This window comes from Dromiciops gliroides, chromosome 5 (genome assembly GCF_019393635.1).
Source record: "Dromiciops gliroides isolate mDroGli1 chromosome 5, mDroGli1.pri, whole genome shotgun sequence".
In the NCBI taxonomy this organism is placed as follows: Eukaryota; Metazoa; Chordata; class Mammalia; order Microbiotheria; family Microbiotheriidae; genus Dromiciops; species Dromiciops gliroides.
Genome location: NC_057865.1, coordinates 220,866,037 through 221,010,215, shown reverse-complemented (window position 1 = coordinate 221,010,215; position 144,179 = coordinate 220,866,037). Strand labels below are relative to the sequence as shown.

At 42.2% G+C, this 144,179-nt stretch overlaps 2 protein-coding genes across 3 annotated transcripts; both read right to left on the bottom strand.

Annotated features, from left to right (window-relative positions):
- Window positions 1-12,937: 12,937 nt before the first annotated feature.
- On the bottom strand, window positions 12,938-19,871 carry AMHR2 (anti-Mullerian hormone receptor type 2). Its single transcript, XM_043968849.1, has 11 exons — window positions 19,823-19,871; window positions 19,428-19,610; window positions 19,000-19,191; window positions 18,609-18,680; window positions 18,095-18,207; window positions 17,648-17,878; window positions 16,445-16,559; window positions 16,152-16,324; window positions 15,620-15,767; window positions 15,038-15,174; window positions 12,938-13,174 (listed from the first exon to the last, which is right to left on the bottom strand). The coding sequence occupies exons 1-11, from the start codon at window positions 19,869-19,871 to the stop codon at window positions 12,938-12,940; spliced, it is 1,650 nt and encodes a 549-aa protein (XP_043824784.1).
- Window positions 19,872-41,063: 21,192 nt separating this feature from the next.
- Window positions 41,064-86,435, bottom strand: SP1 (Sp1 transcription factor). 2 transcript variants are annotated; one of them, XM_043966324.1, is made up of 6 exons: window positions 86,300-86,435; window positions 81,051-81,187; window positions 79,048-80,560; window positions 49,118-49,286; window positions 47,593-47,792; window positions 41,064-46,520 (listed from the first exon to the last, which is right to left on the bottom strand). In XM_043966324.1, the coding sequence occupies exons 2-6, from the start codon at window positions 81,162-81,164 to the stop codon at window positions 46,207-46,209; spliced, it is 2,310 nt and encodes a 769-aa protein (XP_043822259.1). In that variant the 5' UTR covers window positions 81,165-81,187; window positions 86,300-86,435; the 3' UTR covers window positions 41,064-46,206. The 2 variants fall into 2 exon arrangements, with proteins under 2 accessions (XP_043822259.1, XP_043822257.1); XM_043966322.1 differs by lacking the exon at window positions 86,300-86,435 and adding an exon at window positions 82,152-82,267.
- Between the last annotated feature and the right edge of the window lie 57,744 nt (window positions 86,436-144,179).

Below are 144,179 nucleotides of genomic sequence, written 5' to 3'. Positions count from 1 at the left end.
TCATGACATCACCTGATGTCATGGTCCTCTTCTAGAATAGCATCTGGACCTGTCGAAGATCAGACTATTACTTCCTCACAAATAGGGGCTGTCAAAGAGGATGGCATTTCTTGAGATGATAGACGTGATGCTCACCTTTCAAGTAGGTACTGCCTTTTGTCCTCACTTTGACTGCATCTCACGGGAAAGTCTAAATGTCATCATTAGGTACTAATTACCAAATTGCAGTTAAATAACTAATATTCCAAGATCCCTAGTGACATCTATCTCATTGAAGATGCTGGCATGTACCCCAGTACAGGTAGATCACATAATGAACCCCCAAATGTCACATAGTAGATTCTGGCTTGCCATCTATTAAATCATCACTTATGAACCCCTAATTTCATTTCTGACCTTCCCCTCAGTTCACTATATAATAAAGGACTTTTGCATCATCTTCCTTCACGGGTACCATAGATGGTATCCTACATTTCACCAATGTGTCCACAGCAGTATACACAATCTTCTGTTGTTGTTGTTGTTGTTTTTTGGTGAGGCAATTGGGGTTAAGTGACTTGCCCAGGGTCACACAGCTAGTAAGTGTCAAGTGTCTGAGGTCACGTTTGAACTCAGGTCCTCCTGACTCCAGAGCCGGTGCTCTATCCACTGTGCCACCTAGCTGCCTCTAGTGTCCACAATCTTTGCAATTTTTCTTCAACACCAAGTCTCAGCAGCAGTCTCATCCTGGATGTCCCTTGGTGCCTGGGCCCTCCTCACCTTGGAACACCCATCAGTACCTGCAGCCTTCTCACAGTGGAATGTCCCTCTGCAGTGCCAGCCCACTTCTCTCATTGGTGAGTTCTCAGGGGAAGGGCCCAGGCCAGAGAAACTTCATTCCTTTATCTGCTGTCCTGACTTCAATACTGTTTTCAGCTCCCTTTGGTGTGTTATCTCCTCAAAGTAGAATGTAAGCCCCTTTAGGGTAGAGACTGTCTTTCTTTTCCTTGTATTTGTATTCCCAGTATTTAGCATATTTCCTGGCACAGTTATTGTTGTTGAGTCATTTAGTCGTGTCCAACTCTGCAGAAGGTATGGTCCATAGGGTTTTCTTGGCAAAGTTACTAGAGTAGTTTACCCAGGGTCATACTGCTAGTAAATATCTAAGGCTGAATTTGAACTCAGGTCTTCCTGACTTCAGACCCAGTGCTCTATCCACTGAGCCATCTTGCTGCTTCCAACCACCAGTTCAATCACTAAGTAACCCCAAAACCAAGGATCAATGAGTTCAAGCTATGTTACTGAGTGCAAGCTCAAAATAATCACATAAGTCTCAGTGACTATTCAAATACACAACAGTGCTTATTCAACAGTATGACTTCAAGAATAACACACATACACACACATTTTACTATTCAAATAGGCAATGTACAATGTTACCAGTACAGTTATTTTAAACAATAACACCAAGAACAAGGTTTCAATAGCCCTTTGAAATGACAGTATAATAATTATGGTGAAACATAGCTGGTCTACAAGTCTTTGAAGGGGTTTGAGGGAGGAATTTTTTTGATCTCTATTAATTAGAGCCTAGAAAATTATAGGTATCCCAAATGTCTTCATGCCATTTTAAGCTCTAATGTATAAAATAATAATAATGATAGCTATGTGCCAGGCACTGCGCTAAGTGCGTTTGTTTTTTTGGCAGGGCAATGAGGGTTAAGTGACTTGCCCAAGGTCACTCAGCTAGTAAGTGTCAAGTGTCTGAGGTCAGATTTGAACTCAGGTCCTTCTGAATCCAGGGCCGGTGCTTTATCCATTGCACCACCTAGCTGCCCCCAGTGCGTTTGTAATTATTATCTCATTTGATCCTCACAACAACCCTGGGAAGTAGGTGTTATTGTTGTCCCCATTGTGCAGATGAGGAAACTGAAGCAAAAATTAAAATACTCTTCCTTTAAAAAAGTGGGAGAGAAGGGGCAGCTAGATGGCGCAGTGGATAGAGCACCGGCCCTGGAGTCAGGAGTACCTGAGTTCAAATCTGACCTCAGACACTTAACACTTACTAGCTGTGTGACCCTGGGCAAGTCACTTAACCCCAATTGCCTCACTAAAAAAAAAAAAAAAAGTGGGAAAGAGGCGAAATTCCACACATTTCAAAAGAAAAAGAAAATATCCCAGACTGAGATGGCTCAATGTTATATTCAGGCTCTTACAACTGTAACCCTCATCTCAAGGAATAGCAGACTGACCTTCCCTGAGAGTTGTTCAGTTGTGTCCAGCTCTTTGTGACCCTTCCATGGAGTTTTCTTGGCAAAGATACTGGAGTGGTTTGCCATTTCCTTCTCCATTGGATTAAGGTAAACAGAGGTTAAGTGAATCTCTTCAGAGATAGATCAACAAATGTCAGGGGACCCAGAGAGCCAGGCGTTCCTATAAGCCCTTCCTGCTCTTGGCGGTATGAGAGAGTGAGGAACTTCCGAAGGGGAAGGAAAGAGGAAAGCTGGGAAAGAGGCCACTGTGGACACACCATGTGTGACTCTGTTTTGCTCCAGAAAAGGGGTGGCTATGGCGGCTTGATGAGTCCAGTGCTGCTGTTTCTTCTTCTTCTTCTTCTTCTTCTTCTTCTTCTTCTTCTTCTTCTTCTTCTTCTTCTTCTTCTTCTTCTTCTTCTTCTTCTTCTTCTTCTTCTTCTGGTGAGGCAATTAGGGTTAAGTGACTTGCCCAGGGTCACACAGTAAGTGTTAAGTGTCTGAGGCCAGATTTGAACTCAGGTCCTCCTGATTCCAGGGCCAGTGCTCTATCCAGGTCCAGTGCTTGTTTTTGTTTTTTTAAGTGAGGCACTTGGGGTTAAGTGACTTGCCCAGGGTCACACAGCTAGTAAGTGTTAAGTGTCTGAGGCCGGATCTGAACTCAGGTACTCCTGACTCCAGGGCCCGTGCTCTATCCACTGTGCCACCTAGCTGCCCCCAGGTCCAGTGCTTCTTAAGGGCAGCCAAGCAGAACCAAACCAGAGCCTGCTGAAAGTGGATGGATAGGTGGAAGCCAGCTGGGGGGAGATGCCCAGGACTCACTGGAAGCTTGTTTTGCTTCATCTTTTTCTAACTTCGGTCATGCTTCATTTGTGGAGCTCACCAACAATGCCCTAGTGCCTATCTGATGACTTCCCTCCCATTCCCCCCCTCTGATATTTCGAGAAGGAAGGAAACAGACCTCATAATCTACCCAGCTGTTGTATCACTACCACATCACTTGGAAAGGTCTTTGACTTCTTAATTTTTGGTTTTTTTTGCAGGGCAATGGGGGTTAAGTGACTTGCCCAGGGTCACACAGCTAATAAGTATCAAGTGTCTGAAGCCGGATTTGAACTCACGTACTCCTGAATCCAGGGCTGGTGCTTTATCCACTGTGCCACCTAGCTGCCCCAGGTCTTTGACTTCTGTTAAGTAAATTTGCAATTAAAGCACATTTTATTTTAGTGTGATCTATATCCTAGTCCCTGAATTCAAGGGCTGAGAATTAGAGAAGGAATTTGTTCCCTATAAGGAGCAGGAGCCTATTTTTCCTCTTCAGCAGAAGTAGGAAGTGGGAGCCACAGTGGAGAGATCACTGAGATTATTAATTCAGATACTTTTCCTCGGTGTGGATTCATAACTATAACTTCTATCTATAGGATCCTTGGATTTTATTTTGCCTTGAAAGCATGAAAGTATATTATTATTTCCTCCTTCAGCATAAGAAAAGTTAGTAATAGTGGGGCATGTGGGAAGGGACTTGGTGTCATTTATCTGATGGTGCTTATTGGCCCTGCATGTTGACTAGACTTTGACTTCTAGTCTATACCCCTGACCCTAGAAAATGTCTGGTACCTACATCCTCAAAATCTCCCAAGTAACTGAAGCCCATTCAGTGACAGCACCCCATTAGAGTGGATCTGAACACACCGAACCCCCAAATGTCACTTAATTGATTCTGACTTGCCAACTATTAAATCATTGCCTATGAACCCCTATTTTCATTTCTGACCTTCCCCTCAGTTCACTTAGGATTAATCACAAAACTGTATAATAAAGCAAAATAACATTTATTTACAACAGGATTAAAACCAAGCAGCACATACTCTGATCATCCATTTCCCCAAATCACTTCCTCCTTCTCTAATTTCAGGACAATGGAATTTCCTATTTGCTTCCTGATATTCTGAATCCACGCTTCCACCTTTTTACTACTTCTTGGTTCAGTATTACAAGCAAGGTAATACCAAAGTTATTATAACTTGCCCTGGCATGTAGGCACTATTATTATCCCTATTTTAAAACTGAAGCAATTAGAGCAAACAGAGAGTTTAAGTGACTTGCTCAGGGTCGCACTGCTAGGAAGTATCTGAGGCCAGATTTGAACTCAGGTCTTCCTGCTTCCAGATGCTCTCTCTACTATGCCATGTAACTACCCCAATTCATCTGTACTGACTCTTCTCATATTCCCTCTTTTGCAACGCTTATGCAAATACTCCCATCCAGAGTGTATATTGGGGAGGCAGCTAGATGGCGCAATGGATAGAGCACTGGCCCTGGATTCAGTAGGACCTGAGTTCAAAAATGGCCTCAGACACTTAACACTTATTAGCTGTGTGACCCTGGGCAAGTCACAACCCCAATTGCCTCACCAAAAAACAAAAACAAAAACACAACCAAAAAACAGAATGTATATTGGAGGAAGGAATCTTTCACCTGCTGCACTTCACACAGGCTTATGGGAAATGAAATCCTTATGATACCATTGTCTCCTTTACCAAGCTGTTGACTCTTTTGTTTCATTATTTTCTTGCATCACTCTCATTCCCCCCCTGCCATTTTTCCTTTGCCTCTGTTATTTGAGTTTTTAAATCTTTTTTTGAGTTCTTTCAGGAATTATTGGGGGTGGGGGGAGAGTTGTGACAAATTCACATTTTTCTTAGAGGGTTTACATGTAGCTGTTTTAACTTCATTGTCTTCTGCATTTGTGTCTTCATTTTCCCTGTCACCAGAGTACACTCAGGTTCTTTTTTTTCTTTACTAATTTTCCAGCCTATTTCATTGTCACAGAGGATATACAACACAGAGTCCAAGTGAAAGATGGATTTCTTATAAATATTAAGAGCATCTAGATGCTCTTATTTGTGGGTAACATGTGATGATTTCATTTTCACAGGGCCCATTAAACTACAGCCATAGTGATTCATTTCAAAGTATCTTTTTTGGTGGTTTCTTATGTGCATAAGGGGGTGATTACTTCTTTGAATTTTGTCATTGCATGAGCTTTCCTTCTTTTACAAACTAGATATAATTGAGGCCTTTCCCCCCATATATCCTTTATGTACTGAAAGTTTTGTTTCCTTTGACCCCTTAAAATGTGAGTTAGACTCCCAAGGTAAAAGTTTTGTGCCCCTCCATCAGAGGCCTTTGGTCCTTACTGAAAAACAACTCAAGGCCATTCTCTTAGCACTAGCCAAACAATTTAGAGGCAGAACTCCCTGGGAAAACTCATTCCCACATTAATTAGTTACCATCCTGTATACATATGTAGTTTTAATTGCTTATTGCTTTCTTTTCCTTTTATCCCTGAAAAGTCAAAGAGTTCTCCCCCTGTTTTCCCAATTATGACTTCATAGATAAGTGTCCACCTGGGCTCAAATACCCTTATATCCACTGGGGTCACAGATAAGATGCTTCACATTCCTCTTGTTAGCTAACCTTGAATAAATCAAGAAGCCTTCCAATCCCACAATATTACCCACCTCAAACAATTACTGAACCCCAAAGCTCCAAAGCCTAGATCCGAAAGCAGAGGTAATAGATAACACCTTATTCCTCACCCATCATACCATGGAATCCCCCAAAAGGATGGAGCATCCCACATGTCGCAGATAGGACTTTTCCAGCACGAAAAGAGTGAGCTAAGATGTCATCATTGGAGCAGTCAATTTGGACAGAGGTTTGGGGGCCCACGGAGCCCCATTGCTGACAGTATAGCTGGTTATATAAAGAATATTGTTTTATAAATCTCTTGTGAACATAGGTCTTCTCCTTTTATTTCAGTGCCCTAGTACTTACACAATCACTCATTTGTCGAAACCTTTGCCACCAAATGTAGGAATTCACACAAAGTGTTGTCAGCTGCAGTAAGCGGCCCGAACAGTTAACATCTATTTGCTAATTGTTGTTCATTGTTTCAGCTGGGTTCAACTCTTTTCTTGGCAAAGATACTGGAGTGGTTGGCCATTTCCTTCTCCACCTCATTTGACAGATGAGGAAATAGAGGCAAACAGGGTTAAGTGACTTGCCCAGGGTCACACAGCTAGCAAGTGTCTGAAGCCAGATTTGAACTCAGGTTTTCCTGACTCCAGGCACTGCCCTAACTAGCTAGCTGCCCTAACATTTATATAGTGCTTTAAGGTTTATAAAATACAAATATTATCCCACTTGATCCTCGCAGTAATTCTTTGAGGTAGGTGAAATTATCCCCATTTTATAGATGAAGAAGCTTAGGCTGATAGAGGTCAAGTGTCTGGGATCACACAGCTAATAAGTATCTGAGGTAGAATTTGAACTTAGGTCTTCTTGATTCCACGTATGGCACTCTATCCACTAAACCAGCTAGGTGGAGCTCCAGAAAAATGCAAAGTCTCCCAAATTAGATCTATCAATTATTCAAAAGAAACCAACCAGACTATCTATCTATCTATCTAATCTATGAAAAACCAAGTGGATGAAAACAGCTTTTTGTCCAGACTATGACATATAGTTGAATGGACAACACTCATTGTTCATGATAGATAAGTCAGATGGGCAATGAACTGAACCCAGAATCAAATAGGAGAAAGAGACCATGTTGGGGTACATTCTAGAAATTACACACTGCCATATTTAACCTGGGCTTCTCTGGGCCTGCCCACTTCTTTTTTTTTGTTTTTTAGTGAGGCAATTGGTGTTAAGTGACTTACCCAGGGTCACACAGCTAGTAAGTGTTAAATGTCTGAGGCTGGATTTAAACTCAGGTACTCCTGACTCCAGGGCCGGTGCTCTATCCACTGCGCCACCTCGCTGCCCCCTGCCCACTTCTAACATGGGCATAACACCAAGTACCCTACCAGGTAGATGTCAGTAGCCTCCTGTGCTTGGTTGCGTGAATCTCTACAAGACTGAACCATTGGCTCCCATTCACTATTTTGAGGGTTAAGTGACTTGCCCAGGGTCACGCAGCTAGTGCCAAGTGTCTGAGACCAGATTTGAACTCAGGTCCTCCTGAATCCAGGGCCTTTTCTTTACCCACTACACTACCTACCTGCCCCTTGACTGTGTTCTTTGTAGGCCTCCTCTCTGATGTGCCTAGCATGGATACCATGATCTGAACTGGTGAGAGGGGGTGGACCACCCTTCCCTACTCTCCTTCTTTTACCCTCAGCTCCCAGAAATGAGCCTGGGGGTGGTTGTTTCTATTCTGTGTTCTTTGTCCTTAGTTCTAGGTGTCATAGGTGATCCCTGCAGGATGGCATTTAAGCAATGACAACCTTGGAGCCAAACTGTAGACAGGATGGCACAACCAGCCAACCCCTCATACCAATCCTGAGCCACCAGGGTGTCTGGGCTCAGCACCCAAGGAGGGTTTGGGACTTGGAAGTGGGCATGTGCTTTATGAGGGCCGAGCTAAGCCATGAGCCTAATGCCCCTCCCCTCTCCAGAGACTGAAGTGGTGCAGGGTCCACATGTGGAGGAGGTAGTCTGGATATTCTATGATCATCCCCTTTGAAGTAAATATTCACTCTGTAAAAGGTCCTGTATTATATATAAATTACCTTAAGCATCTCCCAAAACAAGAGTGCATCTTTTTAGTCCCAATATTCTTCTGGTCATGCCATCTGGTTACAAATCATGGAATAACAGTCCCTGAAGAATTCGTATTCTGGGTCACCCAAGGGTGAAGAGAGGGGCCCAAAGAGAGGCTAAAGCAGACAAAAAATGGTATGTACTCACTCAGTGATAAGCATGGTGGATGGACCTCCTGTGGATGTCTCACAGGAAGATATGAACAGGAGTGACAGAAGGTGAAAAGTCAAGCAGAGCACACTGTTGGAAGTGTAGTGCCCCTACATCCCTGGAGATGGATGTGAGTGGGTCAGGACAGAAAGCTCTAGCCAACTCTGACTCAAAGGTGTTGACTATGACTTCAAAGAACTGTTTTCCTTTACCTCATCCTAAAGAAAAGAGAGCTGAGAATCTCATAGAGGCAAAGAAAAAAAATTAGTGAAGAGGAGAAGGATATCAATTTTCCTCTGGCTACTGCAATGAAGACAAAGAGAAGAGAATGGAGCCATGATGGTGAAGAAGACAAGGACTACCACCTCCCCCTGCCACTGACTTCCTACTCAAATGGCTTCAGCCATGATACTATGAGGACCAAAGAGGGAAGGATACTGTGACCCTGATATTGAACTGTTTTGTTTTTGCAGGGCAATGAGGGTTAAGTGACCTGCCCAGGGTCACACAGCTAGTAAGTGTTAAGTGTCTGAGGCTGGATTTGAACTCAGGTCCTCCTGAATCCAGGGCTGGTGCTTTATCCACTGCACCACCCAGCTGCCCCCTGATATTGAACTGTTTTACTGAGCTCAGTATCAGCCAGACAGAGTGAAGGTGAGTACTGTGTCCTCTGTGCTGAGGAAACAGGATTTAGTGAATTAATCTTTTGCCTCTTTCCCCCCTTCCTCATTCTCTCTACTTAGAGAGAGATGAATCTACTTTACCAATTCTTTTTTTGTTTGTTTGTTTGTTTGTTTTTGGTTTTTTTTTGTTGGTTTTGCAGGGCAATGGGGGTTAAGTGACTTGCCCAGGGTCACACAGCTAGTAAACGTCAAGTGTCTGAGGCCAGATTTGAACTCAGGTACTCCTGACTCCAGGGCCGGTGCTCTTATCCACTGTGCCACCTAGCTGCCCCCAATTCTTTTTGTTAAGATCCTGTGGGGAAGGGGCAGCTAGGTGGCACAGTGGATAAGAGCACCGGCCCTGGAGTCAGGAGTACCTGAGTTCAAATCAGGTCTCAGACACTTAACACTTACTAGTTGTGTGACCGTGGGCAAATCACTTAACCCCAATTGCCTCACTAAAAAAAAAAAAAAAAGATCCTGTGGGGAGAGAGATACAGAGAGAGATGGAGAGATGAAGAGAAAAAGAGATGGAGAAAGAGAAAGAGATGTGGAGGGAGGGGTAAGAGAAAGGGAAGAGAGAGAAAAGGAGAGACAGACAGACAGGCAGAAACAAAGACAGAGAGAGAGAGAGAGATGGGCTTCTTTACCTTATATACTTCTAGAAACATATACACTTTCTTACTATTAGGAAATGTTAGAGGGATTAGTGAAAGCAATGAGATCTTAGATCTACTGAAGAATCAAAGCAAGGACCTGAAAGAAATTAGATATGGACTATATGGGCAGCTAGGTGGCACAGTGGATAAAGCACCGGCCCTGGATTCAGGATGACCTAAGTTCAAATTCAGCCTCAGACACTTGACACTTACTAGCTGTGTGACCCTGGCCAAGTCACTTAACCCTCATTGTCCCTCAAACAAACAAACAAAAACCAAACAAACAAACAAGATATAGACTGTAATGGAGACAGTAGTCCATGGATCTTGAATAGAGAATTCCAGATGAGTAGGAAGTACTTCTGACTTCTTAATGAGGGGAAAAATGTGATGAAGCTGCTGCTGGAGGAAGTGGCAGTCATACTATTTCAGAAGGATAGAGAAAAGGCAAGGAAGCTATGGGGACTAAACCAGGATGAAATATTGATGGACTGGACCTTGGAAGAAGGAGGAAATCTGAGAAACTACAGAGAAATAATCAGCAGTACTTGATGGTTGGTGAAGTCTTAAATGGAAGGTGTCAAAAATAATTACCGCGAACAATCATGGAACCACTGGAAAGTGTTGAGAACTTGGTAATAGGGGCCTTCTTGGAGTTAGCAAAGGAAGCTGATTTGTGGCGACAGCAAAATGAAGATTCAAGGAAACGTCTTATGGATAACTGGAAATATGGAAGTAGTCAAAGGGGGAGGGATCAGGGCACGGCTACATGGAAACAGGGGTTTGGCTGGGGAGGTAGGAATGTCTGCAGAAAAACCAGAGTGTGCCTCTTAGGCCCCCATCTCTCCCAGTTTCATGCGTGCCTTCCTGAGGCGCAGCAAATCCTTGGAAAATATTTGTAGGTCCAGGCACTAGTTGATGGGGAGGGCACAACAGGAATGGAAAGGAGAACCCCCTCAGCCCCAAAGAGAAATAGGAGGGCTCCACTACCTGCAGCCCAGAGGTGATCTATCACTTGTCCTAACTCAACAGATAGTGGGGGTTGAGGACCCCTAGCTGGGGGTTTGTGTGTGGGGGGGCAGAATGGGAACCAAAAAATAGAAGAAAAAATCTGGCTGCTTTCCCAGTTGACCCCACTTGGTGATTTTCAGCCCTAGTGACAAGTCATGCCATCAGGATGAGCCCCACCACAGCCACAAACATGGCATGTGGCCCAGGTGGACTGACTTTCAAAGCATTCTAACCATTCCTGAAGAGTGCTGAACTGAAATTCAGGGGTGAAACTTGCACAGATGTCAGCTGAGGAGCCTGAGGTAGAAGCGGTCCGTGCCCAGTTTTGTCCAACGGCAGGGCTGTAGCAGCCCACAGCCAAAGAGGTGGCGTTTCAGAGAACAACAGCCTTGCAGGGCACCCCTTTAGCAGGTGGCAGCTGAGTTCCCCAGAGAGGTGTTCCTGCAGTCACACAAGGCAATCCTCCCTCCAGTGTCCTTGTAGCTTGAGGCCCCGCTGCTCCCTGCCAAAGCATTTGTTCTTTTCTTCCCACTGGCACAAGGACTTTTTGAAGTTCTTTCCCATTTGTTTAGGGGGAGTTAAGAATGATTTTATCACATAGGCTTTCCTGTTAGCTATGTTTTACTGTGGTCAATTAAATGCTTTGATATCGGAGACTGCACTGGATGGAGACTCAGACTGTAAATCCCCCCCCCCCCACACACACACACATTGAGCCTAAGTAGAATGGGTAACGGGAATATTACATTCCAAAAATATTTGTTATTTTATTTTCTCAATGAACATATCTCTCCCTTTCACCTCCCCCTGCACCCTGGAGGAGAAGAAAGAAAAGAGGAAAGAAGGAAAGAAGGAAAGAAGACAGGACAAACATTTGTAACAAATATGCACAGAGAAGCAAAACAAATTCCCACCATGGCCACGGTCCAAAAATATCTGTCTCATTCTGCATCTTGAGTCCATCACCTCTCCGCCAAGAGGTTGGGTAGCATCATCAGTTCTTTGTAGTCATGGTTATAGTCAGTTTATTCCAGAAACATTTATTACTAAAATATTCAATATGGATGAGACTCTATGGGGCGGGGAGGGGCAAAGAAGGTTGTAGGGAAAACAAGATGAAGCAAAATGGAAAAGCGATGGCAATCGAAACCTTGAAAACAGGAGAGTGTTTTCTCTAGTAGAAACCATCTACCCCGACAACAAGGGTCCGTATAAATGAAGAACCTGAAGGCTAGAGAGGGGATAGAACCAAGGTCTCCCAGTCTGGTGTTGGCAGAGGAGGGGTTGGGGCTTAGACCTTTCGGCTCCCAATCTAGTGTCACTTCCAGAGGGATAAAAACTTCCAGGACTGAGCCTTGCAAAATACCTACTAATAAAGCATGGGAGGAAGAGAATGAGCAAATGGAAACATGAACCGGTAGTGTGCTAATCTGGTCTGGGATTTCAAGGAACAGCAATAAAGCCTCATATCAGTTGGTCTACCTTTAGGGTTTGTTGATGATATGCAATAGTGAATGGATTCATTCAAGAAAGGTAAAAGATGTGTGCCTCACTTACCTACTCACTTACTTCCTCACTGCCATGCTGGGTCCCAGACTTGACCTCGTTTGGGGAAATGAGCACGTAGCTCTCAAACAAGCAAATAGGGGCAGCTAGGTGGCTCAATGGATAGAGCACCAGCCCTGGAGTCAGGAGTACCTAGGTTCAAATCCAGCCTCAGACACTTAACACTTACTAGCTGTGTGACCCTGGGCAAGTCACTTAACCCCAATTGCCACACTAAAAAAAAAACACCCAAAACAAGCAAATAACTCTATCCAAGCACTAGGCCGGGTATGGGTGGCCCACACCTCCTACAAGCTTTTTGGTTTTATTTTATTCTAAGATTGACAAAGAGAAGGAGGAAAGGCCTTTTATAAACACACCAATTTTGAGAAAGCAGAACTCAGGTTATCTCCCCAGTATACCAATCTTCACCCCAGGGTGGGTAGAACTTCTTTGTAGTAAGCAGTTTAGCTCATGGATGTTCATCAGCAACTCACACTAGCTATCTCTGTCTACACCTCCCCTCCTTCACTGGGTGAAGGGGACTGATCTAACTGGGATGAATGGGAAGATAAGCCAAAACCAAGATGAGCACAATGCCGGGGATGTAAGAGAGAGAGAAGTTTAAAAAAAAAAAGTGTCTAAATGGTAAAAAAATATAAGACTTGAGGAAATTGTCTTTCATTAAGCTAGAAATCTGTTTATGTCTCTTTACTGCCTCCTGTTCTTTGCCCTTTTTCTTCTCTTCCTCAGCTGCACGCCCCTCCTCCACCATCTTGCTAAAGTCTCCTATCTTCTAGATTCACTCACTGATAATAATGGAGCAAAAAACCTATAGAGGATCTCGGGAGCTGGCAGAGTAGGAAGTGAAGGGCTGTAAGGATAAGCAGCCAGTCATACTATCACTCTTCACGTGTCTCTGTGTATATATGTCTAGGCATATATACATACATGGATTACACGTGAGCTACATATTGGCACAGTCATGACAGTACTTTGTAAGGGGCAAATTGAGCTGTGGATCCATTTTGGTAAAGGATTGCTGGGAAAGGGGTGTGGCATGTACTCAGCTAGGGTCTAAAGGGGTCCCTTGCCAGGGGAGGGGGATTGCCATCCCAGGGTTTACAGGACAGGTTTGGGGGCAGAAGGAAGGAAGGACAGTGGGAGAGGCCTCTCCAAAGTCGGGGGCCTCCAGGGTGTGTCTCAGCCTCGTTAATCTATGCTGTACACACTCAGCTGTAAGACGAGCCTCTGGATCTGAATCCCAGCAATCCTCCAACAGCTCAGGCAACCCGCCGGGCTCCTAGGAGAAAGGACGGAGAGTCAGGCCACCCTACCTGCCCCTTCCAGACTCCCCCCACACCCATCGACAGGCTGTCTTTGTTGCTTCCCCCACTTCAGCTTTCTTCTCTATTATGCCTTACAGGCTCCTGGGATTTAGAGTTAGAAATCACCTACTCCAACCACCCCATTTTTTTTTCTTTTCTTTTCTTTTTTTTTTTTAGTGAGGCAATTGGGGTTAAGTGACTTGCCCAGGGTCACACAGCTAGAAAGTGTTAAGTGTCTGAGGTTGGATTTGAACTCAGGTACTCCTGACTCCAGGGCCGGTGCTCTATCCACTGCGCCATCTAGCTGCCCCCCAACCACCCCATTTTACCAATGAGGAAACTGAGACCTTCTTTTCAGAGTCAGCACGGGACACTAGTCTTAGAGTCCAAAGACCCTGCTTCAGGTCCTGGTGGGGTGACCTTATAGAAATTTGCCCCCCTGGGTCTCAGTTTCCTCATCTGCATTTCTTTTTGTGCTTCCTCGTTAGAATGAGATCATGGGGGGCAGCTGGGTGGCGCAGTGGATAAAGCACCGGTCCTGGATTCGGAAGGACCTGAGTTCAAATTCGGCCTCAGACACTTGACATTTACTAGCTAGGTGACCCTGGGCAAGTCACTTAACCCTCATTGTCCCACCAAAAAAAAAAAAAAGAATGAGATCATGAATGGAAAATGCTCTGGGAATGTGAGTTATCATTTTTATTAGCACTGTCCTTGGCATTCTCTCATGTTACATCAGCCCCTTTCAGAGTAATGAAAATTCTCTTTCCCCAAAACAGGTTCTTTCTGCCTTCTAAGTTGTCAAACAATTTGTTTCTTAAACTAGTCCAGGCTGATGTATTAATGGGAAAAAAGACCTTCCCCCTTTTCAATTAACTTGGATATTTTAATAGGGGTCTTCCCTTGTTGTCTAACCTGATAGAAACTAGTATTAAGATTATTACAGGGGGCAGCTAGGTGGTGCAATGGATAGAGCACTGGCCCTGGAGTCAGGAGAACCTGAGTTCAAATCTGGCTTCAGACACTTAACACTAGCTTTGTGACCCTGGGCAAGTCACTTAACCCCAATTGCCTCACCCCCCCAAAATATATTATTATTATTATTATTATTATTATTATTATTATTATTATTACAAGTGAGTAGGGGAACAGAGGAGAGGAGATGGCAGAACTAGGACTAGAAGATATTTTGAGAGAGAAAAAATTTCCCATTACTTAAAAGACTCAGAATAGATAATTGCTTATTTCAACTATGCCGAAGGCAGGCCCCGGCCAGGACACAGACACAAATGCAGACGACATAGAGAAAGAAACAAGAACCCAAGTAAGAGAAACTGAGGCACAAGGGGGAACCTTCCTCTAGACACCAGTAGTAGAGGGATGGAGCTGGCCAGTGTGATAGGGAGACCTTCCTAAAGCAGGGAAATGAACAGCAGAGTTTAGAAGGATGGGATTTGGGGGGAATGAGACGAGGTAGAGAGGAGGACAAAGAACATTCCCAGGAGTGGGGAATGGCCTATATAGTCACAGGAAAGAGAGCTAAGGGAAGTTTCACACAGAGCCAGGGAGTCATAAGTGACAATAAGACTAGTTGGGTTTAAGGAGGTCTACACTGAGAAGTTTGGGTAGAATGTGGGGCTTAATCCCCTCTAGGGCAATGCCCCTCCCTCCTTGTAGCAGCCCTCCTCCCCTCCCCCCCTACACACACACACTTACACTCACAATCACACACACTTACACTCACAATCACACACACACACACACACACACACACACACACACACACACACACACAGTCCTTTCCCTCCCTCTCCTCTCCTGGTCTTTATGCCCCTCACCATGGTGGTACGGTACCAGCTCGGGGGAATGTGGGGCCTCCTTCTTTCTGCCACAGCCAGGGCCCAGAGCTCGCAGGTGGTGGGGGTGCTCCCCAGCTCAGCTTCATAGGCTAGCTGGAATGGGGGAGGCCTGTGGTCTGGAGGTCAGGCACATGGGATATATGAGTCAGTCTAGGGTGTTTCCCTTAGGATGGGTGAGGGGTGGGAGAAGTGATGGGGGGGAGTAGAGTTTAGGAATAACTCAAGAAAGAAACTCCAAGGAGACCAGAGGTCAGGACTTCTGAAGAGGGTGGGAATTGGTGGGGGTGGGGGTGGGAACCAAGGTCAAGGAAAGTCATCTAGGGACAAGAAGAGCCACACTGAAGTTAGACGACCAAGCCTTCCCCCTTGATAACTCTCTCTAGGCCTCAAATATTCTCTAGGAGATGGGGATAATAATCTCTGCTTGGCCTATCTCAGTTGGGAGCATATTAGGGAGAAGATAAGAGCCAGGGAAAGAGTGGGTGATGTTCCCCGGAGGCATAGGTATGTTTGAGGGTGAGAGATGTGTGGGGCATGTTCAGGGATGCTCCAGCTCCTCACCAGGCCATAGGTCAGGGCATCGACTTAGTGTCTCCCACAACAGCAGAGAAAGAGAATAGATATCGGCCCGCCGTAGGGCCATCCCCCAGTCCTGAAGATCCAGAGTCTTGTCCAGGATCTCCGGAGCCATGTACCTCTGAGTTCCAGCCTTGGGTGAAGGAGGACCATAACCCTTGCATCGTTACCATGGCAATCTGAGAGTAACAAAAGCCTCATCTTCCTCCCCTACCCCACCCATGCAGCTACCCAAGAACATCCTTGCTTATCTCTTCTGCAACATAACTTCCCCCACTTCCATCAAGACCCTTGCCCTCAAACTGGGGACATTCTGGGGCAGCTAGGTGGCGCAGTGGATAGAGCGCCAGCCCTGGATTCAGGAGGACCTGAGTTCAAATCCGGCCTCAGACACTTAACACTTACTGTGTGACCTTGGGCAAGTCACTTGACCCTCATTGCCCCATTAAAAAAACAAAAAAACAAAAAAAACTGGGGACATTCCTCTTCCCTCCTCCCCCCTGCCCAAAGTCCCTACCTCCATGATGATGGCTGGGCCCTGGGGTTGGGTGGGGAGCCAGGTTGGGGGCTGAGTAAGGCCAGGCAGAGCCAAGGCGAGGCCCAGGTCTCCAATGGCACATGAGCCATCATCCCGGACAAGCACATTGTGGCTACTCAGGTCTCTGTGGGCAATGCCTGGTTTATACTGACCTGAGGAGGGGATTAGAAGTCAAAGGTTATCCCTCATCCTCTTTTTCATAACCCCCAATTGCTCATTCCTCCTTCCCATGCCCAGGAGGACACAGAATCCCAGTTTCCCCGGGGGCTCACCATCCCTCCAGGATTCCTCATGCAGGAAGGCCAGGCCCCTGGTCAGAGAGAGGGCAAGCTTTAGAGAGTGGCTCCAGTCGCAGGTGTGGTGGGCCAAGTAGTGGCGTAGGGAGCCCTAGAGGAACAATTACATGGTAGGAGAAAAACACCAGAGCTAGAAGAGGAGGGAGCAGGCAGAAGACACAGACAGTGACATCTCCTCCCACACAAACTTTGAGAGACATCATTATCACTGGGAGAGGACAGATAGCTTTAATGAAATTCAATTATTTACTGCCTAATAAGTGTTTGAGGCAGCTAGGTGGCTCAGTGGAGAGCACATAGAGCCCGGAATCAGGAAAATCTAAGTTCAAATCTAGTCTTCAACACTAGTGGTATGACCCTGGACAAGTCACTTAACTCCTGTTTGACTTAATCCACTAGAGAAGGAAATGGCAAAACACCCTACTATCTTTTCTTTTCTTTTTTGTTTGTTTTTGTTTTTTGTTGTTTTTTTTCATCTTTGCTTTTTTTTTTTTAATGTGAGGCAATTGAGGTTAAGTGACTTGCCCAGGGTCACACAGCTAGTAAGTGTCAATGTTCTGAGGCCAGATTTGAATTCAGGTACTCCTGACTCCAGGGCCGGTGCTCTATCCACTGAGCCACCTAGGTGCCCCCTTGTCTTTGCTTTTTTTGTTTGTTTGTTGTTGTTTTTTGGGGGTTTTTTTTGCAGGCAATGGGGGTTAAGTGACTTGCCCAGGGTCACACAGCTAGTAAGTGTCAAGTGTCTGAGGCCAGATTTGAACTCAGGTCCTCCTGAATCCAGGGCCAGTGCTTTATCCACTGAGCCACCTAGCCGCCCCCTATCTTTGCTTTTTAAAAGTATTGATGTGCTGTGGTTCACAGGTTCACAAGGAGTTGGACATGAATGACTGAACAACAACAGCAAAGTGTAAGGGACTTCAGTAAAAAGATAGAAAATCAGATTGGAAGGCAATGATTAATAGACTGTCAGCTAAGGAGAAAGTTCTGTAGACAGAGGGATAGAGAGGGATAGGAGGAACTAAGGAAAGATAGCAGCATGGTGCAAAGGGACAATAGTGGACAGAGGAAAAGTCACATGAGAAGAGATAGGTCAGAATAGAGAAATAAACTGGAAGAAGGAACAAGGAATGGGAGAGCCCCGGATAGCCACATTCCTCCCCACTGTCACCAGACTCTTACCCTGGGGTAGAGCTGAAGAACCAACAGGGGCCCAGGGGGCAGTGGGCCGGGGCCCCCTCTGCCAGCAGCGATGAATCGTACTATGTTGTCATGCTGCAGGCCAGACAGCTCATAGAGTGCCCTCTCTGCCTGAAATTGGGGTGCTGCCCAAGGCGGGAAAGCTTTGATGGCCACGGGCTCCCCTTGTAGGTGTCCTGCCCACACCACCGTGTGGCCTCCCTCTCGCAGGACCTGAACAAAGGGACGATACACTGCAAGGGGGCTGGGTTCATCGCCTTTGCTTCAGGCTTCTCCCCCTCTGCCCTCATCATCCTATCTATTCCAGCAAAGAAACAACCCAATTCCCCTCCCTACCCAATTGTTGGAATTGAGGCATTGGGGCTTTTCCCCTCCACCAACCCCTCCCTCCCCAACCCCCTGGCCCGACATGACATAGAGAAGGGAGACCTGAGAGAAGCGAAGCTCTTGCAGCTCCGGCAAGTCCTGGCTCCAACCGCTGCCTGGCTCGGGTTCTAGTTCCTGGCCCCCCGAGGCCCTAAATGCCTTCCACTTTCGAAGGGCTGGAGATACAGTTGGTGGGGGGCCATAGGGTTGGGAGGCTTGGGACCAGCATGCACAGGACCAGGGGCTTGGGAGGTACAGGGTTCTTGAGAGGCAATGGGATGGGTGTGAAGGAAATGGAGATCATGGGACCAAGACCACGGGCAGGAAGTAACGGGACCACGAGGGTTACTGAGGACAGAGGGAAGATGAGGACCCAGACCCAGGGGAGGCTGAGAGCAGAGAAAGGTCAGAGGACTTGGCTCCCGGCTGAGAGGGCATGGCCATGCCAGAGGGAGGCTGGGGGAGAGGGCCCAGAGAGTACCTGGGAGGTGTTTGTGGGGGGGGTGACACAGAGAAGCATCAGAAGGATGCCCAAAGGGCACTGGGGGGAAAGGGGTGGCAGGGGTCAAGGCTGTACCCAAGATGCTGCTGCCCATCATAAGAAGAAGAAACAGCCCCAACAGAGATGCCACCACCAGAAAGGAGTCCCCTGGAAAATAGAGAATAAACTCAGGGCTGGGGGGATACTCTAAAATATCCCCACCCTCCCCTCCCCTTGGGGACTCTGGGTACTTGATCCCCTTCCCACTGCTCCCATACAGTTTTTCTGGCTATCTTCTTGTCACCAGGGTAAAAAAAAACATCCCAAGGTCAGGAGGAGGGAGTAGGAAGGCCGGGACCAGGAGGAGGGAAAATGGGGCATGGCCCTCTTCCCATTTCCAAAGCACTCCCCACTCTCCCCCGCCTTGCTCATACTGGCCCAGCCCGGCCTTCCAGCCTGGATACTTGGACCGCAGAGGAGTGATTACCAGGTGGAGATCGGGGACCCTGCGAGTTGGGGGTCCTTGAGATCCCGGGAGGGGGCAGGTGGCTGTAATTAGCATTGCAGAGATCAGTACCGCAGGAGCAGGTGAAGAGAGTGAAGCCATACCCAGGCTGGGCACGGCGGGCTGGCTCACATCTGGGGGCTTCACAACCCGGCTCATCGCTGTCTCGGCACCCTGACCCGAGTGGGAAGGAGAAGGGGACAGAGGCCGGTAAGATGAGCTCCCCTTTGAGGAGACCCACTTTCCCCTCTCTTTTTAGAGGTGTCCCTTCAGTCTCTGAAATGGCCTTGCTTCCCCTACTATCCTTCCCCTCAGAGAAGCCAGCTAGCTTCACTCTTGCCATGTGTGTCTCTCCATTCCAGCTCTCTCTTCCCCTCGGGTACTGCTCACTCCCAGTCCCGGACACTCACCCTGCATCTCCAGCTGAGCCCCATCCTGGGTCAGGTTCCATATTCCAAAGCAACAGTGGCTGTAGAGGCAGCGGATGCCCCAGGGAGGGCCAGGCCCTGCGTCTAGTAGCTCCCCCAGGGCTCTTGTGCTGCCCTGTACCCCAGGGCCCTCAAAGAAAACACAAGTCCGGTGACCTGGCGGGGCTGAGGACACGTCACACCTCTCAGGATCAAGGTGGAAAAGTCAGAAAGTCAAGATGAGACCCCCTCCTAACGCTCTCTAAGAGCCAACGGGATACTTATTGCCGGCGTCTTCCCTCCATCTTCCACCCCCTCCATCCCCAGCTTGTCTCAGGGGTAACCTGCCTTGGAAGCCAGAAAGCCCGCTGAACAACCCCATTCCTGTAGACACTTACCCTGCACAGCTACAGGAAGAAGCAACCAAAACCCTAGAGTCCCCAGCATGACTGAGGAGGGGGTCTGAAGGAGAAGGTTTAGGGGAGGTTGAGCTAATGTTGGCGTCTTCCCTTTGGCCGCCTGGCACTGTGGGGCTCTCAGATCCCACCGTCCCCAACTCCTCCTCCCTGCCCGCCCCCACCCTCCTTCCCCAGCCTGTGTGGGGGAGACAGCCACTGTGGGGGCGGTGGTGTTGGGGGGGAGGAAGGAGAGGAAGGGAGGAGCAGGACCGACCTGAGATCCTCTGGCCTCTTCGTGCACTCCTTCCTTCTCCGGTCAGGAGGAGCAGGGGGCCTAGATGCTTAGCTGAGGACTCAGAGACTTTTATAACTTTTTCTCCTTCTGTGGCACGAGGAAAAGGTGTGGGCCTGCCCGAGGGGAGGGGGCCAAGGTACCGTCTTCAGTTTTTGGAAATCCCAAGTGTTCCCCACAAAGACCCCTCAGCTGACTCCATGCCTCCTCCCTCCAATCAGGCCTCGGTTCCCTATGGTTCACCAAAATGTCCAGGAAATCTTGGCCTTAGGACACACATTAGAATGAGGAACTCAACTCTTTGATGAACTGGACTAAATTGAAGGGACAAACAAAACCAGGGACTAGGTTGCAATTTAGTCTGGGACCGCAAGAGGTCAGCACACATGGGAGAAGAAGGGGCAGTGTCATTTGGGGGAAACCCCAAGTCATTAAATCAATCAATCAACACTATTAATAAATATTCACTGGACACCTACTGTCCCATTTTAGGTAGGTGCTATAAAAGACAGAAATAAAAAGCCCTTCCCTTAACCTTACTCTCGCTATCCCCTTTCTCCCTGATTCTTTACATTTAAATTTCTAGAAAAAGTTGTATACACTCAATATCTACACTGCCCTGCTAACCCTGTTCTATCCACAATCCTTTGCATTCTGTCTTAGAGAAGCTAGAATGTAAGAGACTGACCAGGATGAAGAGAGGACAGAAGAGTACATAAGACTATAGGAATGCATGAGTAGTGCCTGGTACATAGTAGGCACTTAATAAATGCTTGTTGCCTTCTTGGACTTTAGCCAGAAAATCAGAAGACTTGGGAGATGGGAGAATATCATATCAAATCATATGATATAATAACATAACATCACATCACATCATCACATCACATCATATCACACATCACATCACATAACATAACATAACAATAGTTAGCATTTATATACTACTATGTACCAGACTGCACTAAGCACTTTATAAATATTATCTTATTTGAAATCACTACAACCCTGAGGGGTAAATGATATTATTATCTTCATTTTACCAAAAAGTGAAAAGTGAGACTGAAGCGAAAGAGGTTAAGTGACTTACCCAAGGTCTCACAACTAGTAAGAATCTGAGGTCAGACTTGAACTTGTTTCCTTACTTCAGACACAACTCTCTAGCCATTGCACTGCCTGGTTGTCATTATTGTTATTGTTATTGTTATTGTTATTGTTACTGTTACCAGCAGCAATATTGAAAAATTCCTATCAATAACAGCTATTCCAAAGAGGAATGAAGAGCCTCTCATGTGATAGCAAATCCCCCATCACGGGAGTTTTTCAAGCAGTGGTTCGATGAGCACTGTGGGTAGATGTTAAGTAAGGCATTGCTGGACAGTTATAGGTTAGGCCAGCTAACCTCTGTTCTTCTATCTCTATGATTTCTCTATTTCCCACCACTCTACAGAACCTGTTTTCTCAAAGTTAGCACAGATTCTATTTTGGTCACCATGGGAGCATTTGTTAGAGACCTGGAAGTGATCTTGGACTTCATCTAACCAAGGGGCTCCTCAGGGTCCTGTCCGGGATGCTCTTCTCTTTTCCCTCTATACGGCTTCATGTGTTGATCTCTTTGGCTCCGATGGATTTAATTATCATCTTTATACTATTATCAAATCTATCTATCCTGCCCTAACCTCTCTGCAGACCTCCAGCTTCCCATCTCCAACTGTCTTTCAGACATCTCAAATTGGATGTCCAAAACATAAATCATTATCTTTCTCCTAAATCCTTCCCCCACCCCCTTCGATCACTTTCAGACCTGTCCAACTCTTAATGACTCCATTTGGGGTTTTCTTGGCAGAGATACTTGGAGTGATTTGCTATTTCCTTCTCCAACTCATTTGACAGATGAGGAAACTGAGGCAAACAGGGTTAAGTGACTTGCCCAGGGTCACACAGCTAAGTGTTTGAGGCTAGATTTCAACTCATGAAGATGAGTCTTCCTGACTCCAAGACCAGTTTGCCACCTAGCTGCATCCCCTACCTTCCCTAGTCCTATAAAGGACTATACCATCCTCCCGGTCTCTCAGGTTAGAAACCTAGTCCAAGCTGGCTCCTTACTATCTCTTGGATAGAGTGCTAGGCCTGGAGTCAGGAAGACATCTTACTGAGTTCAAATCCAACCTCAGACACATCCTAGCTATGTGACCCTGGGCAAGTCATTTCACCCTGTTTGTCTCAGTTTCCTCACCTATAAAATAAGCTGGAGAAGGAAATGGAAAACCTCTTCAGTGTCCTTGCCAAGATAACCCCAAATGGAGTCACAGAGTTGGACACAGCTGGAAAACTACTGAACAACCCCTCCATATCCAATCTGCTATCAGATTTTACCTACAAAATGCTCTGTTTAGCATTCAAAGCCTTTTACAACCTAGCTCCTGATTCCTATCCAGTCTTCTTACACTTGACTCCTTGACTCATACTCTTCAATCCAGTGACACTGGCTTCCTGGCAGTTCAATGATTGAGACCTTCTGTCTCTGCTCCAGGCATTTTCCCTGGCTCTCCCTCTTCATTGTCCTGTTCTCCTTTAAGGCTCAATTAAAATTCCACCTTCTACAGAAAACCTTCCCCAATTCCCTTTTTTTTTTTTTTTTTTTTTTGTGGGGCAATAAAAGTTAAGTGACTTGCCCAGGGTCACAAAGCTAGTAAGTGTCAAGTGTCTGAGCCTGCATTTGAACTCAGGTCCTCCTGAATCCAGGGCTGGTGCTTTATTCACTGCCCCTCCCAATTCCTCTTTTTTTTTTTTTTTTTTTGCGGGGTAATGGGGGTTAAGTGACTTGCCCAGGGTCACACAGCTAGTATGTGTCAAGTGTCTGAGGCCGGATTTGAATTCAGGTACTCCTGAATCCAGGGCTGGTGCTTTATCCACTGTGCCACCTAGCTGCCCCCCCTCCCAATTCCTCTTAATTCCAGTGCCTTCCCATGGATAAGTATTTCTTATTTATCCTGTATATATAGTTTGCTTTGTATGTATTTGTTTGCAAGTTGACTCCCCCATTAGACTGTAAGCTCCTTGAGGGCAGACTGTCTTTTGCTTCTTTTTGTATCCCTGGCACTTATAAGGTGCATTGTCTGCTTAATAAATGTTTACTGATTAGTGATTAGTCCAATCTTCTTCACTTTATTTTATTTTTTTAATGTATTAGTGTATTTTATTTCCAAAGATCTTTTTTTCCAATCTTAATAGTATTTTATTATTTTCCAGTTACATAGTTTTAAACATTTGTTTTTTTTTAAATGTATGAGGTATTTTTTTTTCCGTTACATGTAAAGATAGTTCTCAACTTTTGTTTATACATGCTTTACAATTTCAGATTTTTCTCCCTCCCTCCCCTCCCTCCCCCCTCCCCTAGACAGCAGGTAATCTGATATAGTAAACATTTGTTTTTATAAGATCTTGAGTTCCAAATTTTTCTCCTTCCCTTCCTTCCTTCCTCCCTCCCCAAGACAAAAAACAATCTAATATAGGTTATATATGTACAATCATATTAAACCTATTTCTGAAGGGGCACTAGATGGCTCAGTGGATAAAGCACTGGCCCTGGATTCAGGAGGACCTGAGTTCAAATTTGACCTTAGATACTTGACACTAGCTGTGTGACCTTGGGCAAGTCACTTAACCCTCATTGCCTTGCCAAAAACCATATTTCTGCATTAGTCATGTTGTGAAAGAAGAATCAGAACACAAGGGGAAAACCTCAGAAAAGAGAAAAAAAAAACCCAAAAAGTAGAAATAGTATGGTTCAATCTGCAACCAGATTTCAGTTCTGTTTTTTGGATGTGGAGAGCATTTTCCGTCATAAGTCCTTTGGAATTGTCCTGGATCATTGTACTGCTGAGAGGAGTTAAGTCTATCACCATTGCAAAAGCTTGCTGATTGGGCTCCCTGACTCAGTTTCTCCACCACAAACCATCCTCCAGTTCATTCAAACTGATCTTCCTAAAGTGCAAGTTTGACCCCCCGCCTCCAGCCTCCCCACACCCATTCAACCAACTCCATTCTTTCCTGTTGTTTCCAGGATCAAATAGAAAATCCTCTTTAGCTTTTAAAGCTTTCCATACTCTGGTCCCATCCTACCTTTCCAGTCTTCTTACTCCTGACTTCATGTATTCTGCAGTACAGTGACACTGGTCTCCTTGTTTTTCCTCAAACAAAATGCATCATCTCCCTATTACAGTAGGTCTTTCTTTACTTGCTATCTCCCATGCCTGGCATTCTCTTCTTCTGCTTCCGAACTTCCCTGACTTCCTTCAGGTCTCAGCTAAAATCCCACCTTCTACAAGAAGGACTTCTCCATCCCCCATAATACTGGTACCTTCTCTCTACTCATTATGTCCAATCTACCTTATAGATATCTTATTTGTCTATAGTTGTTCAAAAGGTGTTTTCTCCATTAGCTCCTAGAGGGCAGGGATTATCTTTTGGGGGGGGGCAATAAGAGTTAAGTGACTTGCCCAGGATCACACAACTAGTAAGTATCAAGTGTCTGAGGTCAGATTTGAACTCAGGTCTTTCTAAATCCAGGGCCAGTGCTTTATCCATTTCGCCACCTAGCTGCCCCTGGGATTATCTTTTACTATTTTTTTGTATCCCCAGCCCGTAGCACAGTACCTGGCACATAGTAGGTGTTTAATAAATAATGCTTGTTGGTGAGAAGCTAGGTAGTACAATGGATAGAGCTTGGGCCCTGGAGTCAGGAGGACCTGAATTCAAAACTGGCCTCAGACTCTTACTAGCTGTGTGAGCCTGGGTAAGTCTCTCTTTTTTTTTTTTAAATTAATTAAATTTTTTTTTAGTGAGGCAATTGGGGTTAAGTGACTTGCCCAGGGTCACACAGCTAGTAAGTGTTAAGTGTCTGAGACTGGATTTGAACTCAGGTACTCCTGACTCCAGGGCTGGTGCTCTATCCACTGCACCACCTAGCTGCCCCTCTGGGCAAGTCTCTTAACCTTGTTTCCCTTGGTTCTTCATCTGTAAAATGAACTGGAGAAGGAAATAGTAAACCACTCCGGTATCCTTGCCAAGAAAACCCCAGATGGGGTCACAAAGATAAGACTGAGACGATCAAACAATGACAAAATACTTGTTGACTGACTAAAACTGTTTTTGGCAGACCTGAGCCTAAAAACACAAGAGTACAGTATTAATATAAATATTTTTTCAACAATACCCATGCCAGACTCATCTTCCTTATGCATAAATGTCATTGTGTGGTTTCTCTACACAAAAACATAGAACCTCTTTATTTGCTGCCAAGTAAAAGTTTAGTTTTCTTAACCTGCACAGGTGGTGGCAATGTTAGAGGAGAGAAGGAGTTATAATGAAAGACTTGGGGATGATAGAAACTACAGTATTTGGCAAGTGATTCGACATGGGCTGGGAGAGAGTTGTTCTTTGTCCTTCGTTCTCAAGGAGGGCCATGACATCAGGGTAATGCCATAACCTGTAGTGAACTGCAATGAGGGAGGGCGGGCTATGCAAGGTCACCAACCTCACTCTCTCCCCTGGAGCTATCTGGATCCAATGGACTGTATATATATCAGGAAGACTGGAGGTGGCCTTGGGTGTTTTTAAGGCAATTGGGGTTAAGTGACTTGTCCACAACTAGTGTATGAGGTGAAATTTGAACTTAGGTCCTCTGAACTTCAGGACCAGTGCTTGATCCACTGCGCCACCTAGCTGGCCCTAGGAGAGAGTAAGGAGATGAGGATGACGCCTTCCTTGAGAGCCTTCGTTGAAGGGTGGGTTCTCGTCTCAATCTCTTCAGATGGATGGGGAGGCAAGATTGTTGTGAAGAAGACTCGAGTTATGTTTGCTTACCAGGCCTTCCACAATTTCCCTTCCTTCCACATACTCTATAGTAGTTCAATCAAACAGACCTGCCTATCCTGGACATATCCTGCAATTTCCTGCCTATCTATCTATCTATCTATCTATCTATCTATCTATCTATCTATCTATCTATCTATCTATCTATCTATCTATCTATAGTGAGGCAATTGGGGTTAAGTGACTTGCCCAGGGTCACACAGCTAGTAAGTGTTAAGTGTCTGAGACCGGATTTGAACTCAGGTACTCCTGACTCCAGGGCTGGTGCTCTATCCACTGCGCCACCTAGCTGCCCCTTGCCTATATATTTTTGCTCACACTTTCTCCATGCCTCAGATACCTTTTCCCTCATCTCACCTGTCCTACCCATTCTCTAAAGGCCAACTTAGATGCCATCTGCTCCCGGAAGCTTGCTCTGATCCTTCCAATCAGTAATGACCTTTTCCAACTCAGGCATGATATTACTCTTGACTTGCCCCTCTCTGATGACCTTGTATTATGGTTATTTTGATTTAACAAACATTTATTATTAAAAGCCTGTGTTCCCGGGGAGCTAGGTGACACAGTGGATAAAGCACCGGCCCTGGATTCAGGAGGACCTGAGTTCAAATCCGGTTTTAGACACTTGATACGTACTAGCTGTGTGACCCTGGGCAAGTCACTTAACCCTCACTGCTCTGCAAAAGCAAAAACAAAACAAAAGCCTGTGTTCCAGATAATATGACGGGTACTGGAGATAGAGAGAAAACCCAAGCAATCCCTGCTTTTAAAGGACTTGTTTTCTACTGAGGGGATACATCAATCAACCCAATCCACAGGCACCCTGGATTTCCTAGGTGCCTAATATATTACAGACACCCTGATTGTGGGTGGGAATACAAATACAGAAAATAAAACAATCTCTACATTCAAGGAGTTTACATCCTGAAGGGAGAGAAAACTATATATAAGTACATTCCTAATAAAGACAGAGAACCTAAACACAAATAAATATGAAGTAGTTAAATTCGAGGTAGTTTGGAAGGAAGAACACTAGTAGTCACAGGAGTTAGGGAAGACTTCATGTAGAAGATGGTGGTCATGTGAATCTCGAACTGTGGAACAGAAGTGAAGAGGGAGAGAATTCTAAGTGCCTTGGGAGCCATAGCCTAACTCAGCCCTCATACACACCTCAGTGTAAATTAGGTTGTTTTGTCCTTCAAAAATACTAGAGGGAAACCATCGTTTGATCATTTAAATAATCAACTTTGCGGGCAGGTAGGTGGCGCAGTGGATAAAGCACCAGCCCTGGATTCAGGAGGACCTGAGTTCAAATATGACCTCAGATACTTGACACTTACTAGCTGTGTGACCCTGGGAAAGTCACTTAACCCCTCTTGCCTGCCCTCCCCCCAAATGTTTTTTTTTTTTAATTGCATTAATCTGATAAGACCTGATTGACTTAGGGGGCTAAAGGCTCAGGCTGTTGACATCACTTCCTGGTCACTCAAATACAAGACAGCTGCCAGGAAGATGTTGGGGGGGGTGGACCCCCCAGGGATCCTCCTCTGTTCATGGCTAAGTAAATATCCCTCTGTTAACAACTGAAGGACTGTTTACAGTTCTATAACCCTTTGGGTATAGTTCCAAATTGCTCTCCAGAATGGTTGGATTTTTTCACAATTCCACCAAGTATCTCATTTATTCCAATATGCGATATGAACCACCTGAGTCAGTCCCACCCGTCGAGTTTGGCAGTCTTACAGGACTGGAATGGAGTGATTTTGCTAAAGTGGGGGATAAGTAAAGGCAGCTAGGTGGCACAGTGGATAAAGCACCGGCCCTGGATTCAGGAGGACCTGAGTTCAAATCCAACCTCAGACACTTGACACTAGCTGTGTGGCCCTGGGCAAGTCACTTAACCCTCATTGCCCTGCAAAAAAAACAAAAAAAAAATAAAGTGGGGGATAAGTAAGTTAAGCCTTCCTCTGCACTGGCCTCCATGTTTCTTGTGGTACTTGTGGTGCTGCCTCTAGAGGTGGCAGTTGTGGGACAGCTAGTTGGCACAGTGGATAGAGGGCCAGCCCTGCAGTTGGGAGGACCTGAGTTAAAATCTGGCTTTTCAGACACTTACCAACTTTGTGACCCTAGGCAAGTCACTTTACCCTAATTGCTTCCCTCAAATAAAAGACTACCAAAAAAAAAAAAATAGAAATGGTTGTTGCTTACTGCGAGGTATCTCCTGCTTCTGAGAGATTAGAGACAAAATTGCCTGTGCAAAGAGATACCACCATTAATATGCTAGGTATTTATAAGACCTGAACCTTGAAGATAAACAGAACAAAATGTTTTTTAGACTTACCAGCTGTATTGTCCCTGGGCTTTGTAGTCTGGCAATTTAAGTATTCTTTAAGCTCTAGTAGGGGATATCCTCAGAAGAAAGTTTGCCTTCAAAACACCCAGTAGAAATTGAATTAGGAGAAATTGAAAGTGATTCTACCCCTACCCCAGGAGAAAAGGAAGAAAAAGCCTCAGATGTCATTGTACTGCTCAGGTCATGATCTAATTGCCTCTGGGGAGATTTACCAAAAGAAGGCCTCTTCCCAGCTTTAAGGGAACCATTTTTGTGAGAAAATAGGGAAAGAATTATTTGGGGGAGTTTTAAGTGAATTTTTATTAATGTATTTTGTTGTTGGTTTTTTCATATAACCATGGTTTCTTCCTCCTCTCAGAAAGCCATCCCTTGTAACACATTGCAATTTTTTAGAAATTAAAAAAAAGAGGGGCAGCTAGGTGGCGCAGTGGATAGAGCACCGGCCCTGGATTCAGAGGGACCTGAGTTCAAATACAGCCTCAGACCCTTGACACTTACTAGCTGTGTGACCCTGGGCAAGTCACTTAACCCCAATTGCCTCACCAAAAAAAAAAAAAAAGAAAGAAATTTTAAAAAAGAAAAAGAAGAGAAAAATCAGCATAACTGATTAATACATGGGAAAAGTCTGAAAATATGTGCAATGGAGAACATTTGTGGACCTCCCATTTCAACAAAAAGAAGGGGTGTTTTCTTCTTATATTCTTTCTTTGAGATGTGTTTTTTCTTTCTAATTTTACATCACTCACTTTTGGCTTCTTTGTAATTGTTCTGTTTACATTGGTGTTTTTTTCTTAATTTGTAATAAAAAATTTTTATTTATAGTTTTGGGTTCCAATTTTTATCCCTCTTTCCCTCCCTCTCCTCCTCCCTCTGTTAGTCAGCAAACAATCAGATATTAGTTATACATGTACGATTATATAAAACATTACCATATTTGTCATTTTGTACAAGAAAACTTGATTAAAAGAAAAAAATGAAAGTGAAAAATAGCATGCTTCAGTCTGTTCCATCAATATCAGTTCTTTCTTTGGAGGTGGATAGTATGTTTCATCAATAGTCTTTTGGGATTGTCTTGGATCATTCTTTTCTTGAGAATAGTCAAGTCATTCAAAGTTCTTCATCAAACAATATTGGTGTCTCCATGCACAATGTTCTCTTGGTTCTGATCACTTCACTATACATCATTTCATACCTATCTTTCCAGGCCTTTCTGAAGTCATCCTGCTTGTCATTTCTTATAGCACAATAATATTCCATCACCATCATATACCACAGTTTGTTTAGCCATTCCCCAGTTGAGGGCATTCCTTTGATTTCCTATTCTTAGCCACTATAAAAAGAGCTGTTATAAATATTTTTGTACAAATAGGTCTTTTTTATTTTTGGGGGGATGTCTATGGGATATAAACCTAGTAGTGGTATTGCTGGATCAAAGGGTATGCAAAGTTCTATAACCCTTTGGGTATAGTTCCAAATTGCTCTCCAGAATGGTTGGATTTTTTTTTCACAATTCCACCAACAGTGGATTAGTGTCCCAGATTTCCCACATCCCCTCCAACATCCAATACTTTTCCATTTTTATTATATTTGCCACTCTGATGGGTGTGAAATGATACCTCAGAGTTGTTTTAATCTGCATTTCTTTGAGGTAGACCAATAATTTTCACATTATGTCTCCTGGACCTATTTTCCAGGTTGGCAGTTTTTCCCAGAAGATATTTCACATTGCCCTCTATTTTTTTTATTCATTTGGATTTGCTTTATTGTGTCTTGGTTTCTCATAAAGTCACTGGCTTCCATTTGTTCAATCCTCATCCTTAGGCAATTATTTTCATCAGAGAACTTTTGTACCTCCTTTTCCATTTGACTTTTCAAGCTGTTGACTTTTTTCTCATGTCTTTCCTGCATCACCCTCATTTCTCTTTCCATTTTTTCCTCTACCTCTCTAACTTTATCTTCAAAGTCCTTTTTGAGCACCTCTATGGCCTGAGACCAATTCATATTTTTCTTGGAAGCTTTAGATATAGGGGCCCTGATGTTGACATCTTCCTCTGAGGGTGCCCCTTGGTCTTCCTTGTTACTGAAGAAACTTTCTATGGTCCTCACCTTTCTCTGTCTGCTCATCTTGTCTTTCTTTTACTAGACTTTTAGCTCCTTAAAGTGGGGCACTGTTTCTAGACTGCAGTATCCCAAGCTTAAGAAGTCCCAGGTGGTATGATTTAAGGAGGATCAGGTTCTTCACTTGCCTGGCCTGTTCCCTGGTCCTTAGATGACCCCAGACCAACTTGCTAATCAACCAGCTTTGTGTGTTGTGGTTGTTAGCTCCAATGAGCCTGTACCCCTTCCCGACCTGGGCCACTGCTACTCAAGCCTACCTCCTGGTTCTCAGCAGGGGTGAAAAATCCAAATTCTACCTCAGCACCAGCATAGACCCCTGTAGTGTCCCCCCTGCCCAGGGTTCAGCCCTCTCACCAGACTGTGAGCTTAGTTCCAGATGACACTGGCGCTTCAGCTGATTCAGAGGCTCTGGGGGTCTCCTTCTCTGGTGAGGCCTTCCTGGGACTGGATCTGTGTCAGGGTGACTGTGGTGTTGGGCCCGACTCCTGTATCAGCACAGTGGCTCCCTCCTTCTGACCTCCCAAGCCGTTCTCGGTTAGATGATTTCAGCACATTCTTCTGTGAGTTTTGCTGCTCAAGGCATTTTCCTATGGCCTTATTTGGATGTTTTTTGGAGCGATCATGTCATGAGTTCGAGAGCTCACTGCCTTTCCTCTGCCATCTTGGCTCTGCCCCGGAAATCCCCAAAGCTGTTCTTTATTTCTTTAAGGAGCATTTTGTAATTGAATCTTTACAAATATATTTATGATCAAATGAATTAATTTTCATAAAGTGCTTAACACAGTGTCTGGCATAATAATAATAGGTGCTATATAAATGGTATCTATTATTATTATAAAGCCCCAAATGAAATAAAGGATTACCAAAGGGGAAAGAATTGACATGTATTTTATCCTGATCAATAGTGCCCGTAAGACTAAAGGTGATTAGGTAAGTCTAATGGGAACATGGTCTCTATTGGAGTGTTAGGAGTTGACATTCTATTGATCCTAAATGCTTTCTCCTGGAAGGCAGGTGGGATGGAGAAATTCCTTGTGTTCAATTCCAACAAAGGGGAGAAAGTCTTATTTATGAGTTTTGTAGTTTTTTGGAATGGGGTTTTTCTTTTTCTTATTGTCTCTTGGATTTTGTTATTATTATCTAGAAACGCAGTTGATTTTCGAAGGTTTATTTCATAGCCTGAGGCTTTGCTGAAGCTATTAATTGTCTCAGTTAGTATCTTTGCTAAGTACAGACACTGGAGCTTCAGGAGCTCTCTGATGCTTGGCTGGTAGAGTACGATGGACAACTTGGACAAAAAAAGCTTCATCCAGCTGAGTCATCTTAGGGTGTCTTCAATGCATCCTTCTCCATCTTTGACTAAGTAAAAATTATTTTGTTAACTGTTGAATGACCTTCAAGTGTATCATCCCATTCTGATAAACTATCAGAGGAGTGATAAGAGTCAGGTCCAGCCCAGAACAAGTATGAAATATTAGTCTGCCAAGGTAGGCACTAGAGTGTGAAAATTTTTAAATGTCAAACTGAGGAGTTTGTTAGGAAAGAAGAGGAAAAAAGAGAAACAAGTATAGAAAATGGAGGAATATCCATTTTTTATAAGTTCTGAAGAACTTAACAATAGGCATGAGAGGATAATCAGCCCAAAAGAATAGAGACAGGACCATATATTGCTGGGTTTATCTGAGCAAAGCATTTGAACCTCTGCCTCAATTTCCTCAAGTGTAAAATGGGCAAAATAATGGCACTACCTACCTCACAGGGCTGTCATGAGGATCAAATGAGATAATATTTGTGAAGCACTTAGCACAGTGCCGGGCACAGGGGAGGTGCTTACTTAATAAATACCTGTTTCTTTCCTCCCTCCAATCCCTGCCCTGAGGAACAGAGAAAAGTCCAATTTGGATAGATTGCCAGAGTACAGGAGGGGGAATACAATATGACTTTAAAGACAACTTGGGGGGGGCAGCTAGGTGGCGCAGTGGATAGAGCACCCGCCCTGGAATCAGGAGGACCTGATCTGGCCTCAGACACTTAACACTTACTAGCTGTGTGACCCTGGGCAAGTCACTTAACCCCAATTGCCTCAGACACACAGACACACAAAAGACAACTTGGGACCAAATTGGAAGGAACTCTGAAAGCCATATGTAGGAGCTTTATTTTATCCTAGAGGAAACAGAGAGCCATTGGAGTTTATTGAGAGGAGGAGTGGCATAGATACGTCTGGGCTTAAGAAAAATCACTTTGGTAGCAATGTGGAATTGGGGGTGACTTGAGGCAGGGAGGCCATTTAAGAGACCATTGCGATAAGATAGCTAAGATGTGATGAGTGCCTGAACAAAAGTGAGGACTGTGTGAATAAAGAGAAAGGGTCAGATACAAGATAGAAACAACACGATTTGCCATTTGACTGGCTAGATAGAATGAGGGAGAGTAAGGAAGTAAAGATAAAAGCCAAGGTTATATTTGTAAAGCGGTGCTCTGCCCATCTTTTTTTTTTTTTTTAAGTGAGGCAATTGGGGTTAAGTGACTTGCCCAAGGTCACACAGCTAGTAAGTATTAAGTGTCTGAGGCCGGATTTGAACTCAGGTCCTTCCTCCTGACTCCAGGGCTGGTGCTCTATCCACTGCGCCACCTAGCTGCCCGAAAGCCAAGGTTATAAACCCAGGAGACTGGAGTAATGTGGTGGTGCCTTTGACAGAAATAGGAAAATTTGGAAGAGGGGTGGATTTGGAGGGGCCAATGATGAGTTCTATTTCATAGATATTGAGTTGGAGATGTCTCCAAGACATCCAATTTAAAATGTATGGTGTCAGATTGAAACTCAGGGAAAAGATGTAGAAATTTGTGGTTCATCCGCATAGAAGAAAATTAAAGTTGATCCAATGTCCAAATCAAATGACACTTTCTCCAAGAGGTCTTGGATGTTCTTGTGTTTGTTGTTGAGTCACTTCAGTCACGTTCCATTCTCAGTGACCCCGTTTGGGATTTCCTTGGCAAAGATACTGGAATGGTTTGCCATTTTCTTCTCCAGCTAATTTTCCAGATGAGGAACTTAAGCAAACAGAGTTAAGTGACTAGCCCAGGGTCACAAAGCTAGTAATTGTCTGAGGTCAAATTCGAATTCAGGGAGATGAGTCTTCCTGACTACAGGCCTGGCACTTTATGCACTATGTATGGCGCCACCTACCTGCCAACCTAGCATTTGTATAGCACCTGCTAAGTACTCTCCCAATATGGTGTCATTTAATCCTTGAAACAACCCTGGGAGGTAGGTGCTATTATTATTCCCGTTTTACTGTTGAGGAAACTGAGGTGAAGTAAGTGGTCTGCTGGGTCTCTCTCTCTCTCTCACACACACACACACACACACACACAGAGTTCCCGAGATCAAATTTGAATTCAGGTCTTCAAGACCCAAGGGGCAGCTGGGTGGCACAGAGAATAGATGTCCCTGGAGTCAGGAAAATGAATCTTCCTGAGTTCAAATCCCACTTCAGACACTTACTGGCTGTGTGATCCTGACCAAGTCATTTAACCCTATTTGCCTCAGTTTCCTCATCTGTCAAATGAGCTAGAGAAAGAAATGGCAAACCACTCCAGTATCTTTCCAAGAAAACCCCCAATGGGATCACAAAGAGTCGCATGGTCCTGAGAAACGACCAAACAACAGCAAAAACAAACAAACAAACAAACAAACAAACAAAAGCCATGTCAGGACTTGTCTAAGGCTTAAAATGCTTAGCTGTACATGAAGAGGTCAGAGACATGAACTAACCTCTAGGGCATAGTCTGCGTGGGATACCTTTGGTTCCTAGTCTACATAAGATTCACGAACTTGGGAGCTAAAACTGACTCAATTGAAACTAATCATCCAAGGGCTCAGCTAGGTGGCGCAGTGGATAAAGCACTGGCCCTGGATTCAGGATGACCAGAGTTCAAATCCAACCTCAGACACTTGATACTTACTAGTTGTGTGACCTTGGGCAAGTCACTTAACCCTCATTGCCCTGCAAAAACAAACAAAACAAAACAAAACAAAAAAACCAAGAAAAGGGGGAGAAAAAAGAAACTAATCATCCAAGGGCAACATGGAGTGGCTTTTGAGGGGGGGAAAAAGGGTAGCTTTTTAACTGGATGTGACAAAACCCTCAGGGCCTTGGACTTAAAGGCCTCTGGAGATCCCAAACTAAGGATCATTCCCCTACCTTAGAGCAGCACCCTGGCAAAAGAAGGTGGCTGAATGTGGGGAAAGACATTAGATGCTCACAGAGAGCAGATCCAAGAAGTTCAGCTCCACCTGCCTTAGCAGAGACACTTTACTCCAAGAAGTGTCCAGCAGCCACTGTTCACTGTCTGCCTCTGGGTAGGCAAAGCAACCTACCCAGAAACTGTCTAGCAACTACTGCTTGGCAGCAGATTGGCCAACTAGATCCCATGCAAGGGTCACTGTCCAGTAGCAGCACAGCTTACCCAGCACTATCTAGCATCCACTGCCCAGTTGGTACCCTAAAGGAAACCACTGGACGTGAGCACCCTCTGAAGAAAGGGCATCAAGGATCTGTCGTTCAGGGGAGAGTTGCTTTAGCCATGTGTGATCCCTATGTGTATGCCTGACAACCATTGCACTTTAAATTCACATACCTTCTTCCTTCCATAGACTCTTTGTATATTTGGGGGGGAGATTGTGCCCTGGAATTGGGAAAAAAGGCTTTATGTCCTGGAATTGTGGGGGAAAGTGCTGTTCCTGCTATGCCATTCGCTTTAGCCTTTAGCTTTTAGCTAAAGAACTGAGTCATTTATTGATTAAGGAGAAACATGCTAGTGGAGGCCCCTGAACTAGTGTTAGGAGCAGCCAGCCTTCTGGGGACCCAACCTACCACTGCCAGAGCAAACTAGCTAGTTGAGCAAGTGAGTTCAGAGCAGGGCCTTCCACATATGTCTTCTTTTCCCTATGAATGGTATGACCTTGGGATTATTCAGTCTTTTCAGTTGTGTCTGACTCTTTGTGACCCCATTTGGGGTTTTCTTGGAAAGATACTGGAGCATTTTGCCAGTTCCTTCTCCAGATCATTTGACAGATGAGGAAACTGAGGCAAAAACAGTGAAGTGACTTGCCCAGGGTTTGAGGCCAAATATGAACACGAGTCAGCACTCTAAAACACTGTGCCATCTACCTACCCATGAGCAAACAGAAATAATCACTTGTTTAGTCATTTTCCGTTGTGTCTGATGCAGTGACACTATTGGAGGTTTTCTTGACAGAGAAAATGCTTTGCCATTTCTTTTTCCAGCTCATTTTACAGAGAAGGAAACTGAAGCCAACAGGGCTAAGTGACTTGTCCAGGGTCACAAAGCTAATGTGTCTGAGTAAGGACTTGAACTCAGCAAGATGAATCTTCCTGAATTCTGGTCTAGCATGCTATGCACCTAGCTGCTCCTTGGGCCTTATTTCTTCATAAGGCTATTTTGTTCCCTTGATTTCTTTTCCTTCTGCCTTGTTTTATTTATCATTCCCTCTTCCTCATTAACATTTCCTTCTTTAACAACTTCCTCCACCTGGCTACAAATATATTCAGATCTTTAGGATCATCAAAACTTTTTGACACCACTATCATTTCAAGTTCAGGATTTTCTCTCCATTTTGCTGCTAAAGTTTGTTTTTTTTTTGGTGGGGCAATGAGGGTTAAGTGACTTGCCCAGGGTCACACAGCTAGTAAGTGTCAAGTGTCTGAGGCTGGATTTGAACTCAGGTCGTCCTGAATCCAGGGCCGGTGCTTTATCCACTGTGCCACCTAGCTGCCCCCTACTGCTAAATTTCTATCAAGATTCATTCATACTTCGATTTCCTCACCAACCTTACTCTATTTGGCTTCTACCTATAACCATTCTAGTGAGAATTCTTCTTGACCTTTCTGCAGCTTTTGATCCTGTAGAACATCATCTTCTGGGTATGCTTTCCTCTTTAGGATCCCCCAAGATGATTTTTTTTTACATTTTGTCCTCCTGAATCTAGGGCCGGTGCTTTATCCACTGTACCCCCTAGCTGCCCCCAAGATGATTCTTTTTTTGGGGCTGGGGTGAGACAATTGGGGTTAAGTGACTTGCCCAGGGTCACACAAAACTAGTGTCAAGGGTCTGAGGCCAGATTTGAACTCAGGTGCTCCTGAATCCAGGGCCGGTGCTCTATCCACTGCGCCATGTAGCTGCCCCCAAAATGATTCTTTATTGAAAGATTACTTGGTTCTTCTACCTAACTGATCACTCCTAGGTCTCTTTCACCACTTCATTCACTTCCTTCCTCCAGGATGTTCAAAGTGAGGTCCCATGCTTAGTTCTCAGCCCTCTTCTCTCCTTAAGGCTCTTCCCTCGGTGAGCTCCACTTTCATAGTTCCAATTATCACCAGTTTGTACATGACTCCAAAAACTACTTATCCAGAACTGATATCTCTTCTGAGCTACAGTTCTACATCTCCAACTACCTAGTGGACATCTTCACCTTGCTGTCCCACCAGCACTTCAAACTGATTAAGCTGGTGGTTCCTGTTGATTTTCCCTCCACAGCGCCTCTTGCTTCCCTTCTCCTCCTAGTCAGTCATCCCACCACGACCCCAATTCAGATTTTTGTTACCTCTTCCTTCCCTTGACTACAATAGCCTTCCGAGTCCTAGTCTCTCCCTTCTCCAGTTTCTTTTTACACAGCTGCCAAAACATACTAATGCAAAGCTCTGCCTGACTATATTTACTCCTTTGCTCAGAAAACCTTCATTGGCACCCATTATCCATTGGGAGAAAAAAAATACAAACTCATTGGGTACTGAGCTCATAATTTGACTCCAACTCCATTTCCAGCCTAATTTCACTCTATTCCCCTTCATCATGGTGCAAGCCAAATTGTAATTGCTATAGTTGCTCCTCCATTTTATCCTGGCATTTTCCATTTGCCTCCACCAAAACCTTTTTTTTCTTTTTTAGTGAGGCAATTGGGGTTAAGTGACTTGCCCAGGGTCACACAGCTAGTAAGTGTTAAGTGTCTGAGGCTGGATTTGAACTCAGGTCCTCCTGACTCCAGGGCCGGTGCTCTATCCACTGCGCCACCTAGCCGCCCCCTAATGAACGTTTTTTTTTTGTTGTTTTTTTTTGGCGGGGCAATGGTGGGTTAAGTGACCTGCCCAGGGTCACACAGCTAGTAAGTGTCAAGTGTCTGAGGCCGGATTTGAACCCGGGTACTCCTGAATCCAAGGCCGGTGCTTTATCCACTGCGCCACCTAGCTGCCCCATCACCAAAACCTTTACAAGTACTCGTTGAAATGTTTCTGTTATATTCAAGTCTCATCTCAGGTGTCACCTTCTTCAGGTATAACTATGTGGCATAGTAGAGCACCAGGCCTGGATTCTGGAAGACCTGAGTTCAAATCCAGCTTCAGACACTTAACTAGTATGACTCTAGGCAAGTAAGTCACTTAACCTGTTTGCCTCGATTTCCTCAACTGTAAAATAGGCTAATAATAAGTGCTTCTTGTTATGTCATTTCAGTTTCTAAGTCTCTGTAACTCCATTTGGGGTTTTCTCAGCAAAGATACTCATGTAAAATGACTCAAGGTCATTTTACATGAGGAACTGAGCCAAACAGTGTTTTAAAGTGGCTTGCCCAGGGACAAACAGCTAGTGTCTGAAGCTGGATTTGAACTCAGGAAGATGAGTCTTTCTGATTCCAAGGACAATGCTCTATCAACTGTGCCATTCAGCTGCCTAAAAGTGCTTAGTAGGAACTTAATAAATGCTTGTCTCTTCCTGACCCCCTCTGTGAAGTCTTCCCCAAATTCTCTAGCTGAAAGTAATCTTTCCCTTCTCCTATTTCTTAACACTATCTAGAGCCCTCCTTCTTTATCCTATTCTACCTCTTCTCAGGCGCAGGTAGGTGGTGGCACAATGGATAGAGCACTGGCCCTGGAGTCAGAAGGACCTGAGTTCAAATCTAACCTCAGACACTTGACACTAGCTGTGCAACCTGGAGCAAATCACTTAACCCCAATTTCCTCAAATATCCGGGGGTGTCATTCTGATGTATAAACTGAACCCAGATGGCTCTGGAGGATAGAGGCTGGTGACTTTGCACAGTCCTCTCTCACTTAAATCCAGTTCACTGCAAGTCATGAGATCACCTCCCAAATGTCATGGTCCTCTTCAAGAATGAAAGACAGGGGCAGCTAGGTGGCATAGTGGATAAAGCACTGGCCCTGGATTGAGGAGTACCTGAGTTCAAGTCCAGCCTCAGACACTTGACACTAGCTGTGTGACCCTGGGCAAGTCACTTAACCTCAATTGCCTCACCCCCCCAAAAAAAAAAGAATGAAGGACAAATAACTACCTCTTCTCATACTCATTTGGTTGTCTCATACTACCATCCCCCCCCCCCCAATTTGGATTTTTTTTTTTTTGGAGGGAGTAGAGCAATCAGGGTTAAGTGACTTGCCCAGGGTCACACAGCTAATAGGTGTCTGAGGTTGGATTCAAATTCAGGTCTGGCTCACTCCAGGGCTGGTGCTCTATCCACTGTGCCACCCACCAATTTGGCTTTTTAAGAAAATTTGTATCCTCCCATAATAGGTAGTTGATGTTTGTTGAATTTGTAAAATGAGGGGACTGCTCTGAACGAGCTCTAAGATTCCCCTCCAGCAATAGCATGCAGATGACACAAAACTAACATTCTAGATGGCAAGGTCCAAAAACCTCAAGCTATCACGTACTGAACTTGAGGAGGCAAAATGAGAGAAATAGAAAGTCCTACAAACGTCGACTTCACAAATACAAGATGAGGATGGTGTGGCTAGGGCATGTTAATATAAAAGGGATCCAAATATTTTAGTAAACTCAATGTGAGTAAAAAACTAATGGAATCTTATCACATCCTGAACACAGCAGGGGATGGTCTGTGTCCCCATCAGATCACATCTGGTGAATTTCCAATTCTGGAAGCCACAGGAATAAGAATAGAGTGTCGAGAGGACAACCAGGAAAGTGAGAGACTTCAAGAAGGTCCCATGAGTAAATTGTAGGCAGAATTAGGGATGCTTAGCACATAGATGACTTGGGAAGGCTATCCTAAGTCTTCAAGTGTTTGAAGGACTGTCGAGTGGAAAAGGGATTAGGCTTTTGCTTAGCCCTAGAGGTACAGGTCCCATCTGCAAATATTTCCAGTGGCCAGATGTTGCCAAAGGACAAATTTAAGCTTCGTAACAATTAGATTATGGGGTATGGCAATTTCTATTAAGCTGGGGAAAGTGAGCTTCTATGGTAATTGGAAATGAGGACTGATGGGGATTCTGTCTCCTAATCAACAAGCATCATATATCCGGGTTAACTCCTTACTCCTTTTCTTGGGAGAACTGAGCTGGCATGGTGAAACACAGTAATAGGTAGGGGAATAGCATGGCATCAATTCGGAGTGAGGACAAACTCGAAAGTTGTTAGGTGAGGAAAACTATTATAGGGATCACACACTAAGGATAGAAAGACAGCTCTCCATCCTTCTCTGGTCCCTTCTAAGAACTGAGGTGGGGGGGAGGAAGTAAAAAACATTCACTCCAATTTTCTTTACCAACTAAGAGGCCAGGTCAGATCCCTTAATAGTTGTGAAGGATGACAGAGGAAAACAGACTGAGTGCAGAATTTATCTCCTCTGTTGGGCAGCAAGGATCAGGATCAAGCTGGGAAACTAGTCCACTCCACTCCACTCCATGGTCATGAACCTCTTCAAACAGTATGAGGACAGGCTATCTCTGCTGATGCGTCACAGCTCAGAAGGAAGCTGAATGGTGGAGCAATGAATTTAAAATGAGGGACTGGAAATGGCCAGGGTTAGGATCCCAGCTTAATGGAAGATCCATAGGGATCCAAGCTTCCTGACCCCAGCAAGAAGATATGGCGGAGTCTTTTGAAGGGAAGTACCCATTGTTTTGAGCAGAAAACAAAAGCCCACAAACTGCATCATGATCTCCCTTTGAGGATAATAAAAAGGGGTCTTTCATTGGCCTAAGTCTACAATGGCCTAACTTGCATTTGGCTTCATTATTCACACGGCCTGAATTGATTTTTTCCCTTTGCCTATTTCCATTGTTATGGAATTCTGAAGGAGGCACATGATTAAAGTCTGCCCAACTAAAAGTAGGGGAGAGAAAGGGCAAGTCAGCTAGATTAGTTAATGTACAGTAAACTCTCGTTCATAACCATAAGCCTTTGGATGAGAAAAATCCATTCAATACCCCATTCAACTCACTCCTACACACACAGAGACATGGCTTTTTATTAAAAAATTTTAATTGGTTTACAAAGGAGCTACAGACTACATTGAAACTAATCTTTGTACAAAAAGGCAAAAAAAAAAAGTTCCCTACCCACCCCACCCAACCCAGACAAGAACAAGGGGAAAAAGACAAGAAAATGAGACAAGAGACATATGAGCAAAGGGGAGAAAAGATTGATGGACAAGAGATAAGAGGCAAGAGAAGAGGAAATAACAAGTAAAAAAGGGCAGGAGTTCTAGATGAAATACAGAGAGAGAACTTAAAACCATACTTCCCCATAGAGCTCTGGTGGTAATCTGTTGGAAACCAACAGAAACAGCATGATAGAGTTTTTTTTTTTTTTTTAAAGGCAGTTGTGTGGTGACTGGCTATTACCAGTGTTAGGAGATTAAAAAAAATATCATCTAAAGTTTTAGGCACAAGAAGTTGGGTCACAACCTTCCACACAGGGGATGGCTGAGACTCATGATGAAGCAGGTCATCGTGGGACAACTACCACAAGCCTATCTCAGCAAGTCCTCCCCCATCTTTCCCCAGTCCTTGGGCTTTACACCCTAGGTGAAGGCGGGGGAAGCCATAGGGAGAGGGGCTAAGAGCAGGATGGAGGCTTACCTATGCCAACTCTTCCCTGGGGAGAACAGTAGACATTGCATGGGAGAAGAGCCAGGTAGCTGAAGACTGCTTCCTGCTTCCCAGAAGGAAGAAGGCACAGCATTTCTGAGCATTGGAAGGACAAACACAGGCAAAATGCCCCTTTTCCCCTCACACCAAGGGGAACCAGCAAAAAAAATTCAATTCCTTGTTCTTCCTCAGTAACCAAAACCCCAGACCCAGCCTCCTTCTCTCTAATCCTGAGGTGAGACCAAGGAAAGTGTGGGGGAAAAGCCAAAAAGACTGCCAACATCCCATAATCTACAGTCCCCTAATAGTTGAAGGCTAAGGCTGTTTCAGGGGTGCGGAAAAAAGAAAAGTGTTAGGTAACCCTGCAAAATACTAAAACTTCAGCTACCAAAGTCTGGGCTGACCAGACCGTCTCCCAATTCCCTTCTCTTCCACCAGTTTTGTGGAGAGTGACAGAGCTTGGGCAAACTGGTTCAGTGCTGAAGAACTGGGTCAATGCTCACCCCAGATTAAAGGAAACAAGCCAGGGAGTCCTAAAGCCTGGGGTCTCAGGAAAGGGAATAAAAAGCCAGAGTAAGAAATAGGAGAGAATTTAAGCTTAAGGCAACTTACTTCTGCCCTGTGACCTTAGCTAGTGCCTGGGTGCTGGTGTTCAGAGAACAGAGAAAAGAAAGCGAATGAGCCTCAAAGCTGGCCTGCTCATCCTCCTTGGAAGAGGTCTGTGGCCCGGGAGTAGAGCCAAAAGAGGCACCAGGGAGAGTTTGGGCTCCCAAACAAAAAGTAATAACCTGCCCATATTTTATCAGCAGTTTTCCAAAGCAACCTTTTCCGGGGTTGGACGAACGCCACATCCTCCTCCCCCTTCCCAAGGCTACTGCTGCCACCTTTCATCCCCTGTCAAACTAAGCCCTCTCTTCCAAGAGATGGAACAGATCTCACTTTCTACCTTCCATTACCAGAAGCTTCCTGCCCAGGGTAGGGTAGGGCTCTCACTGAAGGGGTCCCACACTAGGCAGTTAGACCATCCTCACATTTTTTTTTTTTGGCACCTGCATCTCCAAGTGCTTTTTAAATTCACCTCAAGGCCAGACAGGCATGAGGGATGATGGTAGCTGGGTGGAAACTTTAATCAAGTAGCACCTAGGCTCCCCCAGAGCATGACAGGGACCTGAATAGCACCCCCAACAAGGTCCCTCCAACACCTGTACCCCACCAGAAGGTATATAAATTTATTGCATTTCAGCAAAGATCTGCAGCTTCCAGTATTCACAATGTGAAGATATTAACAATACAAAATATATTCTGAAAGTCAAATACCTGCAGTTTATAGTGCTTTTTTCAGATTTGTTAAAAAATACAATGCTTAAAGTTTCCTATATAAGATATACAAAAGCAAAAAATATATATATATAGTAGAAATAAATCAGCCATATTAATTTACAGCTTTTGTACCCAACCCTCCCCCACTCCTAAGCCCCATGTCCATTACTTCTGTATTTCCTGAAGTTAAAAGGGGTGGGGGTTGGGGGTGGGGCCTGTTTATTCGGGTTTGGGCTGGGCTCAGGAATACCCATTAAACTGCACTCTGTTCAGAACCCACAGGTCAGGGTGGAATAGGACAGCTAGAAGGTCCCTGAAAAGATAGTATGGGATATCTTATATTTGGGGGAACAAGGGAGGAAGCCAAAAGGTACAAAGGCCAGGCAAGGGAATGAAGACTTTAACATCACCTCTCCTATCCTAACCCCGACACCCCCAAACCCCCACAACAAAACAGGCTTGGTCATGACAAAGAAATGATCATTCATCTCATGAAGGAGGGGGAGATGAGTCTCAGGATCAGTCTACTTGACAGCTGGATTAATCTCTGATGGCTAAAACTTTAGGGGAAAGGGACACTCAGCAAAGAGCTATCTATAGCTCCTAACTAGGCACAAGGTCCCTACTCCCTGCTGTGAAGGCCAGGGGACTCAAAGCTGCCAAAGGCCAACTCTCAAAACTTCATGGGCCAAATGACACCCCCTGACCCTGGAACTTCCTTGGTGGGGTAGAAAGCAGAACAAAGGGAAAGAGGGGTCTGCTGTAAATTGATTCAAAGTAAGGATAATATATTCTTTTCAAGGAGTAAACCCATAGCCCTCCACTCAATAAAGAACCAACCTCAAATACCTTTCCCCAAGTCTCCACTGCTCCCAGTAGCAGCACTGAATCGGTTTTCCTCCGAAACTCACGTTGCTAGGGAGGAGACTGTGCCTTGTTAAGTTGTACCAATAAAATTTTGAAATATTCACTGGGGTGTCCTGCCCCCTTCCTTTAACGGATCCAAAAGTACATGATTAGAAATCTACATTGAAAGAATTTGCTGAGTTCTCTCCTGGAGTGGGGGGCAGGGGATGGGATGATAGGCTGGGGCACAAATTCCTTTGTTTCAGCATAAACAGGATTTGGTCTGGGAAACAATCTTAGGTGACCTAAGATCCTTGCAAATGATTCCTGAGTTTTGAAAACAGCATATGTCCTCACAGAATGGAGCTGAACATGCTTCAAGTTAATCTTTAAGGTATTAACAGTCATTGAGTTTCAGGTTAAAAAAACAAACAAACACCAAACCCTAATCTTGCTGGATTTTATATAAAATATAAGGCAGAATCACAGCATCATCTATTTGTAGCAACAGTAAAAAGACAATTTATGAAAAGGTCTACGCCTCTGCTTATGGACTGGGACACTGTTTTCACTTTCATACACATATGTAATCATTTCCCCTCAAAAAGTGCAGGAGTTTAGTATGTTTTATGACCCCCTAACTTGCCTTGTTTCAAAATGTGACTGTTATAAGCAAAGTGACCCCAGGAACACACTCAAGTGTACAGATAAAAATGGATTTCTATGAAAGAGGTCTTGAGGTGTTTTGATTCTAGAGCTTTTTGATTCTTTTCAACAATTTCAAATATAATTTCTTCTACGTGTATGTAGACATGAACACACACATACACAGGTAGACACGCACACATGCACGCACACTTTACTAGCTCTATCAGCTCAGGGTAATTTTCATTTATTGCAGGTCTGCTTTAATAGTGGCTAACAGAAACCTATCCCCCAACCCAATAGATCCACACAGACACATCCATTTCTACACCTTGCTCACAGTGAGTGAAAAGCTCCCTGATGAGAAACCAAATGGTCAAGAGACACAAGGCTTTTAGTGGCTGGGCCTGGAGGCCAATTCTAGTTGCTTTTGGATCTCTCAATGACAAATGAACCAAGAGCTTCCTGTTGCTGTCATTCCTGGACTCTCCTCTAGATCTGGGCCTAAAGGAAATGGGAGGATTCTGTTTCTAAAGACACAGCTGCCTCCACTGCAGCATAGACGTCACTCCTCTTCTGAGGTGTCACACCTACAATCTCCCAAAGCAGCTAACAGTGTGAGGAGAAAAAGTTCTTCTGACCTCCCACTAATTTACTTCATCTCAGAATAATACTATGTTTGTCCCCAAATAATTATGAAGGATTGAAATTGGGGGAAAACATCGAATTGTGATCATCCCTAATAATGGAGTCAGAGGGAAATTTCTAGGGACGTTCTAAAGAGTGTGCCTCTTTTCAGGCAATATGAAGTCCAGGTGTGAAGAGGAAAATCAACCTAGAACTAACCTGCAAGCAGGTGAAAAAAATTCGATGAAGTCTCCAACTAACCCCTGATCTGGGCACATCCTTCAACCCCCTGCTCCATTCCTCACCCACTACTCTACCACCATCTTCTGATGCTTCATATGGCTTGGACAATCCCACCACCTCTCTATGGCCTGTCTTTTTTCCTAGAACCACCTGTGATCCTGGATGCTTGAAGATGACAAAAAGGCACTGCCTCTGACTCTGGCTCCAGGGTGGGAGGAAGTGAAGGGAGTGCCTCCATCAGTAGTTTCTGAATGGCTTTCTGACCCTGTCACTTCAAGCACTGGCCCAGGGCTTCTTTTCCCATTCTACTGTCAGGACCAGAGATGACTCAAAAAATACTGGGAGCCCTGGTCCAAAGAATATCATCTAAAAGATAAACACTAAATGATCAGGTGGAAAAAAAGGGGTGGGGAGGAAACTGAAAGGGTATGATTGAGAAAGAAAGGTAGTACAGAAAGCTGCTCCCAATTAAAATGACAAAATGAAGGAAAAAAAACCCCATATATATATAAAACCTAAAAGCAGAGTATATGAATGCTTAATCTTATGGGAGGTCAGGACAGCATCTGCAGAAAGGCCTGGTGTGCCAAGCCAAGGCCCAGCCACAAGGAGATAAGGCATTATTATAAAACTGACCACGGTATTTTGGTCACAGGATGTTCCTTCTCCTCCCTCTGAGCCTACTCCCCATTGTGAATGTCTTTTATATACTTTATATATACACATATATATAATATAGAATCTGTCTTTTGTTAAAAAGTATTTCAATGATCATATATATATTTATCAAGGCATGATGGCTTTAAGGAATGGGGAAGAGGGAAGGATCCATCATGGGGGAGGTAAGATAAGTAAAGCAGAAAGGGAGAGGTTGGGGAAAGAAATTTAAAAGGAAACCGTCTGGGGTCAAATGCTTCATGTAGGGTAGCGGGGTCACATCAATAGCTTCCATTCACGTGCCCCATTCCAGGTAGGGTACTAGGGTCCCAACTCATCTCCTGGGGCCCCCCCCACTTCCCATTGCTGTGCATCTTTAATGCCTCGTGGCTCCCTCTCCCACATGTCTCTTGGACCCATGCTACCTTGTACCCCAGGGTTTGTGGGTACAGCCCGTGTCTCTGGCACTGGGCGCCTGATCTCAGAAGCCATTGCCACTGATATTGATAGACTGCAGGTCAGCTACCTGCATGACGTTGATGCCACTGTTGGCAAGTCGGGCAATACCCTCAGGACAGATAGCTTCCATAGCTACCATGTTGGTGGTAATGAGGGCAGAGGGAGTGGGAGTGCCACTGCCCTCTGAGCCTGCCCCACTGTCCAGGGGCATGGTGCCTACACTCAGGGCCACTCCTGGGCCTCCTTTTTTATTCTGGTGGGTCTTGATGTGCTTCGATAAATGGTCACTCCTCATGAAGCGTTTGGGGCACTCAGGGCAGGCAAACTTCTTCTCACCTGGATGAAGAGAGAGAGGCGAGATGAGGAGGTGTAACTCTGATAAGGAAGTAGAGAGGGACCTTGCCCCCATCTCTATCTTAAAATGTGTCATGTTAGAAGCACTTAGTAAGACTATCCCAGAAGGTCATGTCATAGTTGTAGGGTTAGCCTATGGGTTTTTTTTGTTTCTTCCTCCAGGAGGCATTTCTAATTTGACTCCAATCCCCAAAGAGTTTTACTAAATCCCTGAAGTTTCTACTCAGTACCCCCTGACATTAAGTCCTTCTGTGAGATAAAGGTAACCAGCAGTCCCTGAAGGAATCATTCTAGTGTAATAAATACAGCTGGGGGAGAAGGGAAGTGAGAGACACAAGTACCAGGACGAGTCTTTTGTTTATTTACTTTTGGAGGGGATGGGAGGAGCCAGCAGTAATGTGCTTCTTCTATTAGGAGAGAGATGGGCATACAGGAGGAGGAAGAAGTGGCCCATAGGTACTTGCTTTATTTCAAAAACAGGTCAAAACCAAGGTCCCCTAGTCTACCCTGTCTCTCCTCTATCCCACCCTAGAACAGTGAATCTCCTACTCAAAGGCCTTCTGTTCCCTCCAAAAGCAGCCTATTTCACTGTTGGACAATTGAATCGTTAGGAAGCTTTTCGTTATGCTGACTCAAAATCCATAACTGGTCCTGGCTCTATAATCTGAGGCCAATCATCACAAATCTAACTTCTCTTCTACATGAATTAGTCCACATACTCAAGTTTACTCTGTTAATTTTTTTGAAGCTATAATTTATGCCTTTTGCTTTTACAGTCTCCTAATATACTCCCATCTCCCCTTCCCATCAAACGTCTCCTTATAAAAAAACCAAAAATTTCTAAAACTGCCATAAAAATGAGTTCAGTTATACTTTATTCTAGAGTATTTGTACCAAAAGTGTTAACCAGGTTTGTCGAATATGCATATTTTGTTTTTCCAACCAGACTCTAAATTCATCAAAGACCTTGTCTAACACTGGGGCAGAAAGATACGGTTCTGTCCCCTGCACGAGCCTATCAGTTCACCTGCCCCCTTGATTGGTCCTCACTCACCTGTGTGTGTGCGTTTGTGCCGCTGGAGCTCATCTGAGCGGGTAAAGCGCTTTCCACAGTATGTCCAGGAACAGATAAAGGGCCTCTCGCCTGTGTGCCATCGTAGGTGTGCCCGAAGGTGGGAGGTCTTTCCATAAACTTTGCCACAACCTGGCATGTGGCAGATATGTTGCTTCTTTTTACCAGGGTCCCCAGAGCCCCTGTCAGAGAGAAAACAGCCACCATATGTCAGCATCTTTTGAGATATGAATGAGGTGACCTTCTAAACACACATTTTCTCTCTCAAGCATGCAAATGCTTAGACACAAGGGAACCTGAGAAATCACATGGCCTGGGGAGCACCAAGGCTTGTCTTACTATCTTTATCCCTAGGGAAAACACAAGTGCTTGCTGCTTCTCTGTATTTTTCTTTAGAGGTCAGGCCTCATACTGTCCTATGGTCCTTACTCAGTTTCAATGGGGCAGCTAGGGGATGCCATCATATGGAGAGCACCAAGTTTGGAATCAGGAAGACCTGAGCTCAAATCCAGCCTTAGCTCCTTATGAACTGTGTGATCGGGACAGCTAGGTGACGTTAGTGGATAGAGCACAGGCCCTGGAGTCAGGAGTACCTGAGTTCAAATCCGGCCTCAGACACATAACACTTACTAGCTGTGTGACACCCTGGGCAAGTCACTTAACCCCAAATGCCTCACTAAAAAAAAAAAGAACTGTGTGGTCCTGGGCAAGTCACTGAACTACTGTTTGCCTCAGTTTCCTCAACTGTAAAATGGGGGTGATAACAGCACCTACCTCCAAAGGTTGTTGTGAGGTCAGATGAGATATACTTTGCATATTATAAGCGCTACATAAATGTAGTTATCACTAGCATCAAGAAATGATCATCAATAAAAGTAATTTGTGCAGTTTAAGCATCATTTGCTAGTCATCTAAAAGGATGTTTATGATGCCCAACTCTACGTATTACTCATGGAAAACACTGACTTGGCCATTGATTTCTGGCTGGTTATTTATGCAGGGAAAAGGATTAAGCCTTTGGAATATTCCATAATTTATACATAAATACCCTCCTATGATGAAGATACTGTCAGGGAAAACTAAAAAGCTGAAGGAACTGGGGCATCTAGGTGGTGCAGTGGATAGAGCACCGGCCCTGGAGTCAGGAGGACCTGAGTTTAAATTCGACCTCAGACACTTGACACTTACTAGCTGTGTGACCCTGAGCAAGTCACTTAACCCCAATTGCTTCACCAAAAAAAAAAAAGAAAAGAATAAAAAAGAAAAGAAAAAAAAAAGCTGGAGGAATTGATAAAAGATAAAACAAAGAACTGACTTTCTGAAGGGATGAAAAGATGAAGAGAATATAGCCCCGATTCACGTTCTAGATATGTGGAAAAGTTTTTGACATATTTCTAATTTTAGCCCCTTCCCAATATATTATCACTGTTCCCAACAATAAGTTGCCTTCCTAGCTTTCCCTCCTCCAAAACAAAATGTATTTCGAACTTTTGGATAGACAACTCACCTCCCTTCACTGTCTTTACAATAGGGGCAAGTGCAAGCCTCCCGTCTCGTCCTCCGACCAGGCTGGGGTTGGGGGTCCAAGCTGGACTCTCCTTCCACCCCACCAGCCGTGTCATCATGTATTCCATCACCACTAGCCCCGTGAAGGCCAAGTTGAGCCCCATGGTCTCCTGAAAGAGAAAGAAAAATAACTCTTATTTCTGTTATTACAACATTAAGCTACCACCTTAGCAACATTTTATTTCCCTGAATTCATGACACATCCCTTGCTTCAAAGTTCTGGGTCTTATTCAAATTCTCCCAATTACCCAGGTTTGAAACCTCAGAGTCACCAAATAAGAAACTTAAAAATTGGGTGGTCATTTAGTCCAAGCCCTGCTTGGCGGTGATGAACAATCTGTCATATCACAAGCTGCTCATTCGATTTCTGGACTACTCCAATTCTTCCTTAAACTAAACTGAGTTTTACACAGCAAAAAAATTAAGTCTAGGAGGACTATATTAAGAAATGTAGATGATATAAAAACAAAAGGTAGCAATAATTTTTTTTTATTCTGACAATTTTTAATATTTTATTTTTCCCCACTTATATGTAAAAAACAATTTTTAACATTCAGGTTTTTTTTCTTTTAAAGTCTTGAGTTCCAAATTTTATCCCTTCCTCCCTGTCCCCTCCCTGAGACAGTAAGCAATCTGATATAGATTATACATGTATAATCATGTAAAACATTTCCATGTTGGTCATTTTGTGCAAGAAAAAAAAAGGAAGAAAGAAAAAAGTGAAAAATAGTATGCTTTAGTCTGTATTCAGACAGCATCAGTTCTTTCTCTGGAGGTAGAGAGCATTTTTCATCATGAGCCCTTTAGAATTGTCTTGGATCGTTGTATTGCTGAGAATAGCTAAGTCACAAAGTTCTTAATACAATATCGCTGTTATTGTGTACAATATCCTCCTGGTTCTGCTCACTTCACTTTGTATCAGTTCAAATAAGTCTTTCCAGTTTTTTTCTAAAATCATCCTGCCTGTCATTTCTTCTACCACAATTAGCAATAAAATGTTAAAGAAGAATGACCAGGGGCAGCTAAATGGCACAGTGGATAGAGCGCTGGCCCTGGAGTCAGGAGGACCTCAGTTCAAATCCAGCCTCAGACACTTAACACTTACTGGCTGTGTGACTCTGGGCAAGTCACTTAACTGCAATTGCCTCACCAAAAAAAAAAAAAAAAAATGATCATGGGCAGCTAGGTGGCGCAGTGGATAAAGCACTGGCCTTGGAGTCAAGAGGACCTGAATTCAAATCCGGCACCTGTCCCTTGCTAGCTGTATGTCCCTGGGCAAGTCACTTAACCCTCACTGCCCACCCACCCCCCAAAATAAAGAAGAATAACCAACCATTTAACCACTTAACCCTTCAAATATTTCAAGATTAATTATATTAATATAGCCTTCTTTTTCTTTTCCAGGCTAAATATCTCTAATTCTTCCAAATGTTCCTCATATAATCTGAGATTTCTCATCATGCTCTTTCTAAGTTTACCTATATGTATGACCACTCCTTTTTTGGATCAGGACCCATGACCTACTTCTGTAAGGGCACTCCAAGGCAGTTCTGAGTCTTCTTCTCTGTTTATAGTCTATCTCTGTCTCTCTCTTGTTAGGTTTATAAGCTACTATGGGCTCAATTGTCATCTCTACACAAATGATTTCCAGACCAAATATGTAGCCCTGGTCTAAGATTCAGCCCCATGTCACCAACTGCTTTGTGGATACTTAAAACTTCTCCAAAGTAGAACTCATTAGCTTTCCCCCCAAAGCCACCCTTCTTCCAAACTTCCGTATTTCTGTTAAGGACACCAATCATCTTTGACTCCTCACTCTCCCTCTCAAGTATCTAATCAGTTGTCTTCTCATCGAGTCTACCTCACCTCCACAACATCTCTTGCATCCATTCTCATCTCTGCACAGACACAGCTACCATACTTGTCGAGGACTCCCTCACCTCCAGCCTCACAACAATCTCCTAACTGGTCTCCCTGCCTCCAATCTCTCCCTTCTCCAACCCATCCTTTACACAAATGCCAAAATGATATTTCTTTTTTTGTTTTTTTAGTGAGGCAATTGGGGTTAAGTGACTTGCCCAGGGTCACACAGCTAGTAAGTGTTAAATGTCTGAGGCCAGATTTGAACTCAGGTCCTCCTGACTCCAGGGCCGGTGCTCTATCCACTGCGCCACCTAGCTGCCCCGAAAATGATATTTCTGAAGCACAGGCAGGTCTGACCATGGCATTCCCCAGCTAAAGAAATTCCAATGGTTGCCTATTGTCTCTAGGATCATATACAAACTCAAGAACTTCAAGCATTTTACAACGTAGCTCTAAGCTACCTTTTCAAACTTATCAAACTTAAATCTCCTTTGTGCCCTCCCTCTACAATCCAGCCAAACTGGCATTCTTCTGGTTCCTCACTCACCACATTCCTTCTCAGCTTTTGCACAGGCTGTTGTTGTTCCCCCTGCCTAGAGTGTACTCCCCCCCCCCCACCCTTGGCTTCTTGGAATCTTATTTCACAACACCTCCCACCCCCATCTGCCAGGACCTCCTCCCAAACTTCTTTCTTCTGTGTGTATTGGGGAGTTGGGGCAGGGGGGAGAGAAGATTTAGTATGGGCCAGGCATTGTGCTAAGCACTTTACAATTATCTGATCTTCACATAAACACTGAGAGGTAGGTGCTATTATTATCCCCATTTTAAAGTTGAGGAAACTGGGGCAAACAGAGGTAACTTGCTCAGGTTCACAAAGCTAGTAAATGTCTGAGGTTGAATCTGAACTCAGGTCTTCCTGGTTTGCTTTTTGCGGTCTCTGTACTCTTTATTTTTGTTTTTTTTTTTTCGGGGCAACGAGGGTTAAGTGACTTGCCCAGGGTCACACAGCTAGTAAGTGTCAAGTGTCTGAGGTCAAATTTGAACTCAGGCCCTCCTGAATTCAGGGCCAGTGCTTTATCCACTGTGCCACCTAGGTCCCCATTGTCTCTGTATTCTTAGTGGCTGGTGCAGTGTTGGCACACAGTAGGCACTTTTAAAATGCTTCTTTATTGGAGGTGAACCCCCTACTGCTTCCTTGGTTCAAGACCAGTACTTCTTTAAGGTCACCTCAGGGGGTCTAGTGAGTCATGCCCTTTCCTCATGTGGGACCCCTAAAGGCCCTGCCTCTTCACCTGAACTGGTGCTTTGACAGGTCTTTTTCAACCCCCAGCTAATTTTTTTAATCTGAATTTTAAACTTTAGATTTACTCTTACTGAATGTAATAAACTTGTTAATTTCAAGTGACCCTCCATCCTCAAGACCTTTTTGGATCCTGTTCTTTAGCAGGTTTTGGATTTGAACTAATCTAAAATGACTACTCTTACTACCCTCATTCATCCTGGGCTTAAAATGGCTCTCAAATGTTTATTCTTCCCCACTCTATTTGAATATCCCTCTACTTAAGTGTCATGTGATAGTATCACATCTGTCCAGAGCAATGAGCTTATTTATCCCTTCTTAATGCACAGAATCTCAAGAGCTGGCACCCAAGACACCTGTCTTTGAACTTGTTTCACTTTCTCTTTTAATATTTTGATAACTGTATCACAATATGACTTGTTTTCTTTACAGTCCTGTGTATTATACTGTATGTATTTAAAAACATAATTCTGAGGCAGGCTCCATAGGTTTTACCAGACTGTTCCAACAACTTTGCCCAAAGGGCTATAAAATTGTGCGTACCCTTGACCCACCAATACCACTGCTAGGTTTATATCCCAAAGACATCCCAAAAAAGAGGAAAAGACCTATTTGTTCAAAAATATTTATAGCAGTTCTTTTTGTGGTAGCAAAGAATTGGAACTCAAAGGAATGCCCATCAATTGGGGAACAGTTAAAATACTATGCTATATGACTATGATGGAATATTATTGTGCTGTAAGAAATGACAAGCAGGATGATTTCAGAAAAATCTGGAAAGACTTATATGAACAGTGAAGTGAGCAGAACCAGGAGAACATTATGCACAATGACAACAATATTGTTTGAAGAACTGTGAATGACTTAACTATTCTCATCGATACAATGATCCAAGATAATCCCAAAGGACTAATGATGATGCATACTATCCACCTTCCAGAGAAAAAACTGATATTGATTGAACTTAGATTTCAATCTAAGCATGCTATTTTTTCACTTTCATTTTTTTCCTTTGGAGTTTTCTTACAAAATGACTAATATGGTAATGTTTTATATAACTGCACATGTACACTCTATATCTGATTGCTTGGTACCTCAGGGAGGGAGGGAAGGAGGTATACAATTTAGAACTCAAAACTTTAAATAAATAAAAATGTTTATTACAATTAAAAAAAAAAAGACTGACTATCCCAGGGGTCCAAATATATACAACCAAGGTTAAAACCCCCAGGGTATAGGTCAACCCACACTTGAATAGTAATTCCATTTACTGTATCCTGATGCCCTCTTTCTAATAAAACTCCAAAATATTGCAAAGGCTACTCAGGTGACAGCTACACACATACCTCCTGTTAAAATTCTATAGTAAAGTCTACTGTAGAGAATCCTTAAGAAATATTTATGATGACCACCAAATCCCAAGAACGTGTGCACCATGACTGGTGGTGGTGTGAAGTACAAGGATGACCACAAGAATAAATTCCTCTAATGATACTTTCTTTCCTGGGATACTTTATAAGCCCAAACTGCTTTACAGAACCTACAAGCTTGAAGTATGATGTCTTCTATTTATCTTTGTATCCTCCAGAGAATCCATCCTCTCTAAACCAAAGCAGGAGCTGGCTGTATGATACTACTAAAGCACTAGTGAATTCAAAGTTAGAAACAGAAAAAAAAAAACCTCTCATAGAAAGGGAATGAGATTTCATCCTAAAAACCATAGTTTCTGCTTTTAATACTTCTTTTAACTGAAATTTGTCTTTCTTTCACTTTTAAAGCCACAGGGGTCACTAAGGTATCTCTAATTCTTCTCCAGAGCTTGGTTACAATGGAAACAATGGTATCTGGAATAACGAAAATGAAATTTCCAGGGACCTTATTACCAATCATTAAACCCAGAAGCATTTAGAGTTGGGAAATTTCAAGAAGAAACTTCAACACTGTGCTCTCAGAAGGTAAGCAACACTTGTGGTTGTATAGAAAAAATATCCTGGCCCAAGTGAAGGGAGGAAGGAGGTGGTATTAGTGACAATACCCTAGAACTGCAAGACACCTAGGAGGTGACAATTTAGAGCCAACTACTTTTGTTGATACCAGAGAAATTCAAGTCAGTTCAACAGACACTTGTTAAGTTTCTACCATGTGCAATGTACCACGGACAAAGAAGAATTTATCCAGGTACCACTTACAATTAAAGACGAAATTTGGGGCAGCTAAGTGGCACAGTGGATAGAGCACTGGCCCTGGAGTCAGGAGTACCTGAGTTCAAATCCAGCCTCAGACACTTGACACTTACCAGCTGTGTGACCCTGGGCAAGTCACTTAACCCCAATTGCCTCACCCCCCCCCAAAAAAAAAGAAAGAAAGAAAAGAAAGACAAAATTTGTGAGAACTCGTTACAATTTCTGAAGCAGTTGATCAAACAGGTCAGTGCTCTAAACCAATGGGAAATACTTGGCATTTTCTGAGGCTGGATATTTTCCTTAAATTAAAGGTGGGGGGGCACAGAATGTTAATGCTAAAAGGAATATAAGGGCAGCTAGGTGACTCAATGGATTAAGCACCAGCCTTGGATTAAAGAGGACCTGAGTTCAAATCCGGCCTCGGACACTTGACACTTACTAATTGTGTGACCATGGTCAAGTCACTTAACCCTCATTGCCCCGCCAAAAAGAAAAGAAAAAAGAAGAACCTAAATCAGCACCTGAAGAGGATTCATCAGTATGCATGCTTCAGGTAACAGACAAAATGATCTGTGAGGTCTTTTTCTAATATTAGAATTCTATGACTTAAGTAACTTGTCCCAAGGTTACTAAATGAGTTAGTGGAAGAAGCAGGACCAGAGCCCAGACCTTGTTATCCAGTTCAGTATTCTTTCCATCACTGTATTCATCCACAAAATGACTTAGGGACAAACCAGGCACCCACAGTAATAATTCTATAAAGAAATAATGACTACTATTCTAGCCTGCTCTCTGCTTTTCAAAAAATGTAAACAGAAAGCGAGGCCTATTTTAGTTCTGCACTGATCCTGAGTCCCTTCCAAACTAGCCTGCTTCTTTACATGATCAATATCTTGAAGTTTTCCCTAGCTATAGTACTCAGCATTCCCAGACTTTTGGGATGCAATGCCAATATTTGTTTGATTTTGTGATCAAACTGCCACTAAGCCCAACACTCACCACTTCTCTAAGTACTGTCGGACAGATTTTAAAAAATTAATTTAAATGGATTTTGTTTTTAGAATTGAAAACCTAATAACATATCTATGAATAAATGAAAACACCTCTCAAGCATCAGAAAACAGGTCTGGTAGTCAATGTACCAGGTAGATAACATGTTATTAATTAGCCTTCTAAAATAACAAAAGAAGATTGCTTTGCTAATGAATAATGGCTCCCCCTTGTGGTGATATAGTTTGTCCTTGAAATAAGCATACATGCCTCAAGAGATTTTCTGTTAGCACAAGTCATGGATAAACTAGTAAAAAGTTAACTTTTGGAAGAGAAATTTTCCATGTGTTTGTAGAATTTTGTCTACTTTGAATTTTCAGTCAAGAGAAATGAAGAATATAAATAAACCAACTTCTTCTACAAAGTACCTTCAATCTGAGAATATGGCCAAATAATTCCTTTTTTCCTCAGTTTCCTCTGCCCCTTCTCACGCCCAGGCTTTACAATTTAATGGGAAATAATCTTTCCCTGTTTTACTTAACTGTAACTAATTATGAATTTCTGAATCCAGTGGAGAACATGACTTTTACCCCTTCTCTATTTCCCTCCCCTTTCTTTTTCACACAGAAAAGCTGCCAAAATGATTAGGCCAATTATTTGCCCCTCACAATAATTTCAAACCTTTTTGTTTGTTTGTTTCAGAGAGTACTAAATTGACATTTAATTAATTTAAAGATAGATGGGGTGAAATGCCAGCAAAGCACCAAATGAACTGCTTCCAACTCCCTTTAATAACTATTTCAGAAAGAGAATGGCTGTATCTTTAAATGTGGTATTGGTTAAAGTCAGAAAAAGATTTAAAGATTTTTCTTTCCATGATGAAAAAAGCTAGTAAACCAAAGGCACAATTTAATGACAGCTTTGCTCAGCCCACTGGTCCACCTCTAGCATCAAGCTGGAGACATTACCCATACTTCTCAGTTTACTTGAAATGACAAATGTGCCAAGGCCACAAGCGTCCAAGGAAGACTACAAGGCTAGGCCAGGCCAAGCCAAACATATATTGTTCTCTGAGAAGACATTTGTAAAAACAAAAACACCACTGATAAGGGAAAGATATAGGAAGACTACTGGGAAAACAGCAAAATGGCTGCAAAGTTTGGTGAAGAACCAAATCTCCCCAATATGCTACTTCTTTTTTTTTTCTTTTGGTGGGGCAATTGAGGTTAAGTGACTTGCCCAGGGTCACACAGCTAGTAAGTACCAAGGGTCTGAGGCTGGATTTGAACTCAGGTCCTCCTGAATCCAGGGCCAGTGCTTTATCCACTGCACCACCTAGCTGCCCCTTCATTGGCTTTTTTGTGGTTTTTTCCCCCAATATACTTCTAAAGTCACTGGCAGATCTAGCATCCTACCTTCCCTGCTAACAGCCGATTGCAACTATTCATAGGCAAGGAACACTCATGAACATTAAACGAGTACGATTTTAACAAGGAATGAATTAAACGACGTACCACATTTATAAATACACATAACGCTGTTCTAGCTATATCATTTTGTATGTACTGTATCTATTTTACAGAAGAATTCCTTTTTTTTTTTTGCAGGGCAGTGAGGGTTAAGTGACTTGCCCAGGGTCACACAGCTAGTGTCAAGTGTCTGAGGCTGGATTTGAACTCAAGTCCTCCTGAATCAAAGGCCAGTGCTTTATCCACTGTGCCACCCAGCTGCCCCCAGAAGGATTCCTGAGGAGTCATCCAGTCACTCACTGGATGCAGCCTGCTCACCGCTGTGGATGACAAAAATATTTCACGGCCCAATCTGACCTATGCAAAATAGTCAAAAATAAAAGCAAAAAAAGGGAGAAGTGAAAAACCAAAATAGACATCTCAAAGTCCCAGAATCTAATCACAGAAGCTCTGACTTCAGCTTATTTATTTATTCCTAAGTGCAGTTGTTGACCTATAGGCCTTAATATTACCTATCATTGTTCCTCAATATCTCTCATTGGAAAAAAGTACTGGAATGGGGGTCGGGTGGGGGTGAGAGAACCGCAAAGGAATAGTGTGCTGCCAAAGGCAGGTACACTCACATCATAAAGTAATTCAGAACGAGAGAGAAGACACAGGAAGACCTAGTAGCACAGGGCTCTTTAGTAAATAAGCACAGAGTCCTACACCCCCCCCAAAGCCCACATACTCTAGGAAAGCTGATAGCTGTGGAATGGCTGTCACGCAGCCCCTTGGAAAGAGCCTGCTCTCCCACCACCCAGCCAGCCCTAGGACGACCGATGTACAGTGGACTTTTCCTCTTTTGGTCACCAGGTGACCAAGGCACAGAACCTCTGGTCTTTGCCCTCCAATATCAGCCAAGGAAAACAGTGAACAATAAAGCCCATCCTGCATTTTCTCTTAAGACGGCATCTAGAAAGATTATAGATGAGTCCAGCTTTCCCACACACACTCAAGTATCTGAAATGGACCCCAGACAGAACAATGATACAGAAAACGGGTAATTTCTGACATACAATGAAGAACAGCACAAAAGAACTGCCAAAAGTTAAGTGAAAGCTAGGAAAGGCTTGTGTCTGAGTAAGCCCCAATGACCAGACCTGAAGACTGAAAGTGCTGGGGGGAACCACACAAAAGAATTATTATGAATAAAGAGAAGAAACTCCAGAAATATTGTGAAATAATAATAGAAGCCCAAGAGAAAAACATCAATGGAAAGAGTAACTCTACAGCAAAAACACACAAAGTCTCAGAGAAGTAAAAATGGCTTTGGCCACAAATTCTATAAAAATGGATGGAAGAAATAAAAGAGGTAAAAAAAAATTAAATGTGAGAATAAGAATTCTGTAGGAAAAAAACTGGACCAAGAATAAATAAATAGCTTAGAATAGAGGTGGAAAAGCTTATCCAAGTATGAATAAGCTAAAAAACAGACCAAAATGATCAGAACTCAATGAATCTGGGAGAAAAATGAAATATTATAACAAAATCAAAAACTAGGAAAAGGAAAATGTTAATCTAGCATAAAAAACCAAATAACCTTTCAAAAAGGTTAAGGAGAGATATTCTAGAATCACTGGAGCCCCTGAAAACCATGACCAAAAGACTTTTTTAAGAAATCATGAAAGAAAACTGCCTAGCTCTATTCTTAAACTAAAAACCCCCCACCAATTGCCTCCTGAAAGAAACCCCAAAATGAAAACACCCATGATAGTCAGAGCCAACATCCAGAGCTTCAAAGTTAAAAAAAAATACTGTAAGCACCAGAAAGAAAAGCCCAAAGACCAATGAACAACTATTTGGATTATATAAAGACACAACAGCTGACTACTAAAAAATTAAGAAAATCTAGGAATACAATATTCTCCTAAGAATAGGTAACAGCTTACAACCAACTTACTCTCCACAAGTTATCCTACAGAGGGGGGGAAAACGGACCTTTATGTACAAGATTTGTAAGCATTCCTGATAAAACAAACAAAAACCAACCCAGGATTGAGTAGAAATTTTGAAAAGAAAAAGAGGAATAAAGAGAATCTTAGACATGTAAGAATCTCTTCAGAAATCCACTGTCTTCAAAGGAGACAAAGAGTTAAGCAACATACAAACATAAAGACTGTCTGTGGCTTAAGTCCTATTTTATTTGTTTTAAGAGAGTAAAGAAAAGGATAGGGGGGAAAATACCATATTAAGGAAGAAATAAGGAAGGGCACTTATTTCCCATAACTAAGAGAAAACTGGTGAAAGCTGAAAGATAATTCTATCAACCACAGAAAGAAAAACTCTAATATTGTTTGAAATACTCTTTGCAGATAATTACTGAAGATTTTTAAAATGTATAGTTGGACCCTGACAATAGCAAAAATGACAGCACTATTTAAATCAATTTGCAGATTTAGTATCAAATGACAAAATTCATTGGTAGTTACAAAAAGTCAAGAAACACTAGGGAAATCATGAAAACAAAAGGGGACCTAGCAGAGTACCAGATCTCAAAACTATAATACAAAACAATAATTATCCAAGTTATCAGGTATGATTTTAAAAATAGAAAAAAAAAATGGAAGAGATAAGATACCTAAGATCCAGAAGCAATCAAGTATAGTAGCATACTGTGCAATAAACACAACTCCAGCTACTAAGGCCTCACCATTACACAACAACTTCTAGAAAAACTAGAAAGCAGCCTGGAAGAAATTAGGTTTAGGTCAATATTTCACACTATTTACCACAATAAGATCCAAATGGATAAATCACCAAAATATAAAAGTTCAAATCATGTACAAATCATAAGGAGATATCTTTAGCAACTATGAATACATAAGGTAAGAGAGTTCTTGCTCAAATAAAGAATAGCAAGAAACACAGATGATAAAAGGGCCGATTTTGATTACATGAAACCAAAAAGGTTTTGTGCAGATAAAGCCAATACAGTTAGAATTAGGAGTTAACTGGGAAAAATGTTTACTAGCTGCGTGACCCTGGGCAACTCACTTAACCCTCATTGTCCCGTCCCCCCCCCCCCCGCCCCGCCAAAAAATAATAAATTTTAAAAAAATAGATAAAGGGTCAAAGGAAATGAATTGGCAGTTCTCAAGGAAGAAATCCAAGCTATCAACAACCATATGGTAAAATACTATAAATCACTAATAAGAGAAATTCAAGGGGCAGTGGATAAAGCATGGGCCCGAGTTCTAATTTGGCCTCAGACACTTGACACTTACTAGCTGTGTGACCCTGGGCAAGTCACTTCACCCTCATTGCCTTGCCAAAAAACAAAACAAAACAGAGAAATTCAATTATGAAGTTCTACGTCATATATATCAGATTGGCAAAGATTTTTGGAGGAACTGTATGTGGGAGGACAAATACACTAAATGCACTGTTAGTAGAGATATTGTCCAATCATTCTGAAAAAAATTTTTTGAATGTATGCAAAGTCACTAAACTGCATACCCTGTGATCAAGGGATACCACTACTAGGCACCAGAAAGAGAGCATAGGATCCATATGTATAAAAATATTCGTAGAAGCACTTTTTATTGTAGTAAAAATACTGGGAAAAACAATAGGGGCCCAACAATTGGGAATGGCTGAACAAATTATAATATGAATCTATTACAATTGCACTGTAATAGATTATAAAAGGAAGAGATTCAGAGAAATCTAGGAAAACTTATATGAACTCATGCAGAGTGAAATGAGAAGAGTGGGGAAAAAATTATACAATGACCACAAAGAAAAACAATGAAAGACTTAGGAACAATTATCAATGCAATGACCAATCACAAACCCAGAAGACTGATGATGAATCATGCTTTCCATTTCTTGGCAGGGAGATGACATATTTGCTTTGTGTGACTATACTTATTTGTTAAGGCAGGGTTTTTATTTTTCATTTTTTAGTAGCAGTGAGTGTGGGAGGGCAGCTAGGTGCTACAGTAGATACAGCACTGGTCCTGCTCTGTCACTGTCACTGCGTGTAACATCCTTTTGGTAGTTTTTTTTTTTTAATTCAATTGTATTTTCAGTTTTGAATTCTTTCCCTCACCACCCATAGAGATGGGGCAGCTAGGTGGTGCATGAAACAGAACATTGGTGCTGAAGTTGGGAGGACCTAAATTCAAATCTCACCTCAGACACTAGCTGTGTGACCCTGGGCAAGCCACTTAACCCCAATTGTCTTAAACATGCAGAACCATTTCCAGACATCCTGATGTATATCTTGCCACTGGACCCAGATGGCTCTGGGGGAGAGAGTGAGGTTGGTGACCTTGCACAACCCTCCCTCTCTTAAATCCATTTCACTGCAAGTTATAACATCACCCTCCTGATGTCATGGTCCTCTTTGAGAATGAAAGACAAACAACAACCTCTCTGTTTCCCAGGGCTGGTGTGAGGATAAAATGGGAAGAAAAAAAAGTAGTGAGGGTGGAGTGGGGTGGGATGGGATGGGATGGTGGCAAATCAAGAGAGGTAGCTACAAGTGAGGTAAAAAAAAAAAAATATATATATATATATATATAAATGAAATAGTTTTAAATACAGAGAAGAGAGCAAAAGTGAAGTTTAGAAAGAGAAACATATGACTCTTCATGTATCCCTTTTCTCCCTCTTGTTTTATAGATCTAAAACTGAGTATACATCTCTCACAGAATGGTAAATTTTCAGTAAATCAGGTGACTGGCAGTTGAGTTAATCAAAATGGTTTTCTCCAGCAGGTGTCAGTGTCACCAAGGGATTGATGAGCAGGAGTTTGAAATGAGCAATTAAAAATTTTAATACAAAGTTTGAGACAGTTTAAAAAGTTCATTCCAACAAAAAGTTTGGCAAGTGGCTATTGACAAAATCAGGCCCAGATTAAAAACAAATGTGAAGCCTAAAAAGTCTGAATGTATGTTTGAGAAAACACTGGAACTAAGTTAGCCATCCTAACACTGCTTTTTGCTAATCACAAGCCCAAAGAGGAACAGATTCCTCCATTTTACTTGGTCAGTTAAGATTTGAACATTAATTTTAATATTCCAAAAATAAAAAATAAAACAAGATTTTCCGTTTTCTCCCTTTCCTGGAATTTTCATCATGAAAATTCCTTTTCCACATTCTAGCCCCTCCTTTCCCATAACCATATATCTGAACACTTGTCTGAAGAAATCCCCTCAGGTTAACATTCCTCCAAACTACCTATAATTATTTTTGTTTAGATGATTTATGTTAAACACCTAAATTTCATTAAACTAGAGGGTATAGTCTGGCTTGGTGACAGTATCTTTAGGGGGGAAAAATCAAATTCATCTTTAATTTTGTACTCACATTTCTATCACTTACAAGGTTGTAAAAGTGTGAAGCACCTCAAATTTTCCCTAGGGATCTGAGAGAGGGATTTGATACTCAGATTCTTATAACTTAACATTCACATTAACTTCTAGACTATTTAGCTTCATCAATTATAAAAATTAACATTTTTAAAGCAGAAACATTACAGCAATAACAATAGGCAAAAAAGGAAGTCCACTGCAATAAGAAGATGACAGTTTCTGCTTATCCTTGCAATATAAGTTAATATAAAGGTATAGGCTAAGTTGGTTTCCACATTACAGTAAAGATGTCTAGTGATAGGAAAATGGTACTTAGACTCAGGAGATCATGGATGTGAGTACCAGTTCTATGAGATACTAGCCTTATAACACTGGGCAAGTTATTCTTTCTCCCTAGATCTCAGTTTCCTAAACTGTAAAGTAGAGGCTGTACTAGACAGATGGTAGCTGAGGTTCTCTTGTGGCACTAATAGTCGAAAACTAGATGGCCCAATAGAATTTTAGCGATGGGAAGTGGTAATAGCTTCAAGAACGGAAAACCTATTCAGCTGGAAAAATAAAGACAACTGGGTGTTTGGAAAATCCAGTTTTTTTTCATGCTTATATGGCTAAAGTGAAGGGGAGAAGTTTCTTCTGAGTTTCCTCAGCATCCTGGCTTAGGGGAAATGAACGTGATGAGCAACATGCCAAAAGACTGAACTATTGCTACAAGTTCCCTCCATTTCATCTTGAAGAAACAAAAGAATAGTTACAAAATATTTGACTAACATCAGGTCACCTGGTAGTCACAGAGGATGCAATAAACACCCAACTTTCTTTTATACTTAACCATCAAGAAACTGGATAATACAAGTTCAGCAAAGTTGCATAGAAGGAAGAGAAATAAATGAGAGATACCACTTTAGGCTGTCATATGCCCCTATTAAGATGACCCAGAGGAAATAGAGAGTTTTAATTTATCCTTTCTCCCTGAAACCCTATATACTAATTTGGTTTCCCTGACACTGCTTTATCCTTGTTCTCTTCCTACCTGTGTCCTCTGTTCTTATTCCCTGCTCCCTGAGTGTAAGGTTTTGTTATTAGCCCCTTCATTGTCCTCTCCCTTGATATCTTCACCCATTTCCATGATTTCAACAATCATATCTAATCAAATTATTATTACATTTATAGGGGCAGCTAGGTGTCACAGTGGAAAGAGCACCCACCCTGGAGTCAGGAGGACCTGAGTTCAAATCTGGCCTCACACAGTTAACACTTACTAGCTGTGTAACCCTGGGCAAGTCACTTAACCCCAATTGCCTCACCAAAAAATAAAAGTAAAAATAAAAAACTAAATAAATAAAAAAACATTTATAGCTCGAGTCATAACCGAAGCAAAAAGCTGCTTCTGGACCTCTCAACTCTTAGGTCCCTGTCAGTCATTAAATTCGTTATCTTCTACTATCCAACTAACTCCTCCTCCTAACCTCTCCATGTCATTCTTCCAGTTATGCTAAAAACTGTGGAGCCCTTCTTGATTACTCCCTTCTTGCCCCACCTCCCCGCCCAATCCAAATGCTTTGAATCCTACCTCTGCAATTCCTCTCCATTCCCACTTCTACTACGCTAATTCAGAAAGGGATTCACAAGACCACAGAATTTCTAACTAGAAGGTCATAAGTCATGTATTGAAAGTCATAAGAATGTATTTAGAGCTAGAAAGAACTTTACAAATCATCTAGTCCAGTCTCTAATTTTATAGATAAGAAAGGTGGGGTCCAGGGAGTGAATTCCCTATTGACTGAGCTGGTATTTGAACCCCTATCATCCTCCGAACTCCAGTCAGGACTCTTTCCATTATACTACATTGTTGGAAAGGGCCATGTGGTCAGCTAGTCAAATCTCTTCACTTTTATTTCCTTGTACTTCTTTTTTTTCCCTTGTACTTCTTAAATAAGTGTTTTATCCTTGTTTTTCCCTTACTATCTATCCTTTCTCAATGATTACTCTGTCTCTTGTAATAAAAAATTACAGTTATGCAAAATAAGTCAATATATTAGCCATATATATAAATTTAGTACTCAAGTCATGAGTTGTCAACTGTGTTGAGTCAAGTTCTGATATCTTTGAGTGCCTTTTTTCTTTCTGTTACTGGGATCACTGTTCACCCTACTACTTTGGTTCTGCTTACTTTATTCTGCATCAGTTCATGCAAGCTTCCCCCAATCTCACTGAATTATTCATAATTGTTGTTTCTCACACAACCGTCATATTCAACCCCCCTCATTTTACAGATGAGGAAACTGAAGTTCAGAGGTGACACAACTAGCTCACAGTCACTCAGGCAATAAATAGCAGAAGCAGAATATGAAATGAGGTCTTGATTACTTTGCATCTAGATTCATAGCTCCCTCCTCTGCTTGCTCTCACTCATCATGATGCAATTACCAGCCTGTTCTCCCTGCTTTCTCTCCCATTCGAAGCTATTCTGTATACAGTTAAATACTTTTGCTAAATCCAAACTGACCAATCATTGCCCAAACTTAGAGGGCTTTAAAGATGTAAACCCTTTTAAACTCAAAGTTCAGCATAGGGCTCTGGATAGCTGGACTCCTTGTCTACAACTACCTACCTATCTCCCCTGCCAGTGCCTCAAATTCACCACGTACTTAAGATACCAGAATGGAATCAACAATCTAAAAAGGGAACTTTAGAACAGATCAATAACTCTAGGGCAAAGGCACAGCTAGAGTCAGTCCCTTAGTTTATTTTCATCCAGTTTGTGGCCAGAGAACTAAATGACAACCTATGCCAACAATCAAACAATGGCAATAGGCTGCAAAGTCACTAGAAGTCCAAGATTTATCTGTCCTACCCTGCTTTCTGACTTTTTTTTAATGGCATGTCTGTGTTGTCTATTTTTCCCTTCTGGCCCATTTCTTATCTGACCATAATACAGACTGAAACATATTATGTTGCCATACTGATTAGAATTAAATGTTCCCAACTTAGGGTGGCCAACCTTTAAGAGGCACTGATCCCCAGAAAAATCCAAGACTATAAAATAACTTGTTTCACTTTATTTTCCTTAATTTTTCCCAAAGAGGAAAAATATAAACTTCCTTTTTCAAAGAACCAGAAGAACCAAAACATTTCAAATTCCACCCTATTAAAAATGAAATGAAGAGAAATCCAATTAAGTTTGCTTTTTAAAAAAAAATATATAATGCTGGATTTTTCTGTGGTCCCATGGCTCTCTAAGGGCTCTCTATCCTAAAGGGATTTCTATCACATGAGATTATATCCCCTCTCTTGTTGAAGTCCTGCTTTGGAATGATTTAAAAGTCCCATGGATAAGCATAAAATCCTTCCTCTAAAATACACCAAAGATATTCATTCCGTATGTGGTATTGTGCTGTATATGTCTGTGGTCAGGCAGAGTTCCCTGCTCAGACCACATTTAGGATCTACAGCACTGACAGACACACCCGCAATTGTACAAACACATGAAATGTTTAAAATATTTTAATAGACATTATGTGACATCTCCATGAGGCAAGTATCATTATTCTTATTTTACTCATAGGGAAACTAAAGCCCAGAAACTCCAAGCAAGGTCACCAAGTCTCTTGATTGAGAATTAAACAGACAACATTGCCTATTCAGTCTTTTCTACCTGACATTCTACCTATCCAACATTCAAAACCCTTCCTTCTATATACCCTGTCTACTAAGGGTTGGAGAAGAAGTTACAGGAAAAGGGGTGAGCATAAGGACAAGCAAGAAAGAGAGAGAAATGGGATGTACAGAATTTACAAATGGGAGCATCAGTCCTAAATCAAGAGAGTTGAATATTTTATTTCTGCAGTGGAACAAAAACTTCCCTTTCTAGACACCCAGTAAAACCTCACCCAATATAACAAGGCCTCCTCCCTATAGAGGCTTGCCTGCCAGCCATTGCCAGGCTCTGTACCTCAGTTACCTCAAGCTTCAGTTTCATCAGAGAAAACACCATGTTCACAGTTCAGCAACTCATTTAAAGGATAGAAGTTATGAGAAGTAATTCAGAACAGAAAAGTATGCAAAAAGAGAATTGTGAGTGCAAGATTCAATTTATGTTCATGTGAGATTTCACATCGAGGACAATGCCAAACAATTGGGGAAGGGCCATTTCAAAAACAAACAAAAAAACAAAACCAGTAGCTTTTATTGGTTTTATATTACAAGCTCAGAGAATGACTTTTCTTCATAAGTGGCAGGTTAAGAGAGAGAGGTCCACAGAAAATTTTGGCCAGCTCCTGATTCTGTTTGTAATAACCTGTCTCACATAACAGGATGGAGATTGGTAGAAAGGACTAGACAGAAACAGTTTTGATTCATTTATAAATAGAACTGTTCATACAGTTTCTAGGTTTCATCATCTGCTCCCATCTCGGCCTTTAGAAAACAGCTGCACGGATGGGCCTGGTGGGGGTTTGCACAAATAGGGCCAGAGAAGCCTCTGAACTCTTGACTTCCTGACTAAACAGCGAGCTTTTCTTTTCAAGTAGAACCTTTATGTCTTCATGTTTTTCTACAAGTACAGTCTTGGAAAAGGTGCTGAACAGGGCATCAAAGCTCTGAGTTGTTCATATCCCCTTCACTGGCTTGCTTGTAGATCCTAGATGTTACTTACGGGGGCTGGTAGAACATCAACAGTCAGTCATCTAAATGACTTTCCTGGAAAAGACTCTATTAGTCCAACAGCTTTGGGGCAGGGGTTCTTAACCCGGGATCCCTGAATTTTTTTATCCTCAACAGTCTGAAAACCATATTGCAATATAATTTCCTGTGTAACTCCTGTTTTACTTTATGCATTTTAAAACATTATATAAGAAGGAATCCATTGGCTTCAAACTGTCAAAAGGGTCCAGGAAGCCAAAAAAGTTAAGAACCCCTAGTTTAGGGGCTCTGAAAGGAGTAAAATAAGCCATAACTAAAGTAGAATGGGAGGCTGAATATTATTTTCAGCTATGAAATTGGCTGTCTTCTGTGAGGAAAGCAATGCAGTTTTGGTGGGGTTTTTTTTTTTTACAATACAGTTATTTTTTATGCCAAATAGGCAGAATGGTATAAATATAAAGTCATTTAGGTGCTTGAGTTTTAAGTTATTATGGCGAGCTACAACTTAATACTCACTGTGAGGTTAATGTCTCTCCATTTTTTATATTTTTAAAACTAGCTGACAAACCAGCAAAATCAGAAAAAGGTCAGACAACTAAGGATAATCAAAAATTTTGTTGCATCTGAATCTGCTTACCAACCCATTTCAAAATATTATGTGAAAGTACATTAATGATTTTATTAAGATGGATATGACTTGCCTACATTTGAGTAAAAGTTTCACCATCAGTGCCAAGATGCTAGGCCACAATGTAGCTCCCTAAGCATCTAAACAATCTAGAGATGAGAGGTATCCATTGTCTGAAATGACAGGAGGATGAAATTCTCTGGGCCTCAGGGGGGTCACTGAATAAAATCCCAACAAGGGGAAATGCTTTCCAAGAATGATCCATCTTTGCTTTCTTTGGTTGTTTTATGCCTCAGTAATTAAAACAAGGCAAAAAGCAATTACCAGTTATGGAAGAATGACTTACTTTGAAAGCATGCTGAACACACATCATCCATCATGAGTAGTCTTGTATAATTCAGGCTTGCAACAATCCTTATCCCAAACTTTGTGCTACATTAAATGCTTTACTTATAGATATTCAGAATGTTTTAAAAATCTAAGCTATATGCCAGATTTCACCAATATCTATCTTCCTCAATTAGGCTAAGAAATACACACATGTCCCCAAATTAGTCTAATCAGGCTAGCCCAGGATACAATTTTGGTCAGCTTAAAATTGTTTTTAAAAGGATTAAAGATTCAGGAGAGACATTTTCCAAGATTCACCAAGAATCTATTATGTAAGTCTAATTTCTAAGAAACTCTTTGGGGGAAAAAAAGACCTAAATAATTGGAGAAACATTAATTGTTCATGGGTAGGTAGGTTGAGCTAATATAATAATGACATTACCTAATTGTAATACTACCTAATTACTAATTTACTTATTCACTGCTATGCTAAACTCCCCAAAGATTATTTTTATAAAAAAATAATAAAATTCATAAAGATGAACAAAAATGTCAATAAAGTTGTCTATCAGTACCAGATCACAAATTGTACAAAATAGTAATCATTAAAATGATTTCGTATAGCTTTAAAAAAAGGAGGTCAAATAGTGGAACAGATGAGGTATACAACAAACACAGTACTACAGTGTTTGACAGACCCAAAGACTTCAGTTACTGAGGGAAAATCTCACTATTTGTCAAATAAAGCTGGGTAAACTGGACAGCAGTCTGGCAAAAATTATATTTAGACCAAAACCTCAAATGATGCACCAAAATCAAGTTAAGCCAAATAGCTAAAAGACCTAAATATAAAAGGTCACTTCATAAACAAATTAAAAGGAACGAGGAAACTACCTTTCAGAACTACGGCTGGAAGGAGAGTTCATAACTACACAATAAAGAGGATCACATAAGATAAAATGGAAGGTTTTGATTAAATGAAATTAAAATATCTTTGCAACAAGTTTCTCTCGAGTTAAAACTAGCTGACAAACCAGCAAAATCATGAAGATATTATGAAGATATATAAGAATTGATTGAATTTTATATGACTAGGGCAGCTAGGTGGCGCAGTGGATAAAGCACCAGCCCTGGATTCAGGAGGACCTGAGTTCAAATCTAGCCTCAGACATTTGATACTTACTAGCTGTGTGACCCTGGACAAGTCATTTAACCCTCATTGCCCTGCAAAAAAAAGAATTCTATAAGACTAAGTGCCATTCTCCAAAAGATAAATGGTTAAAGAACGGGAATAGGCAGTTTTCAATTGAAGAAAAAAAAAAAGCTCTGAAATCAACAATAGAGAAATGAGGGGAAAAAAAACCCCCAACCATCTTTGAAGTTCCACCTAACAACTATCAGATGACAAAGAGAAGGGGCAGCTAGGTGGCACAGTGGATAAAGCACTGGCCTTGGATTCAGGAGGACCTGAGTTCAAATCCAGCCTCAGACACTTGACACTAGCTGTGTGACCCTGGGCAAGTCATTTAACCTCATTGCCCTGCAAAAAAAAAAAGAAAGAAAAGAAAAGATGACAAAGAGAAAATGAAAAATGCCAGATGAGAGGTGGCAAAACAGGTACACAAGCTCACTGTTGGTAGAGCTGTGATACAGTCTGACCATTCTGGACAGCAATTGGAACTATGCCCAGAGAGTGTCACCAAACTGTTCATACCCTTTGACCCAGCTATACTACTACCCCCAAAGACATCAAAGAAGGAGGAAAAGTATGTATACAGAAATATTCATAGCAGCTTTTGGTGGGCTATCAAAAAAAATCAGAAACCAAGGAAGTTGATTGTCTTCCTATTAGAAAATGACTGAACAGAGGTCTAGAAATGTAGTGGAATATTACTGTGCTATAAGAGATGATGAAATGGATAGTTTCAGAAAATTGCTAATACCTTTATAAATTTATATAGAGTGAGCAGAAGTAGAACGATTTATACAATAACCACATTATAGAGAAAAACAACTTTAAAAGACTTTAGAACGCTGAACATGATAGACCACAAGTCCAAAAGAAAAGAGGAAACATATCACTTGTCTACCTTCTGAAAAGAAGTGAACTTAAAATGCAGAAATATTTTCAGAAAATGACTAATGTAAGAATTCTATTAGTCAGATTATGTACATATGCATTGACTTTTTTTTTTACTTGCTCATCAGGAGAGGGAAGTAATGGGAGGGAAGATTTTAAAAAATTTTGTTAATTGAAAAATAAAAAACTTAAAAAAAAAAAAGGATTGCTGGGGGTGGGGCAGCTAGATGGTACAGTGGATAAATCACTGGCTCTGGATTCAGAAGGACCTGAGTTCAAATCCAGCCTCAGACACATGACACTTACTAGCTGTGTGACCCTGGGCAAGTTGCTTAACCCCAACTGCCTCACTTTAAAAAAAAAAAAAGGATTGTTAGGGGTGGAGAGAGCACAGGTCCTGGACTCAGGAGGACCTGAGTTCAAATCCGGCCTTAGACATTTGACACTTACTAGCTGTGTGACCCTGGGCAAGTCACTTAACCCTCTCTGCCTGGGGGAAAAAAAGATTGCTATCTGGCTAATGTGGAAATGTTTTGCATGACTGCTCATGTATAGCTTATATTGAATTGCTTGAGTTCTTGGTTGGGGGGAGGGAAGGGAAGAAGAGAATTCGAGACACAAAGTTTCAAAAAAAATTGATGTCAAAATTTGTATTTTACATGGAATTTGGGAAAATAAAATTCTAAATATTGAAAATATAAATTTTTTTTAAAAAAATCTCCACAACAACAGCAGCAACAACAACAAGAAAAATGATTGCTGTAAAGATACAGAAGAGGTACCACAGCCTTGTGGATGTAGTACTATATCTGGAATGAGGAAGACCTGGATTCTAATACTGACTCCTACACTTACTAGCTGTGTGACTCCGGATAACTCACTAATCAGCAAAATGAAATAGTTGGACTGTTTCTTCCAGCTCTAAAGTTAGGATCATATGAGTCTAGAAGAACCAAAGCCTTTTGCTTGTTCATATACCATTAGGGAGAAAAAAATTTATTTTTCCAACTGCAAATTCACAGGGTTTTGGTGCCCCTCAGTCTCTGCTTCCATAATTCCCTTTCTCCTCTCACTGAATAGACTTGTTAGTAATAAGGATTTGACCTTAATTTGTGCATTAATAGGAAGGGAAGGGGCAGCTAGGTGGCGCAGTGGATAGAGCACCAGCCCTGGAGTCAGGAGTACCTGAGTTCAAATCCGGTCTCATACATTTAACACTTATTAGCTGTGTGACCCTGGGCAAGTCACTTAACCCCAATTGCCTCACTAAAAAAACCCAAAAAAACAAAAACCTGTAGGTGGATTTTGGGGGGTTTTTGGTGAAGCAACTGGGGTTGACTTGCCCACGGTCACACAGCTAGTGTTAAGTGTCTGAGGTCGGATTTGAACCCAGGTCCTCCTGAATCCAGGGCGGGTACTTTATCCACTGCACTACCTAGCTGTCCTGTGTAGGTGGATTAAAAAAAAAAAAAAGCTTGTTTAATTTGAATCATGAATGTACAAAAATGGGTCTATAATATTTGAAAAACATTTCCTAGTATTCAGAAAAAAACTCTTTATCTTCCCAAGACTGCTGCTGGTCTGGGCAAAATGTTTGTACCTTGAATTCAACAAAGTGCCAAAGGAGTCTAAGTATGGTATTTTTAGATCCCCCACTACTTACCACAAACAACACATTTCACAGCTTTCATGTATGGGTAAAACTGAATCTTGTATAAGCTCTGTTGGGGTAGTTAAACCCTAGCCCCATCATCCCATTCATAAGGGAAGAAAGTAGTTCTTGGGGGGCGAGAATCTGGAAGGTCATTCCAGAATTATATGAAAATGAACATATGTGTAATGCAGACAAAATCTGCTATGGATGTCTCAAGAGCACATAAAAAAAACCCCATGTTAATAGAAGACATTCCTCTGAAATGCAAAAAGCCAACATTCTTTACAACACGTAGAATGTACTGTAGCCTTATGGATTCCATTTTTTTTTTTTAGTGAGGCAACTAGGGTTAAGTAACTTGCCCAGGGTCACACAGCTAGTAAGTGTCAAGTGTCTGAGGCTGGATTTGAACTCAGGTCCTCCTGAATCCAGGGCCAGTACTCTATCCACTGTGCCATCTAGCTGCCCTATGGATTCCATTTAAAGTGAAAAATGATAAAAGTAAAAGAAATGCATGAATGCCAATAAATAGTCTTAAAAACAACAAACCTTAAAGCACTGTATAAATATCACCTATTATCATCAGACTGTTTATTAGTATCTACAGTGTTAGGTAAGCAAGGGAAAAAATTAAATGATTATTTCCATTATTTGAAACACCAGGAGTCAGGAGACCTGAAGATTAGTTCTGGCTCTGCCACTCAGTGTATGACCTTGGGCAAGACAACCTTTCTGAGCTTGTTTACTGATGGGGGGAAATAAATTAGGGAGTTGAACAGGATAATCTCTGAGTTCTCTTCCAAATCCAAAGCGCCTCTTTCTCTTACTCCATCACTATTTTTGGAATTGCAAATAAGTACTATTGACAAGCATTCAAGCTCTCTGAACAAGTCACTCTTCGGATCAAAGATTTTGGTTTTAAATCCACCTCCCCATTCACTTCATACACACACACACACACACACACACACACACACACACACACACACACACAAACTAAGTCAGAAATGTGCCATAAGTCACTCAGAATTCAAACCCCAGTTTTCTAACTCCAAGACCAATATTTTTTTTTTCACTATGCCTGACTACCTTATCAATCTTTGAGGCCATATACTGAGCAAGTCATTCCTTAAAGTTTATGCTAAGCAATTTGCAAGGGTCTATCTCAAGAGTATTCATAATTCTTTATCCCACAGATTATTTGCAGTCAACCCACATCTGTGATTTCCCAAGAGAAACCAGTTATTTGATCTTTCTGCAGCAATTTCTATGGTTTAAGATAGTTTCCCAACTATTAAAGAGCAAGTGTTAATTTGGACTTAATGAGACATTTCATATTCTAACTCCTAGCTCGAGTAAACTAATGGTATCATTTGCTCTCTACAGAAAGTTTTGTTTTGTTTGGGGGGGAGAATGAAATTCATAGTAAATAATGCAGGCTACTTGGAGGGCACATCAAAACCTGTCGAACAAGTAATACTGCTCAATCTCCAAAAGAATTTAAATGCAGTCCAGGGTTACAACCAACCCTGAAAGACCCATATGCCAAAGAAACTGAATTGCTTTCTTCAAACACGTTTTTCAGGGTTTGTCAATTAATTATCAGCTAAAAATAGGAATTAAGTGTGGTGCCTACCTCACTCACAGTGCTGTTGTAAACCTTAGCTTAAAAGATAGCTATGTAAAACTCTTTGCAAATCATAAAGCCCTAAGTGCTAGTCTTTGCAATCATCACCATCCTGGGCATTATCATCCTCCTTCTCCTCCATTATTATCTCAGAAGGTTGTTTGGGGGGGGGGGCGGGGCCATGGGGGTTAGGTGACTTGCCCAGGGTCACATAGCTAGTAAGTGTCAAGTGTCTGAGGTCGTATTTGAACTCAGGTCCTCCTTCGCCACCTAGCCACCCCCTCCTCCATTATTATCAAGGCAGTCTCTCCAAGGCTAGCACAGCATCAGAGATACAGTTACAGTGTAGACGATTATATTTTCAAAACAACAAAGTCCTATAGGCTGGCTACTGCTAAATGTTTATAGAATTTTCCCAGAATGCTTGAGAGAAATGAGCGAACACTGACATGATAAACTTGTTTAATATGGAGAGAAAAGGTGTCCTTAGTATACCAAACATTCCCATAACTAAATCGATGTTTTTTCAGGTCTGGTGACAGTACAACGGCAAAGACACTTCTCTGGTATCAATTTTACTATTTAAAAACGTGTTTAATGGGAGAAAGAATAAGTTAAACCCGAGTTCTCCCAGGCAGGCTGTACATTACAAGCAAATTCTACAAAACAGAACCAAATAGATACAAGCAAAGAGAGCTCTAGATGTGAAGACATATCTTGAGCACGGTGCACCCTTTGCATAACTGTGTGCTCTTGTCACTTAATAAGGAACTAAAATGGTCACATTACACAATGCAATATGCTTTAAAGATGATGTCATTTACCGGAAAGTCACTGGGAGTAAACAGAGCCAATAAACAAAGGTTTTACACACTAAATTCTAATCTATTCCACTCATTTTCAATCTGAATTAGGGCATCTGAAGTTTAAAGAAGCTTTCATTCTTACTACCAAACCAAAATCAAGTCTTAGGCTACCAGCTCATTGGGAACTAAGATGACCACCATAAGAAATATTCAGTAGCATCAAGGGAGAAGTTGTTCAAGGAAGCTGTAAATGTTTCCTTTTAAAACAGAAAATCTTATGAAAAGACACCCCCACACCACTCTTTGCAGAGACGTGAGGTCCAACAGTGTGGAACAGTGATTATATTTCCAGGCTTTTCCAATGTTTTTTCTTTTCTTACTCTTTTTCTCTAATTAAAAAAACTTATGTGTGATGGCTGTCTAAGAAGGGGGAGGAAGAGAAATACAAACAGATCTTTTTAAAAATTATTTTTCAAAATAAGATGTGAAAGCTAACAATGTACCTCATTCCCTTTATTTGAGAGGGTAAAGTACTATGGATTGTTGACCACCACATTATGTCAGATATGGCTGACGAATTAGTTAATTTTAGCAACCTGCTTCCTACACATGTACCTTTTTTATATTTTAAGTTTTAAGTTGTTCCTCTATAGAGGAAGGCATATATTAAGAAATAAAGCTAATGTAAAAAAAAAATCAATACCAAAAAATCTTAAGTATGGAAAATTTCTGGGTATCAATCATGTGGGCTATATTTTTGGTATCTAAAATAACTTGCCACTGAATGCTGAAATACAACTTTTTAAAAAATTAAGCCTCAGCAATATGACCCTAAGTCTACTGACACCATTGGTAAACCAACTCAGGTATCACATTCCTTAACTTCCCTTGGAAAAGGAACATTCTCTTGCCACTGATAAAATTAAGCAAATATGAAAATTTTATTTTTAGTGCCTAAAATTTGTTTCTTACAACCACTGCTGAAATATGTTTTCTTCTGCTGCCAGAGCCTAGCCCTGGAACTCTTTATAAGGCAGAACTCCCACGAAGTCATCCAAACTCTGCTGTACAGAAACTACAGGCCTAAGTAAACCTTCTTTCCAACCTGGGGCCAAGCAAGAGTTTTAAGACTTAGCCACAGCTGAGAAAAGACCAAGTGGTTTGAACTGAAAGGAACAGATGACAGTTTCTACTTAAGAACAAGAGATGGGGTGCTAGCTAAAATATCATTGTTTCTGAATGGAAAAAATATATAGAAGGCCCCACAGATCACTTCACTGTCTGGAAACCAACCCCAATTTAGTGAGTGATGCATCTGAGGCGTTTCCTTCCTCAACCACCACCCACCCCACCAGGGCAGAGCAACCACAAGGACAGGAGAGCTCTGGTCTGTGCCCCATCTCTCCTCTTCAACACAACACAACACAACACACACACACTCACACACACACACAAAACCCAATCAATCTCTCTCTCCAAGCTAACTGGAAAGCTTCGTCTTTCGGGTGATTTCACAGGGAGACTGCAAACAAACCAAGAGAAACAGCTGCAAAGCTACAGCCCACCAATCAGGTGGGCAAACACACCACAAGGGAGCTAGCCCAGCTTTATTTTCCAGCAAAACTACCAACTACCCTGGAAAGGAGGATAAAATAACCTAATTCACAGCAGCCAGGCAACATCTGAACAACACTAGGCTTCCAGGAAGTGATTTTATTATCCTTCATGGGGGATAAAGTCATATGAATTAGAGGTAACGAGAATGTTGCACAATTATGACTAACTAGAAGGGAAGGGGGAGGAAACAAGTTATCTTTGGAAGCAACCATTAATGAAGGAAACTGAATCTCAACATCAACAAAATGGCCTTTGGGTGCTCCATTCTTTCATTGGGGCTCCTTAATATGTCCTCTATCTTTAGCTCAGAAACCATCAATAACACACTGGCTCTGTCCTGGGACAAAAAGAATAGCAGATTTCTCTTAGAGCAGGATTTAGTAGTAACAACAAATCTCCATTACTGATATTCAGAGCCCAAGTTGAAAACTTTTTAAAATTTCAAAGACTTAAAAGTAATCATGCTTTTCCCTAAAGGCACCAGATGGAAAAGCCTAAGAATAAAAGAAAATAAATAAAACTTAACAGATGTAGATTTCTACACTAGGTTCCACTTTTCCACATTTCTACTTTCATATTCTTACTTGTAAAAAGATAGCAAGTAGAACACTAAACTTTAGCTAGGTGGTGCTGCAGTGGATAGAATGCCAGGCCTGGAGTCAGGAAGACTCCTCTTCCTGAGTTCAAATCCAGCCTCAGTAACTAGTTGAGTAACCCTGAAAAAGCCACCCCACCCAATTTGCCTCAGTTTCCCCATCTGTAAAATCAGCTGGAGAAGGAAATGGCAAAGCACTCTAGTATCTTTGTCAAGACCCCAAATGGGATCACAAAGGATCGACACAACTGAACGACCAACCAAAGATACATCATTTTGTAATCTGAACACCTTCTTTGAGCTAATACTTGGATTCTGAGGTAAAAGTAGGTGAAATCAGTTTTCTTCCAGTGGACAAAGGGGCAAGAGTACAGAGTTCTAATCCCGACTCTCTGAGTACACTGTCTCTAGGCCTCACTTTTCTTATGTGTAAAACGGGTTTGGAGAAACATTAGCAAGGGAAATTCAGCCGGCTTTCAAAGGGTTTTAAGAGATGGAATGGCCCTAGGACTCAATTATTTTTTGTCGAAAAGGGAAACAGTTTTGATCCCTCACAATATCCAATTCACTGAATTAAGAAACTAAGTACATCTTAAGGCTCTAAAATGTGATTATTTTAGACAAATGACACAGTTACTAAATTAGGAAGTTTTAGTCACTCTCTCCTGAGACTTTCGGCAAGGAGAAAGAGATATATGGTGGTCTACAATAAAAGTAAATAATTTCAAGGGGTGCAGACCAGATAGGAACTTCTTCATGTGGAAATGTCCCCGTTATTGATGCTGATCCACAGCTGGTAGCTCCTCCTGGTAGAGAGCTCCCAAGGGTCATGTGTCAAAGGGAAGACTTGAAACCAAGTCCTAAGGACTCCAAGGCCAGGCTTGCACCCTATGGAACCTTTCCTCTTCTTCCTTTTTTTTTTTTGCAGGCAATGAGGGTTAAGTGACTTGCCCAAGGTCACACCGCTAGACCTTTCCTCTTCCAAAGTAAATTGTGTGATGCATGTAACACCAAACTATATTCCAAATAGAGCCATAAAGTTCAACGATTCGGTGGAATTTGGATATTTTTCATCCATAATTTTTTTTTAATGAACATTCCCAATGATATACACTAAGGGGTAAAACCACTCTTTTCTCTATTAAAAAGAATACCACCACTACAACTGAATACAAGTTAATGAATTCTAAATAGACCAACTGTCTCACCCACTGACCCCCTTAACATATTTTTTAATTCCTAAGAAATGTTCTTGGGGGCAGCTAGGTGGTGCAGTGGATAAAGCACCGGCCCTGGATTCAGGAGGACCTGTGTTAAAATCTGGCCTCAGACATTCGACACTTACTAGTTGTGTGACTTTGGGCAAGTCACTTAACCCTCATTGCCCCTCAAAAAAAAAAAAAAGTTTGCTAAAGAAATGTTCTTTATGAACACCAAGAAAGAAACAACTGAACTTTTAAGTTTTGATCAAGTTCCAGTGAACACCCTAGCTTATCTCCACAATTGCACCTTGCCCTGCTCCTACCTAAGTCCCCTGCTGGACAGTCCAGAAGTACCTAGGAGGGATCTCTACTAAATCACTACATTTAGATTGAGGGAAGGCCCTCTTAGGACCCCCCACTTCTTCTCATATGTGAAAAATGTTAGTGAAAAGTTTAAAATTAAAAGTTGATGAAAAGTTTACCAGTTAATTCTTCCGTTAATCAGGACATCTGATGGCAATGCCCCAAACTGAAAGATATACCCCCATCTAAGAATGTGGGAATTTTAAACTAAATCTTAATCAAGTGATAACTAATAAGCATTTGATTAAAAATGCCTCTAAAAGGTATTACTGTACTCTTTTTCTCCCTTAGTAGTATAGGACACCAAATGTTATTTAACATTTTTGATAACTACAGCTACAGTATCACCCAGGGGTACAATCAAAATATACAGTGAGGGGCAGCTAGGTGGCGCAGTGGATAGAGCACCAGCCCTGGATTCAGGAGGACCTGAGTTCAAATCTGGCCTCAGACACTTGACACTTACTAGCTGTGTGACCCTGGGCAAGTCACTTAACCCCAACTACCTCACCAAAAAAATATGTATATACATTGAGACTACTACAAATGCAGAAGGTATGAGAAATTGGGCTCAACCTCTTCTCAATTACTGATTCCAGAAATTCCCTTGAAGTTTTTAAAAATTAAGTTCTTATACAGCATAATCTTTTTCATGATAGGCATCTCTAAATGTTGGCTAAAAAAAAAATAAATCAGTTAATCAAGAAAAAAGCACTATAAATTAAGTCAAGAGGCTTTTGTTCTGGTTGTGGCTTCTGTCATTATTAACTAGTTGTGTGCCTGAGCAATTCTTGCCTTAATTTCTGCAACTGTAAAATAAGACTGAAGGGATTTGACGTCCCTTCCAGCTCTAAATGTCTTCATTTGAGATGCTATGATTCAGGGTTTCCAGGTAACTGAAGTTTTGTTCTAATAAAAAGTTTGACAACCAACAAATAATATGACTCTAGATGCACTGGGGAATTGGAGGATGATTGCTAATACTTAATTCCACATCACTGTAAATTCTCTAGTATAGGCCTGCCTAGACAGAAGTGTTAGCCAGACAGGTCTCTGCAAGCAGTTGAAAAATAGTCCTATCCCTAGGCTGGAGCTCCTCCACTGACTTGCCGAAGTCAGTTCTACAACATAAACATCTCAGTCCCATCCTGAATATTCCTTACCTGTGGCATTTGCTATGGTCAGTGGCAAGCCTGGCAGCTGGTGCACCTGGATTCCTGAAGCACCTAGTGCACTGAGGTTGATGGTCTGGAGGCCTGGCATCGAGGAGAGCTGAGCAGCATTCACAGTGACTGTGCCAGCAGGGATGGAGGCAGCTGAGGCAATAGGTGTAAGGGTGGTGTTGCTGTTGCCAGTCTGTCCCAAAGAGACACCCTGCATTGGTGCCAGGGTGATTGTCTGAGCCTGTGGGTTCTGGACTTGAAGATTCTGCAGCTGAATAGTTTGCCAACTGACTTGCCCATTAGGCCCCACTGTTGGTGTCCGGATGATAATGGGGCCTGAGTTGGGAACAGCCTGAAGCTGAAGGTTCTGGAGACCATCTTGAGAAATAGCTTGGGTTGTAAAGGTCTGACCTGACAGGGGTGCAGCCTGGAGGGCCTGAATAGCCTGTCCCCCTTGAACTAATTGAGGTTGGATGAGGATCTGTTGTTGCTGTGACTGCTGGTTTTGCTCTCCCTCCTTCTGTTGGCTGGGCTGGAGCGTACCCCCAGGTGTCTGGTTCTGCTGAACGTTCAGAGAGTCAGATCCCTGAAGCCCACTGACCCTTTGGGGCGTCTGGACTTGAGTATTGGTCCCGGCTGTTCCGCTGGTAGAGAAATTCATAATGCCCATGTTGCTGGTGGTGGTTGTGGACGAGTAACTGCTGGCATTAGTGAAAAAGGATCCAGAACTGGCTTGTGAGGTTGCCAAGCTAGCAGAGCTAATAGTTGTCCCTGAGGTTGCCGGCTGTGAGCCACTCTCTTGAGAGCCTGAGCTACTGATTGTGACTGCCTGGGAGCTGGGAGTCAGGGTGGCTGCAGCAACGCTATTGACAGGCAGTAGGGTGATGTTCCCATTCAGTGCCACTGGGACATTGGCCACATACTGAGTCTGTCCTGAGAGGACATTATTGGCCAAGCCTTGGAGGGGGACAGCCTGCTGGAGCAGGTTGGGCATAGCAGCGATGATATTGCCCCCACTCCCTCTATTTGTAATAATCTGCTGGTTTGCCCCAGGTATTATCTGAATTTGACCAGAACCATCTTGCTGAACTTGGGCCCCAGTGGTGGCAAACTGCAGCTGTTGCCCATCAACAGTCTGGAACTGGGGGATTACTTGGTACTGAATGTTGGGCATCACTCCAGGAAGTCCTGTCAGAACTTGCTGGTTCTGTATATTGGGGGTGGTGGTAACTACATACTGCCCACCAGAGACTGGGCGGTTCTTGGAGGATTCACTGCTACTGCTACCGTTGCTGCTGCTGCCACCCTGATCCTTTGAGGTAGGGGTAGCCCCAGAGGAGGAGATGATCTGCCAACCATTGGCACCTTGGGTGAGTTGTGTGGCGGCCGTGAGATCCAGCTCACCTGAGCCCCCAGACTGGCTTGGGCCCTGGGAGTTGTTGCTATTTTCATTGGGTGACTCGATTCTGCTGCAAGTGGCTGCTAGCAAAGCCAGTGGGGATGGCTGGGACTCCTAGTGAAAGAGAAAAGGGAGGAGGATTATTGACTTGTCATGTGGCAGCCCTCAGTCATGCACAAATACCCAGAAGCTAAATAAGAGACAAAACACAATCAAGACTACCGCATGAAACATAGGCAAAGATATTACATGAGATAGCAAGTACAAAACGAACACAGTGGGAGATCCACAACACCTCCTGATGAAGCAAACCAAGGAGTTTCTTCTCAGGCATTAGCACTTAATAACACAACCTGAGAAGCAAAAATCATTCACACTTTCTATTAAGAATACTGTCTTCAACTATGCTACCATTTGAAAGAAGAATGCCAGGAGTCGCTCAATGTCCTATCCCTATTTCATTACTTGATTTCTCATCTGAGGGGATTTCCCCAAAACATCATTTTCTCCATACCTTATTTCCTCCACTCCAAGAGTCTTCCCTACTTAAAAAGAATTACTACGGGGCCTCTACTTAGCAAAAGGTTTTCACATCCTCACTCACCTGGCCACCTCCTCCTCCACTACTGCTGCTGCCTGTGCTGCTGCTACGAGTCTGGGAAAAGCCACCACCACCATTGCTGCCAACTCCTTTCTCAATCTTCACCACAACAGGCATTTCATCCACAGAATGATCTTGGTCTGGAGAAGATTAAAAAAGCCAAAACATTCAGAGGCAGCAAGGGAGGGTGGTGGAGAGGGTACAGGGCGAGCTGGGAGGAAAGGGAAGGAAGGGCAGAAGGAGACTAGGGGGCAGTTTGCCCTGAATGTCCCGGTCATCCCGGAATGCGGGGCCGCAGCGTGGGGGTCTTCCCGCACGCCGGGCGCAGGCGGCTCGGGAGCAGGGGACCAGCGTTCCGGGGAGGGAGGATACGGGGGATGCTGGACATGGCAGCTAAAGCCCGCGGCCCTTCACGAGATGGGGGTTCTCTCTAGCAAAGGGGCGCGATGAAGACCCGGGCCTGGGCCGGCGAAGCGGAGGCGGCGGCCGGAGGAGGGGACGGGGTGGGGGTCCCCGGGCAGGAGGAGAGAAGGCGGTTTCGGGGGCGGGGAGGAGGCGGGCCGAGGGGGGCCAGGGCGGTTTCGGAGGGATGGGCGGGGCGAGGGCGGGCCGGTAGGGGGGGGCCCGAAGGGGTGGGGGGGGTCAACAGCGGGGTGGGGGAGGAGGCCAGGGGCAGCGGCGGCGGCGGCATTGGCGGCGGCGGCCCCAGGGCGGGCGGGAGGCGTAAGGCCCGGGCGGGGCCGGCGGGGCTCCAGCGCCCCCGCGGGAGGAGCCTGAGGCGGGCGGGCCGCCCGGCGGGCGGGCGGCGGCCGGGGGAGGCCCGTCCCCCGTGGCCGGGGCGGGCAGGGGGCGGGCGAGGCCGCGCTGCCCCCTCCCCCGGGGCGGGCAGCCCATCCCCCCTCCCCCTCGGAGGCCCCGCCACTGCCCCGGCTCTAGCTCGCTCCCTCCCTCGTTCCTTCCCCTTCCCTCCGCCCCGGGCGGGACCAAGGCCGCCGCCGCCGCCTCCCGCCCGCCCCCCCTCTCGACGGGGACCGCCCGGTTGGCCCGCGCGCGCGCCCCCTCACCCGCTTCCAAGCCCCCGGCGTGGAGGGCACGGATCCTTACCGCTCATGGTGGCAGCGCGGGCACGAGCTCTAGGAGGGGGGGTCCTGCAGCAGGGGGGGGGTTAGGGGGGGCCCGGGGAGAACGCGGACGCTGACGAGGCAAGCGAACCTGGACCGGACAGGGAGGGGGGGGTGAGGAGGAGGGAACAGCGCGCCACAAGCCCGGCCTAGGCCCCGCCCCTCCACCGCTGCCCCGCCCAATGAAGGAGGGGGAAAAGAGGGACTTACGGAAGAGAGGCGGATCGACTGCCCAATGAGAAGGATCACTGCCTTGCTAGGGCGGTGCCCTCAGTGCAGAAGGGCGTTGCGTGCCTGGCGTTCGCCTTCTAGGATCGGCCCTCCAGTTCACTAGTCCAATAAGAAATGGGGCTTGAAGGGGAGGGGTGGGACCTTTTAAAAACAGACTTGTGAACACGCTAATCAAGAAGCAGGCGGGCTCTATACGCGGCACGGATAGGACAATTTTTGTAGAAATGACGAGATGATTGACCAATCAGAGTTCAAGACAGAGCTCGGAAAAGTACAGATTTGCGAACAAGGGGCGGGCTTCTCTGAAGCCGACCAATCACAAATGAGAAAGGCACTCAGGCAAACCATCATTGGATGATTCCTAGAAGCAGACGGGACTACATTTACATTGACGTGATAAGACAGCCAATAAACCACCAAATAAGTTTTGTGAGGGAAGTCCTAGCTCGAGAGAGCGGAATCGGCCTCCCTCTGAATCCCGTCCACCAATGAGGAAACAGATTTAGCCGGGCACCGCCCTAAATTGGCCAATGGGCGTTGGCCAGTGGCGCCTAGTACTGGGGAGGGAATGGGGGTTGTGCCAATAGTGATCTGCCGCCATGTTGTTTTTTTTTTTTTTTAACCCAGGCGTCTTCACGAGTTTTAAGCGAGCCGGCGTCGGGGCTCTAGCCTCCGGGGGCGGAGTGTGGGGAGCCCACCCGCCCCCTTCCTCCTCCCTGCTCCGTCCCCTTTGCCCTCCTGCCCCGCCCCGGCCCGTGCGGGGGGGAGTTAGGACTGGAACTTGGGGAAGCTTCTCTTCCCCCGCCCAGGCCTTGCCTTCCCGGGGCGGGGAGAGGGGGGAGGGGCAGCTGGAGGTCGCGCTTGGCGCGTGTTCCGTCCTCCTTTCCGCCTACCCCAGCTTTACCCCTGGTTATCTCCTGGACACGCGGGGTTTCCCTGTTACTCCGTCACTGAACAATATTCAGTTCGAGTACCTACCCAGAACGAGGCTTAGGGGTCACAGAAAGAAGCACGGGGGAGAAACTGAACCCTCCGGGAAGTGTCCACTCTTATTAGTCCCAGGGGCATTAACAAACTCTATATACAAAAAGTCAGGTACCCGGGATTGCCGAATATTGAAATTATTGGAGTTCACGGACTCCGAGTTAAGAAGTTTCTGAATTAGGAAGGACAATATTTAAGCAGATGAGCAAAATATACTCTAATATGAGAGACGACGAAACAAAGTGTTAAGTACATAATTTGTGCCGGGTGCTGTATAGGTGGGGGAGGGGGGGAGAGCCGGCAGCTAGGAGAAGGGAGGAAAGGCTGCCGGTGGGAGGGGGGTTAAGGCGAATGTTGGGGATGAAGGGATGGGGGAGAGAGGGGATGCTAGGCCTGAAAGAGTCAAATTCAGAGAACAGCAAGCAAGCCAGTTTGCTAGGGTGAGAGAAGGTAGAGTTACAAAAATCAAGAAGGAAAGTTGAAGCCAGGACGGAAATCTTTAAATGCTTTTTTGTATTTCGTCCTAGAAGCAATAGGGAGATGCTGAAGACCTTTAAGCAAGAGAGCTTAAGTCGTTAGGCCTGGAAGAAATTGAGAGCAGAAGGGATCAGTTGAAGGTTATTGTAAAAACTCCAGACTAGAGAGATGATTTAGGGCAGGGCTTCTTAAAATTTTACCACTCGCGACTCCTTTTTGCCGAAGAAATTTTTATACGACCCTGGGGTATATAGGTATATAAAATAGGTATACGTAACCTTTTGACTGTTGCCGAATATTTGTCAACCCCCCACATTCAGTTATGTGACCCCCATATGGGGTGGAGACATTTTAAGAAGCTGGGATTTAGGGCAAGATCTAGTACGGCAGATAGCCAGTAGGAGAGCTAGGGAGAGAAGTGTAAACACAGATAATTGATAAGATTATTGCTTTATCTTCTCAGTACTTCTCCCATAATAGGATATAAACTCCTTAGAGAGTTGAAGTATTTAACTTATGTCATTGATCAATTTAGCTCCTAGTAGATAGATGCTTAATAAATACTTGTCTAAGGGTGGGGCTCCTTTGATTAAGTAAGAACTCTCTTGATTAAAGGATCAAAGGGAAAGAAAATGGAAGAGCTTTCATACCCTCCCCCTTGCCTCCAGATCCTATCAGGAATAATGCATACCCCAGGCTCCCTGTTTGGATTACTCCTATCATCAGCTTTCAATGACCTGTCATGTGCTACTGAATGGAGTAAAAGAAAATCACTCACTATTTCACAAAAACTGTTAGGAAAACTGGAAAGCAGTTTGACAGAAATTAAGGACAGAACACCATAATATATGACAAGATAAATTCCAACTGGCCGTATAAGTAAATTAAATGAGCCCCGAAGAAGTTACCTTTCAAAGAGACAGGAAAGAGTTCGTGATCAAACAACGGATGACCACATAAGATGAAATGGTGAAATTTGTTTATATAAAATTTTTAAATTTTCACAAAAATCTAATGCAGTTAAACAGGATAGCTGGGGAAAATCTTTGTTGCAAGTTTCTCTGATAAAGGTCTCATATCCAAGATGCATAAGGGATAGATTAAAATTTATTTAAGAGCCAGTCGTTATTAGAAAACTGGCCAAAAGAGAAACAGGAGGTTTTCAAAAGAAGAAATCCAAACCAATTAGCCATATAAAAGTGCTCCAGATCATTAATTAGAGAAATGCAAATGAAAAAAATCTGAGGTTCTCCCTCCCACCTATCAAATTAACAAACATAAGAAGAAAATGACAAATATTGGAGAGGCTTCTGGACAACAGGCACAAAAAGGCATTTTTAGTATGGTTGTAAACTGTTCTAGCCATTCTGGACAGCAATTTAGAACTATGCCCATAAAGTTACTATACCTGCCTAGGCCTATACTCCAAAGAAATCAAATAGGAAAAGGATCTACCTGTACAAAAATATTTATAGCAGCTTTTTCATAGTAGCTAGAAGCTATCAGGTGTCCACTTAGTGGGGAGTGCCTAAACAAATGATGGTATATTATTGGGCCATTAGGAAATAGTGAAATGTTAAGTGGAAATTGGAAAAGACCTCTGTGAACTGAGGCAGAGAATTTGGCACAACATGGAGAACAATTTATACATTATCGATAAAAGCAATTTTGATAAACTTTGGTGCTCTAAAACATGCACTGACAAGCCTCAAGTTTTAGATCAGACACCACAGCACCTACAATCATACACTCAGTCCTGGGCCCCCTTCTCCCAGTATACTAACTAAAGTTAGCTCTCCAAAGTCAGCTATCATCTCCATGCAGATGATTCTCATATCTATTCATCCAGGCCCAACCTAACTCGTGACCTCCCTTCAGGCAACTCAAACACTCTCACATGCATTTTAAACTCAACTAGTTCAAAACTTAACTCATTATCTTTGGGGTTGGAGCCAGCCCCTTCCTATTATATAGTCTAGGGTACCAACCTTGATCCATCCTTGCCTCCTCACTCATTCACAAACCACCTCAGCCAAATCTAATCAGTTACCAAGGTACCATAAAATCTCTCCCAGGTGCAGGTTCACATCACCTCATGCCAGGAATATAGTCTTCAGGTGGTCTGTCATCTTAAAAATTATCTCAGAGGGTAGAGAAGTGGGGAAGTGGGTGGGGTAGTCTAGGGAGGAGGTCGGGGTAGTCAGGACGAGGGAGTTGGAAGCCTGGGGGTAGGTAGATTAGGTGACTGGGGGCCCCAGGCTGGCCAGTAGGCTAAACCCATTATCTGTTCTGTGGCCAGAGGGATTTTCCTAAAGTTGCACCACACTCCCCAATAAAATGTAGTGGTTCCCTGTGACTTCCAGAACCAAACATAAAATGCTTTTTAGCATTTAAAACTCGTCACAACCCACAGCTCGTCACAACCCAGCCCCTTCCTACCTTGAGTGACTCAGGCCTCCTCCATTCTGACTCGGTGCCTGTTCATTGGCTGTCCCCAACGTCTGGAATGCTCTTCCTCCGCCTTGGCCTCCTGACTTCCCTCAAGTATCAACGAAAATCCTACATTCTGCTGGAGGTTTTCCTAGTCCCACCCACCTTCCCCACCCCCCATGACTAACCTTGCCTACCAGATCGCCTCCCACGTAAAGTATACCTATCATGTTAGTACAGTTGTTTGCAAATCTGTCTCTCTATTAGAATGTGAGCTGGCTGAGGGTAGGCCCCAAACTTTGTAGCCTCAGCACTTTATGCAATGCCTGGAACATACTAAACAGCTGAGTGACTGAATATTTGAGTGTACTTTATACTCTGCTCTTCTTTTTTTTTAAATTTGATTTTTTTTTTTAGTGAGGCAATTGGGGTTAAGTGACTTGCCCAGGGTCACACAGCTAGTAAGTGTTAAGTGTCAGAGGCTGGATTTGAACTCAGGTACTCCTGACTTCAGGGCCAGTGCTCTATCCATTTCACCACCTATAGTGTAACCATTCCCCAATTCAATAAACTCCAGTGGCCAGGTAGCACAGTGGATAGAGTCCAGAAGACCTTAGTTCAAATTCAACCTCAGCTGTTTCCTAGCCATTGTGACCCTGGACAAGTCTCTTAACCTCGGTTTGCCTCAGTTTCCTCATCTGTAAAATGGGGGTAATAATAGCACCATCGTGAGGATAAAATGAGATATTTGGGGAGGAGAGTTAGATTTAATTTTTTTTTCTCAATTACATGTAAACAAAACTTTGACTTTGAATTCCCTATTTTCTCCCTCTGTCCTTTCCCTCCCCCACTCCTTGGGAAGGCAAGCAATGTGATATAGATTCTACGTGTGCAGTCGTGCAAAACAAAATGGGATAATATTCGTAATGCGTTTTTGCAAACTTTAAAATGCCATATAGGATTATTATCATGATCATAAAACAAACTCCTCCAATCAGTAGGGGCTAAAGCCCTTCACAAATTGGCTGGAATCTGCCTTTCCAGGCTCACTCCCCCCCCCCCCCCCGCCCCCTTTCATGTACTCTACAGTATAGCCAAAGTGGCTTTCTTAACATTGCATGTACCTGGCATCCTGTCTCATGTTTCTGTGATTCTGTACAGGTCGTTCCTCATAAATGGAACATGGACTCCCTTTTCTGAAAATCCCCAGCTTCACTTCGAAGCTTTCTTGATTTCTCCCCTGCCACTGATGTCTTCCCCCGACCTTACCTTCTATTGGTGTTGTCTCTATTTTTGTGTGCATGTTTCTCCCAGGGCAGAATGTCAGCTCACCCATAGATAGCTAACTTGACTGTTTCATTTTGTCCTTGTACGCCCGGCACCTGTGGCAGTACCTGGCTTGTGGCAGGCTTCTTAAAAGCTTATTGTTGGGGGGGAAGCTAGGTGGCACAGTGGATTGAACACTGGCCCTGGATTCAGGAGCCTGAGTTCAAATTTGGCCTCAGACACTCAACACTTACTAGCTGTGTGACCCTGGGCAAGTCATTTAACCCCAATTGCCTCACACACAAAAAAAGAAAGAAAGAAAGCTTATTGTTGGGCAAGGAGCACCCTAGGCCTTCCAGGGATTTGCATTAAAAAGAGAGTGCTTCCACAGACACTTTTTGTACAATGAACCCCACCAGGTACAATGAAAAGAGTTCTGGATTTGTGTCAGGACCTAGATCCCAACGGTGGCCTATGCCCATCCACAGACAGTATAGAATAAGCTGCTGTTTCATTGCCCAAACATTTTTTAGGGACCTGAATTTTGCTTTAACATGTAAAGAGGTCAGGGGTTAACTTGAGACAGCTACAAATGTTAGTTTAGGCAGAGAGCCTGGTCTGATGGCATCTGATGAACCATGAGATGAGGAAGACTAGGAAAGAGTCATTCTTTTCTTGGGGCTTCCTTTGGGTTCTTCCTGTAATGAATGCTAGGACCTTCCTACTGAGATTTTCTTATTGTCCATTTGTTTCAGTCTTCTCAGACTCTTCATGACCCTATTTGGTGTTTTCTTGGCAAAGATTTGGGAATGATTTGACATTTCCTTCTCCATCATTTGACAGATGAGGAAACAGAAGCAAAAAGGGTTAAGTGACTCGTCCAGGGTCCCACAGCTAATAAGTGTCTGAGGCCAGATTTGAACTAAGAAAGATGAGTCTTCCTGACTTTAAGCCAGGCACGCTATCCCACTGTACCTACCATCTAGTTGAGATTACTTTCCACTTAACCTGTATATGACTTGTATGTACATAGTTGCTTGCATGTTGTCTTTTCCCTTAGTATGTGAGCTCACTGAGGTGCAGAAGCATGTTTTTGCCCTTTCAGTATCCCAGAATTTAACACAGTGCCTGGCCCACAGTAAATACATAATACATACTTGCTGACTTAAATTAATCAAAGCCATTGATTGAGAGACTTGGTCACACTTTAAGGGATTTGCATATCTCAGAACCAAAATGAGGAATTGCTGGAGAGGGAGAATCCTAAAATCAGAGAGAAAAGAAAAGGATCACATAGAGCATGGTCAAGAACCCACAGCCCCGAGGCAATTAGCAAAAGGAGAAAGACGATAGTAAGAGTGAGCCAAGGGGGGCAGCTAGGTGGCGCAGTGGCCCTGGATTCAGGAGGACCTAAGTTCAAATCCGGCCTCAGACACTTGACACTTACTAGCTGTGTGACCCTGGGCAAGTCACTTAACCCCCATTGCCCCACCAAAAAAAAAAAAAAAGTGAGCCAATGCAGAGAAGGGGGAGATACTGAGAAGGATCATCATCACCTCTACGAGCATTTCTGAACACAGTATTTGGGTTGGGGCTACCTCTCTACTCATCAACTGAGAAAAGTTCCACAAAAAGGTCTGCAAGAGATATCGTTATCTTCACCATAGCACTGTCATTCCTTGTACCCCTCATCTCCTCTTTATAGCAGGAGACCCACTGTGATCTGGGACTTGGGCATGTCTCAGGAGGGTAGGGCAATACCTGGGATTTCTGATCTGCCTTCTCCCTTATTGGGTTACCCCTTCAGGGAGTCATCTCGTTGTTTGTTGTCTTTTGGTTTTGAAATTGTTCTTGGTTTTTTGTTGTTGGTTGGGGTTTTTTTTTTTTTTTTGGTGGTGGTGGTGGTTTGTTTTTTTCCCTGTGCTGCTACCTATGACAAGTTTCTTTCTTTTCTTTTTTTTTTGGTGAGGCAATTGGGGTCAAGTGACTTGCCCAGGATCACACAGCTAGTAAGTGTTAAGTGTCTGAGGCCCGATTTGAACTCAGGTACTCCTGTCTCCAGGGCCGGTGCTCTATCCACTGTGCCACCTTGCTTCCCCTATGACAAGTTTCTTGCAGCCCTGAGATTAGACTTGTCCGATAATTACATCCCTGAAGCTATTTAAGTGATGGTGCGGTCCTCTAGAAGAACCTTACCATCAAGAGGAAAGAATGAGGCAACAGGAATATCCCAATAACTAACGTCAGTGGTAGACACATAGCATGTGCTTAATGAATACTAATGAATACTTAGGGATTGGTTGGTTAGCTATCTATCCCAGGCCGCTGCCTTGTGGGTTGGGCTAGTTCTTTCTCCTTTAAGGTATTGAAATTGTTCTGGAGACTTAATTGGCCCTAAGGACAAAGTTCAGGCCAGTGACAGTTTCTTGACTTCCTGGTTGCCTGAGTACGTGAAGTTCCAGAGACACAAGGAACTCTAGCTCCTCCCTCGAACCTCTGACTGGTAGGACAACAGCATGACGGGCCCAGGCCCCAGGAAAGCTGAGCTCTGGTGAATCAAAACTATCCTCTCACTACATATACTTCCCCTGCTACGGTTAAGTAAACTTCCCTTTGCTAAATGTTAAATGGACTGGCATTTCCATTTTGTTCCAGGCTCAAACCTGAGGTACTAGCCCTGCTTGATTAGCCCAGGCCTACTTGTTGTAGGTGTGCTGTGCCAAATAATAATGATAAGAAAAGCAATAAGTTGGATATACATAGCTCTTTAAAGTTTGTAAAGCACTCTATAGCTTTTATCTCATTGGATCCTCAGAACAAATCTAGGAAATAGGTACTATTATTATCCTCATTTTACAAATGAGACAGACAGGTGACTTGCCCAGAGCACAAAGACAATAAGTAGCTGAGGCAAAATTTAAATTCGGGTCCAACTCTGTATCCACTGAACCATCTAGATGATTGGCAATTGAGCCAGGAAGCTCAGGCTACTCAGTAGTCATTAAAAGTGGTCAAAGTGGGGGGGGGGTTTGCAGCTAGGTGGCACAGTGGATAGAGAACCAGCCCTGGATGGATTCAGGAGTACCTGAGTTTAAATCCAGGCTCAGACACTTAACACTTACTAGCTGTGTGACCCTGGGCAAGTCACTTAACCCCAATTGCCTCACCAAAAAGAAAACAAACAAACAGAAAAAGTGGTCAAAGTCTGCCATTCTCTCTGTTCCTCTATTTCAAACGTGTGACTTGATCTAGCTGCAGCTATGGTGGCTGTGTACAAATGGTAGCCGGGCATATGTACTTACCTAGACCAGCCTAAAACTAGACCTGGCTCATTCTTTTGCTTTGTGGTTTTATTTTGTTTATTCTCTGAGCAGAGAGCCTGACACAGAGGTTTCTAGCTAACTCATGGGCTCAAGAATGTAGAAATTCCAAAGTCCAGTGCTAACAGTAGGAATTACAACTTCCTTCATCTTCTTTTTTTTTTTTTTTTGGCGGGGTAATGAGGGTTAAGTGACTTGCCCAGGATCACACAGCTAGTATCAAATGTCTGAGACCAAATTTGAACTCAGGTCCTCCTGAATCCAGGGCCTATGCTTTATCCACTGTGCCACCTAGCTGCCCCTGTGTGACCCTATCCCGTTCCTTCACCTTCTTGGAGATGAACCACCATCAATGGATGGGGTCATCCAAGAACCAAAAGGCTTTCTGGAAGTCCAGAAACACTAGCCTTGAGGTGCTGCTTTGCCACAACAAACTGAGGTGAAAGGAAAATCTATTATCTGGATTTTACTAGATCCTTCCCAACTGCCTTCTCTAAAATCCAACCCAAAAGCAAAGGATAGAAACCTGAGGCCTCCAAAGTGTCCAAGAAAACTGGGGAAAGCCCCAGAAGTTCTTCATCCAAGATATCCAGCAAGAAAGCTAAGGAAAGTGCAAAAGGTTAGTTGGCCCAGGATGGGGGTCTAACGGGGGACTTGATTGGGAAATATATGGACTTGTTTCCCCCACATGCTCTCTAGCTCCCCTTTAGTTTTTTTGTTTTCCTCTTTTGAAATGAAAAATCCTTGAGGATCAGGTCTTGTTTTCTTGCATTTGTGTTCCCACTGCTTAGTACAGTGCCTGACACATAAGCGATTAATAGATGCTTTGTCTGTCTATCCATCTGTCTCTGTATTCAGCAGTCCCACAAATCTCCTGAGAGTCTTTGCCCCATGGGAGAATAGAATAAAAGGAATTGGTAACGTGTTTCTGTGGCTTATTATAGGCTTCTCTGAATCCTTTGAATTCCTTTTCTGTTTCCTGTGCATGTTTATGGGTTCCAGTGAGTCCTTTGTGATAGGTTACTACTTCATGTTCCAAGTATTTTTCAGTTTATGCTTTTGAAACTTTTTGTGTTTTAAGCATTTATCTTGTGGTGGAAGAAAAAAAGATAGTTGTCCTGTACCTGACATCTGCTCTTTAGTACAATTTCTGGAAGGAACCCTACTTATCTCTTCTGAGAAAACCCTAAATATAAGCCAGACAAGCTTGAAAAGATCTTCCCTGTAACTCCAGGATGAAAGAGTACTACTATGACTACTACCACTACCACCACCACCACCACCACCACCACTACTACTACCACCACCAATAATAGTAATAACAAGAATAACATTTATAGAGTGTTTTGCAAACCTTAAAGTGCTCTATAAATGCTAGCTATTATTATCATCTGTGCCACCTAAGTGCCTCTGATAATGTTGGAGAGAGTATGTGAGAAAAGCCTGATTTCCTCTTTGACACTGGGCTTTTTGAGAATTGAAACTGGTCTTTATAAGTACAAAGTAGGATCCCTTTGTAAGTGACAGTCTCAAATTGGAAGGAAAAAATTATTGGCTTTAGATATATATGTTTATATATATGTGTGTATGTATATATATATATATATATTATATATATATATATCCCATATCAGATTGCTTTCTGTCTTGGGGAGGAGGATGGGTAGGAGAAAAATTTGGAACTAAAAATCCCATGAAAACAAATGTTGAAAACTATCCTTACATGTAACAGGAAAATAATAAAATACTTTTATTAAAGACAGGGGACCTGAGTTCAAATTCTGTCGCTCATACATAAATGTCTGTGTGGCCTTATACATGTCACTTAACTTCCCTGGATCTCAACTTTCCTCATCTGTAAAATAAAGGGAAGGACAGTATGGCATCTGAAGTTCCTTTATGATCTGATAATCCATCCACAACCACTAGTCCTTTCAAAATTGTAAAGGTATTTTCTTCAAGGTTTCTCATAGAATGATTGAAATGCCATAGTCCTTTCAAGTCTATTGTCTAGTACAGCTTGATTTGACACATCTGTGCAGTTTCCTATAAATGCAGGTACAATACACTCACAAGCAAGTGATGATGAGCTATATATAAGTCTGAGGATCCAGACTTCCAAACCTAGCCTCATCCCCATTTCCTGATGCTGGTTCCTCATGGGTCCATCCATTTGACAGTTAAAGCAGAAGACTATTAATGTTTCTTTGCTGGTTCTCTGCTAGTTAATGCTCTTGCATCAAGCTTGTGACCTTTGTTCTCTTGGCCCCTCAATCAATCCACAGGCACTTATTAAATAAACATTTACCATGTACTAGGCGTAGAGGACCAAAAAGACAGAAATTTTAAAATTTCTGCTCTCAAGGAACTTACATTCTAAGTGTGTGTATACACACACACACACACACACACACACACACACACACACACACACACACACACCCTGTGTATTCTGTGTAAGCTCACCAAGTGCTTATAATATATTCTAGAAGTAATTAATATGGAGCTAGAGGAATTCATCTAGTAAGGGAGTGAATTGGTCAGATGCATACTTAGAGAAAGTCACTTTTTCAGCCTGTGGAAGGTGGGTTAGAATGAAGAAAGACTCAAGGAAGGGAGCCCAAAGATGAATCTATTACTTTAATTTTTAAATATTTTTTATGAGGCAATTGGGGTTAAGTGACTTGCCCAGGGTCACACAGCTAGTAGGTGTCAAGGGTCTGAGGCCAGATTTGAACTCAGGTCCTCCTGAATCCAGGACTGGTATGAATCTATTACAATAGTTCAGATGATGAGCATCTGAACCAAGGTGGTGCTGTGTAGGAAAGAGAGGGTGACAGAGGTGACTGATGTTATAGAGAGAGAAATGGCAAGATTTGCTGACTGATTGTAAATGTGGGGTAAGGGAGAATGAAGAGCAAAAGATAATGCCTAGGTTGTGAACCTGGAAGAGCAAAAACAATGGTGATGCCTTTGCTGCAAATAGGTAAGTTCAGCATAAAGATGAGTTTGTGGGGAAAGACTGAGTTCTTTGGAGAGAGTAATTTCAGTGGAGCAGTGAGTAAGAGAAGATGCAATAGAGGCAATGGTTATAGAGGGCTTATTCTAGGAGTTTGACTGAGGAAGGAAGGAGAAATATAGAATGATAAGTTGAGGGGATGAAAGGGTCTTGTGAGGTTTTTATTGTTGTTGTTGTTCAAAATGGGGGAGACTCAAGCCAAAAAAAAAATCTCTCCTTCATAACAAGCATTTGTATTTGGTGATGAACCAAAGGAAGTTGGATATTGGCCATGGCCTAAAATATATATCTGATTCTTCATTAGGTAGTGTGAAAGTAACCAGTAAATAGGAAGAGACTGAGGATTAGATGGGGGAAGATTGAGGGACAGTCTTCTGGAAAAATGGAATCAAGTATACATTTAGAGGGTTTGGTCTTGGCTAAGAAAAAGTCCACCTCATTATCAGAGGAATGAGTAAATGAGAAGAAAATGAGAGATGATGTCAAGAGGTTTTGAGATCAGGAGAGAACAGAGAATTCATGGCAAGTGATTTCTATTTTTTTGGTAAAATATGAAGCAAGGTCCTCAGCTGAGAGGAGCAGGGAGGTGTGGGAGGTGGGAGGACAAACTAAAAGAGTTGGAACAGATTTTTGGAAAGTGGGCTACCTAGTCCAGTTAAAGGAAAAGGATTGCCTTGCAGCAGTGAGCTCCCAGCTGAGTCTAGATAACATAAATGTATAGTGTCAGCTTAGCATTCGAGGAGCACCATAAAAGATGGATGATAGAAGTTATTTGAGCAGTGATAGGGTTAAACGAGACAGCCTCTGAAGTCCTGTCCAGCTCTAAATCAATGATTGAAAAGTTGAGGGTTCTGTGGAATTGGACCAAGTTTGCAAGGGAGGAAAGTGTAGTCAAAGCAAGGGTAATGGCCTGAGAAAGTAGTACTACAGGGTGAAGAGGGATAGGAAGTTATGATTGTGATGAAATATAGGGAGAGGTAGGATGATTAGAGGTGATGATTGTAGAGAGGAGTGTCCAGGACACAGAAGTAGAATACTTGTTTATGGTGACAAGGTCCAGGATGTGACCATATCTGTGTGTGAGTAAGTGATGTGGAAAAGAAGAGTAGGCCATGGAATCTCAGGAGCTGTGGAACTGAGAGGTTGGGAGGTCTGAGGGAACATCGGCATGCATGTTGAAATCTTTCAGTATAAGGGCAGGAGAGGAAGAAAAGTGGAAAACAATTGAAGGACTTCACACATCTAATAGGTATCATATTGCCTGACTTTTCAATGGGGGCTGGAAGAAGGGAGACAATTTGGAACACACACACACACACACACACACACACACACAAGTAAAAAGTAAATTTTTTAAACGTAGAAAAAACCCTCTTTTTCTTTGGTTCTTTGTCTTTTAAAAAAATAATTTGTTGTTATTGTTCTGAAGGTGAGAAACATCAACAGGAATGTTTCAGTATGCTAAAGGACAGGAAAAGAAGACTATATCTGAAACAGTCACTCACTGTTATATACAACTCACTTAAAATGTGTGTGTGTGTTTGTTTAGATATAACAGTCTGAAGTTTCTCCTACTTATATGAGTTTCCCTGTGAACTTCATTTTATCCTTATCTGGGCATTTTTTAAAAGCTTCAAAAATCCTCTTTTTTTTTCTTTTTCTTGGCATTACTTTCTTTAATCCACTTCTCTCAAAAAACAAACCAAAAAACCCAACAACCAAAAAAAAAAAAACCAACCCCACAACCCTTCTCCTTTGTAAAAATAAGTGTAGGGGGCAACTAGGTGGCTCAGTGGATAAAGCACTGGCCTTGGATTTAGGAGGACCTGAGTTCAAATCCAACCTCAGACACTTGACACTTACAATCTGTGTGGCCCTGGGCAAGTCACTTAAGCTTCATTACCCCACCCCAAAAAAGTGTAAAATAGATTTGGATTAGGGCAGCTAGGTGGCTCAGTGGATAGAGCACCAGCCCTGGAGTCAGGAGTACCTGAGTTCAAATCCGGCCTCAGACACTTAACACTTACTAGCTGTGTGACCCTGGGCAAGTCATTTAACCCCAATTGCCTCACTAAAAAAAAAAAAAAAAAAGATTTGGATTTGCTGATTAGCAAAAGCAAGAGGCTTATTAGTTATGTCCTAAAACGTATATCTGATGCTATACTCCTAGTCCATCACCTCTCTGTCAGAAGAAAGAGATGATTCATCATCAAAAAGTTAAGTCTTGAGGCAGCTAGGTGGCACAGTGGATAAAGCACCGGCCCTGGATTCAGGAGGACCCGAGTTCAAAGCCGGCCTCAGACACTTGACACTTACTAGCTGTGTGGCCTCGGGCAAGTCACTTAACCCCAATTGCCTCACCAAAAAAAAAAAAAAAGAATGAAGAAAAAGTTAAGTCTTTTAAAGATGTTTTTCTTCACAGAGATGTAGTTAACTGCATAAATTGTTTTCCTGGTTCTGCTTTCTTAACTATGCATCAGTTTATAAAGTTCATAAAGTCTTCCATTTCTCGTTTCTTGTAAGTTAATAATAATAGTCTATTATATTAATATGCATATAAGTATGGCCCTTTAAAAGTTTGCAATGCTATTAATATACATTATCTCATTTAATCATTAAAAGTCTGGGGGGAGGGGGCAGCTAGGTGGCATAGTTGGATAAAACACTGGCTCTGGATTCAGGAGGACCTGAGTTCAGATCTAGCCTCAGACATTTGACACTTACTAGCTGTGTGACCCTGGGCAAGTCATTTAACCCCAATTGCCTCACTAAAAAAGAAAAAAAAGTCTGGGAAGTACTCCTTCCATATTACAGATGAGAAAACTGAGGCTGAGAAAGGTTAAATGCCTTACCCAGGAATGCACAGATGGTAAATGACTGAAACAATATTTGAACTGAAGTTTTCTGAACTCCAAAGCCAGTTTTCTAACCACTGTATGTACTATCCAGCTTCCTGTACCTGACATTCTGGGTATAATTTCAAATTGCTTTCCAGAATGGTCTGACTAATTCACAGTTCCAACAATTGTACATTTCTACTCCTGAATCCAACAACTGTTTTTCCTTTTTGTCATCTTTACTAATCTGATGTGTGTAATGTGAAACTTCAGAATTATTTTAACTTGCATTTTTCTTTTTAATAGTGATTTGTGGATAAAGCACCGGCCCTTGATTCAGGAGTACGTGAGTTCAAATATGGCCTCAGACTCTTAACTAGCTGTGTGACCCTGGGCAAGTCACTTAACCCCAATTGCCTCACCAAAAACAAAACAAAACAAAACAAAACAAAAATAGTGATTTAGAGCATTTTCCTATATAAATCAGATCCTTTTAACTGTTTATGTACTGTAGAATGGCTATTGTTCTTGTATATTTCAATGAATTCCCTCTATAGTTTTTATGTCAGCCCTTTATCAATGGAAATTTGATGCAAAAAAAAATTTATCTCCATTTTATTGTTTCCCTTCTATCTGCATTGGGCAGCTATTTGGGTGAATTTTTTTCAATTTTATGTAATCAAAATGATCTATTCTGTTTTCTGTGATCCTGTCATTCTTGTTTATTTGGGAACTCTTCCCCTACCCACAGTTGTTAGATGGGAAGATTGGACCTGTCCCTGATATTCTAATTTATTATATAACATTTTATATCTAGGTCATGTATCCATTTGAAGTTGATTACAGTATATATTGTGAGTTGCTGGTTTAAACCTACTTTCTGGCAAAAAAAAATGTTTTCCAATTGAATGAATTTTGCCAAATGTTGATTCCTTACTGCAGTAGTTGGGGGTCCTTGGGTTTATTGTTTTTGAATCTTGTATACTTATCTGTTCCACTTATTGACATCTATTTATTTAACCAATATCATACTGTTTTCTTTTTTCTTTTCTTTTTCTTTTTCTTTTTTTGGTGGAGGTAGAGTTAGGTGACTTGTCCATGGTCACAGAGCTAAGTGTCTGAGGTCAGATTTAAATTCAGGTCCTCCTCCCTCCAGGACAGGTTCTCTACCCACTTCACCACCTTGCTGCTACCCTTTCCCCCATGTCGTTTTCAAAATTTCTGCTTTGAAATATAATTTGGGATTTGGAAATGTTTTGACTCTCTTTCTTCCCACTTTTCAACTGAGTTTCTTTTATTCTGCCAGATAATTTTTTTCTTGTTCCATAAAATAAAGATTTGGTAGTTTGGTATTGTACAGAATAAATAAATTAATTTTGGTAGTATTGTCATTCTTAGATTGGCACAGCCCAACGACGAGAAATTATTTGTTCGTCTTTGTTTTGGAGTTTTATACTTCCATATCCTGTGTCTCAATCCTAATTTTTAAGCAGTTATTTTCTTCAGAGAGCTTTTGTACCTCCTTTTCCATTTGGCCAATTTGGCTTTTCAAGCTGTAGACTTTTTTTCATGACCTTCCTGCATCACTCTCATTTCTATTTCCATTTTTATCTCTACCTCTCTTACCTTGTCTTCAAAGTCCTTTTTGGTACTTCTTTGGCCTGGGGCAATTCATATTTTTCTTGGAAGTCTCAGATGTAGGAGCTTTGACTTTGTTATCTTCTTCAGAGGGTATATTTTGATCTTCCTCGTCACCAAAGAAACTTTTTTTTTTTTTGGTGAGAGGCAATTGGGGTTAAGTGACTTGCCCAGGGTTACACAGCAAGTAAGTGTTAAGTGTCTGAGGCCGGATCTGAACTCAGGTCCTCCTGAATCCAGGGCCAGTGCTCCATCCACTGTGCCACCTAGCTGCCCCACCAAAGAAACTTTTTAGGGTCAGCATTTTTTTTCTGTTTGTTCATTTTGCCAGCCTATTTCTTCACCTTTTTTTTTTTTTTTTTTAGTGAGGCAATTGGGGTTAAGTGACTTGCCCAGGGTCATACAGCTAGTAAGTATTAAGTGTCTGAGGCCGGATTTGAACTCAGGTACTCCTGAAACCAGGGCCGGTGCTCTATTTACTGCGCCATCTAGCTGCCCCTATTTCTTCACTTTTAACTCCTTAAAGTGGGGCACTGCTTCTAGGGTGTACTATCCCAAGCTTCAAAGAGTCCCAGATGGTATTATTTAAGGAGAGGCACATTCACCACTCCCCTGGCATGTGCTCTGGTCTGCAAGCAACCTTTTCTGTGTCTCTATAGTTATTTAATTTTATTTTTTTAGTGAGGCAATTGGGGTTAAGTGACTTGCCCAGGGTCACACAGCCAGCAAGTGTCAAGTGTCTGAGGCTGGACCTGAACTCAGGTACTCCTGACTCCAGGGCCGGTGCTCCATCCACTGCGCCATCTAGCTGCCCCTTTTCTAGCTCTTCTTGCTGGGCTTCATTGGTTATATACAGAAAGGCTTGTGAATTATATGGGTTTATATCCTGCTACTTTGCTGAGGTTATTAATTACTAAATTAATTTTGTCTCTTTGAGATTTTCTAAGTAAACTATCATGTCATCTATAAAAAGTGATAATTTGGGGGGCAGCTAGGTAGCATGGTGGATAAAGAACTGGCCCTGGATTGAGGAGAACCTGACTAGCTGTATGACCTTGGGTAAATCACTTAATCCTCATTGCCCCACCAAAAAAAATTTTTCTTTAATTTAAAAAATTAAGTAAATGATTGTTGATTGATTGCTAACTTTTTTTTTTTTAGTGAGGCAATTGGGGTTAAGTGACTTGCCCAGGGTCACTCAGCTAGTAAGTGTTAAGTGTCTGAGACTGGATTTGAACTCAGGTACTCCTGATTCCAGGGCCGGTGCTTTATCCACTGTGCCACCTAGCCGCCCCAATTGCTAACTTTTAAAAAAGTGATAATTTTGTTTCCTCTTTGCTTATGCTTCTTCCCCAAATTTATTTTCTTTGTCTTATTGATACAGCCAGTATTTCTAGAACTATATCATTAAATTGTAAGCTTCTTAAGGGAAAGGACTGTCTTTTGCCTCTTTTTGTATCCCCAGTGCTTAGCACAGTGCCTGGCACATAGTAGATGCTTAATAAATAAATAGATGTATAGATAAATAAAGATAGATATAGATATCAAACAATAGTAGTGATACAAATAGTAGTGATCAAATAATAGTATCACAGAAGGCATCTGGAGATCTTTAGGATAGAGAAGAAAGTCTGTTTTCAAGATATGTATGGAATTGATTCAATTATATAACAACAAGAGCCATTCCCTAACAGACAAATAAGTGGTCAAAAGATATAAATGGGTAGTCCTCAAGGAAAGAAATGCAAGCTATAAACAACTACATGGCAAAATGGTCCAAATCACTGAGTAAGAGAAATTCAGATTAAAACAGTTCTGAGAATCAGAATAACACAGGACCTGGCAGCTTTAACATTAAAGGATCAAGAGGGCTTGGAGGGCAGCTAGGTGGCACAGTGGATAGAGTAACGGCCCTGGATTCAGGAGGACCTGAGTTCAAGTCCAGCCTCAGACACTTGACACTTACTAGCTATGTGACCCTGGGCAAGTCATTTAACCCCAATTGCCTCACCAAAAAAAAAAAAAAAAAAAGAGGGCTTGGAATATGATATTCCAGAGGGCAAAGGAAGTGGGATTACAACTAAGAATGTACCACCCAGCAAAATGAATCATAATCTTTCAGGGGAAAAGATAGACATTCAATGAAATAGGGGATTTTAAAACTTTCCTAATGAAAAGCCCAGAACTGAACAGAAAATTCAATCTACAAATACAAGACTCAAGAGATGTATGAAAAGGTAAAAAGGGGGAAAAAACCAAAACACATTACTCAATAAAGTTAAAACATTTGCATCCCTACATGGGAAGAAGATACTTGGTACTCTTGAGAACTGTATCTTTATTAAGGCAGATAGGATCACACACAGATAGAAGGTATGGGTATAAGTTGATTCTGATGTGATGATATTTTAAAAAAACCAAAACCTTAAGGGGTAGCAAAAAGGATTATACTAGGAGAAAAGGAAAAAGAAGGCAGAATAGGTAAACCACATCACACAAAGAGGCACAAAATACTGTGAGCATTGTTTTGACCTTATTCTCATCTGATTTGGCTCAAAGAAGGAATAATATACATACTCAGTTGGGTATAGAATTTTGTCTTACCCGATAGGGAAGTAAAAGGGGAAAGGAAAAGAAGAGAGGGTAAAACTAGGAGGTGAAAGGGAAAGGATAAAAAGAAGGTAAAGCTAAAAGAAGGGAGGGCAAAACTAGGAGTTGAAAGGGGAAAGGACAAAAAGGAGGTGGGGCTGATAGAAGGGAGGGTAGGTAGACTGAGGGAGGTGGTGACCAGAAACAAAACACTAGTGAGAAGGAACAGGGGGAAAAGAAAGAGAAAAGTACAAACAAGAGGGAAAATAGGATGCAGGGAAATACACAGTTATTAATCATAACTGTGAATGTGAATGGGATGAATTCTCCTATAAAATAGAAGCAGAGAGCAAGTAGATTAAAAACCAGAATTCTCTAATATGTTGTTTACAAGAAACACATTTGAAGCAAAGAGATACACACAGAGTAAAGGCAAAAAGGTTGGAGCAGAATATATTATGCTTCAGCTGAAATAAAACAGCTCTGAGGTTCCATTTAACACATGTTATTTAGGGTAATCAAAGGAGGGCTTGTGTAGGGACTGCTACATAATAATAACCTCAAACTATTTTAATATATTATGATATTTTCCCAGTTCAAGGTGTCTATAAATGTTACCTCAAACCATCTCAGGGAGAGGCATCTCACAGGGCAGTGGGAATTATGCTATTTTGGACATTTCTCCAAGACAAAAATGGCTTGGATATAGAATAATGTTGTGGGTTGTTGTTGTTGTTGTTGTTTTTAATGTATTGTGTTGTAGCATACTTGTCCTTAAAACAGAGTACCATATTAATATTTTTTTCTTCAACAGAACTATACCCCCAAAGTAAGTAAATTATGCATATTCTTTAACCCAGTGATACCAGTTGTTATTGTTTTTCAGATATGTCTGACTCTTCATGACCTCATGGACCATAGCACACCAATACTTGGCAAAGAGACTAGAGTGGTTTGCCATTTCCTTCTCCAGTAGATTGAGGCAAACAGAGGTAGTAAGAGTCTAAGGTGGGGCAGCTAGGTGGCACAGTGGATAGAGCACTGGCCCTGGGGTCAGGAGGACCTGAGTTCAAATTTGACCTCAGACACTTAACACTAACTGTGTGACCCTGGGCAAGTCACTTAACCCCAATTGCCTCACCAAAAAAAAAAAAAAGAAAGAAAGAAAGAAAAAAAAAAGAAGAGTCTAAGGCCTCATTCGCACTCAGGTCTTCCTCCAGGTTCAGCATGCTGTCCACTAAAAAGCCATCTAGATACCACTACTAGGCTTATTCCCCAAAGAAATCAAAGAGAGAAGGACTCATATAAATTTATAATAACACTTTTTATTGCGGCAAAGAAAACAAAGGAGGTACTGATCAAAATGGACAAATTATGACATTAATGTAATGTTATATTATTAATTTATAAGAAATGATAAGAGATGGATTCAGAGAAACCCAGATGATTTTATGAACTTATACATAGTAAAATAAAAAGAATAGGATAGTTTATATAATAACTACAACATTGTAAAGGAAAACAAATCATAAAAGACTAAGTATTCTTATCAGTGCTATGACCTAACATGATTCCAAAAGATGATGATGAATCATACTCTCCACCTCTTGATAAAGAGGTAATGGACTAAATATAAGAATGAGGGGGCAGCTAGGTGGCCCAGTGGATAAAGCACCAGCCCCAGATTCAGGAGGACCTGAGTTCAAATCCAGCCTCAGACACTTGACACTAGCTGTGTGACCCTAGGCAAGTCACTTAACCCTCATTGCCCCACCAAAAAAAAAAAAGGCTTAAATATAGGAATGAGACATATTTTCTGACCCAACCAATGAGTGGGTCTACTTTGCTTGACTATACTTGTTTCAAGAAAGAGGCTTTTTTGTGTGGTTTGGTGGTGTTTATATTGAGGAGGGGAGAATGAAAATAGTAACAGGCCAGAAAGAAAAGAAAATTAATGAAACAGAAAATATACAGAAAAAAGCAGAAATTCAGAGAGACATAGACAAACAGGACAGGATTGTAAATACAATGTTAAATTTAATATATATGTAAAACAATTATAAGCCATAAGTAATTAAAATTCAGTTTTATATGAAATTCTCTTTCTGTTCTTTGTATATAAAAAAGATCAAGTTTGTTGATGTCTGCCAAATTCACAATAATTTTAGAAAGCAAAGATTATAGAACTAGATTTCAATAATGCAATAATGATGCAATAAAGCCAGGGTTAAATTTTCTTTTTTCTCTCCACCTTTATTTTCCAACTGGTCTGAGAGGAACAAGATTTTCAGCCTGGAGGGGAATTCTCCCAGGACTGTGTTCTGGGGAAGTAGAGGGAGAATGAAACTGTGAGCTGGATTCCACTTGCTCTCCCCAATCAGTGCTTACTAGTCCGCCTTCCTCCCTAGAGTCTCATTCCTAGGTTTATAGCCACATTCACCTTCTCTGATTGTGTCCAGTCCAACCTTTTCCCAGTCTGGTTAGCACCTCACCCAGGCTTCCAATATTTTTCACCCTGCTTGCAGTATACCTATAGGCCACTTCTTACCCCATGGCAGGGTGGTCATGGAATATGGCACTCTACAGGTACTCCCCCTAAATTCCAGCTAGAAATGCCTTCAAGGACAATGAAGCTAGCAACAACCCGATTCTGGACCCAGCACCCAATGCAACTTACCCAGCTTCGATGACCTTTGCATTTCCAAAGACTCTAAAACCTAAGAAGGGGGGGAGGGGGGGAAGGGGGAAGGGGAGATAGGATTTACACAAGATTATCATCCCCAGCTTTCACACATGAGAAAACTGAATTTCAGAGTTAGTGATTTACCTCTGATTATAGCTAATGCCTGAGGTTGGGATTTGAGCCTAAAGGTCATGACTTTTTGTTTTTTTTGGTGAGGCAATTGGGGTTGACTTGCCCAGGGTCACACAGCTAGTAAGAGTCAAGTGTCTGAGGCCAGATTTGAACTCAGGTCCTCCTGAATCTAGGGCTCGTGCTCTAAACACTGAGCCACCTAGCTGCCCCTAAAGGTCATGACTTATTCTAGCACTATTGTACCATCTCTACTCTTGCACTGTGTCACTGATATTTCAAGAAAGAAATTTGAGAACTTTAAGAACACAAGAAAAATCAAAATTCAAAAGAGGGTCTTGACTTTCCAAATTCATACAAGACACACTGTTATCTTCCTCTGGAACAAGGATTGTGAACCTGGGACCCATAAACCAGCCTTTTAAAAAATATATTTTGATAACTATATTTCAATATAATTGGCTTCCTTTTTAATCCTATGCATTTTATTTTACCCGTTGAAAAACATTATTCCAAAAAGGAATCTTCAACAGTCTGCTGATGGCATCTATGACTCCCCAAAAAAGTTAAGGACCCTTGCTCTGGATTGAAGTCAGTACTCACCTCATCCCCAAACTTCTTACAAAGGATGTAAAAAAGGCCTCTTGGCTTTTTTCCAGTCTTTTTCAAGGACTATCAGTTTATTGCACAGTTTTTCCAGTCCCAGTGGCTTCATTTCTCCTCCAGATACATGGAAAGGCAGAAAGACTAAATTCTACAGATTAGGAGAGGAGATTATTGCCCAGAGGCAGACCAGCTGGTAAACTGGGCCAGCTGCCTACGTGAGCTACACAACACACACCTGTACTTGCTGGGACTGGTCTACACCAAAAACAGGAACTAAGGATGGATTTGTATCCTAAGGAGGAAAAAACAAAAAGCTGCAATAGTAATGGAATTGTAATTTGGGAATACTTGGCCAGGAATCCAATAGTTGCCACACATTTCTGATTCACAATCCTGACTTCTCCCTCCCTTCCCATTCTTATTCCCACCTTTCCCCTTCCCTCAGCTGCTTCATATTGGAATTAGGCCTCAATAACCCAAGGTGCCTAGTGATCCCAGTTTTGTAGAATTCCCTGAGGCTTCCTTTTCCCTTTCAGCCCCTATCCCCAACTAGTTTATATCTGGGACAGGACTTGAATCTAAAATAAGCCTAGGCTTGAATATATTTTCATGCTTGTAGTACAGGGACATGGAAACTGAGTAGACTAAAGAAAATCAGTCAATTCTGTTCTTTGCCAGTTCCCTTGGAATTAGATTAGATAGTATAGGATTAGATAGGAATGAACTAAACAGTAAAAAGAAATGGACTTTGAATTGTAAACTCCTTGGTAACAGGAACTGTGTCTTCTTTCATGTTTACATCTGAAACACAGTGTCTTCTACATAGAAGGTTCTTAGGAAATAGATTCAACTGAATTATTTGCTATGTCAATCTATACAACCACCACTAAGAAAGTAACAGTACCTACAAAAGGGCTTTTAAAAATCTCAATTCAGAGCAGCTGGGTGGCTCAGTGGATAAAGCACAGGCCCTGGATTCAGGATGGACCTGAGTTAAAATCTGAACCCCCAAATCTTAATTATTAGAGTGTTACTTCCAACTACTTGTATTAATGTCTTTTTTGGGGGGGTGGGATTTGGGGTAATTGACTTGCCCAGGATCACACAGCTGGTAAGTGTCTGAAGTCAGATTAGAAGGCAAGTCCTTTTGACTCCAAGGCTGGTGCTCTACCCGGCACCACCTAGCTGCCCTTTGTATTAATTTCTTTTTTATTTACCTAGGGAGAGACTGAAAGGCTCAGTGGCTAGAGTGCCTGATTTGAAGACTTGGGTTCAAGTGTCATCTCTGAAACTAGGCTGTCCTTTAACTTCTAGTGGCCCCAAGCAACTTGTTTAAGACAAAATTGCCAAGCATCTACTGGCCTGCCTCCTGGGCAGAGGGAATTTCCTCATCCAGAGTTCCATTTGTCAATGAAATCACAGGTTCAGACCTAACAAAGGATTTATCTAATGAAGCCCTAGGGTGGGACTAAAGATCAGCAGTTCATGAGTTGCCTTTCATGAGTTACCTCGTACCTAGGAGGCAAGACCATTGTACCAGTTAGTCAGTCAATAAACATTTATTATTTACCTCCTGCGAACCAGGCACTGTGATAAACTCTGGGGATACAAAGGGTAAAACCCCCTTTCTCAAGGAGCTCACAATGAAATGGGGGAGACAACAAACTACTATGTACAGCCAAGTGATATACAGGAGAAATAGGTGCTAATTAACAGAGGGAAAGCACTAGGATTGAGAGGGGCTGGGGAGGGTTTTTGTTGGGACTTAAAAGAAACTGGTGAGAGGGCGGCTAGGTGGCACAGTGGATAAAGCACCGGCCCTGGATTCAGGAGGACCTGAGCTCAAGTCCAGCCTCAGACACTTGACACTTACTAGCTGTGTGACCCTGGGCAAGTCACTTAACCCCAATTGCCTCACCAAAAAAAAAAAAAAAAGAAAGAAAGAAAGAAATGATGAGGTGGCCGCCCTGGGCACTTTAAATGGAGGATCTGGGACCAGGTCTCCAATGTTCACCCTCTCCAATCAGAGGGAAGGAGGCTGGGGTACTAAACTGGTCTAATCTGTCACACACACCCTCCTCCCCCCCTCCCTTTACTCTACAAAAGCCAGTGGCTCCCTATTGCCTCCAGCAACAAAAACAAAACGCTCTTGTTTGGTATTCAAAGTCCTTCATAGCCTACCTCTCCAGTCTTCTTATTCTTACACTTTACTCTCCAACACAGACTCTTCAATCCAGTGACACGGGCCTCCTGGCTGTTCAGTGAGCAAGACATTCCATCTCTCAGCTGTGGGTATTTTCTCTGGTTGTCCCCCATGCCTGGAATGCACCTCCTCTTTCACTCCAACTACTGACCTCACCAGTTTCTTTTAAGTCTCAACAAAACCCCCACCTTCTACAGGAAGCCTTCCCCAACCACTCTTAATTCCAGTGCCTTCCCTCTGTTAATTATTTCCTATTTATCCTGTATACAGGATAACTTATTTTGTATATAATTGTCTGCCTCATTAGATTGTAAGCTTGAGGGCTGGGATGTCTTTTGCCTCTTTTTGTATCCCCATAGTTTAGCAAAGTACTTGTGACTTGGTAGGCACTTAAATGTTGTTTGATCAAGTGGTCGATGTGATCAGCAGGATGACTTTCTGGAGACCTTGATGAAGGTCAGGAGTGAAGTCTGGAAAATGATGAGATCCTATCTACACTATTCAGTGCCTACTATATGCAAAAAAGCCCTGTGCTAGGCACAAAGGGATACAAAGATTTTTGTTTGGGTTTTTTTGCAAGATATGAAGATTTTTGAAAAAGAAATAAGACAATTCTGGCTGTTAAGGAATTTACAACTAAAAGTATTTCTTTGTGCTGTTGGTTCATTTCTATTTAATCCTCCAACCTTCAAAGGAAGCTTCTGAGTAACAAGATAGACATTGATTTAGATTTAATTTGCTCTCATCTAATCAATTCATGCTACACCCCTCCATGCCTCTAAGATGTTAACAGGCCAGAGGCAAAAGCAATTAAAACAAAAGAGACAGTATTAGAAATAGGTAATAGGGGCAGCTAGATGGTGAAGTGGTTAAAGCACCGGCCCTGGATTCAGGAGTACCTGAGTTCAAATCCGGCCTCAGACACTTGACACTTACTAGCTGTGTGACCACGGGCAAATCACGTAACCCCCATTGCCTAAAAAAGAAAAAAAGAAAGAAAGAAATAGGTAATAGATTTGATCTCTTTCTCACTTCCTTTCAAAAATATTCTTCCCCAGAATGAACTACAAAATTCAATATCTAACCTGAGTTTTCCAAGGTCATTGGACCTTGGTGAACATACTGAGTTTGAGGGAGGGGTGGCTATTGTCCCCTTCCCACCAGCTGTGGGCTCATATAGCCTATGGGCCAAAACCAATCTGATTGAAGCCTGTTTTATTTTTGTTGTTGTTGGTTTTTTTTTTAGTGAGGCAATCGGGGTTAAGTGACTTGCCCAGGGTCACACAGCTAGTAAGTGTTAAGTGTCTGAGGCCAGCTTTGAACTCAGGTCCTCCTGAATCCAGGGCCAGTGCTCTATCCACTGCGCCACCTAGCTGCCCCAATGCCTGTTTTTATGCAGCCTGAGATAAGACAGATCAGATCTTGAGAGATGACAAAAACAGGACAGGCCAGATTTAACGCATAGGGATATAGTTTGCTGACCCCTGGTCTACACAATCAACCAGATAAATTAAGCCCTGATTTGTAGTGTTTCTGATGTCTGGAATATAAATAATGCTCAGGCTAAAAATTGAACAGTCAGTTCTTGTAATGAGGTTTGAGCTGGCTCTAGCACACTCCCAAAAGGAGAAAATCTGAATGTTCTTCTCGAATTCTTTGCCTCATTTTGTCCCCATTCACATAGGCCTCAGGGGGAAATCTTAAAAGCTTATGTTTGGATTATATATCTCAGGTTTCCCCAAAAGGAATTAACAGGATCTCTTCTAGAAAGTCACTCCATGTACAGAATAGATCAGGTATAGGACAGCTATTTATTTCCTTCTTTATAAAAGAAATATTAAAAGATATGCATTGACAAACACATAAAACATGATATAGTAACCCACTGACAAATATTCTCCCAGAAGGTTAATACATGAACACTCTGTGGGATGATTGACCAGACATTTTGATGTGGACAGAAATTTGGGGTCAAATTGATTGTGAGTCATCCCAAAAGAATTACAAGACTCAGTGACTCAGTTTCCCAAGTTTTATTGCAATGCTGTGAGTGATCACAGGGAGAGAACCAGAAAAGTGGAAAGGTATCTCTCAAATAGTGAAAGAAAAGACAGTTATATTTATAGTATAGATAAATTGATTATCAGTCTCATTATAATAATCTCCACCTTGGGGAGGTACAAGGGAGGGTCTGTCCTACTCATTATAATATTCTCCACCTTGAGGTGTTACAGGGTAGGGCTTATCTTAATTTGGAGTTCCTGGGGTCCTGAGCCAACCCCCGAGGTGGGTACCTTTTTCAATGGAGGTGTATTTTGGGGGTTTACATGTCATAAGGTGAATCTGGGGACAAATTTGGCCTTTTCTGCGCATGTCTCTTTCTGATTCCCATGGCTAGTTTCAAAATATCTCCATTTTTCATGAAAATTTCTATAGCCCTGTCTTATGTCTTATTGTTATTTGACCTGACCCTTTATGGTTGCCTTATGGGTACTGATTTCTGTGGGTAAGAGAACCTAGCATTCTAACTTTTAAGTTATCCATTAACTGGAGTCTGACTCCCTTTTAGAGCTAATATCTGAATTAGAGCTTGGGTCCTAGGTTTTTCTGTTAACTCTTTTTCCACCTCCTACATCATTCCCCCCTTTTCATATACACTGGGGGAAAGGACAAGGATCATGTCTTCTATAACTGCTTCCTGCTGAGTGGGGGCAAAGTAGGGGCCCACAGGGGGTTTATGAATTGAGAGAGATCTAGGAGACAGAGTTAAAAAATGCAAGGACCACAACACAAAACACAAATGATTTACAAACAGACCAAGGGGCAACAGGGACCCTAATACAGAATAAATCTAAGAGTTCCATGAAAAAAAAACAACCTGGAAAAAAGCAAACAGTTGTGAACAATTTCAACCATACAGGTAACCTCTGTATGGCAGCTCAAACTCCAGAAGGTGTTCTAAACCATGCAGACTCTGCCTCAGTCCAGGACCACATTTGCCAGAGAGTTAAAGCACTCTTCCAATTCTTGTAACCATAATGCAGTAGAATTAGAAACTTATTCCATTACCAAAGTTAAATTTGTAAGCATAGCTTCATATTCAAGTTACCCAGCAAAAGGAATAATAAGGGCAGCAGTTTTTCAGACCCACCAAAGAAAATTATCCCAGGTTCCTCTTGTAACTCTAGTATAAGAAGAGGCAGTAGCATTTTTACCCTGAGATCCAAATAGCCCGAGATAACATAATGGGTTTAAGCAAGTGGTAGTTAACACTAAAGATTTATAATCTCCTTATTGATATAGGAAGGGGAAATACCTTTGGGGCACAATAGGGGGCAAGGGGACCAGGGCTAGGGTGGACAGGTAAATGGACCTGGCAACTAATCTAGCAGCAGGGTCTGCCCTGTGATTCCCTTGGACTGTGGAGTTGGTAGCTTGGTGCCCTTGGCAGTACACAACAGAGATCTGACTGGGCAGATTTAGGATAAAACCTAAAATGCATAACTATGTTTCCTAGTTACCATGCTCCCTCTCATCTGCAATGGGGAGGGATTTCACTTTCTTCTAAACCAGAAAAATACCCAGTTAATTTAACCTTATCATAATACCATGTAAGCATTAGCAGGCAGATGATAAACCTGAATATTAATATACTTTGTTGTTTGACATAAAAAGTGACCACACATTCAAACTGAAAACAGCAAATTTCTTACATACTTGCATTGTGCTCATTTCTTCTACTGACTACTTGCTCTGATTATAGAAATCTGCTATAAAAGAAAAATCAGGGACATGATTATAAGGGCAGGATAAAACATCTGTTTGATTTCAGGTAAAAGTTACAAGTGACCACCAGTCATTCAGTAATAGCCAAATTCAGGGAGAGCCAGTTGGGGAAACTTTTCCTGTTCAATAGGAACACAATGAGCCAAAAGGAGCCTACCTCGAATTGAGTCCAAAATTGTCCTCAGCTTTTTCCCAGATACTTCCACCTGTAAGCAGCACATTCCCTCTTGTGGCATTGATTTGTGGCATTCTCTCCAGTACTTGGATTACTGGCTTAACCATCCAAACAATTATACCTGAATTCAAAATTCAAAACAATATAAATTACTGTCTGAAAATATTTTATCTTAAATAGCAAACCTCTACTCTCATGGAATTGCAATGAGCAAAAAAGATTTACCAGGATTCACACACACAATAAGCAACCTTATAAATCCTCGGCAAAACCATTCCATGTAACAAGCTCTTTTCTGGCAAGTTTACAAATTAAAAGAAGTCTAGAAGGCCTTTTTCTGTTTAATGATTTACCAGCTTCCAATGCTTTCCTCTGTCTTAGAGGAAACAACTAATATACCTGTTTTTGTTAAAACTATCAACTGCTTTGTTTCCAATAATTTTAACACACATATACCAATTTAAAAGTAACTTTAAAACTTAGCAGTATTCCAACAATATTTTACTTTTCCAATCAAACTCAATTACTCTTCGGTTTCTTCCAGAATTCACAAATCTTGAAATGGCAAGTGAGCACTTAAAGTGGCAGTGCACCTTAAACATACTGCTCCCCCCTTTTTTTTTTCAAGATTCTAAATGCTTTGAACAGTCAGTACACAATGGCACAGCCTTCTTTATATTTGCTTTTGCCAATTATTTAAAATACTCTGGGCAGTTTCTTAAGATTTTCTAAACATTCTCTCTCTCACCTACCACTCTGCTCCATTGCTATGAAGCCAGCCAGCCAGCACCTGAGGAGGGGGGGGGGGGAGAAAGAGAGCAGCAGCACAAGTCATGCTCGACTAGAGATCATTTTTCATTAAAACTTTACACATTACAAATAGTTCCTGATTTTTAACTATTCCATTACAAAAGATTTCAAAGTAACAGCATTTTTTTTTTTTAGTGAGGCAATTGGGGTTAAGTAACTTGCCCAGGGTCACACAGCTAGTAAGTGTTAAGTGTCTGAGGCTGGATTTGAACTCAGGTACTCCTGACTCCAGGGCCGGTGCTCTATCCACTGTGCCACTTAGCTGCCCCAACAGCATTTTTTAAAAACAGCTTTTACAATGTTCATCTAAGGTTATGAATGCCTAGCAAAGAAGTTACATCCCAATTCCAAATTCAAAACTCTTAAGTAGACACACACTTTTACAGATATCCAGAAGTCAAAGACTTCCCTTCCCCCACCTTCAGAGCCTGGCCATCCCTCTGAAAGGCTATGGGGATACAACCAAAAATTCCCCACAGATTGTACAACAGAATTACAACATTTAACAGACATAAATGAATGAGACAACAAGCAGACTAGCAGCTGCATACAGACAAGCAAACAAACAGCCATAAGAAATTACTTCTTCCTGACCAGCCCACTCTGGTAGGGGCTAATAGGAGGTCTGTTACCTTAAATCTTTCTCTTACAAATAAGTCCAAATTTGTAAGGATGGGGCAGCTAGGTGGTGCAGTGGATAAAGCACCGACCCTGGATTCAGGAGGACCTGAGTTCAAATCCAGCCTCAAACACTTGACACTTACTAGCTGTGTGACCTTGGGCAAGTCACTCAACCCTCATTGCCTGGCCAAAAAACAAAAAAACAAATTTATAAGGATACAACCAAGGGGTTATGCATAATGTTTTCTCTCCCTGTCCCTTTAAGGTGGGTTGGGCTAAGACCGAACTTGTGAAAAATCCTACCTCAGACCTTGGGGGCCCACCCAATGTGACTGAGGTTTCTGAGGCAACAAAGGGGAAAAACACAATGCATACTCCATCCCAGGGAACCCAAGAGCCAAATGAGGGGGTTGCTGTGGCCAGACAGTATTGCAGTAAAACACCACCCATTTTCTTTTTCAGGTCAGGGCGATCAGAATTCTCCTTTCTCTTGAAGTCATTTGTTTCTTTTTGGCTACATTCAATTTTCTCCTTACTCCCTTTCCCCAATTTGTCAAAATTTCCTGACCAAATCCATAACCTCCTGGAGGTTACCAACACCACACCTGCATCCACATGGGTGTCCATTAAAACAGCAAAGAACCCAATCCAGGGTGTCCCCTAGACTGCTGGGTCTTGTCAATAGGGCAATTCCATTCTTCCCTTTTCAGGAAAAAAATGAAATCCCTCAGGGTAAATCACTTGATTTACTGGGGTAGCTAGGTGGCACAGTGGATAGAACACCTGCCCTGGATTCAGGAGGACCTGAGTTCAAATCCAGCCTCAGACACTTGACACTTACTAGCTGTGTGACCCTGGGCAAGTCACTTAACTCCAGTTGCCACACTAAAAATAAATAAACTAATAATAATAATAATGAAATAAAACTTGGGAAACTGAATCTTATAATTCTTTTGGGGACGACTCATGATCAATTTGACCCCAAATTCAGCCCACATCATCAAAGTGACCATCTGAAGGAGCCTAGACACAGTCAGCAGATGGAAAGAGACAAACCAGTACTGGAATTTGTCTCTCTTTTAAAAGACCACTAAGTATGAGGCTCTTTTTGGCTCAGTGACCAACTTTCTCTGGCCCAACTTTCCACCCCAGAGCACAAGGATCAAAAGATCAACTCAGGTTGGTTGTATAATCCCAAAGTGTAAGTCCTTAAGCATTATATTATTATATTATTAAACCAGAGCATATATGGCCCACCAGATGTGCTCAGCCCCAAACTCTGATATGAATCTTTAGAGCCTCCCTTCCCCTAGTTAAATGTTTGCTACTATGGGCATGTTTGCTTGTTCATACCCACAATTCTGGGAAATTCCCTAGGGACCTAGGGATGCTCAAATATAGTTCCTTCAAGTGTCTCCCTTCAGTGCCTTGTATTAAAGAATCTTAACCAAGTCCACATAGCACATTTCTTTTTGTTTGTTTGTTTTTGTTTTATGGGACAATGAGGGTTAAGTGACTTGCCCAGGGTCACACAGCTAGTAAGTGTCAAGTGTCTGAGGTCATATTTGAACTCAGGTCCTCCTGAATCCAGGGCCAGTGCTTTGTCCACTGCATCACCTAGCTGCCCCCTAAAGACAATTTTTTTTTTTTTTGCGGGGCAATGGGGGTTAAGTGACTTGCCCAGGGTCACACAGCTAGTAAGTGTTAAGTGTCTGAGACCAGATTTGAACTCAGGTACTCCTGAATCCAGGGCCAATGCTTTATCCACTGCGCCACCTAGCTGCCCTAGGCAATTTTTAACATTCATTTTTTAAAATTTGAGTTCCAAATTTTCTCTCTCCCTCCCTCCTTCACCTCCCCCCTTCCTGGGATACACTCAGTACATTTCTTAGTTTAATAATTAATAGTCTTTTGTAGGAACTTAGACCTATCATAGTTAGTTGCCTTGTAGCTTACAATAACCCCCACCCCATACAAAATCAAATTCAACAAGCAAACATTTTAACAAGTTATTATAAATGACCACTTTGCTATCCTAACCCAAAACCACTGGGAAAAAATAAAATTAGAATTAAAATTAAACTAAAAAAGCAACCAAAAAAAAAGGAAGAAAGAAAAAGGAAAAGGAGGACAACAAAGACCTTTCCCCTCTCAGAAGTCAGTTTACAAATGAACTCCCAGAACATACTGCCCTCTCCACATTGGGACTGGGAACTTGAGGTCCCCTTCAGCTTCAGATGAGAAAGCAAATTGCCCTGTTCCTTCATGGGTCCCTTTCACATATAGGCCAGCCTGTATGTTTCCCTATGAAATTCCTCTGCTATAATGCATAGGCCAGTCTAGATAAAGATTCAGACAAATTCTCTCTGCACCATTATTAGGTGCCCAGCTGGAGACCTAAAATCAGTCAAAGAAAGGACAAGCAGAATTAGCTGAAAAGCAAATTCAGGTGAGCTCTGAACATGCCTGGGAATCCCCCAAATGGAGTGAAAGCCCTGAAGGTGATGTGGGATGGAATTAGGGGGATCAGATTGATCGTGAGTTGTCCCAGAAGAATTACAAGACTCAGCGACTCAGTTTCCCAAGTTTTATTGCAATACTGTGAGTGACCACAGGGAGAGCACTCTGAAGGTGTCTCTCTAATGGAGGACAGAAGACACTTATATTTACTGTATAGATAAATTGATTATCAGTCTCATTATAATAATCTCCACCTTAGGGAGGTACAGGGGAGGGCCTATACTAATTCAGACTTCCTGGAGTCCTAAACCAACCGGGGAGGCAGGTACCTTTTTCTGTGGAGGTGTGTTTTGGGGATTTACCTGTCATAAGGTGAGCTGGGGACAAATCTAGTCTAGTTTCTGGATATTGGCATTTATCAGGGGGCAGCTAGGTGGTGCAATGGATAAAGCACTGGCCCTGGATTCAGGAGGACCTGAGTTCAAATCTGACCTCAGACACTTGACACTTACTAGCTGTGTGACCCTGGGCAAGTCACTTAACCCTGATTGCCCCACCAAAAAAAAAGAAAAAAGAAAAGGGGGGGGGGGAAGAGGCAGCTAGGTGGCGCAGTGGATAGAGCACCGGCCCTGGATTCAGGAGGACCTGAGTTCAAATTTGACCTCAGACCCTTGACACTTACTAGTTGTGTGACCCTGGGCATGTCACTTAACCCCAATTGCCTCACAAAAAAAAAAAGAAAAGAAAAAGAAAAAAAACATTTATCAGTTAAGATTTCTATAGCCTGTCTCTATGTCTTTGTTATAGTTAAGGTCTCTGTGACCTGACTCTCTATGTTCTTGTTATGGATGGTGATTAATGGGGGGTAATTAATAGAAGCCAGACCTCAAAGTACCAGTTAACAAGGACCTAGGCCCTGACTTTGATGAGGGCCCACGTCTTAAGTTATCCATTAATCCCTTTCAGAACTGGGGTCTGAATCCCTCTTAGAACTCAGATCTAAATCACAGCCTGGGTCTTAAGTTTGTCTGTTAACCCTTTCTTTGCCTCCTACATCAAAGGGTGATGGAATCAACCTCCCAGATCCTGGATAAGATCCCCAAGATTGAAGGCCTGCAGCCCACTCCATTGTGCAACAAAAGAAAGAGCCAGCACAAGCTGTCTCTCCTTTAGAAGACTTCTTGGCACATGCTTGGCTCTTCCTAACCTGGGTCAGTTCCTGGTTCAGTGGCTTTGGCAGGACCAGCATCAGGGGAATCAAGGGTGTGGTCCACCAGAAACAGTCTGATACATACAGGATAAAAGTGGATCCTGTATCTGTGAAAGCTTGTCGAAATGGGCACTTTGTTCTAGAAAGACCTGGTTCTTATGTGCCTGGGCATGAAAGGAGAAGGAACTGAGGTTTGTAGACATGCCTGCTAGAGGTGTTCAGTCTTTTAAAACTTCTAGAAGAAATATCAGATGAACCCAGAAGGGATTTGAAATAAACTGACCTGATTTCCATTTGCTAGCCCGAATTTAGAGCTAGAAGACCTGGTTCAAATCCCTGCTCAGATCTAGGTTAGCTTTTATGCCCCCTTTATGGGTCCTCCCATCTTCCCTCCTGGTTATTTATTAAATATCATGTGAGGGCATTGTTGTGGGAATGCAGTGGGACCCCAAGAAAACTAAAGATCCCAACCCCCAAAGAAATCCTTAAAACTTTTCCAAGGGAAAAGCAGTTCTGTCTCCCACCTCAGGAATAAGGTGTGGCTGAGCATGACCCTGGTACTCTGATAAGCAATGGCAAGGTCTGCAAGATGATATGCAGGATATGGATGGATGCTGAATATCCTGATACCCCATTATCAGTACCCTCCTCCCTTTTAAAAAAAGGTACAGGGCAACTAGGTGGTGCAGTGGATAGAGCACCGGCCCTGGATTCAGGAGTACCTGAGTTCAAATCTAGCCTCAGACACTTACTAGCTGTGTGACCCTGGGCAAGTCACTTAACCCCAATTGCCCTGCAAAAAAAAAGGTACAAAAGACCAGGTCTTCTCTTGCTCCTAATAAATCTCTTTTTATTTTATAAGATTCATGATAAGCCTCCAATTCTTTGGGTGAGCTTCACCGCCCCCCCACCCATTACAAGTTGCAAGTCCCCCCAACAGGCATCACTTCAATCGGTGAGGATGAGGGAAATTTTTCCAGAGAAAACATTTGAGCTGACCATCCCAGCTCTGGTATTTACTATTTACTAGATCCTCTCTGGACCTCAGTTTCCTCATCTGTGAAATGATGGGACTTCACTAGATGATTTATAGGTCCCTCCCAGCTCTAAATCTATGGTCCTAGGAATCTCTCTAAAGTGAGAGGGATCACTGCAAGAGGTACTCACAGACACAGCAAAAATTCTCACCTTCATTTGGCTCCAATCAAACATACCGACTGTTTTATTGTGATAAACAAGCAAATATACTTTCTGTAGATTGAGTCAACTAGGGCCACCACACAGTTTTTTTCAAAAAGGACTTAGTTATTTTATTAAATTTTAATATACATTTAATAATACAAATAATTTTGAGTTTGTTTTACATACAATCATTTTTTCTTTCCTTTTTGGGTGGTAGAGGGGATATATACATTGACAAAATTAGATGCCTTTTTGTATCATTCTTTTTCTTTCTTTTTTTTTTTGTGGGGCAATGAGGGTTAAGTGACTTGCCCAGGGTGACATAGCTAGTGTCAAATGTCCTGAATACCGGGCCTGTGCTTTATCCACTGCACCACCTAGCTGCCCTGTATCATTACTTTTCAAAAGAAAGGTAGTGTGTTCCAGTAGATATGATTCATAGTAAGGTAAACATGGATTCAAGTCCTCCCTTCTACAACTTACCACAGCGCCAGGCACATAGTAGGCACTTAATAAATGCTTGTTGACTGATTGACTGACACAAACTATATGACCAATCATAGGCAAGTTATATAGCCTCTCAGGGCCCCAGATGACTTTCTAAAACCTAGTTTCAGAAGATTTGGCAATTTGCATATTGGAGGGAATTCCCAAGTCTACCCCCAGGGGAATGAAATCACAGATGTGAAACCACCCACCACCACCCACATTTTTTTTCCAAATACATACAGATGCAGTTACAATAATTTTGATTCCTTAGTAATATACAAATTCAAATTTAGGAGCTTTTTTCATCTCACATTTTCTCTGGAGGAGTAGTTTGCTACACCAGCTACTGTGGTTTTTTTTTTGGTGAGGCAATGAGGGTTAAGTGACTTGCCCAGGGTCACACAGCTAGTAAGTGTCAAGTGTCTGAGGCTGGATTTGAACTCAGGTCCTCCTGAATCCAGGGCAGGTGCTTTATCCACTGTGCCACCTAGCTGCCCCTATCTCACATTTTCTCAATGATTAATGATTAATTATTGATTAAATAATTGACGATTAGTAATGGTAATACTACAATGGGGGGGAGAAACATGGCAATTTTTGAGTACTTGTACATTAAAAGAGTATTAATGGCTGATCTAGAACTCAACTGGATTGTGGCATTTTGGTTGCTGATTTTCTGTATTATTCTAGTATTCATGTTTTAAAATTGCAGGCACTAACTGGATTCTAAGCTGCCTCCTCTCCTTATTTCTCTCTTTTTTTGTGTGTGGGGCTGTCCTCCTCTCCTTATCTCAGTGTACTTTCCTGTGTCTGTTTTCTCATCTGAGAAATGTATGTGTATGTATTTACACATATTTACGTAAGCACATATATTTATATACACACACATATATATAGGTATGTGTATAGATATAGGCAGATTTTCTACATCAATTTAGATATCAGGTTTGTAAAATATTTTACTACCACTACTGCCAGCAAACATTTACATAGCACTTACTATAGGCCAAGCACTTTACAATTATTATCTCATTTGATCCTCACAACAACCCTGGGAGGTAAGTGCTATAATTATCCCCATTTTAAAGGGAGGAAACTGAAACTGACAGAGGTTAAGTGACTTGTCCAGGGTCACCCAGCTGGTAAGTGTCTGAGACCAGCTTTGAATTCCAGGGTCCATCACTCTATCCACAAAAAAAAAAACCCAAACACATTATTATTCTCTTTCATTTATTTTTTCATATATTTATTTATTTTTTTATTTTTTTAGTGAGGCAATTGGGGTTAAGTGACTTGCCCAGGGTCACATAGCTAGTAAGTGTTAAGTGTCTGAGGCTGGATTTGAACTCAGGTACTCCTGACTCCAGGGCCGGTGCTCTATCCACTGCCATATATTTCATTTTTGTTCAGTTGTTTTCGGTCATATCCAACCCTTTGTGAGCACATTTGGGGTTTTCTTGGCAGAGAGACTGGAGTGGTTTGCCATTTTCTTCTTCTTCTTTTTTTTTTTTGGTGAGGCAATTAGGGTTAAGTGACTTGCCCAGGGTCACACAGCTAGTAAATGTTTAAGGCCAGATTTGAACTCAGAAAGATTTCTAGGCTCCAGGCCCAGCACTCTATGTACTATGGCGCCACCTACCTCTGATATATCATTTCACATATTTTTCCCATTTATCATATATTTTCATATATTATTTCATTAACATTATTATCTTATTTAGATGTTATTCTATAACACTAATATTCTCATTCAAACATTCTCCGTTCCAGACAAACTGGCTTACTATTCCCCAAATATCCCCATGTTCCATCTTCCTGCCTCTGCACAGTCTGGAGGCTACCTGGAATAATAACAATAACAACAATTACTGGCATTTATATAGCCATTTAAGGTTCCTCATCTCTGTCTCTTTGTAGCTTTACTGTTCTTCTAAGCTCGGCTCAAGCCCCTAAATTGCTTTTTTTGGGGGGCGGGCTGGGCAATGGGGATTAAGTGACTTGCCCAAGGTCACACAGCTAGTAAGTGTCAAGTGTCTGAGGCCAAATTTGAACTCAGGTCCTCCTGAATCCAAGGCCAGTGCTTTATCCACTGCACCACCTAGCTGCCCCCTAAGCCCCTAAATTGTTAGTGGTCGTTGTCTCTGTCCCTCTCTGTCTCTGTCTCTCCCTCTTGATTTCCTATTTACTTATCTATTTATAAGTTGTCTTACCCAGTTGTAGGTAAACTCCTTCAGGGTAAGGATTGGGCTGTTGTTGTTGTCTTTGTCCCCTTGTGCCCTGATACCTGACTCAGGACCTTGTATTTTGTAGGCATTTGATAAATGATTGTTAAATTAAACAAACATTGATTAAGTGCAATGCATTTATTAAGATTCTGCTGGAAGGGCAGCTAGGTGGCACAGTGGATAGAGCACCGGCCCTGGAAGTCAGGAGGACCTGAGTTCAAATCTGGCCTTAGATACTTAACACTTACTAGCTGTGTGACCCAGGGTAAGTCACTTAACCCCAATTGCCTCACCCCCCCAAAAAAAAATAATCTGCTGGAGAAATGTCTCTTAAGTAAAACTGGAGTTTGGGATGTTGTTGGTTTTTTTGTTTTTTAAGGCAATCGGCATTAACTGATTTACCCAGTTAGGTAGTAAGTGTCTAAGGCCAGATCTGAACTCCAAGGCCAGTGATCTTTTCACTGTGCCACCTAGCTGCCCCTAAAACTGAAGTTCTTAGTATTTTCTGTGTCCTGGATCCTTTGTACAAACGCAGGGACCTCTTTTCAGAATCATGCTTTCAGATGCACAAAATAGAATACATAGGTTTACAAAGGAAAACAATGATACTGAAATGCAGTTAGCAAAATCATTTTAAAAAACAAGCTTAGAGGCAGGTAGGTGGCCCTCGATTCAGGAGGACCTGAGTTCAAATCTTGGCTCCGACACTTGACACTTACTAGCTGTGTGACTCTGGGCAAGCCACTTAACCCTGTTGGCCTCAGTTTCCTTGTCTGTAAAATGAACTGGAGAAGGAAATGGCAAAGCACCCCAGTATCTCTGCTAAGAAAACCCCAAATAGGGTCATGAAGTGTTGGATGTGACTGAAATGACTGAACAACAATAACAATGAGAATCAATAATAGCTAACTTGTACATAGAGCTGTACGGTTTTCTTTTTTCTTTCTTTTTTTTTTGCAGTAGATATTTTATTTATTTATAATTTTCCCCAAGTCACATGTAAAACCCCCAATTTTTTCACATTGACTTTTTTTTTTTTTTAGTGAGGCAATTGGGGCTAAGTGACTTGCCCAGGGTCACACAGCTAGCAAGTGTTAAGTGTCTGAGGCTGAATTTGAACTCAGGTACTCCTGAATCCAGGGCCAATGCTCTATCCACTGCACCACCTAGCTGCCCCCACATTGATTTTTTTTTTTTTTGCGGGGCAATTGGGGTTAAGTGACTTGCCCAGGGTCACACAGCTAGCAACTTTTAAGTGTCTGAGGCTGAATTTGAACTCAGGTACTCCTGAATCCAGGGCCAGTGCTCTATCCACTGCACCAGCTAGCTGCCCCCACATTGATTTTTTTTTTTTTTGCGGGGCAATTGGGGTTAAGTGACTTGCCCAGGGTCACACAGCTAGCAAGTGTTAAGTGTCTGAGGCCGAATTTGAACTCAGGTACTCCTGAATCCAGGGCCAGTGCTCTATCCACTGCGCCATCTAGCTGCCCCCCCACATTGATTTTTTAAAAACTTAATATTCCAATTTTTTTCCTCCCTCCTTCCTCAACCCTCCCTAAGAAATCAAGCTATTCAATATGTCATACATGTGCAGTCATGCAAAACATCTTCACATTAGTCAGGTTGTGAAAGAAAATAGACAAAATAACTTTAGAAAGAGGAACTAACAAATACAATTATACTTCGATCTGTATTCAGATACCATCAGTTCTTTGTTGATGGTTTACATTTTTCTTTACGTCCTTTTGATAGCATCCTGCTCATTTCTTTCACAGTTACTATTGGTAACTGTACTACCCTCCATCCTATTCCCTCCCCTTGATATTTTCTTTTTTCTATCTTCTTTCACCCTACCCCTCCTCAAAAGTGTTTTGCTTTTTACTGCCCCCTCCCCGAATCTGCCTTCCCTTCCTTCCCCTCTCTGTCCCTTATCCCCTTCCCCTCCCACTTTCCCTCAGGGCAAGATATATTACTATACCCACTTGAGTGTGTATGTTATTCCCTCTTTGAGACAATTCTGATGAGAGTAAAGTTCACTCACTCCCCTGCTCTTTCCCCATCTTCCCCTCCACTCCATAAGCTTTTTCTTGTTTCTTTTATGTGAGCTACTTTATCACCCTCCACCTCTCTCTTTCCCCTTCTTCCAGTGCATTCCTCTTACCCCTTAACTTTATTTTAGAGCTGTATGGTTTTCAAAGTGTTTTACAGATATAGGGTATCCCCAAAATCTTACTGCAATTTTAAAGTATTTAGACTTTGGGGATAACCTACATGATTTCATTTGATCCTCACAACCACCCTGGGAGGTAGGTGCTATTCTTATCTCCATTTTACAGATGAGAAAACTAGGGACAGAGAGAGGCTTCCAAACTTTCCCATAGTCACATATTTAGTTAAGACTGTATTTGAACTCTGGTCCTCCTGATCTTCCTCCACCTGGCTGCCTTATAGAAAATACAATAATAAAATGATACCCAATATGCCTAATTCCTCCCTTCCTCCCACCCCCCAAAAAGAACCCAGGTATCCTGAGGCTGGCCATCTGACCCAAACCTCTCTACCCCAAAGCCAGTTGTTGATGCTTATCTATTGATACTTTGGCCTTTTTATAATCTCAGTCTCTCTTTTCCTCTTTTTCTCTCTCTCACCATACTCTAGGGAATTTAGGGTTTGGGTTTTTTATTGGTTTTTTTTTCTTTAAAAACACAATTTCCTGTTTCAACAGAAAAGGATGCAGCTTCCCTTTCTCCCTGCCCCTGGTTTTTTGGCTCAGCTTCTGGGGCTAGGCCCAGAGAGGGCATTACAATCAAGGGCCCGGGAACTTATCTGGAGGAGGCCAAGGAGAAAGCATCGACACCATCCCTCTTTCAGTTCCCAGAAGTGGAACTTGGCCAGAGCTGGCTGACCAGATTTGGAAAGGGCCCTTCCTTCCTTCCCCTAACAGGGGCTGATGGGGAGGGAGAAAGGAGCAGAGGGTAGCTTAGGCTGGACTAGGGGCTGCCTCAGTGCCACACTTCCACTAGGCTGGGGCCATGGGATAAGAATGAGTGGTGGGCTGGAAAAAGTGCATTTGTAAACACATTTTGCTGGGCCCTGAGCCACCCCCAGGGATCAGAGGAAAGTTTGCAAGTCTGACTGACCACACTGGTCTGGACCTCTCTCCTTGCCCCCTCATCCTCAGTGCCACAGACTTCTGGGTCCCCATGAAGTGAGGGCCATCCAGCTGTCTGTACTCCCTCTACTTGTAGTCCCACAAGTCCAGGCATGGCAGGAAGCCAAGATGATCAGATACTTTCCAAATCTCCAAGGCAGAAAACGGGATAGAGGCAGACAGTCGAGAAATCCAACTGGCCTCCTGTACTCAGCTCCTTTCCACAGAATTATGGCTCCTCCTCACCAAGAGGGATTTACAGACGCCTTGTAGTTTGACCATAGTATTTGGCTGGAAAGGAAAGGACCCATGAGATCTAGACCAGCAGTGTATACACACACACACACACACACACACACACCCCTTCAAAGGTATATTTCAGGGGGAAAATTACATTTTTATTTCAATATAATTGGTGATTTTATGCACAAAATATATGTACATTATGTATTCTGCTAACATTCTGAGAAGGAATACATAGGTGTCACTATACTGCCAAAGGGGTCCATAATATAATATGTATTAGAGATAATATAAATATAATTTATACTTTTTATAAAATATACATATTATTTCTAAGATACCCAAGTTATATATGTATATAACTTATACATTTCATACTATATAATTATTTGTATATAATATATCCAAACCACATATGTACATAACTTATACATTTCATATTATATATTTATACATAATATAGCCAAAGTTATATGTGTATATAATTTATACATTTTATATGATATATAATTATCAATATACAATATATCAAGGTTATATATGTATATAATTTATATATTTTATAACTTGGATCTATTATATATAAATGATTTATGCATTTTATATCATATATCATATATATTGTATATATTGTATTATGGACCACTTTGGCAGTATAATGATGCCTCTGTGTCCCTTCTCAGAATCATGTTAGCAGAATATGTAATATGCATATATCTTGTGCATAAGATCAATTATATTGAAATAAAAATGTAATTTTCCCCTTGAAATATGCCTTTGAGGGGCAGCTAGGTGGCGCAGTGGATAGAGCACCAGCCCTGGAGTCAGGAGGACCTGAGTTCAAATCCAGCCTCAGACACTTAACACTTACTAGCTGTGTGACCCTGGGCAAGTCACTTAACCTCAATTGCCTCACTAAAAAAAAATTAAAATAAAAATTAAAAAAAAAAGAAATATACCTTTGAAAGGGTCCATAGACACCAAATTAAGAACTCCGCTTTTAGATGAACCCCTCCATTTTACAGATAAGGAAAATGTCATTTAGAAGAGGTTGTGTTATAGCACTAAATATCACTGGTAGCAAGTGACAAAGAACTGAGAACACTTAACTCCTTCCCCTTCCCCCATCCTGAGTTTTCCATTATACCCTTATTTTAAAAATATTAATATTAATTATTTAATAAAAAGTATTTTATTCTTTTCCAGTTACATGTAGAGATAGTTTTCAACATTTGTTTTTATGAGATTTCTAGTTTCAAATTTTTCTCCCACCCTTCCTTCCCTCCCTCCTCCCCAAGACAACAAGCAATCTGATATACGTTATATATGTACAATCACATTAAATATATTTCTGCATTAGTCAAGCTGTGAAAGAAGAATCAGAGCAAAAACAAAAAACCTCAAAAAAGAAAAACCAAAAAAATAGAAATAGTATGGTTCCATCTGCATCTAGATTCCATACTTCTTTTTTTCTGGATTTGGAGAGCATTTTCCATCATGAGTCCTTTGGAACTATCTTAGACCATTGTATTGCTGAGAAGAGTCAAGTCAATCACAGTTGATCAACACACAATATTGTTGATATGGTGTACAATGTTCTCCTGGTTCTGCTCATCTCACTCAGCATCTTAAATATTTTTTTTAGAATTTAAATAATGTTTAATGTTAAAGGTATATTTACATGATATAAAAGCAAGCTTTAACGAAATATAAACACCTAGGCACATTGAAAAACCTCAATTATCTTCCAGGGTTATCAATTACTGAATAATCTAGTTTTATTGCTATATCTTTACTGCCCTCATATCCCATTCCTTCCTCCAAGATGATCAAGGGGAATATCTATGATAGGTATGGCCAAGATCAAAGGTTATAGGAGAGTGAAGGTAGCAAAGGGATACTTTTCTAGAAAGAATTTGTACTTAGCTACCCACCCTTTTCCATGAAACTGTTTCAGAGAAAGGTTAGAGTGGAGAAGAAAGGGATGGGCAGAAAGGAGGAGAAACAGGAAGCATCAGGTGGAGCTTATCTAATCTGAAACCAAAAAAACGGAATCTGATCATGAGGAAGAGAAATAAAGAGACAGCCTATCCTGGACTGGGTTCAGGTATCTCTACTCTGCCCCATCTGGGGGCAGCTAGGTGGTACAGTGGATAAAGTACCAGTCCTGGATTCAGGAGGACCTGAGTTCAAATGCGGCCTTAGACACTTGACACTGTGTGACCCTGGGCAAGTCACTTAACCCTCATTGCCCACGGGAAAAAAAAAAAATAATGTTAATACCATCCTCCAAGATTTAGGCTTCAGTTTGCCAGAAACAATTTTACTTAATATATAATTAATCTATATTCAAGCTATTTCTAGTTTGGAAAGAGCTATCAAAGATGACAGTAGTTCCCCATGCCCTCTGTCATTACTCTTTGCCCCAAAACAATTTTAGGTGATTATACGCATGTATGTATATGTGTATTTATATATGTATACACACGCATATACATGTATGTATATATACACCTGTGTGTACATCTACACGTGTAAATGTGTATATACACATACACATATGTATGTATTCATTCTTGAGCAAGGAAAAGATATATTAAAATATAAATTAGAGGGCAGCTAGGTGGGGCAGTGGATAGAGCACTGGCCCTGGAGTCAGGAGGACCTGAGTTCAAATTCGGCCTCAGGCATTTAACACTTACTAGCTGTGGGACCCTGGGCAAGTCACTTAACCCCAATTGCCTCACCAAAAAAAACCCACCCCAAAACAAAAACAAAATATAAGTTAATATTCAAGGATAGTTGAGTAACCAAGTTGTCTGGACCTGTCTCCTTACTGGATTAGGCAAAAGGACCTTCTTTCTTTCATTGATATCTTAATCTTTTGTCCATGGAGAAAGATGGATCTGGAGTCAATCACTCTAGCTAGGTGTCATGATGGAACGGAGGGAACACGCATTTTTTTTTTTTTTTTGGTGAGGCAATTGGGGTTAAGTGACTTGCCCAGGGTCACACAGCGAGCAAGTGTCAAGTGTCTGAGCCGGATTTGAACTCAGGTCCTCCTGAATCCAGGGCCAGTGCTCTATCCACTGTGCCACCTAGCTGCCCCGGGAACACGCATTTTAAAAGCACCTACTGTGTGCCAAGCATCCTGCTAAGGGCTTTATAAATATCTCACTTGATCTAGTTCATGGGTTCTTAACCTAGGATTCCTGGACTCTGGTAAATTTCGGGAGGTCTCTGAACTTAGATGGGGGAAGAAATGACATCTTTAATTTTTGCTAAGCTCTAATTGAAATTTAGCATTTCCTTCAGTCTGAATGTAGACCATAGATGTTATCCTCAGGGGGCAAAATGAGTCAGAGGTGTGCCAGAGCCAGTTCAAACACATTCCCTTAAGCTGATTGCTAAATTTTCATTGTGACCATTCACAACTGGGAAATCGGAAAACTAAAAATCTGAGTGTGATTAATTGTTTTATTCATTGTTCATTTAAGAAAGCGATGCAGAAAATGCTAATAATGCAGATTAAACTTAAAAATGCATCAAACTAGGGGGCAGCTAGGTGGCGCAGTGGATAAAGCACTGGCCTTGAATTCAGAAGTTCCTGAGTTCAAATTCAGCCTCAAACACTTGACACTTAGTAGCTGTGTGACCCTGGGCAAGTCACTTAACCCCCATTGCCTGGACACACACACACACAAAAGTGTCAAACTACTCTGTACTACCACCCCAGGAGCTGATTGTTAAACATTTACAAGCACACTTTTGGAATGGGTTCATAGGTTTTACCAGACTGCCAGACCATGTACATAATACATATACAACAACAACTAACATTTATAAAGCTCTTACTATGTGCCAAGCACTGTGCTAAGAGCTTCACAAATCTTATCCCATTTGATCCTCATAACAACCCTAGGAGGCAGGCTCTATTTCTCTATTTTCATCTCCATTTTACAGTTGAGGACACTGAATCCCATAGAGGGAAAGGCATTTGTGCAAAGTTACACAGCTATCAAGTGATAAAGTTAGGACTAGGTCTTCTGACAGCAAGTCTATGTATTTTCTGCTCCATCAATTGTTCCCTACCTTATACAGTTAAGATTAATGTAAAAATACTGTGGACCCCATCATGATAATCATAATACAATTAGTGTGGGGGCAGCTAGGTGGTGCAGTAGATAAAGCACCAGTCCTGGATTCAGGAGGACCTGAGTTCAAACCCGGCCTCAGATACTTGACACTTAATAGCTGTGTGACCCTGGACAAGTCACTTAACCCTCATTGCCCCACCAAAAAAAAAAAAAAAGAATAGTATAATATAATTAGTGTTCCTGGATCAAGAAAATGCCTAATGGCAAAAAAGGACTATGTATAAGATGGGGAATTTCCCTTTCCATCTCACTGATAAAGGCCTAGAATGTTAAAAACAAAGTGAAAAGGGATCATTAAGTTTTCCTACAACAGTGAGTAAATAAGTTCTTTATTTAACTTGAGAATCTTCCAATTACATTTTTGGGGGGTGAGCTGGGCAATGGGGGTTAAATGACTTGTCCAAGGTTGCAGAGCTAGTAAGTGTCAAGTGTCTGAGGCCAAATTTGAACTCAGGTCCTCCTGAATCCAGGACTGGTGCTTTATCTACTGCTACACCTAGCTGCCCCAGACCATTCCATAACTCGAGGAAGACTGTCAAGTATAAGGAATATAAAGAAATCTGGAAAGGCTTTTATGAAATACTATCTATGGGAACAAGCAGAACCAGAAGAGTAAAGGAAATACTAAGTCAACCCATATAAGAGGGAGAACAAATAAGAATGGACAAAGAATCCTAATAAAGACTTAGAAAGAGTGACAAACTTTGTATGTTGAAATTAATTTGAATGAAAATCATTATTAAGCAGCCATAGTTGGTTGTGCTGATGTTCAGTGTTCAACTTTTAATGGTGACCCAGTAGATGGAGCACTGGGCCTGGAGCCAGGAAGTTGCTGTTGCTGCCGCTGTTGAGCCGTTTTAGTTGTGTCAGACTCTTTGTGACCTATTTGGGATTTTCTTGGCAAAGATACTGGAGTGGTTTGCCACTTCCTTCTCCAGCTTATTTGACAGATGAGGAAACTGAAGCAAACGGGGTTAAGTGACTTTCCCAGGGTCACACAGCTAGTTAGTGTCTGGGTCCTGGAAAATTGGACTTCAAATCCAGCCTTGGATACTTGTTAGCTGTGTGGCCCTGGACAAGTCATTTAACTCCTGTTTACTTCAGGTTCCTCACTTGTAAAATGGGAATAATATTAGCACCTAACTCTCAGGGTTGTTGTGAGGATTAATGAATAATTGTAAAATGCTTAGCATACTGCCTGGCATATAGTGGGTACCATATAAATGTTAGCTATTATTACTATTTATTATTATTATTAAGAAGCACAATATATATTGTGCTCTAAGAAATGATGACCAGGCAGATTTCAGGAAAAACCTGGAAAGATTTACATGATTTGATGCAAAGTAAAGTGAACAGAACCAGGGGAACACTGTACATGGTAACAGCAACATTGTGTAATGATCAACTCTGATGAAGACTTAAGCTCTTCTCAGCAATACAATGATCCAAGACAATTTCAAAAGACTCATGATGGAAAATGCTTTCCACATTCAGAATAAGAACTATGGAGTCTGAATGCTGATCGAAGCATACCATGTGTGTGGCTTTTTCCTTTTGTTCCATTTCTTCTTTCACAACATGACTAATGTGGAAATCTGTTTTACATGATTGCACATATATAACCTATATCAGATTATTTGCCATCTCGGGGATGGGAGTGGGAGTGGGAGTGGGAAGGGAGGACAGGAGAAAAAATTGGAACCCAAAAATCTTTCCAAAAATGAATGTTACAAATTGTCTTTACATGTAATTGGAAAAAATAAAATACTATTGAATTTTTTCAAAAAGAAGTGGGGGGTAGCTAGGTGGCACAGTGGATAGAGCACCAGCCCTGGAGTCAGGAGGACCTGAGTTCAAGTCCGGCCTCAGACACTTGACAACTTACTAGCTGTGTGATCCTGGGCAAATCACTTAACCCCAATTGTCTCTCACACACAAAAATGCACAGTACCTAGCATATAGCAATCACTATATAAATGCTATTATTACCAAGTTTTTAATAAAACATTTAAATTTAAAAGCAGGCTTTAGGGGCAGCTAGGTGGCGCAGTGGATAGAGCAGCAGCCCTGGAGTCAGGAGTACCTGGGTTCAAATCCAGCCTCAGACACTTAACACTTACTAGCTGTGTGACCCTAGGCAAGTCACTTAACCCCAATTGCCTCATCAAAAACAAAAAATCCAAAACAAAATAAAAGCAGGCTTTACATACATCTGTAATACATATCTGCTTGTGCACAACATTTATTCAGTCTGTGGTATAGAAGATATATTAGAGACAGGGAGTCACAGAGTAGATAGAGCTCTGGCTTTGATTTCAGGATGACCTGAATTCAAGTCCTCCCTCTGAAACATCCTAGCTGAGTGACCCACACCATAGTAAGTCACCCAACCTTTCACTGTTCTAGGGATCTCTCTATAAGTTACAGAAAAGGTACCTTCACTTGAGAGTTCCCTAGTGCCAGTAGAGTCACTGGGCCCATCTTTATTCTATTTCCCCTTCTCTACAAGGCATATCTATTTATTTATGGATTTCCATATGACCCCTCAGAAATACCTCCATGGCTCCTAGAGGGTTTGCTGCCTATGTGTTGCTGAATGCTGCCCCAGACCATTCCTGGTATAATTTTGGTGAAGTTTCCTTTCTCTGCTGTAAATTTTCTAAGGATCTGTGATTTCTTCACCATAGGAAATTCTCAGAATGTGGAAACTGTCTCTTACCAAGCCAGGCTGCAACTTGTCTTTACCATAGATTTCCTAAGATCTTGCCTAAACCACATAAAGGTTAAGAGGACTAGCCCTGGGGTCACAAAGCCAGTGTCAGAGACAATTGGGTTTTCACTTAAGGTTTCCTGTCTCTACAGTCCAGCATCTAGAGATCTGAATGTTCATTTAGACTATTTGTGCTCCACATGTGGTAGAGCTTCCCAAGCTCCTATTGGTCTGATCAGCCCCTGTCGGACACACTGTACCTTGACCTTGACCTCAACTTGGTGATGTCATTTTGGTCCTCTTTGAGAAGCAAGGCCAAAAACCAATATCCAGCATACCAAATTACCTCTATGCTCATGTACAAAATGAGGATAGAAGCATCAGTCCTGCCTCCCTTTACCTTTTGCTCTGACTTAATGGGTACAGAGGAGATACTGCATGTGACATCACTTTGTTTGTTTGGTTTTTTCTAATTCAATTTTATTTTCAGTTTTGAATTCTCTCCTCTCCCTCACCACCCACTGAGAAGAAGCAGCTAGGTGGTGTAGTGAATAGAGCACTGGCCCTGAAGTTGGGAGGACCTGAGTTCAAATTTCACTTTAGACACCTACTAGCTGTGTGACACTGAGCAAGTCACTTAATCCCAATTGCCTTAAGCATCCGGGTCAACTTCAGTCATCCTGATGTATATCTTACCACTGAACCCAGATGGCTCTGGGGGAGAGAGTGAGGTTGGTGACCTTCTACAGCCCTCCCTCATTTAAATCCAATTCAGTGAAAATCATGACATCACCCTCCTGATATCATGGTCCTTTTCCAGAATGAAGGACAAACAACAACAACCCATTGAGAAGACAAAGAAAACAAAACCTATTATAAAATATATACACACACACACACACACACACACACACATAGTCATGCAAAACAAATTTCTGCACAAGCTATAAACAAAAATTTTAAAAGGGAACAAGATATTCTTCAGTCTGTACAGCCCATGATCTCTCTATGTGGAGGTGGCTAACATGTTTCATCATGCGTCCTTTGGAATTCTAGTTGGTCATTGTGTTGGTCAAAGTTCCTAAGTTTTTCAAAGTTATCACATCATGGGGATTAGGGGTATGCTGTGATCTGGAAAATCCATGTAAAATGTTTTGGCCCTCCCTTTGTACCAGAGAAGAAGTCTGAATTTTTTTCTTTTTTCTTTTAAGGGGTATTTACAGTACCTTATTATAAAATTTGGGTTCATATTATATAAGATTATACACATATTTCATCCATTTCTGAGTTTCTAAACTTTTTCTGTGTCATCTATTGGCCTTTGAGTGTTGTCTGTGGCTTCTGCAAAACTCCCCCAAAATTCCCATTTAGTTTCTTATGCCCACTCTCAATATATAGAAACCTTAATGGGGAAAGTTGTGATGTGCAAGAGATAACTGTATTTTATATATAATTAATTGATTGATTAATTATTTTCAGGGCAATGAGGGTTAAGTGACTTGCCCAGGGTCACACAGCTAGTAAATGTCAAGTGTCTGAGGCTGAATTTGAACTCCAGGGCCAGTGCTTTATCCAATGTGCCACCTAGCTGCCCCCGATAACTGTACAATATTGTTGTCGTTTTCTAAATTGTTCTGATTCTGCTTACTTTGCTATGCATCAGTTTGCATAAGTCATCCCAGGTTTTTCTAGAACCATCCCCTTTGTCATTTCTTACAGGGTGACATTGCCTTGTAAACACAAAGGTAAGTTATTGTTGTTAATCTATCCCTCCTGGACTCTATCCCTCAGCACTCCCCACCTGTCCGGCCACCTTAGCCCTTCAATGATGTAGCTCAACCCTGAAGTCATCTCCTAGTCCTTCAGGATAAATCTCAATCCAAGAGAAGAGCCCAGCTTTGATGTGGGACCCTCCCCTTCCATCAGCTGCCTGAAAACTCTTAGCCTTTCCCCCTCCCCTAACCTCAGGCCTGGACTTCTCTGTGGCTCCTTCAATTTCCACTGCAGCCTGGCACTGCTAACAGCTCTTTGGCAGGTTGTGATCAAATCAACTCTCCCCCATCTGTTTTCCTCCTCCTGCCAAAGGGGGCTTAGGCGGGTGACAGACCTGGGTCCTCTGTGTCCCTAGACTTCAAGTATACCTACTTAGCTAGTTGCCTTCCCATCTGTCTCTAGGCTCGGTGGGTTGGAGTTGGGAGTAATCCCCGCAGTGGTAGCTGTCACTGCAGGGACAGAGAGGAAACCGCTTGCAGCTGCTTCATGGCTCCAGGCCCCTAGTCCTGCTGTTGTCCACAGAGCTGGGAACCAGGATCCAGGAGGCTTGGATCAACTTCCAAATCACTGATTTTGCTCTGGGACATGTTTTCTCTGCCTGGAAAAGGGGAGTTACACCATATGCTTTGGATGACAAATAGGGCAGTCCCCCGTGGGCCTTGCTTTCATAGACCAGAGGACTTTAAAAATATTAAATCAAAATGATTTTCACTGAACAAAACTCTATCTTCCCCCCTCCCACATCTTTCCCCTAATTAAAAAAAAAAAAGAAAAAGAGAATCCTTTTTTTTTTTGGAGGCAATTGGGGTAAGTGACTTGCCCAAGGTCACACAGCTAGTAAGTATCAAGTAAGTATCTGAAGTCGTATTTGAACTCAGGTCCTCCTGAATCCAGGGCCAGAGCTCTATCCACTGAACCACCTAGCTGCCCCCAAGAAAATCCTTTTAACAACTATGCCAAGTCAAGCAAAACAAATGACTATATCAGCCATATCCAAAAACTGTGTCTCAATCTGTACTCTGAATCCATTTCCTCTGTGTCAAGGAGGTGGGTGGCATGTTTCATCATGAGACCATTAGATTTTGAGTAGGAAGATTTTGAGTAAGAACCTCCCCAAGACCTGAGAGAAGTGATTTACCTAAGGACACACATATTCTAAGTGGAAGAGCTAGGATTTCAAAACAGGTCTTCTCAAAGTCAAAGACTCCTTCCCAAACACCTTCCAGCCCAGACCAGGTCAATGGAAAGTGACTGAAAAGACAACTAGGTGGCGCAGTGAATAGAGCACCAGCCCTAGAATTAGAAGGGTCTGAGTTCAAATGTGACCTCAGACATTTATTAGTTGTGTGACCCTGGGTAAGTCATTTAACCCTGATTACCAAGAAAGAAAGAGAGACTGAAAAGTATCAATGGGCTAGACAAGAAAATTGCCAGTGATTTTAAATTGCTTCAAAAACAAACTACCTCATATACATATTTAATCATAATACTGAATGACTCATTCATTCAACAAAAATTTTCCTCCAAGTTACTTTCTATTGTGTATCTGTTATATTCTCCCGAGTAGAAATGTAGCTTTTGAGGGCAAAACTCTTTCAGGGTTGTTGTTTTGGTCTTTATATAATAATAATAAAGACTATTTATATAGTACATTTATATAGTACTTTAAAGCTTGCAAAAAAGTTTTTATTGTGTTGTAGGTGCTATTATTGATCCCATTTTAAAGATGGGGAAAGTGAGAATAAATAGTGGCTAAGTGTCTTTGCCCAGTGTCTCACAACTAAGTGTCTGAGAGAAGATTTGAACTCAGGTCTTCCTGACTCCAAAGCCACTGCTTCTGCCAGCTGTAGCTACTATGCCAACCACTAGCCACTTAGTTGCCTTTCTATCCAATACCTTCAGCAATAACAGATGCAGTGCCTTGTGTCCTTAGATGCTTGTTCACTTAAGCTTGGCGCTATACCTGGGGAGGATATGGAGTGCAGAAAAGGAGTAGGTCACTACCTTGGGGAGATTAGCTAGCCATAGGACCTGGTCAGTTGATGACATACAAAGCATGACAGAAAGTCCCATGAAGTCCTAGGTAGAGGAGGCTGGATCTGGGAAAGCTGTTGTTCTCTTGTGATTTATTTCTCCCCAAGATTGTTCTTGGGTTCATTTGCATACAATCACAGCTGAATAAAAATGGTGTGAAGGGATATATAACCAGCACAAAATGCTAAGTAAAATGGTTTGAGATCTCGAGATAGCAAGGCTCAGAGAAGGATGCTGTGACCTTGACCTTGCCTAGTCCCGAGATATCTGACTGTTGTTCTTGTTTATTGTTGTTGTCAAGCTACTTTCCATTCCACTATGTTACCCTGTGCCTGGGATGGATCAGCCCATTCCTGTCTCTACCTGTTTGTAACAACCTTTCTGGGATACTCCCCCAACTTTCACTTGTACTCCCAGGTATGGTCCTGAGAGGGCTGCTGCTGCTCCCAGGTTCTAGGGCATGCTGTGGACCTTTATTCTTGTTTGTTGGGGGTTTTTTGTTTGTTTGTTTTTGTGGGGCAATGGGGGTTAAGTGACTTGCCCAGGGTCACACAACTAGTAAGTGTCAAGTGTCTGAGGCCGGATTTGAACTCAGGTCCTCCTGAATCCAGGGCTGGTGCTTTATCCACTGCGCCACCTAGCCGCCCCCCATGAGTTAGAATTTTAAGAATAAAGGTCCGGGGCAGCTGGGTGGTGCAGTGGATAAAGCACCGGCCCTGGATTCAGGAGGACCTGAGTTCAAATTTGACCTCAGACACTTAACACTTACTAGCTGTATGACCCTGGGCAAGTCACTTAACCCCAATTGCCCTGCAAAAAAAAAAAAAATTCTAACTCATGAGCCCCTGTCTATGTGCATCCCATTAACAGTCAGCTAGTACACACAACTAGCTTAAAGCAACAGTATTCATCAATAATAATAGCTAGAATACTAATGTGGAAATAGGTTTGGCATGATTGTAATGTATAACCTATATCAGATTGCTTGCTGTCTTTGGGAAGGGGGAGGGAAGGAAGGGTAGGAGAAAAATTTGAAACTGAAAATCTTATGAAATCAATGTTGATGTAATTGGAAAAAATAAAATCCTATTTTAAAAAGATAAAAGACTAGCTAGAATTTCTACTGCACTCAAAGATTCTTTTCTTTCTTTCTTTCTTTCTTTCTTTCTTTCTTTCTTTCTTTCTTTCTTTCTTTCTTTCTTTCTTTCTTTCTTTCTTTCTTTCTTTCCTGGGTAATTGGGGTTAAGTGACTTGCCCAGGGTCACACAGCTAGTAAGTATTAAGTGTCTGAGACTAGATATGAACTCAGGTCCTCCTGAATCCAGGGCCAGTGCTCTATCCACTGTGCCACCTAGCTGCCCCTGCACTTAAAGACTTACCAAGTGCTTTATAGACATTAGTTCACATGATCTTCACAACAACCTTGTGAGGTAGCTGTGATTTATTATCCCCCTTTTATATCTAGGAAAACTGAAGTAGAGACTGAAACAGCTAAGTTGAGTGACTTGCCCAGGATCACATAGCTAGTAAGTGTTTAAAGGAGAATTTCTTAGAACTCTGATCTTCCTGACTCCAATCCAACTTAACTGCTACCTGTCTAATTATAGTAATTTCAAAAGATTATCCCTGTAAACCTGGGGCAGAGTGAGCACAAATGTAAAGTGCAAATGGCAGTGTGGTGTACATACAGGGAACACACATGGCCTAGGGGGCTCACACTTCTAGAGCTGGAGTACCATGATATTCTTTCTCCCCTTGTAGGTAGGGGGTCATCTCCTCCCTATGTGTGTAGCAGGTAGGTGGTTCACCTGGGCTCCCAGGGAATGGTCCTTTTCTATATTTCAATTCTGGATTGGGGCAGCTAGGTGGTGCAGTGGATAAAACACCAGCCCTAGATTCAGGAGGACCTGCGTTCAAATCCGGCCTCAGACACTTGACACTTACTAGCTGTGTGACCCTGGGCAAGTCACTTAACCCTCATTGCCCTGGAAAAAAAAAAATTCTGGATTGCCAGGCCTTCTTCTCTGTTAGACTCAAGGTTGGCTCTCTTTTCCACCAAAGGTCTCATTTCTCAAAGTGGCTTCTTCCCTGGAGTGACTTTCTGCATTTGTATCTGTCCAGAGAGTGCTCAGTCAAATGTACTTTGAACTCTCTCCACTTGGACAAACTTCTGGATAGTAGAGGAAGATTTCCCCCTTTACCACATTCTCTTCTACTGTCATTGGCTAGGGCATCCAGCAGTGGAACTACTTGCCCAATAAGAGAAACCATATTCATCCCCCAAATCTAGGGCTATTTCTCCTATGTTGCAGCTGCCCCAATGAATAGGCAAGGAAACTCTCCCTCTGATTTTGCTGTCATAGGGAGCTCCCGACTAAGGAAATTTCTCAGAAACTTAGCATTTTAAAGAAGTCCCGGCAGTACAGAGAGGCTAAGAGACTTGCTAAGGGTCACATAATTGGGACATATGAGAGATGGGACTTGGGCCCAGGTCATCCTGGCTTCAAGGTCAACTCTGTACATCTACTGCTTCATACTATCTCTGCCCAAATCCTCAAAACTACCACCTTCCTGAAGCTGTCCCCATTCCTCTGGCTGGAAAGTGATTTCTTCCTTATCTGATCTCATAGCACTTTCTATGCCTTAAGCACCGAATTAGTGTTTTTGGATTGATAAGCTCCAAGACCCTCTGCCCAATGCCATAATTAGAAAGCCTGTGCCACTCCAGCCTCTGATTAGGAAGTGTATGCCCTTTTTGTTGTGCCTGTTCCTGTGGGGGTGAGAGTTGGGGAAGAAGCCCAATTCTTTTTTTTTTTTTTTTTGGTGAGGCAATTGGGGTTAAGTGACTTGCCCAGGGTCATACAACTAGTAAGTATTAAGTGTCTGAGGCCGGATTTGAACTCAGGTCCTCCTGATTCCAGGGCCAGTGCTCTATCCCCTGCGACAACTACCCGCTCCAAGAAGCCCAATTCTTTGTTTTTTTTTTGTTTTGTTTTTTTTTTTTATGAGTATTACAGTGCCTTCTTTTTTTTTGTTTGTTTTTTGTTTTTTGTTTTTGTTTTTTTTTTTTGAGATATTTTATTTTTTCCGTTACATGTAAAAATAGTTCTCAACTTTTGTTTATACATGCTTTACAATTTCAGATTTTTCTCCCTCCCTCCCTCCCCTCCCTCCCCCCTCAGAAGCCCAATTCTTAAAGATTATTTGTTCTGGGGGGTAGGGCAGCTTGGTATAGCAGGGGATAAAGCACCAGCCCTGGATTCAGGAGGACCTGAGTTCAAATCCAGCCTTGGACACTTGACACTTACTAGCTGTGTGACCCTGGGCAAGTCACTTAACCCCCATAGCCCTGCCAAAAAAAAAAAAAAAAGATTATTTGTTTTGGACTTCCAGTAGGAAAGAGTGGGTTTCTAGTTCTTTCTCAGCTACTATCTCCCTGCATAAGTAACTTAGAGCAGGTCAATTTACTTCTCCGGTCCTCAGTTTGCTCATCTGTAAAATGAACTAGGTGCGATAAAGTGGATAGATCAGATAACCCCCAAAGTCCCTTCCAGCTCTGATATTCTATGCTTCAATGCTAGTTAACCAAGGGAAGCTGTGGGGTTCCTGTGACATAGTAGAAGAAGGGATGGAATTGGAATCAAGACTCCTGGCTTCTGATACCAGCCCTTATGTTTATTAGCTCTCTGAGCCTCTGTTTCCTCATTTGTGAAATAGAGATGATAATGTCTATAGAACCTGTGTTACAAAATTGTGAAGCGCAAATGAGATAATATGTATAAAGGGCTGGAAAAGTGTTATAGGAACATCTATTGTTTTTTTTTTCTTTTGAGGCAATTGGGGTTAAGTGACTTGCCCAGGGTCATACAGCTAGTAAGTGTTAAGTGTCTGAGGTCAAATTTGAACTCAGGTCCTCCTGACTCCAGGGTCGGTGCTCTATCCACTGCGCCACCTAGCTGCCCCACGTCTGTTATTTTTTATCACTTCACCTTTTTAACCTTTGATTTCCTCATCTGTAAAATGAAGGGGTTGGGGGCAGCTAGATGGCGCAGTGGATAGAGCACCGGCCCTGGATTCAGGAGGACCTGAGTTCAAATCCGGCCTCAGACACTTAACACTTACTAGCTGTGTGACCCTGGGCAAGTCACTTAACCCCAATTGCCTTACTAAAAAAAAATAAATAAAAAAAAAAAGAAATGCTAAAAAAAAAAAATGAAGGGGTTGGGCTGGATCAAGGTTTCCCAAGATGAGTTACAAGTACCGGAGAAATTTATCTAGGGAATATGAGGAATTGTATTTACTATATTATATAATTATGACTAAATCATCATATTACCAAATCATTTTATTTGGTAAATAAATTATACTATTTATCTTTTTAAAATGACATTTTCTTTCTTAATTGCCTGAATGTGGTAAATGCTAGAATTTAATTTCACTTTCAGATTGAAGGGAGGGTACCAGAAGATTTACTGAAAGCCGCTGACTTTGAAAAGTCGGGAACCCTAGGACTAGATGATGTTGGCTCTTGTAGCTTTCAATCCTATAATCTAAGAATGTTGATATTTCTGAGGTAAAGAGTGCTTATATATCTTGAGGGGTAAGAAGTAGGGAGATGCATGTACTTTAATTTTTTCCATCCTCAACCTTGGTCTCAACTCGGAAGATAAATGTCGACAACTAACAAGGTAGGAATGAGTCTTCCTACCCTCATTCCCCCTCCCCAAATGGAACATGGGTCCCAAGGTCACAGAATAGTTTTTTGCTGCCACCTTGTGGCCTCCCTGTGGCCTTACCAGCTCTCTTCCTTCTAAGGCTCCCCCTCCCAACTTCACCACCTCCGGAAATTCCCAGGGAATCTCTACTTCAATGGCAGTGGGGCGCACTCTGTGGCTTTTTGCATAGGTCATCCAGGCCAGAGGAGTAGAAGGAGAGGAGCCAGGGATCAAGAGAATCCGGATGTCTCCTTTCTATTTACAATACTCTCTCCTCTATCAAAAATATTCATGTATATTTTTTTCAGTCGGTCAATAAGCATTTGTTAAGCATATGGTGCCAAGCACTATGCTGAGTGGCATGGCTACAAAAAGAGGGTCCTCGTCCCCGGGCAGTTCACAATAAGTAAACAAATATGTATAAATGAGCTATATTGCAGGATACACTTTTTTTTTTTTTAAAGAGGCAATCAAGGTTAAAGGACTTGTCCAGGATCACACAGCTTGTAAGTGTCTGAGGCTGGGGTTTGAATTCAGGTCCTCGACTCCAGGGCTAGGGTTCAATCCACTACACCATCTAAGTGCCTCTTATATATATGATAAATAGGAAGCAATTAAATGATGAAAAGCACTAGAATTAAGAGGGGTTGGGAAAGGCTTCCTGTAGAAGGTGGGATTTTAGGTGGGACCTGGAGGAAGCCAGGAGATGGAGATGGATAGGGGATAGCCAGAGAAAATGCCCAGAGTCAAGAAATGGAAGGTCTTGTTTATGGAGCAGCAAGGGAGCCTCTATCACTGTACTGAAGACAGCAACAGGTAGTGAGGAGGCTGGAAAGGTAGGAAGGGGCTAGGTCATGAAGGGTTTTGTCAAACAGCATTTCGTAGTTGGTCCTGGAGGCCATAGGAAGTCACTGGACTTTATTGAGTAGGGGGATGACATGATCAGACCTGTGTTTTTAGGAAAATCACCTTAGTGGCTGAATAAAGGATGGCTTGGAGTGGGGAGAGACTTGAGGCAGGCAGAGCCGACAGCAGTCATTGCAATAATTCAGGCAGGAGGGGATGAGGGCCTGCACTAGAATGGCAACAGTGTCAGAAGAGAGAAGGGGGCAAAACCAGGAGAGGCTGCAAAGGTGAAATCGGCAGGCCTCGGCAACTGCATGGATATGGGGGGTGAGAGATGGTGAGGAGTACAGATGACTCCTATGTTGGGAACCTAAGGGATGGGAGGATGGTGTTGTCCTCGACAGCAATAGAGAAGGTAGGAGAAAGGGAGGGTTTGGGGGGCAGCTAGGTGGTACCGACCCTGGATTCAGGAGGACCTGAGTTCAAATCCGGCCTCAGACACTTGACACTTACTAGCTGTGTGACCCTGGACAAGTCATTTAACCCTCATTGCCCCATTAAAAAAACAAAGAAAGAGGGGGCAGCTAGGTGGCGCAGTGGATAAAGCACTGGCCTTGGATTCAGGAGGACCTGAGTTCAAATCCAGCCTCAGATACTTGACACTTACTAGCTGTGTGACCTTGAGCAAGTCATTTAACCCTCATTGCCTGAAAAAAAAAAGAGATAGAGAGAGAGAGGTAAACAGTATATCAGCTATATGTTGTCATTAAAAAAAAAAAGGGAAAGAAAGAAAGGGAGGGTCTGGGGGCAAATATAATGAGTTCTGTTTTGGACATACTGAGTTTAAGATGTCTACAGGACATCCATTTTGAGATGTCTGAAAGGTAGTTGGTGATAGAAGACTGGAGGTCAGCAGAGAGGTTGAGGCAGGATAGGTAGATTTGAGAACCATCAGCATGGAGATGGTGATTAAATTCATGGGAGCCAGTAACATCACAGTAAACCAGAGGGCCCATCACAGAGCCTATGATAACAGGGCATGACCCGGATGAGGATCCAGCAAAGAAGACTGAGGAGGACCAGTCTGGTAGGTAGGAGGAGAACCACAAGAGTGGGGCATCCAGAAAATCTAGAGAGAAGAGGGTATCAAGGAAGAGAGGGTGATCAACAGTGTCAAAGGCTGCAGGGAGATGGAGGAGAATGAGGATTAAGAAAGGCCATCGGATTTGGCAACTGCAACTAAGAGGATCATTGGTAACTTTGGAGAGAACAGTTTCGCTAGAATGATCATATCTAAGCTGGATTGTAAAGGGTTAAGAACAGAGTGAGAGGAGAGAAAGTGGAGGCAACCTCTGACAGATAGCTTTTCAAGGGGTTTAGTTACAAAGGACAGAAGAGATATAGGAGGAGACTTGCTCCTTGACAGCAGGGATGAGACCATGTCATTCTTTGTATGCCCAATGCCTACCACAAAGCCTTGAACATATTAGGCCTTATTAATGTTTACTGAATTGAAAGAGCAGCTAGGTGATGAAGTGGGAGTCAGGAGGATCTGAGTTCAAATCCAGTCTCAGGCACATAGTAGCTGTGTGACCCTGGGCAAGTCACTTAACCCTGTTACCTCAAATAAATAAATAAATGTTTACTGAATTGAGCAAATATATTCTATCATATATTACATACATTCTGTCATATAATAGATGTCATAGTACAAAGCCAAAATCAATTCATAGTCTATTTTTCTACTAAAGAAATAGGTATCTCGTTGTTTTTGGTTTTTTTTAGTGAGGCAATTGGGGTTAAGTGACTTACCCAGGGTCACACAGCTAGGAAAGTATTATATGTCTGAGGCCAGATTAAACTCAGGTACTGCTGACTCCAGGGCCAGTACTCTATCCACTTCGCCACCTAGCTGCCCAAGAGGTATCTTTTGTAACCTGATTTATCAGGAAGCAGGTCACAGTGGAAAGAGCACTGGGCCCGGAGTCAGGAAGACCTCAGTTCAAATCTGACCTTAGAGACTTACTAGCTATATGACTCTGGGCAAGTCACTTAACCTCTGTCTCCCTCAGTTTCTTCAACTGTAAAATGGAGATAATCATAGTATCTGCCTCAAAGGGTTGTTGTGAGGATCAAATGAGATGATATTTGTAAAAAGTGCTTAGCACTTGCAGATAGTAAGAGCTATATAAACGCTTAGTCCTCTTATCAAATCTAAAATTCCTTTCCCTGACCTTCAGGGTCTTTCCCCACGAGCTTCACCTTTGTCTATTAACATCCTATTCATCTTTCACCAGCTTGCCTTAATTCCTCCAATCACCTCTTCCGGAGCTTTCCTCTCTTTCTCCAGCTGAAGTGATTTCTCCCTTATCTGATCTCACAGCAAGTCATATTCCTTATTTGCTTCTCATTTGTTCAATAAGCATTTATTAGGTGCCTATCACATGCATGCATGCCACTGCTAGATTCTAGGAGAAAGACACATTTTATTTTTTTAAATAATATTTTATTTTTATCCCCAATTACACATTAAAAACAATTTTAACATAAAAATAATGTTTTAATTTCCAAATTCTATACTGCCCTCCCTACCCCAGATGGGTAAGCAATCTGATAAAGGTTATACATGTACAAGTGTGTAAAACATATGTTCATATTAGTCAATTTTGTGGAAAAAACTTGAGGAAGGAAAGGAAAAAGGAAGGAGGGAGGAAGGGAAGGAAGGAAGGAAAGTTTCAATCTTTTTTCAGTCTCCATTGGGTGTTTTTTTCTGGAGGCAGATAGAAAGACAAAATTTAGATGAGCTTCTTGTCCCTATTCATGTGGATTAAAGGGACAGGATACAAAACCAGATAACTAGAATAGGCCATAATAAATGAAAAAGAAGCAGCTTGTTGGAGTGGACATAGGGCTGGCCTTGGAATCAGGAAGACCTGAGTACAGGTTCCACTTCTGACATGTGTTACTGTGAAGTCATTCTAGACAACCCTCTAAGACTGTGAATTACATACAGTTGTAGAACCACCTCCAGTGGAGGGAAATTCCACACAGGAAGTTCTCTACACTAATGCAATCACAAGTCTAAGCCTACTTCCATTATCTTCCCCCTCCCCCCCAAAAAAAATTTACATGATAAGTTCATTAGAGAGGTGTATAGTAAAGTGCTAGATGAGTTTAAGTGCAAAGGTTGTTAACTGAGGGATGAAGGAAGGTTTCACAGAGGAGAAATCACTTTAGTAGGATTTTAGTCTAGTTAGGCAAAGAAGACCAATTCCTAAGCTGAGAAACAATGTGAGCAAAGGCATGAAGATAGGAGAGTACAGGACATATTCTGGGAACTAGAGCTTTATCACCCTAGAACCTGAGCCCTCTGGTCACCAACCTGTGAGGTGGATATTTGATCCTAGGCTCCTGGTGGTTATAGGGGCCATAGGCATTTACTGAGTAGAGGAAGTTGGCAGAGTTAAACCCGTGCTTGGCAGCTGTGTGGAGGATAGATTGGAGTAGAGAGAGACTTGAGGCAGGGAGATCAAACAGGAAGCTATCAGGAAAATCTGGGTGATGAGAGCCTAGACAAGGGTGGTGGCTGTGTGTGAATGGAGAAGAGGGGACTTGCCAGAGAGATGCTGTAGAGATAGAAATGACAGGATTTGACAACTGATTGGATACATGAAGCCCTCAATGAAAAGAAATGGTGGGGCTGGTGGTGAGAAGTGTTCTACTTCTGTCTGTGCCCCATGCTTGGAATGTTCAACCTCCACCTCACAGAGTTCCTCTCTTCCTTTAATACTGTTCAAACACAACCATTCTGGGAAACAAACCGGAATTATGTAAATAAAGGGACTAAAATGTCTTTTCCTTTTGACTCAGGGATTCCACTCTTGGCTTCTCTCCCAAGGAGGCCATTGATAAAAAGAGTTTCCCCTACTCACTAAAATGTAAATGGCAGTGCTTTTTATGATAGAGTCAGAAACAAAGTAGATGCCGACCGATTGGGGAATAGCGGAAAAACAAATTGTGGTACATGATTCTGCTATAAGAATCGATGAACGTGGGACAGCTAGGTGGCACAGTGGATAGAGCACCAGCCCTGGAGTTAGGAGCACCTGAGTTCAAATATGGCCTCAGACACTTGACACTTACTAGCTGTGTGACCCTGGGGAAGTCACTTAACCCCAATTGCCTCACCAAAAAAAAAAAAAAAAAAGAATCCATGAACGTGATGAGTACAGAGAAGCATGGAAAGATCTACATGAAATGATACAGAGTGAAGAAAGTAGGACCAACATAACCAATATACACAATAATTCCAACAATGGAAATGGAAAAATGACCACATAAAAAATAAAAAGCGAACGTTGCAAACTTATAATGAATGAGCAAGGTTCAAAAGAAGAGATATGAGAATACACCCTTTGCAGAAGTGGAAGGTTTACAAGTGTTGTTACCTGCACATATATTCAGGCTTTTAAAAAATGTATTGATCAGTTATGTTGAATTTTTTTTCCTCTTTTTCTTTTTTCTTTTTTTGTCTTTAAAAAAAGACTATTTGTTATTTTGGTTGGCTCTTTGGGAAGGGAACAGGAAGGGATACTGGGGAAAATTATGGTGATGTTTAAAAAAAGACATCAATAAAAATTATTTTTAAAATGAATTTTTTAAAAGACAGCTCAAACTGTGTCAAGCACCATCTGAAGCATGAAGTGTATCCTGATCCCTGCAACTGCTAGTGCCCTTCCTCTCAAAATACCTTGCATTTAATTACTTTTGTATATATTTCTATTTGTTCACTTTTATATTTATGCTGTATCTGTTTTTATGTGTACTTGTCTCCCTTGTTAGAAGGTTTCTGGTAGGGACTGCTTTATTCTTTGTACTTGTACGTCCAGCATTTAGCCTGGTACATTATAGAAGAATATTTAAAGCTTGTTTATTGATTGATTGATCGATTGAGGTGTTCACATGCCTGTGTCTTGGAATCCTTCCTCATCTAAGTAAGAAAGTAAAGT

Excerpts from the sequence above, each read along its gene's own strand:
- AMHR2 (XM_043968849.1), bottom strand. The coding sequence starts at position 19,871 with ATGCTGGGGACTCTAGGGTTTTGGTTGCTTCTTCCTGTAGCTGTGCAG. Across the intron at positions 19,611-19,822 it reads TCTTCCTGTAGCTGTGCAGG|CCCCGCCAGGTCACCGGACT; the intron begins GTAAGTGTCTAC and ends ACGTGTCCTCAG. Across the intron at positions 16,560-17,647 it reads TTCTTCAGCTCTACCCCAGG|GGCTCCCTACGCCACTACTT; the intron begins GTAAGAGTCTGG and ends TTGTTCCTCTAG.
- SP1 (XM_043966322.1), bottom strand. Across the intron at positions 47,793-49,117 it reads TGTAAAGACAGTGAAGGGAG|GGGCTCTGGGGACCCTGGTA; the intron begins GTGAGTTGTCTA and ends TCTCTCTGACAG. Across the intron at positions 46,521-47,592 it reads GCACAAACGCACACACACAG|GTGAGAAGAAGTTTGCCTGC; the intron begins GTGAGTGAGGAC and ends CTCTTCATCCAG.